The following is a 137,560-nucleotide window of genomic DNA, read 5'->3' on the forward strand; positions in this document are numbered from 1 at the left end:
ATGACCGCGACGCCGCCGACGGCTCCCTCCGCTCCAGATCCGCACGCCGCCGGCTCTCTCCTCTCCCACGTCCGTGCTGCCGCATCCCTCCACGACGACGTCTGCGTGCCGCCGCATCCCTCCTCGCCGCCGGCGGCCTCCCTCCTCGACGACGACGACGACCGCAACGCCGCCGAAGGCTCCCTCCGCTCCAGATCCACGCACCGCCGGCTCCCTCCTCTCCCACGTCCGGCGCCGCCAGCTCCCTCCACGACGACGTCCACGCGCCGCCGCATCCCTCTGCCACCGGCCACGACGAGCGACGACGCACACGCCTCCGCATCCCTCCGCGGCCGCCGGCTTCTCTCCTCGCTGCCTCCGCCGGCCGCTTCATCTCGTTGCCCCCTCCGCCGCCGCGACGATGACGGCGACGGCGGCGCCGACAGCAGCGAACGGAGGGGAGCCCTGGCCAGCGGCGCCCCGTGGTTTTTTTTTTCCTGAGATGATTTTCGCAGGCGGGCCACGGGTCCGCGTGCGAAAATGGTCCATTTTCACAGTCGAGATGGTAGCGGCGGTCCTCTCCCCCTCCTGCGAAAATGGTTTTGGGCCGCCTGGAAAAATCTTTTTTCCAGTAGTGTCATGTGGTCGTGGATGCGACATAGAGTTCATATTTGACTTGCGGGTTTGATCGCTTACGTTTGCGGGCCTTACGTGGTTTAGGGCTGTTTGGTTTACATGGACTTATTCTAAGTCCCTGTCACATTGGATGTTTGACACTAATTTGGAGTATTAAACATACACTAATTACAAAACCCATTCCATAAGCTTGGACTAATTCGCGACACGAATCTTTTGAGTCTAATTACACCATGATTTTGACAATATGATGCTACAGTAAACTTTTGATAATTATGGATTAATTAGGCTTAAAAAATTTGTCTCGCGGATTAGCTCTCATTTATGAAATTAGTTTTTTTATTAGTCCATGTTTAATACTCTAAATTAGCGTTCAAACATCCGATGTGACATGGGCTAAAAAGTTTTAGCCCCATCTAAATATGGTGTGACGGATGAAACCGCGTGGTGACGGAATGTGACATGTGCACGAACGAGATGACAGACCAAAAATTCTAATATATTTTTAGTAGGGATAGATTTTCATGGTTGAAGTTGGTTCTATTCATCGAAATGATATCCATATATGCCCTTTCGTTTGAGGTATCCTAGCTAATTTATCGTAAAAATTAATTACATATAACTTTGAAAGATTATTCAGTGTGCTATAATGCACGGTGGTGCAACTTACTTGGAAATGGTGTAGCATCTTTTATACTATTTTGGGTAGCATAGTACCTACATAATTACGTGCTACTAAGAATATATGTGATTTTGGTAACGGTATATGAGTTGATCTTTTTTAAGCAAGAATTTCGAAAACGCCTCCATCCGGGCGCCTGATGAGAAGAGAGAATATCGGGCCCCCTACACTCACCTATACCCTTATCTATCCTATCCACTCGCCTCCATCTTATCCACTCACCTCCACCCTTCTTTTCTCTCACCGTTCACTCTCTTCTTCCCAAAGTCCGAAACCACCATTCCCAAAGCTCTGATCCGGCAGCAGCGGCAGCACCCGCGGGACGAAGAGGTTGCGGTGGCAGCAACTCCCACGGCAGGAGGAGGCGGCGGCAACCACCCGTGCGAGGAGGCCCACAACAGGAGGCGGCAGTGAATCACGGGCAAAAGAATGCGGTGGTGGCGGCGACCTATGTGAGGAGGGTGTGGCTGTGGCGGCGGCTTCGGTGACTTGCGCGAGGAGGCCCACGGGAGGAGGCGGTTGAGCCCATGGCAGTGACTTGCAGGCGGAAGGAGGCAACAGCGACAGCGACTGCGGACTGCGGTGCCTTTCTCAAGCGGTCCTCCGATGGCTAGGGAGATGACACTCATGGGCGGAACTCTAACATCTTCCTCCGCGGGTGCCCTCCTCCTATGTGTTTTTTTGTGTTTTTAGACCAAAGTGTTTCAACGGGGTTTCCGATGGTGTTTCATTTTTTTCTTTGATTTTTTCTCGGATCTTGTTGATGTTTTCAATGGCTTAAATCATTTTGTTTCATATGATAAACCAAATTGTTTCAGCTAGCGATCCAATTGTTTTTCTCTATTTTCTAAGAACTGGAACACTCTTAAAATGGCTTAAATCATTTATTGCATATGTTTAACTAAATTTATTTCATCTAGCAATCCGACTGTATTTCACTTTTTTTTAAGAATTGAAACATTCTTTCGCTAATTGTTAAAACATTGTTTAATAAAACAACGCTCGATTTGTAGGTGCTTCTCTTTATACCCAACGATAGAGATGTAAATTATCTCCATTATTTTTTAAGAAAATATATTGTTCATGCAGACTGGTGGGATTACCAGCTTTGAATACATTACCAAAGCAAAAAAATAAGGGGAAAGTTACAAATCGGACGTCCAATATATTTTCAAATATCGGACGCTGCTCCACGTCTGTTGCATGCATGCAGGGCCACATGAGGATGAAGGTTGTCACATGCATGCAGGAGGAGAGTTGGTTGCCAAGGTGGAATGAGACACCGTTACTTTCTCTCTCTTTTTTAATCAAACTTTAAATAAAATTTTCTTCTAAAATATGTATCCAATCTATAATTTGATTAAACCATTACCATTTTTCTGCAACACACATATTTTTATCAAAATGTAGTCATGTGATATCTTGTTATAAAGATTTAATTGTAATGAATCCAATCATATAATTAGTTTGAAATTTGGATAAATAGTTTAAGAGAAATAATCATTTAAATTTTGAAACTTGTTTGCATGCACACTCCCTTGGCTTGTGAGTACACCTAATGAACTGTTGTGCCATGCACCTGCAATGTTGATCTTTTATATTGAGACGTCAGATTTTTTTTCTTTCTAATCGGACGGCCGATGGTAAGCATTTCTGAAAAAAGTAGTCAAAGATGGGGTTCCTAGCGGCACGTGCGCGCCAGCTGCTTAACTCGCGCGCGCGTCCCCCTGACAATTAGTTCGTGCGCTGCTGCCGCTAATTATGGTAATTAATATTAATTACTGTCATTAGCATTATTTTTAAAACTATAACAATATAAATAATTTAGTTACCAGTTTTTTAGAAAAGTAATGGAAAGTTTTAAATTTGGAGCCAAAATATTTTGAAATTTGAGTTGAAAGTTTTAGATTTTGATTTCAACTTTTTAAATTTTGATATAGAAGTTTTCAAGTTGAGTTGAAAGTTTTGAAATTTGAAGTTGAAAGTTTTCAAATTTGAGTCGAAAGTTTCAAAAATTGAGTTGAAAGTTTTTGAAATTTGACTTGAAAGTTTGTAATTTGGTTTGTAATTTGATTTGAAAGTTTTGAATTTTTAGTTGAAAGTTTTTTAATTGAGATGAAAATTCTAAAATTGTGAGTTGAAAACTTTCAAATTTGAATCGAAAGTTTTTGAATTTTGAGATGAAAATTTTAAAATTGTGAGTTGAAAACTTTCAAATTTGAATCGAAAGTTTTCAAATTCTAAGTTGAAAGTTTTTAAAATTTTCAATTTTAAAATTAAATCTTCTGTTAAAAAGTTTAGTTAATTGTTCTAATCACTGCATGCATGTACATGGATTGTCTAATTATAATTAGGAGATACTACTACTAATTGAGTGTGTTACTCAAGTGCATAGGAGGCATATATACGTACATGATTGAACCATCGTTAATCGCCGTTGAAAAGTCAGACGCAAAGCTGCGGCGCTGCCGTCGCGAAACGCGCGACTTGATCTCGCGCGTGCGCGCGGACTAGCAATCTCGGTCAACGATTACAACTTCGTGTAAACAGTACCTGCACTTACAATAGCCCAACAAATTTCCCATCCGGCCGAAGTTCCCAACCCCCTCTGCGCGGCCCACCACACGGCCTGCCATCTCTCCTCTATTCCGAGTCGGCAGCCCATTCTAGCCCAGCCCAAGAGAACGCCCTTCCGACCAGGACTCAGGATATTGTTAGTATTTTCACAATTTCAACAAAAACACGTATTCGAACCGCATTCCATTTAGAATTCCCCTTATATATATACATATCTATAAATCAATCCAAACTGAAAACCCTAGATTCTTTTAACTCCACCGCGCCGCACACTTCTACGCTCCCATGGACTCCACCAACTTGCCGGAGACGACGACTCCGCCGCCGCCGCCGCCGGCCGACGACATGATCAGCGGCCTCACCGAAGACCTGCTGCTGATAATCCTCGGCTTCTTGCCGGCGGCGAGGGACGTGGTGCGCACCTCCGCGCTGTCGACACGGTGGCGCAACCTCTGGACCCTCGCCCCGGCGCTCCGCTTCGACATCGGCCAGCGCAACCTGCGGCTAACCGACGACGCCGAGGCCGCTGCCGCCGGCCGCCTCGTCGCCGCCGTGGACTCCGTGCTCGCCCGCCGCGACGTCGACGCTGGCGCGCCCGACGTGAAGGACCTGGAGATCAACTTCGTGTTCCGATCCGTTGTTGGCGACGACCAGCCCACCGCCGCCGGCCGCTACTACCGGTCCTCCTCCCGGTTCGGGCTTAGCCGGCACCGGCGGCGCCTCCCCATGGACGTCGCGCCGGCGAGCGTCGCCGCGTGGCTCCGCTTCGCCGAGTGCCGCGTCGCGGGGGCGTTCTCGCTCGAGCTCCCCGCGCTGTCGTCGTCGAGGAAAGTGGTCGCCGACCTCCCTTGCTCCGAGAGGCTTCGCACGATGCGCCTCACGCTCGGCGGCGCCACCGTCGGCGTCCCGGTCGCCGGCGCCGGCGCCGACGCCTACCGCTCTCTCGCCGACCTGCTTCTCAGCAACGTCTGCCTCGACGACGGCGACGGCGTCCGCCTCTGCAACCTCCTCTCCTCCACCAGCTGCCCTAGCCTGCGTCGGCTGGAGCTCAGCGTCATCACCGGACTAACCATCCTTCGCCTCGACGCCGCCGCCACGCTCGAGGAGCTCCGGCTCATCGGCCTCCGCGACATGGAGCAGATGGAGGTGGACGCGCCGGGCCTCCGGGACCTCACCGTGAAGGGCATCACCGTCCACCTGATGGCGGCGGCGGCGGCGAGGATCGCCGCGCCGAGGCTGCAGGCGCTGGCGTACGAATACAGGCGCTCGTGGGACGACTGCCAGCTGATGGTGCTCGATGGCGAGCGCACCGCGAAGCTCCGGGTGCTCTCCCATGGCGACCCCGCCGGCAAGCAAAACAACGGCGCGGCGGCGTGGTTCCTGCAGCACTGCGCCGCCGCGAATCGCCTCGACATCGAACTAAAGATGGAATTTGATGAGGTAATACTTCTGGTTATAAAATGTTTTGACTTTAGTCAAAATCAAATTGTTTTAAGTTTGACTAATTTTATAGACAAATATAGTAATATTTATAATACTAAATTAATTTCATCAGATCAATAATTAAATATATTTTCATAATATTTTTTTGGGGTTGAAAATGTTTTTTTTCTATAAATTTGGTTAAATTTAAAGCAGTTTGAATTTGACCAAAGTCAAAATGTATTATAACCTGAAACGGAGGGAGTAACAAAATGGACCATGACTTCGTGTAAATTTTACAGATACTTTGAATTCCATCTTACATGCAATTTTTTGGAAAATTATCGGAAAAAGAAATATGGTACATAGAAATTTAAATGTACTATCGAACACTTTTTGGTTCATGTGAAATTTCATTGCGAATCTCAATTGAATTTGCAGGAAAAACTCCATGCGGGTATTGAGGATGTGATCAAGGACATACCGAAACTTACGAATATAACAGATTTGAGAATAACGGTAGCCATGTCCACAGATACCATGGATACACACGCTATCGGGGCAAGCACAAGCAAGCTCATTGCAAAGTTTAGTAGAATTGAGTATCTCTCCATTGACATTGACAAAAAGGTGAGATCAATTATCATAATCGTCTTGTGGTTTCTTTGTAGAATTTTGTTTCGATGGAAATAACTTTGATTTTTACTAATTAGCTCTAGAAACTAAGTATAATGTTTATGGTGAAAACACCATTTCTCATGTTGTTTTGTTTTGATGCAATTTGTAGGCCGGTGATTGTACAAATTTTGACTGCAAATGTGAGCAATATAAAGGCTGGAATAACAAGATGATTCCACTAGAGCGTCTTCGGATTGCAGACATACGTAACTTTCTGCCTTTCGATGATCAAATAGAATTGGTATGTGTACTAATTGCGAATGCGCCACTACTGGAGAAAATGACTGTAGCATTGCATGAGTTATATGGAGAGACGAGACAGAGAAGAAATGACATGGATGCATATTTATGCATTCCAAGCTGTGGGGGTCGTTGGACCCCTTGTTCTGGTAATGGGAGTAAATTTGGTAGTTTTACTAAATATGAGTGGAAACCATATAAACGGAAACGGTGAGAAGAAAGGATGGAGAAGGTCAATGAGAAAAAGGGGTGGAGAAGGTTTGAAATGCCTCATTAGATATGTTTTAATTATTGATCGATATATGTAATACATATATGAAATATATGCATGTATCTTTGGAGTTGATCGATTATACCTACACCGTTTCAACAGAGTGAACAAAATTAATGTTATAGTGATTTTGCCATTTTTACCCTTATCGCTTTTAATCCATGTGTCTGTCCACGCCATTCCGCCGCCGAGGCGTGAGGAGGAGCACGGCGCTGCGCATCTCCCTCACGCCGTCGCTGGCCCTGCACCGCCGTGGTGAGAGGTGTGGTTGCGGAGAACCGGTGGTGGTGGTGGTGTTGATCTGAAATTGCTGCTGTTGTTGCTGATCTGAAGCTGTCTATTGATGTGAACTTCTGAAGGCGTTGATGGCATGTTGTTCCTAAAAACCATGTGCTTTCACAGAGAACTGATTTCCTGTTTGCCAGCAACAATCTTGGGTATCAAACATTCGATTACTGAAAAAATCAATTAGAAACATTAATATTGGTTTGTTACTTTCATTCATATTGTCATACTCCAGAAGATGTACTGACGCTTGAAAAAAAAATCATATCGTTCAAAAATCTGAACAATCTGCCATTCAGAACGTACAAGGAAAAGTTCAGTTCACTGTTGTGCGCGTCCTGCCATGCAAAGCATGTGTGACCGGTATGTCCTGTCCGTACAATACAAAGTATCTGACTTCTTCCTATTGACATCATTCATAGGTTTAGATTTTCATTATTCCAATGGACAGCACAGACACGATTCCAAATTGCGATACTGATATAGTATATTCAAATCAGACACCAGTCCAGAGTTGAGTTTCTAAAAAAAAAATGGAACAGTACAAGCACTCAAATTCGGCATGCTCACATGAAAATTTTCTGCCAAAAATTGGTAACTTATCCTAATTACAGAAGGTGTGGTGACCACTTACATGTGGACCTTATTTTTTTTTACTACTAAGATGCCACATCAGTGAAACGCCGAAACCAACCCTCTATGCTATCATGGGACCTAACTTGAACGGTTTTACCAAGATGAGGGGTGAAGATTTCTAATATTACGGTTTAGGGATGTCGATTAAACTCGACGTAAAAATGAGGGATGACAAGTGGATTTATTCCTTTTTAACAGCCATACCATCACAGATTTGCATAAGTTCACTTAGCTCCCTCATCATGACACCAAGGTTGAATTACGTCCTCCAACAGCAATACCAAATATAATGTGTTTCTCAATTTATAAAACCAGTGTAATGAGGTCCCAAGCATTATAGTGCCAAATTTTGACTGACGAGTGGGACCATGTGGACTCCATATGTTAGGGCTATAATTCTTCTTCCTCCAACCTCCCATCTCTCTCTCTCCATCTCTAATTCTTCTCTCTCCATTCCCCATCTCCGCACGAAGAGTAATCAACTAGCTTTCACAAAGAGTACTTGTGTAGTAGGAGTGGGATATGATTTGAAGTGAATTTGTCTGATCGATCTGACCGTAGAGTTCGTCGAGATCCAACTGGTTCATTGTGAATTTGTGTAGCCGGCGCCGTTTCCTCCATCTGGTTCTTTTGGTTTTGTCTTCTTGGTTGACATCGCCGTGTTGGGGAATAATGGCAAGAGCAGATGTAGTCTCGCTGCTATCTTTTTTGTTGATGCTGTCATGCCAAGGAATAGTAGCTAGATAGGATTTGTAGCTGGCTACTGGGTCGCGCTAACACAGTGCAGGGTCGACTGCGGCCCGGTGAGCAGTGGTGGCGGATTCCTCGGGTAGCAGCACATCCGTAGTAGTGCAGTAGTGCTTCTCGAAGGCGGCAGTCTCGGTGTTGCAACATCAGCGCTTGGAATTTGCGGCGGCATGTCTGGAACAACGACATCGTTTGCATAGAGATGGCAGCGGGCGGCGCTGCGTGCAGTTCAGCCGACACGGGATGACTTCCTTCCATGGTCCCGTGGGGCGGCTTCTTGAGGTAATTTTGCAACAGCATGCCCTGGTGGGCAAAAGCCACTGCAAATCATAAATGGGGAACGGAGGAGAGAGAATAATAAAAAATGGAGAGAGATGGAAGGTTTTTTTTTTAAAGATGGAGATGGAAGGTTGAAGGAAGAAGAAATATATCTGACATGGAGGTTCACGACTTCACGTGGGTCCCACTTGCCACATTAGTCAAAACCAGACGCTATACTGTCTGGGACCTCGGATATATCGGTTTTTGAAGTTAAGAAACACGTTATATCGGATACTGCGGTTCAGAGCACGTAACTTGAACTTGACGTCAAAGATGAGAGACCTAAAGTGAACTTATCCCTCACAGATTACCATTTGGAATAAGTTCATCTAAGATCCCTTAACTTGTCAACGAATCCGATTTTCGTCCCTCAACCGAAAAACCAGACACAATGGATCCCTCAACTATCAAAACTAGTGCAGATGAGATCCCTCGGTGGTTTTGAGGGCGGTTTTGGCTGACATGGCGCCTACGTGGCTAATTTGACCTGGTCTTCATCTGACGTGGCACTGACATGACGCCTAAGTGGCAATTCGGTCTTGAAAAAATAATAAAACCCGTGGGACCCACATGTCAGTTCCACAAACAAAATAATTAAAAAATGGTGGGACCCACGTGGACCCCACATGTCATCCTCACTCCTCACTCCTCTCTCTCTATCCGGGGCGGAGCGGCTGGCTGGCGGAGCAGGGCGGGCAGCGGCCGGTGCAGCGACGAGGCTGGATGCGGCGGCGCGACCTGGCGACCGGGCCGAGGCAACGGCGGTCGGGCGCTAGTCAGCCCAGCGCGGCAGAGGCCTGAGGGAGAGAAGGCCGGCGCGGTGAGGAGGGAGCTTGGCGGCAAGGGGAAGGACGGCAGCCGCTGGCGGCGCTCGGAGCGGGCGCGTTGGCGTGGCCGTGCCCGGCTGGCGGCGGCTGGGCGGCAGTTTGCTTTGCCTGAAGAACAAATTCAAAGACACAACTCACTAGAACCGTTGTATTGATTTGCTATAAGAACCTGCATGTTTTGAGTTTCTGCAGGAACTCTGGAGATTCAATTCCTACAATGCTAAAACTCCTCAAGATTCAGTTCAAATCCAAAGTGGGGAAGAAAAAAAGCGATTCGAGAAGAGCAGCAATGTGGGTCTTAGATAAGCACAACAATATGAGAAAAAAAATTGAAGAACAGAAGCAGAAACCAAAATTCAGGCCAAAAATCATCATCATCGCAGTGGGAACTCTTTCCGGCAAGAGAAAGATTTATGCGCATTGGCTAATACTAGAGATTAACAGGGAAGGGGGAGACAATGGTAGGTACCTAACCTCAGACGCTGCTACTTCCAAGGTGATGGAGCTCCATCTCCTCCAAAATTTCCAAAGCGGAGAGCCTCTCTCTGTTAATTTGGAGTTTGGAGGGAGCAGAGCAGAGGCAAGGCAAACCAGGTGCAGCACTGTGGACTCACTCTGGTCTCGGCCTCTCGGGTCAATCCATTCCTACCACTCCCGTGTCCCCTCTCGCCACCGGACAAAGTGAACCCTAGCCGGCTAGCCGCCATGGACGGCGTCCAGCCACTTCGTCTTCTGCTCCTCCCCATATTGCCGCGTACAACTTCGCCGGCCGGCGTGGCTGGTGGTTGGCTCTCGCGCCGGCCTTCTCTCCCCATTCGCCTGACACTCCCTGGGCTCCCTCAGGCCGCTACCGTGCTGGGCCGACTAGCGCCCGACCGCCATCGCCAAGGCTCGCGCCGCCGTCACCTCGGCCCAGTCGCCAGGTCGCACCGCCGCATCCAGCCTCGCCGCTGCACCGGCCGCTGCCCGCCCCGATCCGCCGGCCAGCCGCTCCGCCCCGCCCGTTTCCCGCTTCTACCAGCCGCCGCTAGCCCCGCTCCATCGGCCGGAGAGAGAGAAGGGAGAGGATAGAGGGAGGAGTGAGGATGACATATGGGGCCCACGTGGGGCCCACCATTTATTATTATTCTGTGTGTGAAATTGACATGTGGGTCCCATGGGTTTTATTATTTTTCCGGATCAAATTGCCACTTAAGCGCCACGTCAGTGCCACGTCAGATGAAGAGCCGAGTCAAATCAGCCACGTAGGCGCCATGTCAGCCAAAACCGGCTTCAAAACCACCGAGGGACCTCATCTGCACCGGTTTGAATAGTTGAGGGACTCGTTTTGTCTGGTTTTCCGGTTGAGGGATGAAAATCGGATTCGTTGACAAGTTAAGGGATCTCAGATGAACTTATTCCTTACCACTTCCTGCAAGCGGTATCGGAGCTAAAAAAAAAGAAGCCCAACACATCCTCCCCCCAGCCCAAGTTCCCAACCCCCCTCTAGGCGGCCCACCACACGGCCACTTCCCCCCGGCCAGGCCCATCCGGGCCCACGGCCTGCGTCGCGCTTGGGGAACGCATGCGAACCAGGAGCGAAACCCTAGATCGATCTCGAGTTCCTCTTCTATACTGAAAAACACTCATTCCTCCATCATTCGATCTCGAATTCCACCCGCTCCCATACTTCCATGGACACCGAGATCACGCAGGAGACGGCGGCGCCAGCGGCGGCGGCGGCGGACGTCGATATCATCAACGACCTCACCAACGACGTGCTGCTGATAATCCTCGGCCTCTTGCCGGCGGCGAGGGACGTGGTGCGCACCTCCGCGCTGTCGACGCGGTGGCGCCACCTCTGGACCCGCGCCCCGGCGCTCCGCTTCGACGTCGGCCCGCGCAGCTGGCGGCTAGGTGGGTGTGGAGCCACCGACGAGGCCGCCGCCGCCGCCCGCCTCGTCGAGGCGGTGGACTCCGTCCTCGCCAGGCGCGAGGGCGGCGCCGACGTGAAGGACCTGGAGATCAACCTCGTCCACCACCGCTCCGATGGCGGCGACAGGCCGCCCATGTGCCACGGCTACCCCGCCATGTTCGTCTCCTCCCCTTCACCTTCACGGCACCGGGAGGAGCCGCGGTGCGACCTCCTCGCCGTGCCCCTGGACGTCGTCACGCCGGCGCGCGTCGCCGCGTGGCTCCGCTTCGCCGAGCGCCGCGTCGCGGGGTCGTTCTCGCTCAGGCTGCCCGCGCTGTCGAGGAGGATCGCGGCCGCCGGATCTCCCCCCGCCGTCCTCCCTTGCTCCGAGAGGCTCCACACCATGCGCCTCGCGCTCGGCGGCGCGGCCCTCGCCGTCCCAGACGCCGTCGCCGCCGCCGCCTACCGCTCTCTTACCGACCTGCTGCTCAGCAAAGTCTCCCTCGACGACGACGGTGACGACCTCCGCCTCTGCAGCCTCCTCTCCTCCGCCAGCTGCCCTAACCTGCGGAGGCTGGAGCTCAGCGACATCGACGGCCTGATCAACCTCCGCCTCGACGCCGCCGCGACGCTCGAGGTGCTCCGCCTCATCGGCCTCCGCCACATGGAGCAGATGGAGGTGGACGCGCCGGGCCTCCGGGAGCTTGTCCTCAAGCGCATCTACGCCCACCTGATGGCGGCGGCGTCGGCGTCGTCGGTGAGGATCGCCGCGCCGGGGCTGCAGGCGCTGACGTACGAGTACGACTACGCGTGCTGGGGCGGCGCCTTCCCCATGGTGCTCGACGGCGAGCGCACCGCGAAGCTCCAGGTGCTGTCCCATGGCGTCCCCGACAAGGACAACAACGGCGCGGCGGCGTGGTTTCTGCAGCACTGCGCCGCCGCGAATCGCCTCGACGTCGTACTGAAGATGGAATTTGATGAGGTAATTGATAACAAGAAGGGACCATGTCTTGTGCAAATTTTATACAATCTTTGAATTCCATGTTTGATCTTACATGCAAAAACTCTCGAAATAATACTGTACATACAAATTTAAGTGTGCTGCCATACACTCTTGGGTTTATGCGGAATTTTGTTAATTGTGACTCTCAATTGATTGAATTTGCAGGAGAAAATGGAAGAGGATATTGAGGATCTGATCAAGGATATACCAGAAGTTCTTAATATAACCGACTTACGAATAACGGTAGCCATCTCCACGGGAACCGTGGATACACATGCAATTGGCGCAAGCGTAACCAAGCTCATTGCAAAGTTTAGAAGAATTGAGTATCTCTCCATTGACATAGACAAAAAGGTGAGATCAATTATCATAATCATCTTGCACTTTATTTATAGAATTTTGAGCATCCCTAGCTACAAACTCAATTGGAAAGCGGAGGCACAACCAAAGCAATGTTTCCTAGGATGGATTATCCTACACTCAACAGCGTTAACTACAGAAAACTTTGTTGGTTAGACATTGGCCTTTCAACTGGATTTGTTCTCTTTGCACATTAGCCTTTGAAGATACTGATCACCTATTTAGAGATTGTGTTTACACGACAACTTTGGGACAAAATCTCATACCAAAGAGGTATTGCAAATTCGACGCCGACTGACTCCATCTCCAATTGGATGCTCAAATATCAAGATCAGGAGCAACAAACCAAGGAGAGGTAATTTGGGCGCTCTAATCATGACATGGTGGCATATTTGGCTACAAAGGAATGAGAGGATCTTCAAAAGAACTCGAAAAGAGTGTATGTGTATCACAAGTCGCTCAACTCATCTTAGATGATACTACTATTTTTTTAGAGAAGGGTATATTTTACCTAGTCTATATATCCAACAGGATATATGTAGCATTTTTAAATTAGGAACTTAGCCTATTAAATAGGGAACTAAGCCTTCAAATAACCCAATCTGAAATTCGCTCCTATGGAGATTTGAACTCAGGACCTTGAGGTACTACTCAGGTTACTACAACAACTAAGGTACATGCCCTTTCACTGATGATACTCCTATTCACCATAGAGAATTGGCCTTCAAACCACACCCTGAAATCTCAATCTTCATAGCACCTGCCCTCAGCCTAGTTGTTAACCTTTCTTCACTTTCACCCCTTTCTCTCCTTGATGTACTGCTATGTGTTCGTAGTACTCTAACTTTTGTATTGTTTTTATTCCTTCTAATACAACCAGCAGAACTCCAGCCGTTTATCTCTTAAAAAAATATAGAATTTTGTTTCATTGGAAATAAAATTGATTGTTACTAGTTATCTCTAGAAATCAAGTATGATCTTTACGGCGAAAACACTATTGCTCATGTTGTTTTTTTTATGCATTTTGTAGGCCGGTGATTGTACAAATTTTGACTGCAAATGTGAGCAGCATAAAGGCTGGAGCAACGAGATGATTCCACTAGATCATCTCCGGATGGTAGACATACGTGACTTCCTACCTTTCAATGACCAAATAGAACTCGTATGTGCACTGATTGCGAGTGCGCCGGCACTGGAGAAAATGATTGTAGCATTGCACGAGTCATATGAAGAGACAAGAGAGCGTACAAATAACATGGAGGCGTATTTATGCATTCCAAGCTGTGGTGGTCGTTGGACCCCTTGTGCTTGGAATGGGGGTAAATTTGGCAGTGCTACTAAATATGAGTGGAAACCATGTAAGCGGAAGCGGTCAGAAGAAGGGGTGGAGGAGGTTTGAAATGCCTTATTACTGTTCGATATGAAATACCTTTATGAAATGTATGCATGTATCCTTGGAGTTGATCTGTTATACTCCCTCCATTTCGATATGTATGATGTTACCGACAGAGTCGACAAACTTAATAATATAGTGATTTTACCATTTTACCATTTATCCCTTTTAATCCATGTGTCCATCCACGCCAGCATCGCTGAAACCCTAGACAGTGAGAAGGAGAACAGCACGTGCGACACGGCACAGCTATCTCCCTCAACGTCGGCTTGCTCACCATCTCCCTCACACTGCCTCTGGCCCCGCATCAGCCGTGGTGAGAGGTGTGGCTGCGGAGAATAGGCGGTGGTTGACAGGGAGCAGCAGCATGCTGCTGTTGCTGATCTGTAGCTATCTTTGTTGATCTCAACATCTGAAGGCGCTGATGGCCTGTTGTTCCTAAAAATCGTGTGCTTTTGCAGGGAATTGATTTCCTGTTTGCCAGCAACAATCTTCGGTGTCAAACATTCAATCTCTACTATTATAAAAACTGAAGATGTTTCCGCAGTCCGTCATCCGTGTTTGAGTCGGTTATAAAAATTGAAGATGTTTCTGCGGTTCGTCATCCGTGTTTGAGTCGGTTTTAATTTTATGTTTTGGTTTTAATATATATATCTTCTCTACTGTTACAAAAATTGATGATGTTTTTGCTGGTATTTTGGTACGTCATCCGTGTATAAGTCGGTTTTTAAGTTCTTTTGCTTTTAGAAATACATATCCGTATTTAAGTCAGTTTTTAAGATCGTTCACTTTTGGTAATACATATATGTATTTGAGTCGGTTTTGAAGATCGTTCACTTTTGGTAATACATAAGGAATCATATAAGAAATCTGTTTAAAAAAACTCGCATGCTAACTTAAGACGATCGGATTCCTAACTGCAGCTCATGATTTTCTAAAAAAATATATGTCCAAGCAAACTCCCATAGTGAATTTCATCTTAACTAAACCATATAACAATAATAAGATTCAAATAGACTTCACCCGTTGCAAAGCATGGGCATTTTTTCTACTTACTGAAAGAATCAAATAGAAACATTAATATTTATTTGATACTTTCATCCATATTGTCTTACTCCAGAAGATGTATTGATACTTGAAGAAAATTCTTTCTCATGCTAGTAGGGCATTGCAGATTAATGCTTGGTTGCCTTCAATTCCTACCTAGCTATGGGTTTCTATCAGTTACTTCAGAGTATACACCACAAAATGGATTCTGTGGGAGGTAGATACTATTAGGATGGCAACAAGTTGAGAGGTAAGTACTACATGATGAGATGGATTGACATTACTTTTTCCAAAGAATTTGGAGGACTGGGTTTTACAAAAACTAGGAAGATGAACACTGCTTTGCTTGCTAAATGGATTGTAAAAGTGAAATTAGCTGATAAGAGTTTGTGTATTGAACTTTTCAGGAAAATAATACCTACAAGATAGTGTTGTCTTTCTATGCAGGGAGAGTGGGGTATCACAATTTTGGAGAGTGATCCTAAATACCACAAGGTGGCTAAGAATGGACTCGGAGTGACATTAGGTGAGATGGAACCATGGTTTTAAATCTACTGCTATAGCTGCTGCTATCTCCGGCTATAGCTATTTGAGAATGAATCTAGCTATTTGCTCTCATGGAGAACAATTTAACCGTTATAGTTGTCTGAGAAGACCAACCGCTAAATATCTTAGCCTGCTATTTAAAACACTAGATGGAACTGCCCTCTTAAGACCAAATTTCTCTTGCTCTTTCAGATTAATAACCAGCAAGAGATAATTATGGCTGAGGTGTTAACAAAAGGCAGTAGGGCTTTATCTTTTAGAAGGTCTTTTGGGCCACAAGAGGTGGAAGAATGTGAAGAAATCAGGTTGATCATAGAAAAACTCCCTCATCTCAAGAACCTGACATCTTAATTTGGGGTTTGGAGAGAAACAAGAGATTTACTTCCCAATCCTTGTATAGAGCTTTGACTTTTAGAGGGATACGAGACACTTGACATGAGTTTATTTTGGGAGGCCTCCTGCCCAATGAAAATTAAACATTTTATTTGGCTAGGAAAAAGGGATAAGATTCAATCTGCTGAACAGCTCAAAAAGAAAGTGTGGGAAGGGTCTGAATTCTGTCAACTATGTGGGTCATCTTTGGAAACTTCTAATCAGATTCTCTTTTAACTGCCGCATTGCTACTTTTGTCTGGTGTATCTGTAGAGATGCTTTGAGTTAGAACAACATCCCGAGGAGTTCTAAAGATTTCTTTAGGCTGGTGGTAACTGGTAACTAGAGTTGGCATAAAAAATGTTAGGGTGAAATTAGCTTTACTAGCTGCTGTTTGTAGAAACTTGTGGCTTACTATAGAAACAACATGATCTTTGCAGACAAACTTGTTTACATTCCTCTTCTTCTGCAGTGGACTCCTCTGCTTCACCACGAAGAGAAGGAGATGGAGTTGCTGGTGATGAGAGTGGGTGTTGGGTGAATCAAAGTGACACCCAACGCGACAAGCTCCGCCTCTGATTAATTGATGACAACAATGGGGAGAGGAAGGTATTACTTCTTAGAAATTATATGTTATAATTACTGATTATTGCAAAGCGTTTTCTTATGGAAGGAGTGTATAGTATCTTTGGAGTTGAGTAATTAGATTCATCAAAATAATAACTAAGCTGTTAATCCTAGCTCCCTTTAATTGAGGTATAATTTCTCCTAAAATTAAACACCGAGACCAAACTAATCAAAAGAACGAGATATATGATGATATACAATAGGAGATGTTCCAACTCAATAATACTTGTATCAACAATTAACAAGAAGAAAAACAGTAAGGATGCGTGCACAATTTGATCTCACTACTACAAAAAACCATTTTTACACCCCTCTTTTACTTTTACAGTCGGCATAAAACTAAACACCTCACCTAGAAAAATACACCTAGTTCACCTGGCTACAGACCATCTGTGAGTCTAGGGCAAAGGCGGGCAAAGGCAAGGGGTGTAGGTCTATAGCTCTAGGTGGCGGGACCTCGGTCCCCTATGCCAAGGTGGTGGCGACGGACAGGGTCAAACGGAAGGGGATGGGGGCGTTTAGGACCGGCCTCAGGATGGGAACATCGGTGGTGGGCCGGCCACTATACCGCTAGATCTGGTGATAGTTGACCTTAGGACCGACAAATTTGCCACCGAGGGCCTCGGTGGCGACGTCCTTGGCAAATGGATCAATGATGACGGTGTAGGGACGGTCGGCAGGGGAATCGGCTAGTAGTGAGTGACACAAGGATCCAGTTCCACTAGTGATTTCTTTTTTGTTAGATACACATTAATAGAAGAAGAAACCACTAGTGAATTTTAGAATATTCTGAATTTCTGGATTTTTTTTAAAGGAGCCTTGGAAAGAATATCATTTGCATTTTCCAAAGGGCTCCTTTGAATCGTAGGAATGAAAAAAAATAAAGGAATATGAAAACACATGATTACGATAGGAATTTCAGCTGCCAAACAAAGTATTGCAAAACATAGGAAAAATATAGGAATTGCCGTTTAATTGGAAAAAAAACATAGCAATCGAATGAAAAAGATAGACTCAAAGAAAATTTCATGAGAGGTTAGAGTTTTTTCTAAGTTTTCTCAAAAACTCTATAGGATTATCCATTCTATAAGATAATGATTTCTGCTGCTGCATGTGTGTCTTCTCGTATATCCGAAAGTACCCTGCAAATATCCATGCTGCCGCTGCTGCATGTGCAGAACTCATCAAGTCGTCGGCGCTCCAGTCCAGAGGTTCCTGAAGCGGACGTTGTCGTTCACGGTGCAGGGATGAAATTTTCAGTTCGAAATTTTTGAAATTTCGAGAATTTCGCGCCCCTCCGGCAAGCAAGTATTTTGAGCAAAATTTTTGAATTTCTTAAAATATTTGTGAATTTGGTCATAATTTATTCAAACTCAGTATAAATGTGTTAAATTTCAAAAAGTTTGTTTCGAAATTTATCCGGAATGGAAAACCCCTGTCACTGTCACGGAATCGATCGTTGTGTACATGACTACATGAGACACAATACGAATTGCATTAGAATTCAAAACCGAATCCAAATCGGTAACTAAAAACCAAGCTATGTGTATATAAGAGTAATGAGGTCAAATATATAAGCTTCCGAGTACGTTGGTCTCCATGGACTCCAAGAAGATGAACGGGGCGATGACTTCGCCGGCGGTGGCCGCCGTCGATCTGATCAGCGGCCTCAGCGACGACGTGCTCCTGCACATCCACGGCTTCTTGCCGGCGGCGAGTGACGTGGCGCGGACATCCGTGCTGTCGACGCGGTGGCGCCACCTCTGGGCGCTCTCCCCGGCGCTCCGGTTCGCCGTCGCGCCGCTGTCTGGCGCCGACGTCGCCGCCGCACGCCGGCTCGTCCCGGCCGTCGACTCCGTCCTCGCGCGGCGCGACGCCGCCGGCGGCGCCGACGCCGACGTGAAGGACCTGGAGATCTCCTTCCCGCACGACCGCGCCGCCGCGGACGACATCATCACGCCGGCGCGCGTCGCCGCGTGGCTCCGCTTCGCCGAGCGCCGCGTCACGGGGGCGTTCATGCTCGAGCTGCCATTCGAGCTGGACATGTTCGGGCGGAGCCGGAGGCTCCTCCCCCACGCCGAGCTCCCGCGCTCGGCGAGGTTCACGGCGATGCGCCTCGCGCTCGGCGGCGCGGACCTCGCGGTCCCCCCGGCCATCGCCGCCGCGTTCCCGGCTCTCACCGACGTCCACCTCAGCCACGCGCGCCTCGACGGCGGCGCCCGGGGCGACGACCTCCGCCTCTGCAACCTCCTCTCGTCGTCGTGCTGCCCCCGGTTGCGGCGGCTTCGGCTCAGCCACATCGGCGGCCTGCCCACGCTGCGCCTCGACGCCGCCGCCACGCTCGAGGAGCTCCACCTCCGCCACCTCACCGGCACGTGGTGCCTGCAGGTGGACGCGCCGGGCCTCCGGTCGCTCGCCGTCGAGGAGACGAGCCTCTACTTCGGCCCGGAGCCGGAGGCGACGACGAGGATCGCCGCGCCGAGGCTGGACGCGCTGACGTACAGGTGCAGCGACCCCGGCGGCGAGACCAACCTGCGGTTCGACGGCGGCCGCGTCGAGGAGCTCCGCCTCGCGTCGCACGCCGTCCATGGCGGCACCAACAACGCGGTGGCCGCGTGGTTTCTGCGGCAATGCGCCGCCGTCGTCGATCGGCTCGACGTCGAACTGACAGTGCCAGTGGGCAAGGTAAGGTGCTCTACTGCTCTCACGGCATGTTTGGTTGGAGGGAGTTGGTGATAGGGAATGGGAGTTTAGGATATTTGGGAGTTTAAGTCTGTAATATGGTTGGAAGACTTGGAATTCGAGAGGGTTTGGGATGGGGAATTAAGGAGTCCAACTCTCACCAATCTCTTATCTGGGGGAGGCCTATTAATTCGTGAGACTTGAAGGGAATTCAAAGTGAAACCAAACAAGAGATGGGGACTTAAAAATATAACTCCGATGACCAATTCCATCATCAACTCCCTTCTTCAAACTCCCATTCATCTTCCCTTCTCTTGCCAAATAGCTGTCAGGGTTTGCATTCTCGACATGCCTGTTTTTGCCGCCGGGCCCCCGAAAGAACCAAAATCACCGAAATTTGGGTATTTCTTGGCCGAAGTTATTTGAAAATTTAACGAATTTTGAATGAATTTAAATAAAATTTGACCAAATTCACAATAAAAATGAAAAAAAAACAAAAAGTTCGGGCGAGACATGTGCTTACCGGTGGGGGCGAAATTCCATTCCGAAATTGCAATCACTGGTACTCTGGTGTAAGTCATATTCAGTGAAAGAACGAAATTTTGGTCCTTTGGAACCAACCCAACCCAATGGAAATCAAAGAATTCGAATTTATGTCAATTTTCTTCAAAACTTCAATCAAAATTCAATTCTCGCTGAAATTCGGATCAAGTTTTGTGAAGTTTATGTTAATTCAGTACTTTTTCTAGGCCAATAAAATATTGATATGGAATTTCAGAACCTTGTACATGCATATACCTTTGCCCAAATTGTATAACAGGCAAGTACTATACTCTACCATGTACTCCCTCCATTCTAAAATAAATGCACTCCTCTAATTAAATATTACCATAAAATTGGCCTAGGAGGTTTCCGATGTATTCTATTTTCCTTTAAAACTTGCATATCAAACTCGATTTCTTAAAATGAAAAGGAAATCGACACAGGAGAAACTTGTCTTTTTTTATATTAATTCATACTTAGTAAACCATAAGTAGTGGACAAATTACTGCTATGCTTTTGTGGTTTACAACATTTACCATTGCATTCAACTTATAGCTAGGAATATCTAATAGTTGTGATCATTTTTTTTTTCAGCTGATCATAGATCATGAAGATATAATGAAAGATATACCAGAACTTCTCAACGTTACCGACTTGAGAATAAATGTGGAGGCATCAATGAGTCCACATAGAGCTGGGGCCAGCCTAGCCAAGCTCATTGCAAAGTGTTGCAAAGCTGAATGCCTCTTTATTAATATCAGCGACCAGGTATAATTCGCTTGGAATTTCTAAACCCAAAATTGGTATTATAGCATATCAAAGTTCTTGTTTGCATCGATTTTTTTTATTTTGGTACAATTTTAACAGCATTAAAAGCTACCTCCATTCCATCCAAATTTATGTTACTGGCAACTATTAAGTCAACATATAAATGTTGATGAAACTATTATCTGACCTAGATTAGTGCTGATCTAATTTGCAGGGACGTAATCAGTGTGTGAATTCTATGTGTATCTGTGACCAACCAGAGGGTTGGGAGAAGGAAACGATCTCTCTTGAGTGCCTCCGAATTGTGGAGATCAGTAGCTTCCTACCTTGTAAGGACCAGATACGTCTCATGCATCTGCTACTATCGAATGCGCCGGTGCTAGAGAGGATGACCGTAACAATCTACAAGCAATATGAAGACGCCAAGGATTTGGATATTGGAATCCTCGGTTTTAGGGGGGAGATGGTCATATTCTGGCCCAGAATATCATCGCTCTGGTTTTAGTGTTCGTTATGAGTGGACGCCGAGCAAGAGGAGGAAAGTGGTCGAGATGAACCAGGAGGAGGGGAAGCTTTGAAAGACATGGTTCCTTGTAAATTGTAGTTTTTGTTGTTGAGTGAAGCAAATGTACTATTATTGAAGGGTGATTTTACCGTTTCTAAGAAGGTAACAGAAGATTACTATTGTGAAATTTTAATGTTTAATCAAATGTACTATTCTACCGTTTATTGTAAAATTTAGTACCTTAAGGTAAAAATTTTGGTACCTACAAATACTTTATTCTGAATTTGTTGTTTTTAATCAAATTATAATTTTGTAATTCACAGTTATTTGTTGTGCAAACTCTATATATAATAACGGGCTATAGCTTTTCTGAAGTAAATGCCATAATAAATTCCATTATTTTGAAAAGATTAAGTCTAAACATAAACAACACAGATGTTTATGAAACTACGAGGGGAAAGGAAGAGAGAGGAAGGATGGTGTAGGAGGCGTCGTCATCCTGAAATTCTTAATCATATAAACCTATACTAGTCATCTATCCTCGGTTTTAGGGAAAGATGGTCATATAAACCTATTCAAGTCATTGCCAAGTTCTCTGCTCTCTGGTGTTTCCACTAGGCCTACATGTTATAAACTACGAGTGACAAATTTTTAATTGTCACATCTTAAAGGTGACGACTATGCCCCCATTCTCTTCTCTCCAAGGGAAAGGAAGTAGTAATGGGGAAAACTGATTAGAACCCCTATTTAGTTCAAGTTGCGCTTCATATTCCCTTTCATTCCCACAGCTAGTGGCCGTTGCCGGCGAGGTCGCCATAGAGACCTCCTCTTTCTCCTCCTCCTCTTCCACCTTCCCTGACTGGGAGATGCTCGATCGCTCCGTGTTCTGTAGGGAGGACGACTCCTTCCCTTGCGACGACCCGACCACGGCGCGCGGCACCAACTCCAGGGGCCACGCCGTCCGCGTCTGCTTCCGCCTCCACGTACCGCCGCGGCCGTCCAAGATCCACATGGAGTGGCCCGCCGGCATAGGGGATTACGATTGGGTATGCGTCATTGCAGGCACCACAACGTCATGCTCCTCCAGATGGGCTACCTCACCACCACCTCTGGCTCCATGATGCTCAACTACTTCCTCTACCGAAGAGGCGGCTACCACCGACCATCGTTGTATCGGCTGCCCCCTCTCGCTGGCACCTTTGCCGACCTCGAGGCTAGGGCTGCCACCTCACAGAGCAGAACATGCGCAAGCTAGATTGCCTAGACTTGGGCATCCTGCGCCGCAGCAATGAGTTGAGGCAGGAGCTCGCCGTAGCTGAACTTGAAATGATCAGGTCTGAACAGCCTAAGCTCTGTGTCTGGCGCAGCGAGCGGTGGGAGTTGAAGTGGCCACCAATCTTCCCCGTGGGCGGAGGCAATCTGGATGTGGACAAGCTCACCTGGAACTGGGATACTGACACGGTCATAGCCTTTGGGAACTACCTGTGCTTTGTTGATTACTGCAATGGTGTCCTATTCTGTGACGCATTCGACGACAACCCAAAACTACTATACCTTGAATTCCTTTGCAAGATCCCTGGCCTTGATCGCTTTTACCATGGCAGAGCATGGTCAGATGTATACCAGAATGTCGATGTAACTAACAACCATGAAATTTTTATGCATTGTTCGTGATGATGGCCAGGTCAATGAAGAGCTTGCACCCTCCTTTGGTTTCACAGTGAGTTGTTGGATCTTGAGGATGGGAGAAGGTGATGGGAGGATGACCTGGGTGGAAGAAAACAAGATCAGACCTGATGAGATCTGGGGTTTATGAGTTTAAAAAACACTCCCCTGCAACATGCAATACCTTGCGGTACCCTTTGCTAAGCTTGGATATGCCTAGCATTGTTTACTTTGTGTTGAAACAGGAAGGGGAGAAAGATATGGGCTACCATTATGATGATACATGGATTGTTGCCATTGATATGAGTTGCAAGATTGTGGGCGTGACCTTTAGATACATCGAGGCGGTAGAGAAATCCACTCTTGAGGTCACTCGATGTATCGAGCACAAGTACTGGTACTTCGAGCCTTTTCTTCATGTTGAGTTTCCAGCATATTTCCACCTTGATGATAGGTAATTGAATATGATGCAACTTGCTCTGTACATGTGTAATGTCTACTTTTAGTAAAATCAGCAATTCAATACTATAATATAATCTCCCATGTCTTTTAATCCACAGACCTTGTCAACAAACTCAATACCCTCTCCTCGCACCATCAATCTTGCCATAAAACCGCCTTCCATGATTATAACTGGTAGTCTAGTAAACAATCACATGTAGGACTGGTCACTGTGCATATCTGTCCATTTGAGCACCAACAATCAATCTTCCGCACTATCAGTCTCTAACACACTTATAAAAGCCCACTAGCAAGCAGCATGGTCTCTTATATTATGTTACTTTATCATTTTTAACAATTAACTTGCATATGTAATAACTTTTTGAGCAAAGTTCATGTACATTTCCATTCTAATGGTTTGTATCTATAATATAGTTCATAAAAGATCGGTCGAGACGATTGGGCATTTTAACTTGGCCCAATGAAAAAGAGAATCTCTAGTCTATACCTATATCTACGCTCATTCCAAAGCCAGCATGCAGATTTGCGAGAAGAACTAATTTAACATGTTCTATTTTCGAAATAAGTTTTTGAAAAGAACCAATTTGTAAAAACAAAACGGTGGTTACTGTCTAGTGTCTACTGCTTCTCTCCTCTCCCGTCTTTGACCCCCCCTCTCTCTCTCTGTCTCACCGGCCGGTTGACCCGTCCCGAAGCTGGGCGCCGTGGGCTGGAGAAGCTTCGTTCGCCGCAGGGTTTGCCAAGATGCTGCGCTGTCCGAGCTGCCATTTCTGGTTTGTTTGGTGGTTTGGATTCTGCAGGTTGAAGGGTCTTGGATCTGGGCATCTGGCGCTAGCTTACCATCCGGGGATGCTTTCTTGGGAGATTCGAGAGCCCTTCAACGTCTTCGCGAGATCCGTGAGTTAGTCCTTCTTTCCGGTCCTTTTTGCCCAGTCTGGGGTGAAAATAACGAACAGATCAAGCAAAGTTGCTGCTTAATTACAGACAAATAGAAGCTAAGAAACTGAAGTTTCAGCTGATTGTGTGTCGTTTTGTAGAAAAAAAAAAACTCCTTTTGCTAATGATGGAGGGCTGAACAGTAGTTGGCAAACGGTCAAAGGATGCAAGATCTGGTCTTGCAGTAGATGTGATCATGTGATGAGTATTAGTGTAACTATTAACACATTTTTAGTCAATAATGAGTGACATGAGATGCAAGAATGTGATATTAGTATATTACTACTAGCACTTCTTTATTGTAAACTTGAGCACGGTTGCTTTTTTTTTGTTGCGTGGCATTTTAGTATGTTTCTTTTGCTAATATCTCACTCATTCTAGCATTCGTTTTCTACAAATATAGGGGATGGAGTGATGGACCATCTAGTGCAGTAATGCAGATTTATGCTCTAAACGATTTATTCAACAATAGCATGCAGATATCGCTGTCCACTTCCAACCTTTCGTTCTGTATGTTAGCCATCAATCTTTAATGTTTGTCTGTTAAGCAGGTTTGTTCTCTTCGTCAATTTATTCTTCTGAGTTGCTAACATGTAACCATTCCAACTTGAAAAACACCCCCACAAGAAACTTCAGTGCATTTCCTGTGAAGATGTGAATAAAGTCACCCTTATCTATTGCCTGCAGATCAGATGGGCTGTACGAAATGGACAGGAGAGATAGGGACAATTTCACTGATTGCGAGGTCTGCCCAAGTCCACGTTCATTGATTGGTTAACTGGCTGTTTAGCTTACTGAAGACTTGACTGTGAATCATGGAAGACCATGTCTTCCACCAATTAGTTTTCGAATAGTGCATTGCTTGGCTCAAATACACAACACTCTGTTGAGCCTTGTGCAACCCAAGTTATCTTGGCTTGGGACAGAAGCAAGTTCAGCAACATGAGGCATCTTCCTTCTTGCAGGTTCATCACCTATAAGGAACTTCGGTACATTCCGTGTAAAGATGTGAATAAAGTCACCCTTATCACCTGCAGATCAGATGGACTGTGATAGCGAATTAGGAACAGGAGAGAAAGGGACAGATGCAAAGGCTGATCGATGGGAAAGTCAGTTTCATTGACTGGAGGTCTGTATAAGACATAAGTCCACTTGCATTGTTTGTCATTTGGCTGTTTAGCACTACTTTAGCTTACTGAAGACTTGACCACAAGCCATGGAACACCAAATGTTCCACCAATCATTTTTTTTTAAATAGTGCATTGCATGGTCCAAAAGCCTCAAATACACAACACTCTGTTGAGCCTTGTGCAATGCAAGTTATCTTGGCCCGGGGCAGAAGCAAGTTCAGCAACATGAGGCATCTTCCTTTCTGCAGGTTCATCACTTTGTCTGTCATCTTCTTGCTTAGCATCCCTTTGCTTGTTGCATCCGTTCCTCAGGACATTCTTTCTCCTGGATCTTCCATTTCCGTGGAGGACAACTCTAACATGTTGGTCTCCCCCAACGGATTGTTTTCATGCGGCTTTTACGAGGTCGGTGCCAATGCTTTCATCTTTGCTGTCTGGGTAAACCAATCGATTGGTAAAACAGTTGTCTGGACAGCCGATCGGGATGTGCCAGTGAATGGCAGAGGATCAAGGATTGAGCTGAGGGATGGCAACATGGTGCTGCTGGACTTCAACAGCAGGTTAGTTTGGAGTACGGGCACAACCTCTGGCCAAGTGCGTAGCGCAAAACTTCTTGACACGGGCAACCTCGTCCTGTTGGGTCATGACGGCAGCCGCTGTTAGAACCTCAATGGTTACTCTCATTGAGAAGAGGATGGCACAAGAGATGGGGCAATTTTCTGGTTTTCTCTCATTCACAAACACAAAGCCATGCCTTCCCGAGGAAGGTTGGATACATATATATATAGCCATAGCTAGCTGCAAGCCTATTGCTGCACTCTTCTAGTCTAAAATTCGAAATTTGAAAGGGATGCTGTCCTAGAGGGCATCCCAACTGAATAAAGCATAAAGGGGGGCATAAAGGAGATGCTAACCGCTGCTGTCCTACTAACCGCAGTTGTCCTAGCAACTGAAAATATGCTAAAGGAGTAGATGCTGTCCTGAAAAGGTGAAACTACCCAAAAGCAAAAGAAAGAATCACAAACAAGGACCACAAAGACTTATCCATCATTCTCCCCCTAAGTCTTGTGCGTCGTCTTGTGGGGAAGTTGGGCCATCCCAATCCTGGAGCAGAGCTCGAGGAACTTGATCCTCCCAAGAGGCTTGGTGAGCAAGTCCGCAAGCTGGTCCTTGGTGTTGATGTAGCTCGCCTTGATGCTCCCTTCCTCCAAGTAGCTTCGGATGAAGTGGTACCTCACCCGGATGTGCTTGCTCCGTTCGTGAAAAACGGGGTTCTTTGCCAGGGCCAGAGCGGACTTGCTGTCCACCCTGAGCTCTACCGCTCCAATGCCTCTGCCGAGGAGATCACCAAGCAGTCGAGCAAGCCAGAGCGCCTGGGTCGAAGCGGCGGATGCCGCCATGTACTCGGCCTCGCAGCTGGACAGGGCCACCACCTGCTGCTTGATCGACTGCCAGCTAACGAGGCACTCACCGAGGAAGAAGAGAATCCCGCTCGTGCTCTTGCTGGTGTCGATATCGCCGGCGTGGTCGCTGTCGCTGTACCCGACGAAGTGTGCCTTGCCAGGACACCTCGGGTAGTAGAGACCGTGGTCGAGAGTCCCCGCAACGTAGCGGATGATCCTCTTCACAGCCTGCTGGTGCTCCGTCGTCGGTCGCTGCATGAACCGACTGACGTAGCCGACGGAGAAGGCCAAGTCCGGCCGTGTGTGGGTGAGGTAGCGAAGACTCCCCACAAGACGCCGGTACTGTGTAGCATCCACCTCCTCCGTCGTGCTATCGCGGCTCAGCTTCAGTCTCTCCTCCATCGGAGTGAGAGCTGGGTTGCAATCGGTGAGCCCAGCTAGCTCAACGACGCGCTTGGCGTAGGCGGTCTGTCGAAGCGTGATCCCGGAGTCGTCCTGGTGCACTTCGATCCCCAGGTAGAAGGAGAGAGGCCCCAGATCACTCATCTGGAAGGTGGCCTTCATCTCCTCCTTGAAAGCCGCCACCTCCGCATCCTTGGTGCCGGTGATCACCAAGTCGTCGACGTAGACACCTACCAGCAGGGCATTTTCTCCATTGCCCCGCCGGTAGATGGCCGCCTCGTGCGGGCTTTGCTCGAAGCCCATCCCCTTGAGCGTGGAATCCAACTTGGCATTCCACGCCCTCGGTGCCTGCCGCAAGCCGTAGAGGGCCTTGTGCAGGCGTAGCACCTTGCCCTCCTTGCCGGGGAGCACGAATCCCGGAGGCTGGTGCACGTAGACCTCCTCCTTCAAGTCGCCGTTCAGAAACGCCGACTTGACATCCATGTGATGGACACCCCAGCCTTCCTGAGCAGCCAGCGCAAGGAGGAGTCGCACAGACTCCATCCGTGCCACGGGAGCGAAGGCATCGTCGTAGTCGATCCCCTCCTGCTGCACGAAACCGCGTGCCACCAAGCGAGCCTTGTGCTTGACGATGGCTCCGGCTTCATCCCTCTTCAGCTTGAACACCCACTTAAGGGTAATCGCGCGGTGACCACGAGGGAGGTCAGCAAGCTCCCAGGTGCGGTTCTCCTGAACCGCGTCCATCTCCGACTGCATCGCGGCACGCCATGCCGCATGTTTCTCGGCCTCTGCGAAAGACCGAGGCTCACCGTCGTCGCACGCAAGGTGCAACTGCGCCTCCAGGTCGCGAGGCACCTGTCCCGGCACCGGCTGGTCGCCGAGAAGATCTTCCATCGTACGGTACCGTAGCTGCTCGCCGTCGTGGTACGCGTCGATGCGCTCCCCGTCGTGGGAGAGCGGAGTAGCGAACTCCACCGGGCTGCGCTCAACACGAGCTGGCTTCGGAGTAGACGTGCCCGGAGGAGTGGCTGTTGGTGCTGGAGCGCGTGGGGTCACCGGCTGGGGCGGTGTCGGCGAAGAGCTCGTCGTAGTCGAAGTCGTGGTCCGAGGATGTGTTGGTGTCGAAGTCGGTGGAGGCTCGGGGACTGGGGTAGACACGCTCGGTGAAGAAGAGCTGCCTACTCCCCCAGCTCCCTCGAAGTGGACGTACTCGATGGTGAAGTCGTCGTACGTCGGAGTCGAACCATCGTCCACCGCCTTGTCCCATACCCACCCTCGCCCTTCGTCGAACACTACGTCGCGCGCCGTGCGCACACGCTGTGTCTCCGGGTCGAGAATGCGGTAGGCCTTCGAGCCCTCCGCGTAGCCGATGAACACCCCTGGGGTGCTCCTGTCATCGAGCTTGCCGATGTGTCCAAGCTCCTTGGCGAACGCAAGGCAGCCGAAGGCCCGTAGGTGGGAGACCGCCGGCTTGCGCCCATGCCAAGCCTCGTACGGTGTCCTGCCATTGAGAGCCTTGGTAGGCGAGCGGTTGAGGATGTAGACAGCCGTCACCACCGCCTCTCCCCAGAAGATGGCCGGCATCCCCCTCTGCTTGAGGAGAGCCCGAGCCATCCCCACAACCGTCTGGTTGCGCCGCTCGACGACGCCGTTCTGCTGCGGGCTGTACGGCGCGGTGTAGTGGCGCTGAATGCCCTCATCAGCGCAGTACGACGCGAATTCAGCCGCCGTGAATTCGCCGCCGTTGTCAGTGCGCAGCACGCGCAGCTTGCGGCCACACTCCGCCTCTGCAGCAGCCTGCGCGTGCCTAATGGCGTCCGCAGCCTCTCCCTTGCTGCCGAGGACCATCACCCACATGTAGCGGGAGAGGTCGTCGACGAGCAGCAGGAAGTAACGTCGTCCTCCTGGTGTGGCCGGTGTCACTGGGCCACACAAGTCCCCGTGCACGAGCTCGAGCCGTTCCTTGGCTCGGAAGCTCGTCTGCTGGGGAAAGGGGAGCCGCCGCTGCTTCGTCACCACGCAGACGTCGCAGAGCTGCTCCACGTGGTCAAGGCACGGCATGCCTCGCACCATCTCCTTGGCACTGAGCTGCTTCAGGGCCTCGAAGTGGAGGTGCCCGAAGCGCTCGTGCCACTGCCACGCCTCGTCGTCCCGACGAGCAGCGAGGCAAACTGGTTGTGCGACCTGCGCACTGAGGATGTAGAGTCGATTAGTGCCTCTGGTTACCTTGGCAAGAAGGCGACGACGGCGATCCCAAATCCTCATGAGTCCGTCCTCGACCAACACGCGTGAGCCGTTCTCATCCAGCTGTCCCACGCTGATGATAGAATTCCTCAACGCGGGGATGTAGTAGACTCCGGTGAGCAGCCTGTGCTCACCGGACTTGGCGGTGAAGGTGACGGAGCCAACGCCCTTGATCTCCACGCCGGAGGCGTCCCCAAACTTGACAGAGCCTCGGACGCTGGAGTCGAACTCGGTGAAGAACTCCCGTCGGCCGGTCATGTGATGGGTGGCGCCGGTGTCGAGGTACCACCCATCAGCCTTGTCGTTGCTGGAGCCGTTGCAGAGGGAGACGAGTACCTTCGGCTCATCGAGGTGGAGAAAAGCCGTTGCGGCCGGTGCCGCTGGAGGTAGCTCGATGCTTGCGTGAGCCAGGAGCAGAGCCGGTTCTTCCTCCTCCACCTGTGCAACGTGGGCCTGGCCGCGTCGTGGCTGGCGACAGTCTTTGGCCCAATGGCCAAGCTTGCCACAGTTGCGGCAGGCGTCGTCTCGTGCCGGCTTGTGGTTGCCGGCGGCGCCGCCTTGGGCGCCTCTGCGAGCACCACCCTCGGCGCGTCTTCGCGCCCACCGCAACTGGACACCTCCGCGCCCCTTGCGCGGCTTGCGGCCGCCTGTCGAGGGAGAAGACTCCCCCTTCCTCCCGTCGCTCTGAGAGGCCTCCCACTGTTCTCGAGTGAGATGGAGCTTCCCGCCGATGGTGATAGGCCCCGAGAGAGGCTGTGGCTCATCACCGTCGACGACCTTGAGGCGACCTAACGCCTCCTCTATCGACATCGTGGAGAGGTCCAGCAGAGACTCGATCGAGCGAGCGATCTGCCTGTACTTCTCTGGGACGCAGCGAAAGAGCTTCTCGACAGCTCTCTCCTCGTCGTAGGTGTCGTCGCCGTACTGCACCATCTTCTGCAAAAGAGTGTTGAGACGGAGGGCAAAGTCATCAACATCCTCACCCGGCTTGAAGGCCAGGTTCTCCCACTCCTTGCGGAGTGCCTGCAGTGTGGACTTGCGGGCGCGGTCGCTGCCGATGCGTGCCGCAGCGATGGCGTCCCAGGCCTCCTTGGCAGTCCGCTTCTGGGAAAGCGAGAACTGCATCTCGGGCGGAACTGCAGCGATGAGGGCATCCAGTGCCCGCCGATCCTCATCGTAGTCGACGTCGCCGTACCGGACTGCCTCCCACATGTGCCGCACCTGGAGCCTCACCCTCATCACCGCGGCCCACTCGATGTAGTTGGTTTTGGTGAGGGTAGGCCACCCACCGCCGGGACCAAAGTCCCTGACCACCGTCTGGACGCCGTGGTGACCATGCCGCCGGTCAGGGGAGGGAGAGCCGCGCTGCCTGCGAGGGCCGCGCGCGGGCTCCGGGCTGCCGCCGGCACGCCAGCGCCCGTCTAGGTTCCCGTCGGCGGGTGCGCGGTCCCTTGGACCGCCGCCGCCGCCGTGGGGGTGGGCTGCTGCCCACCGCTCTGCCCGCTCCCGCGCCCTTCCTCTTGCCAGCTCCTCAAGCTCCCTGTCGGCGGTGATGTCGCCGGCGATGGAGCCGTTGATACTGCTGCGCAAGGTCTCAACCTCTACCTCCGCCGCACGTGCCGCATCTTCCGCCGCCTCTGCTTCCGCCTCCGCCCTGGCTGCTGCCAACTCCGCTGCCGCCAGTCTGGCCGCCCTCGCTGCTGCTGCAGCGGTCTGAGCCGTTGCTCGCCTGCGCTCTTCTGCTGCGGCGAGCTCGGCGTCCTGCTGACGCCGAGTGCTCGAGGCGACCGAACGCCGAGACCGAACGTCGGACATGGCGTGCCTCCGGGAGGCTGCTGCGTGGAGAGGGGGAAGGGAGAGGGGAAGGAGCAGCCGGTGCTGCTGCTGCTGCTGTTGGCTGAGAGCTCAACCGAGCTTGGGAAGGGGTGGAACAGGAGATGTTTAGCCTACAGGAAAGTGTGGCTCTGATACCTGATGTTAGAACCTCAATGGTTACTCTCATTGAGAAGAGGATGGCACAAGAGATGGGGCAATTTTCTGGTTTTCTCTCATTCACAAACACAAAGCCATGCCTTCCCGAGGAAGGTTGGATACATATATATATAGCCATAGCTGGCTGCAAGCCTATTGCTGCACTCTTCTAGTCTAAAATTCGAAATTTGAAAGGGATGCTGTCCTAGAGGGCATCCCAACTGAATAAAGCATAAAGGGGGGCATAAAGGAGATGCTAACCGCTGCTGTCCTACTAACCGCAGCTGTCCTAGCAACTGAAAATATGCTAAAGGAGTAGATGCTGTCCTGAAAAGGTGAAACTACCCAAAAGCAAAAGAAAGAATCACAAACAAGGACCACAAAGACTTATCCATCAGCCGCATATGGCAGAGCTTTGATTCACCTACTGACACTCTTCTGCCGACCCAGCCAATCGCTGCTAATTTGAAGCTGGTATCAGGAAAGTACATGCTTTCTGTTGATAATAATGGTAGTCTTGCTCTCACATATGATACACCGGAAGGCCATAGCAAGTACTGGCCAAGAAATATAAATGCGACACCATTTAGTGGAGACCAACCTCAAGGTCTTGATATGCTTGGTTGCATCTCTGCAGGCAACCATATCAGGTATTGTGCATCTGATCTAGGTTATGGAGTTTTACGGAGGCTGACTCTTGACCACGATGGCAATCTTCGGCTCTATAGCTTGCTTGAGGCTGATGGCCATTGGAAGATTTCATGGATTGCTCTTGCAGATTCTTGTCAAGTGCATGGAGTGTGTGGAAACAATGGTATATGTAGGAATCTAATGAATCCCATTTGTGCTTGTCCTCCAGGGTTTGTGTTTGCAGATGTATCTGATTTGAGTAAAGGTTGCAAGCCCACTTTCAATATCAGTTGCGACAAGGTGGCACAGGCGTATTTTGTGGAAATTGAGAAGATGAGTGTTTGGGGTTATAACTCCAATTACACAGCATCAACAGCATTCGATGTTTGCAGGAAAAGTTGTTTGGATGATCTGCATTGCGAAGCTTTTTCTTACCAGTACGGTTTGGGAGGATGTACACTGAAGAGTTCACTCTACACTGGGGGATTTACTCCCTCCGAGATCTCAATAACATGCATGAAACTTACTGCTGATGCGGCTGTGCAGAACATTATCGATTATAAACCACACGGTCCGTATCTTTCTTGTCAGGGCAGGGGTTTTTCTACATCTGCTGATACCAAGGCCTTCCAATGGAACTACTTGTACATGCCTATTGGATCTATTTTTGCAGTTGAAGCCATTCTATTCCCGCTCGCCTGGTGTTTTCTGCGCAAGAGGAAACAGGACTCGATCTCGAGAAATGACGGGTTTGCTCTGATTCGCGACCATTTCAGGAAGTTCACCTTGAAGGAGCTGGTAGCTGCCACCGCAAAGTTCAAGCATGAGATTGGAAGAGGCGGTTCCGGGGTCGTTTACGAGGGTATCTTGGATGATGGGAAGAAGATAGCAGTGAAGAAGCTACAAGACATGGTGCAGGGGGAGCTGGATTTCCAGTCCGAGCTGAGCGTCATCGGTAGGATCTACCACATGAATCTCGTCAGGATGTGGGGATTCTGCTCGGAGCGCGGGCACAAGCTCCTCGTCTTCGAGTACGTCGAGAACGGGTCACTGGCCAAGCTGCTGTTCGACACGGCGGCTCCGGTGGGAGCAGAGGCTCCGTGTTGCGCTCGGCGTGGCGAGAGGGCTGGCCTACCTTCACCATGAGTGCCTGGAGTGGGTGATCCACTGCGACGTGAAGCCGGAGAACATCCTCCTCGACGAGGAGCTGGAGCCCAAGCTGGCGGACTTTGGGCTTGCCAAGCTCCTCAACAGAGGGAAGGATGTGCAGATGCTGTCGCGCGTACAGGGGACCAGGGGCTACATTGCGCCGGAGTGGGCGTCCAATCTCCCCATCACGGGCAAGGTCGATGTGTACAGCTTCGGCGTGGTGCTCCTGGAGATTGTGAGGGGGCTCCGGGTGTCGGATTGGACCGTCGTCGACGGAGAAGAAGAGGAGGTGGAGATGGTTTTCAGGACAACTGTCGCGGTGCTGAAAGAGAGGTTGAGAGGCGAAGATCGTTCATGGCTCCCGGGGTTTGTCGACCCGAGGCTGGACGGCAACTTCTGCCGGTTGCAAGCGGCGGCAATGGTGGAGCTCGCCGTCGCCTGCGTCGAGGAGGAGAGGAGCAGAAGGCCCAACATGAAGCTTGTAGTGGAAAAGCTCCTCAATTTCTTGTGATAATTTCTTATGATCCTGGCAATCCATAGTGGTGAGTGTCTCAGCAGTGAACGGTGACACTTCTGTTAAATCCAAAAAAAAGTGGTGACACATCTGCCATGAAAATATGCCTGTGTAGATGTTTTCGTCAAGCTATCTTGTGTACAATAGCTCTGATCTCATATAATTCATGAAAAGAATGGTGTTTGATTATTATTATATACTCCCTCTGTTTCGAAATGTCTGACACCGTTGACTTTTTAGCACATGTTTGACCGTTCGTCTTATTCAAAAACTTTTGTGAAATATATAAAATTATATACCTACATAAAAATATATTTAACAATGAATCAAATGATAGGAAAAGAATTAATAATTAATAAAACGAACGGTCAAACACGTTTAATAAAGTCAACGGCGTCAAACATTTCGAAACAGAGGGAGTATAATTCATAGCTCTGCTCTCATTCAGTCATAATTTGCTGCATACATGAGTAATAATTTGTGTCTCTAGTTTGTTTTCTGTGTTTATGCATTCAGTGGCATGAAATATTGTGAAATGCATGCTGCTATAAACAAAGGCAAGGTCATGCAGCATGTAGATGACATTTGTTCACAGTCGCTCCAAAATGAGAAAGACAGGCTCATTTTTTAGACAGAACAGAAATGAAGATTTTTATATCAATTTGCCGACACATCTCAGGTGTCATCACTTTAAAGCACATATGCATCCACATTTCTGTAGAGAAAACCGTTCAGGTTCTTAAGCACCTCTAATAATATTTGATTGCTGATGAACCCCTGAACCCTTGCTGTGTAAGGATCTTACATTCTTACTGCACATGCACGGATCCTCTTCTGCAGAGGAGCAAAATGTTACTACTCAATGTGCCGTAGCATCAGTATCCCAAACATACAAACAGATGATGAGCTAACACACCACACATCACAGGGAATTCTGGGTAAACTGGTTAAAAAAAAGAACTCATTCAGCAGCTACATGTACATGGCCATCATCTGGCATTTCTTCTACATCCAGGGTGGCCCCTAAAAAGCCTTCCCAGTTGTTTGTTCCTACACTACCAGAAGTCAAAATGAAGCCAATGCGCTTCATGCAGCAGGACAAAAAAAAAACTAGTCTGTTACATGCTAGGCTAGTGAGACACCGCGCAACGGATGATGTTGCATTTCTACGTCTCATCCAGTCAGCTTAAGGCAGCAAGAACGGCAGACCTTCAGACCTCCCAATCTCCCATGAATCAGAGACTGCGACGATCCAAATGCTGGAGCCTGGAGAGGTCTGCTTACTACCCTGGTGGCAGGAAGTTGACTGAGAGCAAGAACAGGGAGGCAGGCGCAAAATGGGTTCATCGCTTTCCGCCCTTTGACCTTTGTGCTATCAAGCGGATTGCCCGCTTTCCCAGCTCTATGTTCTCAGACCTACCATTATCTAACTGAAGGCACAAAGTGCCATTGATTACATTCGAGACTACCCCCTGATGCCTGCCAAAAAAAGGAATATTTTAGTCATCAATTTCCTGCAGTCATATTCATAAAGTCTTGATGCCATGAAAGTTAACTAAGTCCATCAATGAATTAGCCTTTAACAATAAATAAAATGCATGGATAAAAAAAAGGAAGGTTATTCGGGAAGATTACAATGAACACAGACTAATTGTGTTAGTGCCAATGGACCAAAAAAATGTACAAAGAAAAATACCAAATAATAGTTCGTGAGCTGAGTAGATGGCTAAGAATTACTTAATGAGTTCAGGGGCCAATACATGCCATTTTAGTTCATTAGCTGACTAGAAGGATAACAATTACTTAATGAGAATAAAAGTGTTGATATACTTGACATTACAGTGTAATAACAAAGTGGTATCATAAATTCAGGATAAAGAGCTCACCATTTGCCATCAGAAGCTAGCTGGACCTCAATCCTCTTCCCAATCGCATCCTTGCCCAACTTGCGCAGGATCCAGTTCGCATCCATTGCTTCTTCTCCTGTGCTCTGCTCATGTCTCTTGGCAGCTGGAGCCTTACTTTCCGAACCATCCATCTTGTCTAATGAAGGTCTCTTCCTCTTTGATCTCTGGCCTTTAGCAACATTTAACTCCTCTTGCGGTGAAGCCCAGGTGCCCGGCTCCTCTGGTTGAGAAGACTGAGTGCTTGGCTGCTCAAAAATTGGACGTTTAAATTTAAGCTTGAGCAATGATGGCTTCAAGCTGTCAGGAGAGTTGTTCACAGAAAATGAAGCATTCCCCTGGTTCTCAGTCAGATGATTAACAGATTGTTTTTGTCCAAACGATCTGCTTCTGGTACCACTTTCACTTGCATTTTCCATTGCAGAAACTATAGCATTGCTCCTTTTTCCGGTTGCATGCTTTTTTGAAGCACCTAGATCTCCTAGAAGGCTATTTTGTTGTACTCCAGTCTCTCTAACTAGCTTCATTACACTTTTTTCTTTTGTTTCACTTCTAGAGCTTTTGAACTGGCTTGTCACATCAACTTTCCCTCCTGAAATAGCAAATATCAAGTTATCACTCTTCAATATGAGATCAATTATCGAGGGAGCAAAACCTGAACTAGACCTGAGAAATCTTGCACTGTTAACCATTATTAAAGGGCTTAAGTATTTTATTTATTAGAACAAGAACATCAACAAAGAATCATGGGCTACTGGTTACAAGCAAACAATGAACCAAGTGCAGGAGCATTAAGATGGTAAAAAAAAATCAGAAAAATAAACAAGAATAAAGGATAGACAGCGAAGCTGATTAAAACTATTAGTACATGCAAGGCATAAAACACACATTGACCAATGTCGGGATTGCCACTTCAGGGATGACATATAAAAAGGAAAATTGGGTTTTCATAAATAGAAATGATATGAAGTGAATAAACCCCAACTTTAAACTATGGCGAGACAAATGATAGGAGCGCCTGATCAGACACAGGCTTAAATGATCAAACAGCTAATATTTGTTGATGACATGGTCACCATCAGGCTTTGTAGAGAATCAGGATGTGTTAAGCAGAATCAACATTCTATTTTAATTTGTGTTGTTTTTAGAATGGCAGCATTAACCTTTAACTTGTTTTTAAAATGAGTAGATAATATATGAAGCTGCCTAGAATTTCCATATGACAAATATACCACTCGATTCTTCATGAAATGCTTGTGTACCATTGCTTTTAATAATATAATAAGAAATGTAATGGCCAAATGGGTGTATAGAAACTGTGTCAATGACCGAAACAACAAATAAATGGAACAGAGATACTAACAAAAAAGGCATGCAGCAATTCCTCTATGTGTAAAAAAGGACATCCATACAACTATAGAAGTGTCACCGAGTTGCTAGTACAATGTTATACCTACACATATAATAACCTTAATGACAGCTCAATTTTGTAAAATAGAACATACGTGCATTCCAAATATATATTATAGTAGGCAAACCAAATGGTAAACACAAAACTACTACACTACATAGGGGCGCGTACCATGCATTGAAACCAGCTCTTGCTCTTTCTGAGAATTGGACATTTCAGACTTGGGAGAGCCACTCCTACTTTTGTGTCGTGAACCGATATGAATAACCAACTTGGTACCTTTCCCTGTGTCACTCTTGGCAGCATTTTCCTCGCCTACATCCTTGAAATGCAAACTCGGAACCTTAGTTCCTTTAATCTTGACTTTGGGTATCATATCAGCATTATGTGCTGCAGCTTTGGCAGATTGTAATTTCAAAGCCTTCTCTGCACTTTGAGCTGAAGACAGCACAAACGCATCGGCATCATTTTTAAATGAACTCTTATCACGAGTAACATCTGCAATTTGATCTCCCAAACTACCCAATGATTTAGTTTCATTCCTTTTCTCCAAAAATATCTCATCCTGCTCGCTAACTGTTTTATTATTTTGATTCCCTTTCTTCTTGGAATGCTTCTTATTTGACCCTGAGCTCTTGATAGCATTCTTCTCTTGTTCAGATGAATCTAACGCAGGCTTAGTACTGTTGCTTTTGAAAGAGAATTTGAGTGTGTTTCTACCATCATTTTTCATTACATATGCACCAAGTTTTTCATCATCTGAGTTAGGATGAGATGGTGAGACATCTTCCAAAGAAGGCAGTGCAGCAGCAGCCCTTAAACTAACCATAAGGTCATGATCAACTACATCCCGCCTCTTCCAAAGCTCCCTAACAGCATCTTCTGTGTCCCTAATCTGAAGATTGCAAGAAAAAAGGGTGTTAGAAAAACAACAGTTCTATATCAATGGAAAATATGGGAGAAGTAAAATTTACCTGGGAGCATTCGCCACGGCATGCTCCACATGTGTACTGAAGGTTTTGGTCCGATTGAAATTGTTGGTATTTTTCCTCGCTGCACAATACATGAAATGATGTGATGGTGAGGCAATCGACAGAAGATGGTACATACATATAGAGAATTGACATATTAAGGCAAGAAGCAGTACATATGGAGGGAAAAAAATATCAGAGCATCTATTCAAACAAAATAAATTGGGTTCGATAATCATACACACCTGATGCCATCACACTCAATATGTACCCACTTTTCACAAACATCACAACAAACCATTGGTATCACTTCAGAATCTCTATAAACCTGAAAGGAGGGAACCGAAAGAACAGACAAGCATATAAATAGAAGTTAATAAAATGTAAGGGCACATTACAGCTTAAATTATACACTCTCGACTCAGCCACAGAAATGATGTATCAATCAAAAAGACATTCAGCTATAGAGCATAGAAAGAGAGAAAGGAATACACAATCACTGAAATTGAACAGGAAATAACAAATGTCACAAGCCAAAACAAAGTTATGTCACTGGCGAAGCCATCATAGATGTAACTATGTCAACAATAAGAAATTCGGAAGGGGTTACCTTCAAGCAAACTGGACAGTAGTTTCCTTTCACAAATAATCGTCCACAAGCATCACAGCATGTGTAACCCAGAAACCACCTGTATATCCACGTTCATAATGTTGCAGAAAAGGCATTAGACAACTGGTGATCATGACTTGCCAAAAAGATAAATAAAATTGTGATCAATTGTTTGAATCAGTACCTTGTGCTATGGCCACTCCCAGGTACACCAGATCCACAACTGTGACACCTTGTATGTTTTGGACATAAGTATGGTCCATGGGTAACATTCTGAAACATTACATGTTGTGCAGTGCTAAGGTATGAGCCATAGATTAAAACAATAGAAAAGGGGGGATGAAGGTGTACCTTGTGCGACGGTTGCTGACAGTAGCAGTGATAAGCACCATCACACCTTTTACAGAACATTAACTTGTTGGGATCACCAGGTCGTCGACATACCTGTACGTATGACAAGTAGTTATGGTATAAAAACATTTGAGATGCTAGTGTAGAATTCAGTGTTATTAGACCTGGACAAGCCCAGCTGTTCCAGGCACCTGAGCCAGGATGGTCCAGGCAGCAAGACCAGTTAAGCAATTGACCCGGCAAAATTCCAGTTCAACCAGCAGTTTTTCAATCCATGTTGGACATGCGGCTCCATTTTTCAAAAATGGAATGCAATGCTGGGGCTCGAATCCCAGATCTCCCACCCATCCATTCATGGTTCAAATGGTGAACTATGTATGATATAGGATGATAAATATTGTATGGCACAAGCGGTCCAACCGATGACCCAGAGGTTGGACCAGTGACCCCGCAAACCAACGTCTTGGCCAGATTGACATCAAATCCAAGACTCCAGTCTAGTAACACTGGTAGAATTATGGCATGAAAAACAAATGATAATCTACATGAAGAAATGGGGGGAGTGCACTTCGACATTAAGATGAATGCATGGCCACCATAACAGCTGGTACGTGTATAGGCACTAGATCCCTCAAGTACAGTAAATGGCCTAACTTTGCAGCCCTTTAACTTGAAGAGGTGAAGTTTCCACAGGAAACAAAGCTTAACTTTACTGGATAAGGTACTTCTGGAGGCAAAGAAAAAAAATACAAAGGTGTGAAACACAATTTAAATATACAGACAACTAACCTCACAACTGCGGCAAGAGGGGCAGACCCATGAGCTCCAATGGAAAAGATCTAGATGGAACATAAACTTGTCAAAGGCTTATAAAATAAAGTATTCAAAGAGGTAGTAAAATGAGACATTTTTTATTACCTCTATGTTCCCCCCAGTTTTTCAAACAACTTCTATGATACTTTTTGTTGCAGAGTTTGCATGGAAGCATTTTGGCAGCTTTTGTACTACCCTCATTTTCTCCCGAAAAGCATATACGACACATAACCTTGACAGCAGCATTGCCCACATCTTCTTGGCCCCAGTCCTCTTCATCTCCTTCCTCCTGGAAAATATTGAATACCTTCCCATATTAGAAGATGAAAATATATATCTGTTTCGATAGTCCAACTATATGAAAATGAACAATAATCCAAAACCTAAAGCCAACTGAACCATACTAGTATGACATCAATCTGCACAACAAATAATTTCAGACATCTACAAAAGTTTATGCTATTAGAATATCATATAGATTAATAGATATATTAATGCACTCTTATTCTGGAGCAATAATAAATTAATATACTCTTATTCTGGTGCAACACTAATCACTCAACTGGAGAATGTCCATAGTTATGCTCCCATGGTTCATGGTTGTAATAGTGGACGAAGTATAGAGCTAAAGACTGAAGAGAATAGGTATTCACTATTAGTTATCTGGTGGATGTTCACCATACAGAAGCCCCCTATATACAATGCTAATCTCATGGAAGAACCTAAGCAACCTTATATGTTACTAAAGTACGTGCCATTTATTTGTCAACAAGTTGGAAAAGTGAATCTTATTAAATGCTAATGTATTGTTTGACGATTAAAATTGGGAATAAAATAGGCACCACCACACCATGTAAACATATAATCCTGATGACATATAGCTCAACTATTGCTGAACTAAACATAATTAGAAACCTATGAATACCTAGATAAGAAGTACAAACTAGAAGATAACAAACGAATCTATAAATTAAGTTGTCTATCCCACGGGAGAAGCTATTCTTGTTAATGAAAAAATTAAAGCAAGATCGGAGCATGAGCATGACAAGCTTGTGAAAGCGCTAATTGATAGGTTTGAAGATGATCTTTTTTCTATCATATATTCATGTACGGCTATATTATTGCAGAGCTCCATGGAAGGTTGATATGACATTCTTTCCACCAATGCTGTGTAAAAGGCTAAAAGCAACGTCTGACACAAGCATACCCTGCACATGACAATCCCATATGACCAGGAACAGCATATTAACACCATAAATTTGCATTTACAAAAGACATAGGAAACCATCTATAACAATACCTAAAAGTTCAGTAGGAACCACAAACGGCGATCAATTATCAGTGCAGCCATTAAACCCAGAACCTACCAACTTGACAACATCATAGTCGTGTGTATCTACACCCCCAAATAAAAAAGCAAAGCGTAAGAAGCACTGAAAATCCATTCGGCATAAACCTTGTAAATTACACATGGTCAAAACAAACTAACCATGATCCATACTCCCCATTTCCAGATCCACAAACCAAATTAAACACTGGACACGGGCACAAATATTGATGGCTTGCTTCATAACCCCCCCCCCCTCCCCAAAAAAAAAATGATTGCCCATCGCTTAAATCTCACATGATTCTCATAAACCTCCAACCAAAAAGAAGCGAACTTGATCACCAGAACATGCTCGGGGCACACGATTCCTCCTCCCAATCCAGAATTCCACACGAATCTACACCAAAACCTCACGAATTTTCGCACAAAATCACACTCTCCAAGGCGAACCAAACACCCCCCAAGCCACAGAACCCAAAAAATGAAACCAAAATTAACACCCCCCACGAGGAGCAGCGCCAAACCCTAGCTCTTCCAATAAACCCACCCACCCCACAAGCGAGAGATCGGCCCGCGGGGGCTCACCTGAGACCCGTACGCCGCGGCGGCGCCGCCCTCCAGCCTCCGCGCGTAGTCCTCCGCGGCGGCCGCCTGCCGCAGCACGGCCGCCCTGCCGGCCTCCTCCTCCCCCTCCTCCGCCGCCTCCACCGGCGGCACCTCCACCTGCACCGTCGCCACCCCTCCCTCCTCCTCCACCCCCACCCCCTCCCCCGCCGCCGCCGGCCTCAGCAACCATGGATCCGCAAGGAACCCCTCCAACGCCGCCGCCGCCTCCGCCCATCCTCCCCCCCTCCCCCTCCCCGCCGCCCCAAACCCTAGCTCGCAGTCGCACACCCTCCGGCTGCACAGAGAGAGAGAGAGAGAATAGCTTTAGAGAGAGAAAATAGTTTTAGAGAGAGAGAGAGAGAGGAGAGAGAGTTTTACCATGTGATGGGGCACGCGACGTGAAACGCCATGGGCGAGGAGGGCGAAGGTTTGGACGAGGGGAGGAGAGAGCGAGGCCCAGTTTGAATCGAATTCGCGTTGGGGCGGGATTTGAAATTCGGGGTAGATTTGAGGTTTCACTTACGGCCACCACAGATTCGCGGTGGGGATTTGATCGATTGGATTTCGATTTGGCCCGCGATTTGGAAAAATTTTTGGAGACGGAGGGAAGGGGTGGTGTTGGGGTGAGGAGCACGGCGGGGGAGAAGGGGGGTTGGTCTTTTTTGCGGTTGGGTCCCTTGAAGAGTTTGTATTTATGATAGATGGCTTTATGAAAATTTAGGATTAGTCCTTTGTGAGAGTGACATGTGGGGTCAGGAGGGTGAATTCGTTAATTAGTATAAATGTAGGGTTGTATAGAGAAGTTTTACTAGGTAGAGGGGGCTTTTGTGATTGGGTCCTTGGAGAGATATGGATTTGCGCGTAAGGGCTTTGGGTTATTGGGCCGAGGCCCATATGAGGCCCGTGGCGACCGCCGGCGAAGGCAGAGTGGTGAAGCGTTGGAAGCGATGCTGATGTCGCGGCGGCTCGTGCCCGCCGCCGCCGCGGCGAGGATGGCGTCGTCGTCGTCGTCGGCGGCGGCGGCGGCGGTGTCTGGTGGTGCGGAAGGTGGAGGTGGGGAGGGGAGGGGAGGGGACACGCTGGGGAGGAGGCTGCTGAAGCTGATATACCCGAAGCGGAGCGCGGCGGTGGTGCTGCGCCGGTGGGCGGAGGAGGGGCGCACCGTGCAGAAGTACCAGCTCAACCGCGTCGTCCGCGAGCTCCGCAAGTACCGCCGCTTCAAGCACGCCCTCGAGGTACACAATCGCCATGGTCGCGGCGGCGGCGGTGGCGCACGCCACCTGTTTGTTGTATTGCCGGCGTGACGCCTCCCCGTTCTGTTTGCAGATATGCGAGTGGATGAGGACGCAGCCGGAGATGAGGCTGCTTCCCGGGGACCACGCCGTTCACCTCGACCTCGTGGCCAAGGTCCGGGGGCTCCCCAGCGCCGAGAAGTTCTTCGAGGACATGCCGGAGCGCGCCAAGGGGCCGTCCACCTGCAACGCGCTGCTCCACGCCTACGTGCAGCACGGCCGGCGTGACAAGGCGGAGGCAATGCTGGGGGAGATGGCCAAGGCTGGGTACCTCACCTGCGCGCTGCCGTTCAACCACATGATGTCGCTCTACATGTCGAGCGGCGAGCTTGAGAAGGTCCCGGAGATGATCAAGGAGCTCAGGAGGTACACCATCCCTGACCTGGTCACCTACAACATATGGCTGACATACTGCTCGAAGAAGAACAGCGTGAAAGCCGCGGAGAAGGTCTACGATCTGATGAAGGATGAGAGGGTGGTTCCTGACTGGATGACATTCAGCTTGCTGGGAAGCATTTACATCAATGCTGGGCTTCATGTCAAAGGCCGGGACGCGCTGGTGGAGATGGAGAAGAGGGCCTCTCGGAAGGAGAGAGCCGCGTACTCCTCGTTGCTCACCCTGTATGCAAGCTTGTCGGATAGAGGTAACTTGGACAGGGTGTGGAGGAAGATGAGAGAAACCTTCAGAAAGTTCAGTGACACCGAGTACAAGTGCATGCTCACTTCGCTCACAAGGTGCGGCGATATCGCAGAAGCAGAGAGCGTTTACAGCGAATGGGAGTCCGCCTCAGGAACACGCGATTCGAGGATCCCGAACACGATCCTCGCATTTTACATCAAGAACGGCATGATGGAAAAGGCTGAGGGTTTGCTCGATCACATTGTGCAGAAGGGTGTCAAGCCAAGCTATAGCACTTGGGAACTGTTTGTCTGGGGCTATCTCAGCGATGGCAGAATGGACAAAGTTCTTGAGTGCCTGAAGAAAGCCCTGTCATGTCTGGAGAAATGGGATCCAAACCCTCAACTCGCGACGGCGATATACTCTCAGATTGAGGAGAAAGGCGACATCGAAGCTGCAGAGAAGCTCCTGGTCATGTTCAGAGAAGCAGGATATGTCACGACCGAGATCTATAACTCGGTCTTGCGCACTTATGCGAAGGCTGAGCTGATGCCGTTGATAGTTGATGAACGCATGGATCAGGATAAGGTCTCAATGGACGATGAAACAAGGAGATTGCTGAGATTGACAAGCAAATACCCGATTGGTGAAGTTTCGACATTGATGTCTTGAGATGTTGCAAGTTCGGGCAATGAATTTTCAGTCCTACAGGATGCAATGTGTTGTTAATTGATTTGCAATCACAAGTTATTGCTCCCCTGTATTTGCAGTTTTGAACTCGAAAGCAAAGTAGCGAGGATAGACTGATACAAGGTTAGTGGGCTGGAATTTGTGAATATTAGCAAGTTCGGTCATGAGTCTGTATAAGCACTACCTGCTCCCTTGCCTTCTGACTATCTGGCGCGGCTAGATAGCACAATTCGCAACAAGTTACTGCTCTTTGTTTTTGAAAACAGATACAGACAACAAATCGTGCGTAAATTTGCATTGTGAGAATTAGTGCTGAGATCGTATTGTTTTCGCTACATAGTATCAGCTCCAGTTACTGTGAACCAATTTTGTCATTCTGCATTTTCCACAATTAAACCTCTTCTACTGCAAAGGTAGCTAAAGCACAGACTAGCAGATTTGCAAATGTTTCACCAGAACGCAAGGCCACCAGGCCGGTAATCCTCATTCAGAGGAGAATCTGTGGATACTACTGTTTCATACTTTCATATATAAGAGAAGCACATACCTCACCCCTTCTACAAAAATAGTGCAATTACAGCTAATAGATTTTAGAGTTGAAAAGGCTGAGAAAGTTCACCAAATGCTACTCCTACAAGCTAGAACCTAAATAAACTCCTGAAGCCTACCAACCAACCTAACGTGGGGCACAGAAAACAAATATGTATATGCATCGCGTCAAAATGGAGCTTCACATTTGCCAGTAGGCAGAGGGCATCCCAGGCTGCAGTGCCAGATGAAAGTGTCTTTTGCACATCCTCTCATTTTGCCCACATCTTGGACATGGAAACAACAAATGCCCTAATGATTAGCCAAAACAGGTTGGTCTCTTTCTTCGGCTGCACCTTCCCAGTTTTCCTGCGGACCATAAAGAATAACAATGTTAAAAACATTATAGCGTGTGATCTGTCCTTTATTGAATCACTGTCAAATTGTTAACATCTCGCATAGTTAACCACATTCGCATGAGAAATAAAATTTTCATAACCAAACAGAAAAATAGGACATGATCGACAAGGTACAAGAACCGGTTTATGTAACAAATTGTTATATGATCAATAAATATTATATAGCAAATAGAATATCAATAAATAGGCAACTAGACAACAGAAACGTATCTTGAGTAATACTTCCATAATGCACTCAGTTGCCTGTTGCTAACATCATTAAGTAGTAACACATGCACTGCGTCAAGAAAAATAATAACTTGTTCACATATGGTAAAGTGGCATTTCTTTGTAAACAAAAAAGATAATCTGATTGGTATCAATAGAGGTTTCAAGCCTATCACCTAAATCGAAGTACGCTGTCAGGGTTAATCATGCATGCATGGATTATCTGTACTAGCATGATATTCGATACTTCCTCCATTCACAAATGTATCTCATTTTAACCACTTCTTTTGTTCACAGAAAATTATCACTTGATTTTCCTATGCACATTTTCCCATTTTGCCTATCAGATATTCCTCACCATCCCACTTGCAGTTTGGTTGATTGGGTTAGTTATCAGGGATAGTTGGAAGTGTTGGTTTCCTTGGCAGACTCACGCGTTGGTCAAAATTGGCAGTGGCTATGCATAGCTTCTCTGGTGTTTCACTGTTGCCTCAACAAAGAATAGGCACTATGATGGATTGGCCCTAAAAGAAGTTTTAGAGGTAACCTTGTGAACCATATCATTACTACTAGTTCAGATCTTGTCCATTGATTCACCCAATACATTAAAAAAGATGTAATGGGATGGATCTAGCTTAATATATATGAACAACGGAGGAAACATGAGGAAACAATGACTTACCAAATATGCTGTGGTGTTTTGCGACGCATGAAGAAAATTATAAACAGTAAGCATGCAACGCAAAGTTAGAAGGCAAAGTGCATGCCTGCTGATGGCAGTTGTGGTGCTGTCTCCATGTTCAGGCTTGCTATCATGCTCTTCCATTGTTATGATAGATATAGATTGCTTGAGTTCACTGTTATCTTCCTCCACCATGCCATTCTTGCCTTCAACGTGTGAGAACACCTATGTAGAAGAAGAATAAAATGAGTTTGATTTTTAAATGCATAAATTATGTTACTGTCAAAGGAGATCTACAATAATCTCATACATATACATGTCATACAAAAGAGTATCATAAAGATATATTTCATAATAAAGTCGAATAATAGGTGTACAGTCAGTAGTTTGAGAATCCCCAGATGGACTCACTAAAATTTGGTCCTAATACAAAATAATTTGAACATAAGCAAAAGGATAGTGAAAGGCTGACTAGCCAATCTACAACTCAACTGTCACACAAATACAAATCCCACATGAAAGATAGAAGGGGGGTAGCAGATAAAATTTGAACATTTCCCTGCCAAGTTTCAGCTTAAAAAGACTAACAAGAACTTTTCTAATCCTTCCGAAGTTAGTGCCCATGCCAAATTTTGATCACTTCACCATATACCAAAATAGTCAGGCATAACCCAGAAAACCTGTAGTATAAGTTAGGAATGAATACATACATATCCAAAGATATGCCATTTCTAAGTTAGTTTGGATACTGTACTACTCCTGGCAAACTGTAGAGGGCAAAAGGGGGATTTAATGCTAACGATTTGCCATTCTAATAGACAAACAAATTGAGAACAAAGATTTCCTATCATATAAATTAGATAATTTGAATATTTGCATGTGATAAACAATCTGTCAAAATCATAGCCTCTAATCCCTGATTCTTGTCATAGATGCATCCATGCATTATAAATCAAAAAACAATTAATACCATCAACGATTAAGGACTAGAAGCTACCACCTCAAGGAATGGAACGCACATATCTAATCCCAGGTTTAAAAAAATAGCACACCAATTAATGTATTGTCTCAAGAGAACAGAACATGTAGAAGGTATTTGTCTAGTGTATGCAAAGCAACTGTGTAATGAAAAGGATAAGTCAGAAAAAAGGCAGAACATAATTTTTCAACAAAAATATTATCCATATGGTATTGATAGAGTTTTCTTGAGATGCTCAAGACAACTAATAGGTAATGATGCATAGTGCATTATTTATTAGATATAATAATAATCCTAGCAGGAAAATGGCTTCACCAACCTTTGTATCCAGTTCTGCATGAGAAACAAGATTTTCTGCCTTTTCTTCCTCATCAGGATGCAACCTCTGTACTTCAGACACTTCAATAGACTTGGTTGTGTCTTCACTTGTATTTGAGTTGAAAGTATCCACTCTAGAATTGGATTGACTGTCAATGGTTTGAACATCATTGCTCATGACACTTTCAGGTCGTGTCTCATGTTCCTGCAAAATGGTCTCATTTGCTTGAGAACTTCCATTAGTCTGTAAGCAAAGAACAGCTTCATCAACAGCATTATCAGTTGTGTCATCATGATCTTGTAAAAGCGACTCATTTGTAATAACAGCACTGGGTCCTGAGGAAATAACTCCATTAGTGAGACTGCTGGTTGTCTCATGAGCAACCACCCGACTGTCCATCTCAAATTCACTTTCTGAATCAGGGGCATGAGAGAAGGAAGGAGGTAGCTTTTCAGAACTACTGGGGTCAATTTCTGCTGATTGCGCACATGGAACTTCATCTTGTTTCTCGCTGTTTGTCTCTAAGCATGCCATATCTGCTATGTTCCCATTTTGGAGTGCACCATTCAGAATACCAGCATCCAATAGATTAGATGACCCCAGTAGTTGCTGGGTGCTCATGTCTGTCACAGTATCCATGCCAGCTTGGTCGTCATCAGACATATCTAATATCTCGACACTGTCTTGGCCCAGTTCATGCGTAACAGGTGACTCCACAGAATCAGGGCAGTCTTCAAAACTCAGTGCCGTGGCATTCAAGCCGCCAGGGCCCAGAACCCTGTTCTCTTGGATGATATCTCTCACGATTTCACGAACTATGTAATATGACCCTCCGACTTCCTTATGCGTGAGATTGACTGAAGGGAATTTCCCATCATTTGAAACCCGGTAACTGAAAAAGGAAACAACAGCAACACCAATCAGATTGCTCATTGCCTACATGGAGAAGAACAGTATGCGCACAATGCGGTAATTACAGCCGACAAGATAGGGAAAACAGGACTACTATCATATAACGAACTAATGACCCCGGCCGCGAAATCAAACAAACGCAACGCGGCTTCTAGGACTGGATAACTAGGTCCAAATTTGCTATAAGATTCTGAAATAGTAGGCTAAACTTACTCACTGTAAAGAAGATAAAGAACAATAGCAATTTCATTCTAGAATATCAGTAGCAATGAGACAAGCAATGGCAATTAAATGGCATAGCAGTGCAGGAAAGGTTCAGATAATTTCATCAAAAACGAAATTAAATTTATCGACGGGAGGAAGAGGAGTGGCAGTACGTGTTGACGAAGGACTCAACCATCTCCCGCCTCTCCTCCTTGGTCTTCCTCACCCGCGGCTTCTTCTCCTGCACGCAGCACCGCACCACCCCGAACCCCTTCGCCCTACCACCGACCGCCGCACCGCCATCCCACGACGGCCGCCGCACCACCACCACCCCTCCTCCGCCCCCGCCGCAGCCGAGCACGGACGCCTGCGCGACCCAAGAACCGCTCCCCGTGGCCTGCATCCTCCTCCTCCTCCTCCTCCTCCAGCCACCAAGAGGAGGGCGGCGCGCGGCAAGGGTGGCGATGGAGGCTGGGGGAGAGGAGGAAATGGCGACAAGATTGGGGGTTTTGGAGGGGCGGCGCGTCTCTCTCTCCCTTCCTTCCTCTGCTGTTTTCAAGGGGTCGCGGTCGGTCGGGGTCCTATCCTAGGTTTTCTCCGTCATACATTTTCATTTCTTTTCTTTTCTTTTCTTTTCTTTTCTTTTATTTTATTTTCTTTTTTTTCTTCCTTCTTTCGATTTTAAAACCGAAATTGAACGGTCACATTTCAACAACAGGATTGTGGTAATTTATTTTTAACACAATCAGGTCTGATACAAGATTATGATGGTTTTTTTTCTTTCCCATCAACTCACCTTACCACGTTATGTTGTAAATAAATGCTAAAAATTGTTAAACCGGTATTTTTGCTTCACTCCGTTGTTACAATTATCAACTATAGATTATCGATAATCTATACTTGAGGCTCACATGACATTTCTTGAGGCTCACATGATATTTCTTTTTTTTTTTTGTTAATCGTGTCACGTCATTGGCAAACAAATTATATATGTCCATACTCTAACATGGTAGAACATGTTATACCTAAGCTTACTATGATTTTGTTATGGTAAGTACAATAGTTGAGTCTGATATAGACTTATAGCCAATACACATCTGGAGGCCATCTTTTTTATTAAGCCATTAAGACAATAAAAACTATAATCATTAAATCCACCGAAAGAAATTTGTTTTGGGTAAAATTATTCTTTGTCCATGAAAGCTAATAGAATTCCTCATTTGTCCATCATTCCCTCAATAATATGAATCCACATGTCAGTGACTCATTGTGGGCAAATAAGGGATCGTGTGATTTTTTAATAGCAAATAAGGAATCATCTTGTTTTTATTACCCTTTCTTTTCCCATCCTTATGCATCAAAAAAAATATGTTAAACTAAGAGTCAATGTATCCATTTCACATCGGGTTGGTGGTCAAGTCCCGAAGTATCCATTCTCAGGAGCTGACTAGTTATTTATTGGGTATTGCTTAAATTGTCTAGACCCTCCGATTGCTACACGAACTTCGTAATGACACCTCAGGCATTCCATGCTTCGCACTCTACATTGAAATGATATGTGGCTTGCATGCAGCATGGGAAGTGAGCTCAAAAGTGGTTTGAGGGGTGCTCCTTTGGACATGTGGCACCACGCAATCGTAGAGCCAAGTTTGCGAGATTTTTCTTCAAAGGCCATCAGACACTATCCATTTAGAATTTAGGCATATTTTGAAGAGGATGCTCCAATTTTTGAAGGATATCATCCAACCGCATGATCCTAGTTTTCACGGTGTGCATGAAAGGTTGTTGCCATCTAAATTCTTCCCATATTTCATCAATTATGTTGGAGCTATTAATGGCACCCATATTTCCGCCGTTGTCTCATAAGAGGAGTGCATGACCTGCATGTGCAGGCATGGATACAATAGTCAAATTGTAACGATCGCATTTGACTTTTGACGTGTGCTTCACATTTGTTGACATAGGGATGAAAGGAAGATGTCATAACATGGATGTCTTCAAGCATGCCATGAGGAAAAACACGTCTCATATGTTTACTCACCCACCTTAGGGTATGTAGATATGTTTATAATTTTGCAATCTAATTACAATTTCCAAGTTTGCTTACGCGGGTATGTTTTTGTGGAGATAAGTACTATTTGGTTGATGTTGGATATGCCTTGGCTTTTGGATTTATGTCTCCCTATAAGGGTCAACGATATCATGTGCCGGATTTAAGTGACCACAATCTTAAACGCTTGCAAGAGAAGTTTAATTATCTACATGCATCATTGTGTAATGTCATCAATAATTCTTTGGGGTATTGAAGAACAAGTGGAAGATTTTGAGGGGGATCCTCGTACAACATGAAGCGATAAACAGAAATAATTATCAAATATTTTGCCTTACATAATTTTCTATTGGATATGGCACGACGATCCGAACATCAAGGACAAGGAATTTTGATTTATGCATGTTCACTCGCGAGAGGAATGATGTGCAATAAAAACCGCTGGAGGATAAGAGCACCCGCAATGGTAAAGTAAGGTGCTATCTATAAAACATGTACATCTCAGCAATAGACTAGATTAATTGATGTGACCATGGCTACTACGGATACATCCGTTGCTCACATCATGGATGAACAACAAGATATCAAGTTCAAGTCCTCCAAGTGCTGGAATCCGATTCGGCCACCTACTACACTGCTAACTTCAAACGGCCGCCGAATCTCCATACGACCTCCGTTTTCGGCCCGTGAGTACTTGATGGAAAGCTCTCGGAGTCCTCTTTCCAATGCATCAAGCCTCATTGCCAAATTCCATCTCAGTCGGCAACAACTAAAGAAACAAGGTGATGCGACACCTGTAATGGGCCTATGGGCTTGTAACTTCGTCTGGGACCCCGGCCCAAGTGGGGCCCATGTGGGGTGCGCCCCAATCAGGTGGAGGACGAGCTAGGGTCCTCCTATATCTATAAATAGCTTGGTACCCCTTCAGGGTATCGCGGGTTTTGATAGATTTTAAGTTTAGCCATTGCTACTTGCTTGCAGCGCGCGTGTCGGCTAGACCGTCCGTCTGCTTGTTCTTCGGAACCCCAACTTATCATTTGTATTAAATTCATATTTGCAATATCAGATTGCTTTTATCTTGTTCTTGCTTGTTTCTTCGATTTGCTTGCAGGAATAGGATTGATCTGCACCGGCAAGATCAACAACCCACGGAGAGGTGTATCGATCGCTAAGGCGCAACACAACGTCTCGTACGGTTGTAGTCGGATCGTCAACGTTTCTCCCAAATCGTAGTTATCACAACTCACCGAAAGATCGGGCCAACAACAGCCTTGAGTGTCGAGAGGAACTCAGGGTTCATCATTAATAGTAAACCACTTCAATGGTATGTCTACATGGGTATCTATAGCTCTCTAATCCATTGCCTCATTTTTCTCTATAGACTATCTCCAGATTAGTAGATAGCTTTGCTCTCTCTCTTCATTTAATCTCTTCTAAGTAGTAAAATATACTGACATAGATCTCTTGTAGAGAGCTTATAAATAACCATTACGGGTGCCCTAACAACTACATGCAACAACTACGAGATTATGTGGCATACTAAATACATATCGGTACGAATTAGTGGTCATTATACTGATTTTGTAATGTGTGCCTATTTGCTTTCCTACTTAGCAATGGTTTGTGAACTTATTTATATCTACAACCTTGTACAAATGGCTAGACAGATAGATATGCTACTTAATAACTAGTTAAATATTACAGTTATTGATTAGTGTCCTAAGTTGTGACAGATAGTGTTGTTATATACTCTCTCCATTCAATAATATAAGACACAACTACTTTTAAAAATTGTTTCTTAATATAAAGCGTGCGTGCATGCATGTCATTAACTAGCCCCTCTTTTCCACTAAAATATCTATTATATACTAAAAGTCCATTAAACTTCCTAGAAACGCTCTCAAGCCGCCACGTGGCGTTCCTATAAATACTCCTAGACCGCCACATGGCACTGTTAAATCTCACCGTCGATTTTCATTTAAATTGGTGGACCCAATACTTTAAACCATTAGATTAGATGTGTTATTTAAAAAAAAGAATACTTTCGCATCTATGCTGTGGGCCGGACAAAGAAACAAAACATAAGTTATCTTTATACGTACGTACATACGGAGAAGAAACAATCAATCTTGTCTCCTCTTCAACGGAAGAAAAGAAAACATGTGTACCGACTTACGATAAAAGCGATTAATAAGTAAAAAAAACATACGTAAAGCAAGTACGTAGTGCCACTGAAAAACTCGATGCTCCATAAAATATGATATTATACTATTTTAAAATAAAATATATTACTCTATAAAGTTATGCAAATATACATAGCTAAACTAGATCGTTTACAATATAAAAATAAAATATCCTATGAATACTCTTGAAACATCCTATCTATAAATTATTTTAAAATCATATATCTAATTTATGATCCAGTTGGATCCTCTAATTAAATAAAAAAAACTATTGATGTCTATGTTCATAAATACATCATTATACATGAGGTCAACATATAATAAATAATGTTATAATAATAATCAGAAAATAATGAATTACCCCTTAAACTATTACAGTCGACTGAATTACCCCCATAAACCCGAAAACCGGACATCTTTCACCCTCAACTATTAATACCGGACGAATTACGTCCCCCCCCCCCAATGCGGAGTGGTTTTTCGTCCTACGTGTCAATTTATTAATATCGCATGATGAGAGTTGCAGGTGCCGGAGGCGAGAACCTGCGCTGGTCCTCAATGGCCAGGTTCTGCTACACCCCTGCCATCTAGAACTTGCCCAACAAATACGCCTGCAGCTCTGTCTACCATAGCATGTCGTCCCACCACGGTTTTTAATCGATCCCCATCACCAATGCCTCTCTCCCGATGAGACAACGAGGCGGATCAATCAAGCAAGCAAGCGTAAGGGAATAGACGAAGGAGGAGGAGAAGAACAGCGGGGCGACAGTGTGCCTACCCGGCCGGCCCAGTAGCAATGGGAGGGAGAAGAGAGAGGCTGGGGAATGGGATTCAGGAAGAGAGGCAGAGAGAGAGGTGAGAGAGGAGAGGGGTAGAGAGGGTACAGAGTGTCACATGTGGGCCCCACCTATTTTATTTTTTTTAAATGCATACTGGACTACCATGTAGGACCAAAACTACTCCAGGTTGAGTTTGGAGGGGGAGGGGGTAATTCATCTTTTATTAATAATTGAGGGTGAAAGATGTCTGGTTTCGGGTTTATGGGGTAATTCGGTCGACCGTAATAGTAATAGTTAGGGGGTAACTTGTACTTTCCTATTTCAAATAATTTTACATCATATTCTAGGTGTCAAATAACACTTGATGACTATATAATGCTAACTTAAAGCTCTATATGTAAAATAATTGAAAACAACACAATTTAGTTGTGTATTTTTAAGCAGATATGATTTAGTTTTAATATGTCTGAGATTAAGATTCTCATCTTTTTTTTTAATTTTTAGAACTATTTCAATAGTATATGATAAGTGGGCAACCTAAATGTTACATAAATGTAAAAAATAATTATGAAAAATATTTCAAGCCAGTGATCTTGCTATAATATAACCATTTAGTCCATCATAGGATTTATGGTCATATATGTATGTTTTTCTCTTTGTCAAAAATAGTTTTGATAACAAATAAACAATCAAGTAGCATGCGCAATAAACTACTCATGATATATTTTTTTATAGTTGAGGAATTCCAACTTATCAGACATAATTTGATGAATGTATGTCATGCACTCTATTGATGTGACTATGAATTATACTTCAATCAATTAGTTATTATAAATAAGTTTGGGAAAATAGATTCATTCTCTAAATTAATTAGTAAAGGTATCTTATGTGATTATGAAGAATAGGCGTTGAAAAATACGAGATGCAAAATTATATATATTTGTCAAAATATAACCAACGATATGGTCCTTTGGAGATTTTATTGTGGTAGTATTTTAAAAAACACTTTATTCAGGTAAGAAAATAACATATAGTACAAATAGAAATAAAAAAAAACTCCATTATTCCATTATTGTTTTATTATCGTGGCACATATTGTTCTCATAAATTCATGTTATTATCATAAATTTAGGGTTGTATGGTTTCATGTAATATGTCAAAACCAGATATTAACTAAAACACGTTTAAAATAGAGTGAAGATCTATTTTAAAAATATAATCTACATGTAAACATTTATAATAAAAAAAGTTAAGCAACATTAAATAAGTGCCCGCGCATATGCGCGGGCTACCTTCCTAGTTACTATTTAAATCTTTCACCATTAAAATCTCTAATTTTACTAGGTGCATGCATTCTATTGTATTAAGGTAATCCAAACTATAAGGTAATAATAATTATTTCTTGTTCTTTGGGATAAGGGTGGATGTGCCTTATATTTTAGAATGGAGGGAGTATGTGCTTATTAGCTAATTCTAAAACCCAATGCTACAAACCACCCAACCACGGAAGATCACTCAACAAGATATTTAACCAAATCTGCCAACCAATGAAACTGCTTAAGACGTGTGCCAAACAATAGATAAAGAAGTAGTAGAATTTTACAACTTAAGACGTGTGCCTTTGATGATACTCTGACCTCTCATGTTAACGCAGTAGTATAGTAGGTGTATAATTTTATAATGCGTTTAAATAGGCAAATACTATGTCTGAAGGCAGTCCCAACCCATAGTGTCCATAAGCAGTGTCTATGGTGCCATGTCAATAAGACATCACAATAGAAACTACACTATACAACTCATGGTTTCTTAAAGTGGACCATTAATAAATACATCATCTCTCTTCTCTACCAATCATATTTATTCTTCATCTATTATGAATATACTATTATCTCCCAATGCAAAACTTGATAGTGTCTAGTGCATAGGTTCTCGTGTTGAAGCTGTGTCTTGCATGAGACCCAGTTTCTTCCTCTCTTCACTCTCTCTCTTAATTAATATAGTGCCACATAAGCTAAAAATCCTATATGGCAATATAGTTAATGTCATAGACACCATTATAGATGAAGATTTGGGACTGCTCTGATATATAGGAAAATTAAAGGAGTGCAATTTCCCTCGTCATTACTCTTGTGATCTAAGATATAGTGGGTCCCACTCCTTGGAGATGCAAAGGTAGCCTAGAAAGTTCCAGTATGTTCCATAGGAAAAAAAAAGGACGGACATTGCTTGTTCCAGTGAACCAATAGAAGATTTTGCTGGCCCATGCCAATATCTCCCTTTCTGTGGCCTCTGCAACCATAGGATGCATGCATGCTTAGGCAGCTCCCTAATAATAGATCGCTTCCAAGACCAGGCATCCAGGCTATCTGCTTGCCCACAAGCAAGCAAGTAGGCACAAGTCTCCAAAGAACATGGTTCGGCAAAGACTAGATTCGGGCACTTGGTCGGTGTGAAGATTTTGCTTCCGCAGAAACCGGTGCAAACACCGGTGCCAATATGAAATTGATACTCCTATGTTCTTTACCAAATTTCTGTTTTAGGTGTGTGCTCACGTGTGTTCGGCTCTGGGATATAAACCATGTACGTCAGCTATAGCTATTTACGTCACAGAGAAATTGAACGTGCAATGTTAGGGTATGTACAAATGTTTAGTCTAATATAAGCTCTCTATACTAATTAATATCATTAGAGACTATCCTCCTACAATAGTAGAGACTATAAGATTTCTAAACCATTAATACACTAAATATTTTTTTTATTATACTTCTTTCCTTTTCTCCACCTTCATGCAACAAAGTTTAAATATTTTTTTATTATACTTCTTTCCTTTTCTCTACCCTCATACAACAAAGTTTCCGTAAAAAAAATGCTAAGAGTTGACTCTAAGCCGCTGTCATGCGTAGCAACGATGTTTCTCATTTTTTTCCTCTCTTTCTTCCACGTCACCAAATTTACTTGTATGACAACAAAAGAGCCCGTTATTAGACACCATTGTATATGCCCTTATAGGTACGAAAGTAATATGTATCCTCTCCGTATCAAATATAATATAAGGATTTTTAAGTTGTTTAACAAATAGTAAGGTTAAAGCAAAAGTTTTATTATTTAATTAGCCACTTCAGTTGTAAAACTTTGAGTTTTGAATTGGTTATGTTCCTATCTAGTAAGTGCCTAATTAATTAGCTTTGAAATAATTGAAATGATAGATAGGAACTATAGGAATCGCTGCAAGAATGCTTATATTATGGCGTAGAATTTAAATCCTAGAAATTCTTGCATTGTATATATTTTTGTAACAGAGGAAGTACTGGTTAATTACCATTGGTATATACATGTATTTAGCTAGGTAAAGCAAGTTTCCGTAATTAATCTTCTCAAATAGATCATCATCTGACAATGCAAGGGCGTCGGATCTGACTGGATATATTACGCCAAGCTAGTGTGTTGTGCTCTCTCGGAAGAAAAATATATATATATAAACAGGGTGAAAGTTTCATGTGTATTATTCATTGTTTAGCTCGATCGTACATTAAGTAAGCGTGCAAGCAAGAGATTAGCTTCTAAGTACTCCCGTAGAATGTATGTTTCATAATAAATTTTACAGCTTGCTAGCAACGGATGTGTACGTACGACTGTACGTACATTATATAGCTAGACATCATGCATCACCCTAATTAAGGGATTATGATGACGTGTATCAGGGATTAGTATACGAGGAGAGAAATTGAACTACATATATGTTTCAGGTTGAACCATTCATTTTACGATATAAACACATGTTGCTAATACATGGCTGTACATATAGGAAATATTAAAGCACAATTAATCCATGAATGGTTTAATTGGCACGCATGTTGTCAGTTACTTGTCGACAGGATCTCAACCCCCTAAAATGCAAATGCATGATCCAGCTTTTGACTTTGCTCGGTATAGTCATCCATACAAAAGTTAAATGAACTTAGGCTGTGTTCTTTCCAGGGAGATAGGGGAGATTGAGTCCCGTTTTCCGCGCGCACGCTTTTTTAACTACTAAACGGTGTGTTTTTTGCAAAAAATTTCTATAGGAAAGTTGCTTTAAAAAATTATATTAATCTATTTTTGAAATTTAAAATAGTTAATATTCAATTAATCATGAGCTAATGGCTCACCTCGTTTTGCGTATGTTCCCCATCTCCTCAATCCCCTTCCCCTCGAACACTCCCTTACAAAAGGACCATTATATATGTGTTAATTTTTTTTATATATGTGTTAATGTGTACACACTGCAGAATATATCAACGTTTTAGCTATCCAACTCAGGAGAATTTGGAATCTATTCCAAATCAATAATTTCGAATTACAACTCACAACATTAGCCACCTTTAGCTCACTGTATATACATGAGAAACCGATCGAAAATATAAATCATCAGCACTAGGATATTATAATCTCTATCTAGAATTCCTCGATCTCTAATACAATATTATAAATTAGATCACCTATCAGAATCATGATGAAATATCCCATCTTAAATTACCCATCTTTCAAACGATACTTCTATACTCTAACTTTGTGCAGTTTGTACATTAACATGTTAACCCCACCTTAGAATGACCCATATATCAGTGGCATAACTGTAAACCGCACAAAGTTAGAAAAACCTCGTCTCTTGAAATGAGATAATTCCATGATTTTGGATTGCACTTGATGAAAATTTTAAGCAACTCATCCACTGGTTAATCACAGCAATTAACCAAGCTGGACATCACTCCAAGCAAAGCAATGCAAGCAACCGTGCGTAGCCACACTCTCTCATCCATCCAGCCGTCCGTCCCCCTCCACTCGCTTCTCCTTGCTTACACACCACCCCATCCTCCCTCCCCACCGTCGGATCCACCCCGTCGCGAGATCTCATCCGTCCATCTCTCTCCCTCCCTTGCCTTCCGGACAACTGCATGCTTCCCCCGCGATCTCACGTACGCAACCTTCTCCCCCATCCATGGCGATCCAAGCTAGCTCGAGCTCGCGCGCGTAGCCGCCTAGGTATATATACCCTAGCTAGCTACGTACACCTGCTCTCACACAGTCGATCACACTGATTTTGGTTGATTACATTTTGAATTCGTGGTTGAGATCGAGTTCTTGGAGAGGAGATCGATGGACAACCATGGCGGCGGCGGAGGAGGAGAGGGGGACGGGGCGGTGCGAGTGAATATTGAAGCACAGGCGAGTGATCCGGCGGGGGTGGTGGTGGGGATGGCGACGCCGTTCGAGCCGCAGCTGTCGGACGACTCGCCGCCGAGGTCGAGCATGCAGAGCGTCGCCGAGGTCGTCGACGACGGCGAGCGCGACGCGGCGGCGGCGGGAGGAGTAGACGAGGGGGTGGCGGTTGCGGCGGTGGGGCCGGAGCGGAGGCTGACGATGCTGGCGCTGCGGCTGGCGATCCTGGAGAAGGCGGCGAGCGGGCTGGGCGCGCTCGGCTTCATCTGGGCCACCGTCGTGCTCCTCGGCGGCTTCGCCATCACGCTCGGGAGGGTGGACTTCTGGTCGGTCACCGTCATCCTCCTCGTCGAGGGCGCCCGCATCTTCAGCCGCAGCCACGAGCTGGAGTGGCAGCACCAGGCCACGTGGTCGCTCGCCGCCGCCGGCCGCTCCAGCTTCCGCCTCGTCGCCCGCTCCTTCCGCTTCGTGTTCCACCTCGACGACGGCGGCAAGGCCGCCGCCGACGCCGGCGGCGGCGGCGGTGGCGCCCCGAGGATGGCGCGACGGCGATGGCGGATCAGCTGGAGCTTCCTGTCGCGGCACGTCGGGAGGGTGTTCTACTGGCTGCAGCTGGCGTCGGCGGCGGCGTGCGTCGCGGTGTCGGCGGTGCGGCTCGCCGGGCAGGACTTCGGCGAGGCGGAGGACGCGCGGACCAACCGGAGGTCGGCGCTGGACATCTTCTACGGGCTCGCGCTGGCGGAGGCGCTGCTGTTCTTGATGGAGAAGGCGATGTGGGAGTGGGAGGTGAGCTACGGGCGCCTCCTCCAGCGCGTCGCCGGCGAGTGCCACCTCGCCGGCGAGCCCGGGCTAGTCGCCGTCCGCCGCTTCTTCTACGACGCCTACTCCCGGTGCGTCGACGGGAGCATCTTCGACGGCCTCCGGATGGACCTCGTCTCCTTCGCCGAGGAGCTCCTCGTCGGGGGCTCCCACGACGAGCAGCGCATCGGCGTCGGGATCCTCGTCAACGTCGCGGCGAACCCGCGGCTCGGGGAGGCCGCGCTGCGGCGCGTCGGCACGTCGGCGGCGGTGGTGGACCGGCTGGTGGAGATGCTCACCTGGAGCGGCGGGGCCGCCGAGGCCGCCGCCAGGGCGTCCGCCGCGCTCGTCGTGTCCAAGCTCGCCAGCAAGAAGCGGAACGCGCTCCGCGTCGCCGGCGTCCCCGGCGCCATCGAGTCGGTGTCGTCGCTGCTCTACGCCGCCGGCGACGAGGAGTGCAACCTCCTCGGCCTCCTCATCATCAAGAAGCTGGCGCGCGACCACGACAACTGCAGCAAGATCGGCAACGCGCGCGGCCTCCTCGACAAGATCATCGACTTCTCCGCCATCGGCGGCGGCGCCGTGATCACGCCGTCGCGCGCCAAGGCCGTGAAGCGGTCGCTGCAGGTGGTGAAGATGCTCGCGGAGACGACGGGGAGCACCGGGAAGCTGCTCCGGCGGGAGGTCGCCGAGATCGTGTTCACGGTGAGCAACATCCGCGCCGTGCTCCAGCACGGCGCCGGCCACCTCGAGCTGCAGCGGCTCGGCGCCGAGGTGCTCACCCGCCTCGCCATGGACGCCGACGCGCGCGAGAAGATCGGCGGCACCGGCGGCGTCGTCTCCCTCCTCCTCGCCATGTTCCTCCAGCCCTCCATCACCGACGAGGGCGACGCCGCGCGCGTCGAGGCCGGCGAGGCGCTCGCCATGCTCGCCCTCGACAGCCGCCGCAACTGCGACCGCATACTCCGCGCCGGCGGCGGCGCCACCACCACCACCACCACCACCACCAACGGCGCCGCCACCGTCGCCCGCCTCGTCGACGCGCTCACCGACGACGCGGCCGGCATCGGCGCGGCCCGGATCCTGACCAACCTCTGCGCGTACGCCGGCGGCGAGTGGTTCTCCGACCTCCACCTCGTCACCTCCGGCGCCGCCACGGCGCTGCGCAACGTGATGACCACCAAGAAGTCCAAGCTGCTCGAGGTCTCCCTGGGTCTCGTCGCCCAGATGGCGCGGTTCATGGGCCCGCACGAGCTGTCCCACCACCTCGCCGGCGCCGGCGTCGCCGGCGGCGAGGAGGAGCTGGTCGGAAGGCTGGTCGCCGTGCTGGCGAGGTACGGCTCCCCGTCGATCCGGGTGCCGCGGATCCGGCGGTTCGCCGTGGAGCTCGCCGTCGCGATGATGACGGAGGGGAGGCGGCGGCGCGGCGCGGTGGCGGTGATGATGGCGGCGGCCGGGATGGGGCCGGTGCTGCGGCGCGTGGCGGAGACCACGTCGGAGCTCGAGTGCTTCCACGTCTTCTCCGGCAGCGCCGGGCTGAGCCGCCACGCCGTCTCCCTCTCCGCCCTCGTCGACACCGCGCTCGAGCTCATGGGGGCACGTGGCACCGACGACCAATAGAAAACCGCCACGTCAGCATCTCGCATGTCTTCTTTTCCAACACAAGAAAAAGAAAATCACACGGGTTAATTTGATTAAATTAATTAATTAATTGTTATACGATTCTTTTGAGCATTGTAATACAAGGATCACACAATGATTGGGGTTATCAATGAGAAAGATCGAATTTCAGTGATTTAATTAAATTTCTTAATGCATTTTGTACATGGATGCTTAATGGGAAGGAGTTGCAAGACGTGCAAGGAACAGGAAGGACTGCAACGCACACGACGCATGTTTGTCACTTTTAAGTATTTTTGAGATGGGGACATTTTTGGTCGTGTGGAGTTGATGGATTTTGCTTGAATTTGTGGGAACTTTTTCCCTGCAAAACACACAAAAAGAAATTATGTGTTTGTGTCGTGCCACGCGCACTGTGCAGTACTCTTCGTTCTTAGCAAGAGCCCAGAGCACGTATGTATGCCGCATGATGGCGTACGTGTGTGCACGTATGCAAAATTATGTTGCAAACTTGCAAGTGCACTGTTGTTTTCCTTTTCCTTTGGAATTATTGAGGCCTTAAAAAATATTTTTCAAACTGCCAAGTGGATAGTTATGTTAAATTGTGTGAGATCATGAGGCTTCGTAATTGCTGTCATACTGCAAAAATTATTTGGAGAGTAGTTTTTTTTTTACTAAAATCAGGTACCAAAATCAAATTTAGAAAAGGAGAGCACATGGTAAATCAGTTTGAAAAGGCTAGTGACAAGTATGTCAGATATCAGAATCAAAATTTACACAAATAGAATACATGAGAAATCAAAATATAATTTGAAAAGTTCAAAAGATTAGAAATAAAATTGAGTTCAAAAAAATAATTTGAAAAAATTCAAAATGTTAGAAATAAAATTGAATTCAAAAAGTTCAAAAATATCACACAAAGAGAGTATATGAGGAAATCAGAATCAAAATTTACACAAATAGAGTACACGAGAAATAAAAATATAGTTTTAAAAAGTTCAAAATATTAGAAATAAAATCGAGTTCAAAAATATTAATTTGAAAAAGTTCAAAAGATTAGAAATAAAAATGAGTTCAAAGAGTTCAAAAATATTACACAAAGAGAGTATATGAAGTATTTTTTTAATAAAATAAAAATACAATTTGAAAAATTTCAAAATACTAGAAATAAAATTGAGTTCAAAAATATTAATTTGAACAATTTCAAAAGATTAGAATAAAATTGAGTTCAAACAATTCAAATGAAAAAGTTCAAAAGATTAAAAATATTATATGCTGGCTGTGGGGTTCGAACCCACGCGCACTTCAGTGCAGAAGATCTTAAGTCTTCCCCCTTAACCACTCGGGCAAACCAGCTAGTTGAGTTTTTTCTTCCTCCAGCTTTTATATGAAGTTTTCACTTGATAACGCGGGTAGTACTGAATACGTAATCTTAGCCTGAAGGCGTATTTGCTCTGCCTATCGTTTTCTTCCCCACTGGCCGTCTCTCCCCGCACCACCATACGCGCACGACCGCCGCGGCGGCAGCCAATCTCCGGCGAGGGCCATGTCCGGCGGCGGATGCAGCGTCCGGGCGATCTGGATCCTCACGCCGCACGACGCCGTCGCCTTCTCCAGGTGCAGCTTCGAGTCCTCCCTGCTCAAACCCTTGTGGGGAAGAGAGCGAAAAAAAAATTCGAGCATCTCGCGGCAAGATTTGGTCCTTTCTGATCCCAATAGCTAACGTTTTTTTCCTTCCCCTTCTTGTGGTAGGCGATTTGCGGTGGTGGAGAAGCGGTGGCGGGTCGAGTGGGAGGCGGAGGGCGGGGCGAGGGCGGAGATGATGCCGCTGCCGGCTGACTACGAGGTCGCCGCCGCCTTCGCCGAACGCCGGAGAAGGTTTTGCCTCCTTTTTTTTCTCTCTCTCACTCCCTTGGATTGTGCTTTGGTGAATTGATCTGGATATTACTAAGTTAATCCATGCGTGGAAGTGGATTTAGGCGTTAGGATTTGATATTAGTGGTTGTAGGAATTATATATAAGCCATACAACAATGTTAAGTGAACAAACCCCATCTGAAGCTTCGCAGTTGAATAATATATCGAGCGCAACAAACTTGACATGCTGCCTGTACTGTTATAGTTCATGTTGTTGACTAGTGATGATTTAGAAACTCATGTTAGGAACAGTGGTGATACGCTCTTGAATATGGCATTGTGCAGGGAAGGCACGGCGCGTGGTTCTGGAATCCGTACGAGCATGTCATCTGCTGGGTCGGATTCGTGGGTTGATGATCCGATCACTCGCCACATTATATCACTCCATATTGATAAAGAGGAAGGAGAGGGGTTTATGCTGTGGCCTGTGGTTCTTCAGAAGCGGGGTAGCTATTATATCCTTGTGTTGCCTTTGGTGGATCCTCAATCATTTAAAGCATATGAAAGCCTCTTGAAAAGGTCGGACTGCGGGAGTTCTGCCAAGGAGAAGGGCAATCTTTCTTCCATTCTGCTCAACCTTCCATGCATAACAGGGTAATGTAAGTTTGCCTACCTATCATGTTGTCTGAGTCTCACCATCTTTCCGAGATTACATGGAAATGTTTTTGTCAGTGCTATACTGCTAAAGTCATCAACCAATTTATGGGAGTTCATGGCTTGCACTCTTACACTTCATTTTCCATGGCAGGGCATTAATGGTTGCACATGTTATTGGGGACATAATTACTGGTGATACCGCTGAGCCTGAGGTGATCGTTAGTACTGGCCCCTCTGTTGGTGGGCTGTTAGATTCATTGACAGGAAGTATAGGTATTTCTGCTCGACCAAAACCTATTGCTGCACCTGTCGCAGCCCCGACCGCATCAATTTCCTCACCTGTTGGTGCTCCTCAGTCGGAGTCTCTGAAAGGTGGTATGAGGCCTTTTGACAAGGATTTACTACGGAACTTCATCCTTGGTGCGATGCCTTTTGGTTAGTATCAACATAGCCTTCTATCATGGAGCTAACATACTATGCTCATCAATTTCTTTTTGGATCTGTTTATGCATTTGCCAACTTAGCTAGCAATAAAATTTGACAGGAACACCTCAGGATCTTAATTATGCCAATGTTACTTCGGTAAGAACAACTGGGTTTTCCGCTGATCCTCTACCTACAGACCAGAAGCAGCCTGCCTGGAAACCTTATCTGTACAAAGGGAGACAAAGGACTCTCTTCTCAAGCCTAGAGACTTTAAATGCTGCACTATATGACCGTGATGATGTGCAAGATTTCCTTTCGGTTTCTGGACAAGTGACATGTAGGGCTGAGCTAGAAGGTTTACCTGATGTTTCTTTGCCATTGTCTGGGTTAAAAGCTGCTCGTGTGGAGGTTTCATCGTTCCATCACTGTGTGCAAGCTTCAGAGCCTACCAATGATAAGCAAACTCTAATATTTCAACCACCACTAGGAAATTTTGTTTTGATGCACTATCAAGCTTCATGCAACATGGACCCACCTGTTAAAGGTTTCTACCAGTTGTCTATGGTGTCTGAGAATGAAGGTGCTTTTCTATTTAAGCTGAGATTGATGGAGGGTTACAAATCTCCCTTTCTTATGGAATTTTGCATGGTTACAATGCCGTTTCCTCGAAGACGAGTTGCATCATATGATGGAAATCCATCTGTTGGGACAGTTTCAATGACAGAACATTCAATTGAATGGAGAATCGTTTCAAGCGGTCGGGGCCTCAGTGGAAGGAGCATTGAGGCTACCTTCTCTGGTACTGTTAGATTCCATCCTATAACAATCCAGCGAGTAAATTCATCATTTCGATCAGTTCCAAGCACTGCATTTGTTGAAGATAGTGATAGTGAACAAGACAATACTAAGAATGGTGCCAATTTGGATGACTACCTCATGGAAAAAATGAATAAGGACCTTCAAGCAGTTAACTTGGAAGAGCCATTGTCCTGGCAAGCTTATAATTATGCTAAGGTCAGTCTATGCCAAACCAGGATATTTACTGGCACATGCAAATCTATCTTATCATTTTTTTTCCCCAAATATCAGATCACTAGGGTCCATATCTGGTCATACCTTATTGACATGCTTAATGACTAATGGCCATATTGCTTTCACTTTAGCGCATTATTTTGATAGTTCATATATGATCCTGTACGAAGTCTGTCAGTATCAGTACAGCATACTCCTGTACTTTGATTCTTGTTTAGGATTCTTTCCTTACTTTTTAATTGGTTATGAAACATTTTGCCAGGTTTCTTTTAAGATTGTTGGGGGCACCCTTTCTGGTCTAACAATTGATCCAAAATCTGTAAGTTATTCATTAATTTTCTTGTTCCATTCTGATGGTTTATGCTTTGACCTCAATTAATCAGTTGAATAGTTATGCATTACCATCCCATGGTTGATCATTTGATCTGCAAATCTGATGCACAAACTATGTCGATATTGAGTGACTGATGTTTAGTGTTTTCATTGGGTGAAGAAAAATGTCAGACAAATATTACCAATTTACCATGTCACTGTCACACAGGGTGCATTCAGTCCCTTCCCATTGAAAAACTCAGTAGCTAGGTTGAGATGTTGTGGTGCTTGCTCGAGTTTTACCTATTGTGTTATCAGTTATGAAAAGGCAGAATATTTGTCCATGTGTCCATGGATTTAGGAAGCATACCAGGCTGATGGTATGTTGGTAACCTCTGGTGCCAACAATTATGCTAATGTTTCATTACTTCCCTGCTTAAAGAGGATTACTCTAAAATTTCTCCTTCCAATGTCTTGAACTCTTGATCACTATTCTTGAATTCTTCTTTTGTCACTGTGGTGATTTGGACATTTGGTATAAAGTTAATTGCATTGGCTGTGTTAAAAGGAACTCCTATTCTTTATTCAAATATGGACCATGATCATAAATTTGTACTATCCTTTTTTGCTACTTTAAAGTTTAACGGCCTTCTGCAGGTAACCATTTATCCTTCTGTCAAAGCCCCAGTTGAATACTCAATGCAGGTGATCCTTTGATCTCATTAACTATAACTTTTGTTCTTTTAAATATTCCATCCACTAGCAAGGTAGTTGCTTTTACAACATTCCAAAGTACCTAGTACCTGGTATTGTGCACGGTTAAATAGATGACCCTGTTTTATTAGTACTTGCAAATGATGCACACTTCGATCTGCGATATGAAGCAGTTTCCCAGCTTCTTTACAAAATCAGTTGTTTATAAAGGGAATGTCTCCATTTTGATCAAGGAGAAGGTGGTTTTTCAAACTTAATTTGAAGAACAATCTGATAACAGCTGAAAGCAACATGACAATGAGAGATCATCTTGCCTCTGTGAACATTAGTTACTGTAGAAAAGGCACAAAAATCGCTTCAACTTGGTCTGCTCGTTCTCTAAATGATAATTAATGCTTAATCTCCTGCTCCTGCTGCACATCTGTATTCTGTACCCTTGATACTGGTTTAATGGATTCTTCTTCTGAAGGAAGTAGCTTGATCTATGCAGCCTGATATTCATGACGTGATTAATAACTAATGGGCAATACCAACACGAAAAATCTGACTCATTAATAAAATGCTTGCCTCCTGTCCAAATATAAACTTGCCCTTGGATTTGCTTATATTTCATAGTAATCTGTTGTGACTTCCAGCGTTGGGATGGAATAAGATAGTATTTAATTTTGATAACTAAATTGTTGACACTTTCTTGTACAGGCTTCATCTGGAGATTACATACTCTGGAACACTTTAGGAAAATGTCCTTCTGCTGCTTTGCCTAAATTATTATGAATACCGATGGATGTTCATCACCGGACATATTCATGGGTGCGTGTTCTTTGCCGTACAGAACCTACAGTATGGTTCCCCAATTGATCTCTACTCACATCACCAGACCTATGCTCAAAGTTTTTGAATTTTGTTCAGGAGTTATTGTTTCAAGGGAAAAAAAAGAACCCAACAATTCTGGATATATCTATGTCAGACTCTGGTATTCTAAACTTGAGTTCATGATTGGGTGCAATACCGTTTTCGAGAAAAAAATTGATTGGGTGCAATATTGAAGCCATGACCTTATTGGGCAATAAAATTCCATTTCGTAGGATTACTAGCAGCATGTTGAGATAACTTCCATGTCAGGAAATATGGTACTATATCAGCAAGAAAAAACCAACTCATTGTCCACAAACATGAGACTTGGCATGATAAATCTGTATGATTACTGGTGATTGAGCCCAAACAGGTCCCAATTTTCTGGGCCTCCTTCTCTAGGTTGTTAGATAGAGATGTTTCATCTTTATTTATTTTGTCAGTCCTTGACAGAGGAATGTCATGTTGAAGGTCCATTGAACCGAGACATTTTCTTTTGCTAATGTCATGCATGATGCCGTTGAGATAGATGATGTAATATTCGGATTGCATTGAAAGGAATAACATGACCGGCCAAAAAAAAAAGGAACATAGGGCAACATTTTCCTCAAAAAGACAGAAAATTTAGGTGCAATTTTGCATTTTTGTCTCTAACGTCAACAGATAAAAATATTCCCTTACTCAGTGCTAATTCCAGAAATGGGTGATGGAGAAAAAAATCGAGGCAATGTAAATATTATGTGCCAAATGTTCCAAATAGGTCATGAATTCATTTATATTTTATTTCAACTTCTATACAAGTACACAACACTTAAAATATATTTAGACTGAGTTTAGTTTCAAACTTTTTCTTCAAACTTCCAATTTTTCAATTACATCAAAATTTTCCTACACACACAAACTTCCAATTTTTCCATCATATCGTTCCAATTTCAATCAAACTTATAATTTTGACATGAAGTAAACACACCCTTAAACAAAAGTTGATTCCAAACTGACTTTTTTTTGCTGTGCTAAATTTATTCGAGTTGGAGGCGCACTCACAGAAAAGCTGAACCTGACCCTTCAACTTTCGCGCAGCCCCCTCCACTTTCCTCGAAATTGCAACTCCCATCTCAACTATAAACTTCGGTTCGACAGTTCGACACTCGACAATCTCGCAGAGAGAGTGAAGCTGAGATTGCAATTTGCAAATATCCCCTCGAGAAATCATAATTTGTTTTTCACTCCCTAATCCCCCTCCAGTCCACCGCCCGCGATGAGCGCCGCCGCGGAGGGGAGGCCGCCGGCAGCGGCGGCGGCGGCGGCGGGTGAGATGGTGCGGGAGGCCACCGCGTGGTGCGCGCTGCACGGGCTCGTCGTCGGCGACCGCGCCGACCCGGTAACGCCTCTTCTCCTCCTAATTTGGTTTCACAAATCGCAAGCGCCTCCCTCTCGCCTCCATGGAGAGGTTGGGATCTGTTCTTGGATCGGCTAAGGATAGTTTTACCAAGATCGAGCTATAGGTTGTGACTCGTGATTCTTTCACGGTTTGAGTAGTTACTGGTGAAGTATACATGAGTAGCAGTGTAGCACTGTGAGTGGCTGAGAGTTTACTAATAATTTTGTTTCATCGCACCTCTTGATTACTGATAATTTCCTATACAGATGATGTAGGAAACACAGAAATATATGTCTGCAATTTTGTTTCCGAAAGAGCAACCATAATTGTCGGGAAAAGTACATGAGATGTTATAAAATTCTCTTTGATTCAGCTATCTGGAAAAACCACTACTTTGTTTATAGTACCCAATTTCTTGGGTAAAACCACTACTTTGTTTCTTGGATTTTTTAGGTTACTTTGTTTTGGTTTAGGTAGCGCATTCCTGCATTTCACTCTTGGTTTGGCTGTGCTTAATGTCTTTTGGCAGAATGGTAGTACTAGATACAGAAAACATGGTTGCCTCAGAATCAACTGTTGAGTAATATAGTGAAATTTTGTGGTAAACCTTCATGCGATGAACTGAATTGAGGTGTTTGAAAAGCATTTGTCCTGATTATAACATTGTCATTGATCTCTTTCAGCGATCTGGAACAGTCCCCGGTGTTGGTTTGGTTCATGCTCCTTTCTCTCTGCTCCCAACGCATCTTCCAGAATCTCATTGGAGGCAGGCGTGCGAGTTGGCTCCTATTTTTAACGAGCTTGTGGATCGTGTTAGCTTGGACGGGGACTTCTTGCAAGATTCTTTGTCTAAGTAAGTGTCTTTGCGATTAGTTTCTTCATATTTTCATTCACGTTTCTGCTTGAAAGTTCAAATGGAATGTCTAGTTTTGAGTACAAGTTGACCACCCATGCAAAAACTCTGAACATCTAAGGAACCACTGCACTTGCAATTATTGATATTGGATCAACTGCTATTTCAGAACAAAGCAAGTTGACGATTTCACTTCTAGGCTGTTAGAGATTCATAGGAAGATGATGGAAATAAATAAGGAGGAGGTGCTTCACCTGAGCTAGTTACATTAATATTATTATTATTCCATTTTTTGGTATTGTCCTTGTAATCTGATGCTAATAATTGCTATATCAGAATATCCGGTTGGGGTTGCATCGGTCAGACTATATGCTTGATTCAGAGACCAATTCTCTTCTTCAAATAGAGCTCAACACTATTTCAGCATCTTTCCCTGGGCTTGGTTCCTTAGTAAGTGAGCTTCACAGGTAAAATCTAACAATCAATATCTTTAGTAGAGCTATACTGCTATGTTTTAATGTGCTGGCATTCTACATGTTATGAGAACTCTGCCTTGAGATAAAATGGAAGGTGGCATGCACATGGTTTCTATGTTTGAATATATGTTTTCAATGCTGTTTAAAAAAGAATGCCACATTGTACTTTCACTGTTAAAAAATGGCTTAATATATATTTAAATACAGATGTTTAGGAACTTCTAACTAGATTTACACATTGCAGAGCTGTATTCCTTTTTCTGTGCACCTGATATTTAAATATGCTCCAGTATTCAAAATGAATGTCCTGTGTCCTCATTAGTTGACTAGGTATTGCAGCCATACCACTGATATTGGTATGCAATATCAAATTTGTAATTGTAATGAGATTATATGTAAGATATATATAATGCATCTTCTGCATCCCTCTCTAGTACTCAACTTTCTTAAGAAGGTACAGCACTAAAGATTTCCTTCAAGTGCTGTAGTGCTCCAACTTCCATGCCAGTGAAAGAAAATTGAGGAACTTTCTCCCTAGTTTCTTTCATAAAGTAGGAGTAACTTTCATTTGTTACCTCTGAATATTTTCTCCCTATCAATGTGCAGCATTACCATTGGGTCATCAATATGATGAATACCAACCGAGTGTTCACTAATTGCCATGCAGGACCTTAATTGATCAGTATGGACACTTATTTTGTCTAGACTCCAAGAGGGTTCCTGGAAATGAGGCAAGCAGTCAATTTGCTAAAGCATTGGCCAGAGCATGGAATGAATTTAATGTTGACAGGTTTGGTATGCTCTACATGGATCATGCATATTATATAGTTATTATCACTGAGCATTAACTGACATTATCTTTTCACAAATTGCTCAGTGCTGTAATTATGATGATTGTTCAGCCCGAAGAAAGAAATATGTATGACCAGTACTGGCTCGCCAAACATTTGAAGGAATCATATCCTTTTATGCTCTTTTTATCTTCTACCTGGTACTTTTTCTAGTATGCAGAAACTTAATTGGACTACCGTACTTTCTTGCTTTCCTGTAAATAACCTAGAGCCCACTTCCTGCTGTCCTTTTGTTTTTGCATTATAACTAAAGTTTAGTACCCACTATACTTGCTTGTCTCCAATATGGTGCCCAAGAACTTGCTTTGCAGTTTGTCTGCTAGGCTCACTAAAATGTTTGATACTCTTTGGGCATTGTTTCAAGGGTTTGGCAAGCATTTGTTTTCTAAAATTTTATATTCTATTAGAGGTCCAAACATAAAATTTACACTCCCTTAACAATTCATTACACATGGCATAACGACTATCAGGAAAACTTTGTCAGAGGTAGAGGCTGAAGGCCACGTTCTCCCAGATGGAACACTTGTCATGTGCGTATCCATATGTGTAAAAATGATGGCTTACTGATTTTTTACTTACCATATGAAGGATTTCTGTAACCTTGCAGTGTGTTCATTAATTATTATTTTTTTGTTTTGAAAAATGCAGAGATGGCAAAACAGTTTCTGTGGTGTACTTCAGAGCTGGCTATACACCAAATGATTATCCTTCAGAAGCAGTATGTGCATAACACAATTATTTGATGTTTTAATAAAATGCATTATTTGATGTTCCTCCTAATAAAAATCAGTTGCCTGGAAAAAGAAGAATTTTGTTTGACCTAGTATTTGTTGTTTACATGTCTAAATGCTTCTATATTCTTCCAAAATTGTTGATGTAGTTTTCTGTTTTGTAAACAGGGTCAAACAGTGAAAGAAAAAATATATTTGCATGTTATGTTGGTTTTATTATCCGATGGCGATGACAAGTTTCTTCTATGTTGTAGGAATGGGCTGCAAGGCTATTGCTGGAACAATCATCTGCTGTAAAGTGCCCTTCGATATCATACCATTTAGTGGGGACCAAGAAGATTCAACAAGAATTAGCAAGACCTAAGGTTCTTGAAAGGTGATTTGATTTTTCAGTACCAAATGATAAAATGCACCTGAATTTGCTGTCATATGAAGATACATAATTTCATATCCATCCGTATACTGTTAATACTATGCATGGATCAATTAGCATTCTTTGGTACAGATCAAAAGTGTCATGTTCTTTTTCCTAACCATTATCTATTCCTTCTATAGGTTTCTTGAAAACAAGGAGGAAATCACAAAGATCCGTAAATGCTTTGCAGGACTATGGAGCTTGGATGATGAAGAGATTGTGAAATCCGCAATCCAAAAACCCGAGTTGTTTGTCTTGAAGCCCCAACGTGAAGGCGGAGGTTAGTTTCTACAATAATGTCACCATTTTTTCAATCCATTTGCTATAATTTGTGTAGATAGTGTTTCCTTTGTATGACCTTATCTATACTGTACTGTAAATATCAATGATCAATGGATGATGACCCTAAGCAGTCTTTCTCCAAAAACATAACTATTATTTTTTCTTACTAGTTGGTCTTTCTCCAAATCCTACACTACCTTTCTCAATAATTACGCTATTTATATGCAGGGAACAACATATACGGTATTGATGTACGAGAGACTTTGATCAGACTCCAGAAGGAAGGAGGGGATGCGCTTGCAGCCTACATACTGATGCAAAGAATCTTCCCAAAAGCCTCTCTCTCTAATCTGGTTCGTGGTGGTGTTTGCCATGAGGCCCTCACAATATCTGAGCTTGGAATTTATGGTGCTTACTTGCGGTAAGATTCCCAATCTCACATACTTGCGGTAAGATCAATGCTTTGATCTGACTAACTAAGAGTTCACTACTCTTATCTCTAATCCCAGGAACAATGATAAGGTGGTTATGAATGAACAGAGTGGTTACTTGATGCGGACAAAAGTTTCATCGTCAGATGAAGGTGGCGTTGCTGCAGGATTTGCTGTTTTGGATAGTTTGTACTTAACCGACAAGGCGATGTAGACATGATTGTTGAACATTTTCTCAGATTTAGCCTGCTCATTTCTGATGGACAATAAATTCCAAAACAAGAAACATTGTATCGTGTTTCAAGTGTACTATATGCTTGAAGCTGAGGAGCATTATAGGCTTATAGCTTCTCATCTGATTATTTCCTTGGGACGTTATGATAATTATCCCTATTTATGCTCCCGATTTGTAATTTTGTACTACAAGGTGGTGTCTTCAGTTGGCAGTTTACTTTAGATGTGGTGTTTGCAGTTTTTGAATGGCAATCCCAGTGATGTTCTGCTGTCTATATTACATATTAGTTTTCTTTGTAAAGACTGCTGCTTAAATAGGCACTTGTTTCCTCCGTCCCATAAAAAAAAATCTAATCTAAACTACGAATCAAGACACGTGCGTGTCTTGATTTGTATTTAGAATTGAACTTTTGGGACAGAGGTTGGGACAAAATGGACTGCTTACATGGTATAATCGGCCGTTTAAGCAGCGTAAGGTTGAGGCACCACCGCACTAGTTTCTTATATGTGGCATTATAGAACTTCTTTCTAACACTGTATCTAATTTATATAAAAAAATTATGAACTACTACTGTTTGTGTGATAATTTCCTACTCAGGAAGTCAGGATTTTTTGAACATTAATGCATAAAATAAACAATTGGGAGACTTCTCTAGTAGGATTTTGCATTTTTGGTACACTTCAGGGGAAATGTGCTAACGCTGGGAGGGGGCTGAGGGGCCAAAAACCAATTATAAGAAAATTTACCAGGGGTCTTTTTGTGAAAAGGATAGATGTGGCCTTGTTCGGTTCCTTGGGATTTAATCCCCAAGTGAAATATATCCAGGAAGGGATTGAGTGAATCCCTCCCATGTCACTCAATCCCTATGGGGGTTGGAATCCCTTGCTCTCTCCTATTCCCTCTTTTAAACCCCATGTTCGTTTTAGCTAGGGATTTTAGCTATTAAAATATGATAAATCCCGTGGTTGCTCCTCTGAGTAGACCTGCTTTTGTTCTATCAGTCGGCTGTAATCAGACCTGAATTACGTCAAAGCTTTCGTTTACAATGGCTGTAACGAGCAGCTAATCTGAGCAGCGCGCTTCAAAGCTTGCCGGGACAGTATTGCAGATTAGAAGCACAGGAAAACAGTGATGGGTACAAAGAAAAAAAAGATGTCCACAGTATCAAATATCACACATTTCACTGTGTGGGAGAACTCAGTTTAAACACATTCTTAGTAACTCAGATAAATCACAAACTAAACAGGTTTATGAGTGGAATGAGCTGAGCAGCAGGAGACACTATAATGATGCCCTGACTTTCATCATGCTGTCTGAAGCAATAAATCTTTAGGAACCTCAGAAAATTGCTACCATCAAATAAATTATCTGGAATATCCCTACAAGTTGATTTCAAGGAACCTACAAAGCACAATGAGTAAACATCAGCTTTCCTATCTCATAAACAGATAAAAGGAAACAAAACTTGAGATGATTGAATTCTCAGAAGATGCAGAAATCATGTATAACAGATGGGAAACTATTCTAATCCCTCGAGGGGATGTTTCCTCGTTTGCTCAAAAACCATCTAAACGGTTATGAAAAATTCTGGAAAAATTTGACAACATTCATACAATACATATATACAACTTTACAAAATCTTAAGTCCAAACTCAACTCACACGTAGAGATATAAAAAAGACAAATTCAGCGTATGAATAGTAGCGTACTGTTTATATCTAAATTTGTCTTTTTTTGTTTCTCGATGTGTAGATCGAATTTGAACATGAATTTTGGTGGACTAGTAGGTATCATTATACTCTACACTGTCAATTTTTTTCAGAATTTTTCACAACTATTTGCATCGAATTTAGAAGAAAAAGGTATACGAGGGGATATCCCCTCGAGGGATTAGAATCCACTCCCTATAACAGATAGATATATGGCCAATGCAGAAAAGACTTCAACATGAGTTCTCAAAAAATCTAGAACCATAAAACATACATATCTATCATACAGTACCAATTTTGGTCTTCAGGTAGAACTAGTTCTTGGTGAATCAAAGACAAGGAAATCAATTGAAGGGTACAATATATAACTTGCACCTATTGTTGCTAGGATGAAGTATATGGTGCTTTCCTTTCTTTTGGACTAAAAATAGATAAAATTGTACATCCTAAAAACAGTAACACTAGATGTATTTGGATACAACTAGCAGCACACTAAATTGGTTCAAACACCGTGACATTCTGAAGTTTGAGCAAGAGCTAGCTATAGATAAACACAGAGGATCCTAATCCAGTACAAATCTAATTGATTAATCAAATATATATCACAATAAACTAATGACTAATAAAAAACAACTCTTATTAGCACTTCAGTGCTCCTGCTGATTGGCCCTGGACAGGTATATGTATGCTAGTTTCACTTTGATACTATTAAGCTTCATGTCTTTCTTGACACCTTATTACCAGCAAATAAAAAAGAAAATCTCTGCACTGCAAGTCTGCAACTATATCTATATGACTCTGAATTTCTTCAGATTTTGCAATCGTGAGAAGAATAAGGTTCGAACCCTGCAACTTTGGAAAGTCCTCTGTACTGCACCTGCAACTACATGACTCTGAATTCCTTCAGATTTCGCAAACCCGCAACTGCAACTACATCTACATGACTCTAAATTTCATCAGGGTTTTGGCAAGTCTTGCAGAGATGCGATGGTGACTTTCTGAATCTTTATCTCGCAAGGCTGTCGGGGTGTACAGCGCTGAGGGAGCTGCACCTGGCGGAGAACAAGATCAGCGACGTGGAGGGGCTGCACCGGCTGCTGAAGCCGACGTGGAGGGTGCCGACACTTTGAAGGCTACGGGCCAAGAACCAAAAACCCTCTCCTCCTCCTCCTCTCCTCTCCTCTCCTCTCCTCTCCTCTCCGGCATCCAAGAACCCTCCCGTGTCCCGGCCATGCCGCCGCCGGATCCAGAGCTGAACAAGCGGTCGGCGTCGGCGTCGGCGCCGGAGCACGACCAGACGGCCGGCCCCTACGGCACGGTGCGTGCGACGACGTGAAAGGGAGAAGAGAAGGAAACCCTAACCCTAAATTTGAAAGAGGAGGGGAGAGGGGATAAAGGAAGCGTTCTCACCGGAGAGAAGGTGGCGGCCGGAGGAGAGAGCCGTGCCATCGCCGTCGCCTCCGGGTCGCGCCACGCGCCGCCTCCGCCGTCGCGTCCGTGTCTTCGTTGCGCCGCCGCGAGGAATTTTTCTGCTCCTCTCGAGTAGATGATTTTTTCCCAGGCCTACAGAACAGGGAAACCCGTGGTGGGCCGGACTAAAATTTGTTGGGGCTTAACCAAACACATAATTTCGCATGGGCCGGGTTTATTTCCTCGCCGGGGTGATCCACGGGGATTGGGCCCCGATCCCGGCCGTTCCCGGCCCAACCGAACAAGGCCTCACGGGCTTAACCCCAGAGGTAACCCGCCCTTCTCCCCTTGAGCCGCGCGGTTCGCTTCGCAGATCGAGATCCTTCCACAACCGCCGCTCCCGGCCGGCGCCGCCGCCGCCGCCACCGCCGGCCGATCCCTCCGCTCCCGCACCGCGCGTTGCTGCCGGGGACCATCGTCACCTTCTTCCACCAGATCGGTCCCGAGGACGCCAGCCGTGACCTCCCCTCCCCGGCCTTCCTCCCCGGCGGCGATTCGGTGAGTTTCTAGGCGAATGCCACGCGAAAATCCCCCCTCCCTCCCTGTCTAGATTTCTCCTACGTTCTAGGGAATGTTCGGATCGAGTTCATATCAGGGAGTATGTGGATCAAGGTCGTCACCTGTTTCGATTGTATTGTTCTAACCCAAACGCCGGTTAGGATTAAAGTTTAATTTGTACGTAACCTGACTACAAATTTCACGATTAGGATTTTCCCGATCTATAATATGTGCTACCTGCATAGGGCATCACTACTTAGTCCAGTAGAGTAGCCTCACCTTGAACAAATCTGACCTCTAGTGCTGCTGTCATCTTACTGTGTAACTAGTCAAGTTCAACTGCATCCAGTGGCGGAGCCAGGACTCAAACCCTGTGGGGTCAAGGCTGATACATAACAATGGCTTCAAGTAACATAGTGAAAATAATTACTAAATCAGAGTTCATTTCTATGGTTACAGAGCTCCTTTTTACGGGTTTTCATCCCTTGATATCGGTTCATGATGGTATCAGTAGTGATATTTTGAAACACATCACTTTCAACATAGGCAATCATGCAATGATATAAGTATCGGCTATTCTATTGCGCAAATCAGACTTGATATACTTCATAGCAGAAAAAGCTCTCTCGACTGATGCTGTGGCGACGGGTAGAATTAATACCAGCTTCAATAACAAAAACACCAAATGATAAGAAGTGTGTTTCTTTTTTTCAACTAATTTCTTGCACAGATCAGCAAGCCCTTTCAGATTGCAGAATCTTGAATCATCACGAATATTCTCAACAAAATTTTCAAGTTGGCAACCAAGCTCTTCAATCTTGTGTTCACTGTCAAAATCATCAGGATACAATCGAGCCATTTCTAGTATTTTGTCCTTGTCAAAGTTAAGAGAATGAATCAGCAGGATCCAAACAAGCCACACCAAGTAGTAACACAGTGCTGCTCTCACTAAAACGGTCATTAAGCTCAACACGTAATAGGTCAATAACAGCGTAAATGACACTCTGGTAGTAATCCTCATTTGATATGCCATCAACTTGAGCTTTCCGCTTTGATTTTGATCCCCGAGGAACATGCATGTCATCCATGTCAGGAAGTTCAATATCATGCTGGATGCAAAAGTCAATAACCTTATTGAACATACCTTCCCAACCATCATTTCTCAGGTCTTGTAGTCTTCTCTTAGTTGTGCCCAGATATAAAATAGCTTTCACAATATCTTGGTCCTTTTTTTTGCAAGGGTATGTTCAAATCATTAGTTATTCCAAGTATAACCTTCATTAAGTGCAGCATAAAAGAAAAATCAAATGTCTGTATGGCATCCAACACCCCTTTTGCCTTAAGCCTATCAACAGCTTTAGAGCCATTGTGTGCAATGTCATCAATAACTTCAACTACCGAAGGAAACATAACAATCATATTCAGCAGGGAATTAAAATGAGAGCCCCATCTAGTATCACCAGCTCTTTTAAGGCCAAGTTCTTGATTCAGACCACGTCCTGTTTCAAGTTCACCCAATTGCAATGCCTCTTCAACTATCTTTGCTTGTTTTTCCTGAAGCATATCCCTGTTCTTGAATGAACCTCCAATAGTGGCCAATATAACATTAAGCCACTCAAAAAGAAACACAACATCTTCATGATTTTTGGCAACTGCAACTAGTGTCAATTGGAGTTGATGAGCAAAACAATGTATGCTATGAGCAGATCTAGAATCTTGCATGATTAAAGTTTTCAAACCATTTAGATGCCCTTGCATATTACTTGCTCCGTCATAACCTTGGCCACGGATTCGAGAGGGACTAAGTGAATTATTTCCAAGAACAAACTGAACAACTTCCTTTAGCGCAATAGCAGTTGTTTGAGTAACATGAGCAAGCCCGATAAGCCGCTCCACCAGAAACCCCCTTCTATCAACATATCGTATAACAAGAGCCATTTATTCCTTGTGTGATACATCACGGGACTCATCAACCAATATAGCAAAGTACTCATCTCCAAGACCTTCTATGATAGCTTTAAGTGTTTCCTCAGCACAAGCTCTCACGATATCTCTTTGGATTTCAGGAGCAACCAATTTGAAGTTCTTGGGAGCATTTTTAAGAACAACAGCACCCACTTCTGTAGAGCATTCTGCATACCATTAATAAAAAGTAAGGAAATTTCCCTTCCTCTTAGAAGATTCACTTTCATCATGACCTCTAAATGGCAAACCCAAAGTCAGAAGCAATCTTGCAATATCAATGGATGCTATTAAACTAATCATGTACTCCATCTTACCTTTCTTTTCTTGCTTAACAATATTAGATCGAATAGACTGTTGTTGGTTCATGAGATCATCACATCTCTTCACATTCTGATTATGAACACTAGAAGGGCCACCAATATGAATTTTGAACCTATCGAATTTCCAAGTTCTAAACCCCTGAGTTGAAAATGCATCTCCTCCACCATGCCCTAGAGTTTCATTTTTAAACAAATAGCAACAAAGACAGTATGATGCATCTTCTACTATACTGTACTCCAACCAATTACCAAATGTCTTAAACCAATCTGGATTAAAACGACGCATACACCCACTCATATCTTTTTGGGGAACTTATGATCTGGAGTCTGAAATGGACCTCTTTGGAGGTAAGCTCTTCTCACCTCGTCACAAACATTCACATTATACTGTGAAATTGGCTTTCTTAGTGCAAGATCTGCTGGAAGATTAGACAAATCAACTTTATCTTCTGTAAATGGTGCCATATCCACTGCATTTATGTTCTCCAAATCAGCTTCATCTTGCATTTCTTCTCCTTCCTCTTCATTTATAGGTGAATCTTGAGAAGTTGAGGTTTTTGATTTTGCTTGAGGGATTAGAATTAGTCTGACTACCATTTCAAATTCAATTCTATGCAGGCATTAGGCAGCTCATTTCAATTGATGGCCACCTACAGAATGGACTTGGACCAGGCAGGGCATCTAAACCACCATAAAAAAGGTGCAAACAAGTCCTTTGTACATCTGTTTTTTGAAAGCCACATAGTAGTTGTTGATTTATTTATTTTATGTGTGTTAGCATAATCCTTGCTACTGTAGGTTCCTTAGCTAGTAAGAATGTACAGCTGCTTAACAGCTGGTAGTAGTAGTAAATTTAGACTTTACTTTAGCTGTAAACAGCAAGATGAATAGTATGTCGGTTACTGTAGCATACTGTAGCACCGACTTAAAGTCCTATAAAAGGACATGTACCCCTCTTGAGTTAGTAAGCTTTTCAGCTCATTTTCAGTTTCAGTTTCAGCTAGACTATTGAGTGTAGTTCAGAAGTGATCCTACCGACAATTGGTATCAGAGCTCAGGTTAAAGAAGTGTGAGAAAGAGATGGAGGGAGTACCAGCTGCTGGAGCCAATGCTTCCAGGTCGCCACAACACCGAGGCCGCCGTCACTCGTTATCGCCAACACCACGGCGAGGACGAGGTCGAGGCGCTGCTGTTCGAGAGGTTGTTGTGCAGCGGAATGTCAGGGAGGTTGGTGGCGCTGCTGCTTTCCCCACCCTCACGCGAACCAACTACACCGAGTGGTCGCTGCTGATGAAGGTGATGCTGCAAGCCCGTGGCCTTTGGGACGCGGTGGAGCATGGTGAATGCGATGAGCAAGAGGACAGGATGGCAATGGAGGCCATCCTACGCCCTGTCCCCAGCGAGATGATCTCGCTGCTCGCCACCAAGGACTCCGCGAAGGACGCCTGGGATGCCATCAAAGTGATGCGCATCGGCGTGGACCGCGTGAGGAAGGCGAAGGCGCAACAGCTAAGCCGGGAGTATGAATCCATCTCGTTCCATGATGGTGAATCGATCGACGACTTCGCCCTACGGCTCACAAGCCTAGTGTCTCAGCTTGGGACATTAGGAGAACGAATCGAGGAGCAGAACGTCATCGAGAAGTTCTTGCGCGTCGTCCCAGAGCGATTTTCCCAAATCGCTGTGTCGATTGAGACCCTGTTGGATCTCTCGACACTCACCATCAAGGACGTCACTGGGCGTCTCAAGGTGGCGGAGGAACGGCGACCAGCTCCAACGTCGTCGACTACTCCAGCCGGAGGCCAGCTCCTCCTCATGGAGGAGCAGTGGCTCGCACGGCAGAAGGAGCGACAAAAAGGGGAGGGATCCTCCAAGCAGTCGCAAGGTGGAGCTCGTCAGCGACCTCGCTCCCATCGCAAGAAAAGAGGTTTTGGTGGCGGCGTAGGAGGCGAGAAAGGGAACACCAATCGGGACACGGCACCAAACAGATGCCACAATTGTGGCCGTCTTGGCCATTGGGCCAAGGACTGTCGCCAACCCAAGAAAGAAGCCGCTCACCTAGCCCAAGGTGATGACGATGACGACGTCCTGCTGCTTTCGCGGGCATGCGAGCTTGAAGATGACAATGCCACTTTGTTGATGGCCCACGCTTGCAAGCTCAATGATGGCCCCATCATCGCGCCATCTCCTGTCTCCCTCGTTGAACCGCGAGTGCAGGTGAGCCTGGGAGCCACGGACGCTGAGGACAAGGAGGCGTGGTACCTTGACACAGGAGCCACCAACCACATGACGGGCCGTGGTGACGTCTTTGCTGAGCTCGATCGAAGCGTCACCGGCACCGTCAAATTTGGAGACAGCTCCATCGTAGACATCAAGGGTGCTGGTAACGTCATCTTCACCGGCAAGAATGGCGAGCACAAGGTTCTCAGTGGCGTCTACTACATTCCGCGCCTCAAGAGCTCAATCATCAGCATCGGTCAGCTTGATGAAAGTGGGACGCGTGTGCTGGTCGAGGACGGCATCATGCGTATCTGGGACCGCCGCCGCCGTCTCCTTGCCAAGATCAAGCGGGGACGAAACCGTCTAAACGTCCTCCGCCTCGAGGTTGCTAGGCCGATTTGCTTGGCTACGCGACACGATGATGTTGCCTGGCGCTGGCACGAGCGCTTCGGGCACATCCACTTCGGCTCGCTAGAGAAGATGGGCCGACGAGCTCGTGCGTGGCCTGCCTCGATTGGAGCATGTCGAACAGCTTTGCGACACGTGTGTCATCACCAAGCATCGGCGCGTTGCCTTTCCAAAGGCAGCCAAGTCCGCGCTCAGGAGCCGCTAGATCTCGTCCATGGCGACATCTGTGGCCCTATCACGCCGGCAACGCCAGGTGGCCGGCGTCACTTCTTGCTGCTGGTCGACGATGCCACACGATACATGTGGGTGGCGCTCCTAGCAGCCAAGAGCAATGCACCTGACGCCATCAAGAAAATTCAGATGGCAGCCGAGACTCACTGTGGGCGCAAGCTGTGTGTATTTCGCACGGACAACGGCGGCGAGTTCACGTCGCTTGAGTTCGCCGCCTACTGCACTGATGAGGGTATCCAACGTCATTTCTCCGCGCCCTACGCCCCACAACAAAATGGCGTGGTCGAGCGGCGGAATCAAACAGTGGTGTCCATGGCGCGCGCCCTTCTCAAACAGAGGGGAATGCCTGCGGAGTTTTGGGGGGAGGCTGTCAGCACGGCTGTCTTCCTCAATCGTGCACCAACCAAAAGCCTCACTGGCAAGACGCCGTATGAAGCTTGGCACGGCAAGATGCCGATGGTCAGCTTCCTACGTACCTTCGGGTGCCTGGCGTTCGTGAAGGAGCTAAACGATGTGCGCAAGCTCGACGACCGTAGCACACCCGGCGTCTTCATTGGCTATGAAGAAGGGGTGAAGGCATATCGTGTCCTGGATCCAAGGACACGGCGTGTACGTCTCGCCCGTGATGTCATCTTTGACGAGAGCCGCGGGTGGGACTGGACGGCAGCAAGCGGCACAGGTGCTCGACCGAGCAGCGATTTCGCCATCGAGTACCATGTTGAGAAGACCACTGGGCATCCTATGCCTAGTGTGGGGGGAGGCGTGGTGACTCCATCAGCATCCCCAACGCCACTACAAGAGACTTCACCAGCAACCCCTGCCACACCAGCACCAAGTCCTAGCGTTGCCCCAACAGAGTTCGTGTCACCTCCCTCACACGACGAGGAGAGGATCGACGCGGCGCACTCCAACACCCCTGTCCACTACCGCACAGTCGACAACTTGATCGGGGAGAATGCCCCGACACCAGGGATTGCACAACGGGAACTCAAGGAGGCGTCTTTGCTCCTCGCTGGACCTGGTGAGCCATGCTCGTTTGCAGAGGCGGAGGGTGATGATGCATGGCGAGCAGCCATGCGTGAAGAAATGGACGCGGTGAATCGCAATGGGACTTGGGAGCTTGTTGATCTCCCACATGGCCATCGCCCAATTGGACTCAAATGGGTCTATAAATTGAAGAAGAACGAGGCCGGGAAGGTGGTCAAGCACAAAGCTCGTCTCGTCGCCAGGGGATTTGTCCAGCAACCTGGGATTGATTTTGACGAGGTGTTTGCGCCCGTCGCGCGCATGGAGTCAATTCGTCTCCTGCTTGCGGTCGCTGCCCAAAAAGGGTGGCGCGTCCATCACATGGACGTGAAGTCTGCCTTTCTCAATGGAGATTTGGCAGAGGAGGTGTATGTGAAGCAGCCCCCTGGTTTTGTCGTCGCCGGAGAAGAAGACAAGGTCCTCCGCCTGCGCAAGGCCCTTTATGGCCTGCGGCAGGCGCCAAGAGCCCGGAATGCGAAGCTTGATCGTACTCTGAAGGAGCTCGGTTTCGACCAGAGCAAGCATGAGCACGCCATGTACCGACGAAACAATGGTGGTTTTGCTCTACTTGTCGGGGTCTATGTAGATCACCTTGTGATTACCGGGCCATCGACAAGAGAAATTGAACAATTCAAGGAAGAAATGAAGGCAAAGTTTCAGATGAGTGATCTTGGCTTGCTTTCTTTCTACCTTGGAATTGAGGTGAAGCAAGGAGATGATGGAATCTCCCTGAACCAGGGGCGCTATGCTCAGCGCATTGTGGAGTCGGCTGGCCTCAAGGACTGCAATCCTTGCGCCACTCCAATGGAAGAAAGGCTCAAGCTGAGCCGTGATAGCACGGCACCTCCCGTTGATGCGACAGAATATCGACGGCTGGTTGGTAGCCTTCGCTATCTTGTGCACACACGGCCAGACCTAGCATTTGCTGTTGGGTTCGTGAGTCGCTTCATGGAGCGGCCAACTGAGGAGCACATGGTGGCCGTGAAGCGCATTCTACGCTATGTCGCCGGCACGATGGAGTACAGACTTCATTACAAAAGGGAGAAAGAGGAGCAGCGGCTGATTGGTTACAGCGACAGCGACCTCGCCGGCGACATTGATACAAGGAGAAGCACAAGTGGCATGTTTTTCCTTGGTTCAAGCTTGGTGAGTTGGCAATCCATCAAGCAGAGAGTGGTGGCTTTATCTTCCTGTGAAGCAGAATATGTTGCAGCCACCAATGCTGCCACACAAGGAATCTGGTTGGTTCGATTGCTCGGCGAACTCCTTGGGAAGCAACCTAAAACGATCGAGCTAAAGGTGGACAGCAAGTCTGCCTTGGCGCTGGCAAAGAACCCTGTCTTCCATGAGCGCAGCAAGCATATTGATTTGCGCCATCACTTCATCAGAGGCTGCTTGGAGGAAGGAAGCATCAACGCCAGCTTCATCACCACCATGGACCAGCTCGCTGACATTCTAACGAATGCATTAGGGCGGGTGAAATTCCAAGAATTGCGAGCTAAGATTGGAATGGTCCAAATCAATCAAAATCTGATGTGCAAGGATTAGGGGGAGAATTGTTAGCATAATCCTTGCTACTGTAGGTTCCTTAGCTAGTAGGAATGTACAGCTGCTTAACAGCTGGTAGTAGTAGTAAATTTAGACTTTACTTTAGCTGTAAACAGCAAGATGAATAGTATGTCGGTTACTGTAGCATACTGTAGCACCGACTTAAAGTCCTATAAAAGGACATGTACCCCTCTTGAGTTAGTAAGCTTTTCAGCTCATTTTCAGTTTCAGTTTCAGCTAGACTATTGAGTGTAGTTCAGAAGTGATCCTACCGACAATGTGCAGCAGGGACTTTCTATAGCTATGACTTGTACATTGATAAGAAGTTAGGTTTGGAGGTTGAAGATGAGACCGTACCTATTATGCAGTTCAAAGCTAAGAACAAGCTTGTTTTTCTAGCTACGCAAAGTAGCAAGAGACAAAATTCCGCTAAACTTAGCTTTGGACAACATCCTTTATCTACTTATGAAGTGGTGGGTTCCTGGTCAAATGTTTCGCTTCCCTTCTGTACAGAGGTATGCAAAAAGTTGATCCTATCTGTGATAGAAGGAGTTAAAGCGAATCTTGAAGATGGCAACTGCTTTGAGAAATTTGATGAAAATAATCTCGTCGTCAGGCCTTCTGGAAAAGTAATGTTCAAACATGTTAGATTTTTTCCTACTACCTATGAAGCCAAAAGGGCAATGTGGAAAAACACTCACGATTTCATTGAGAGCCTCTTTGGAGAAAAGACCATCCCAAAGGATATCGAACATCTCCTTAGTCTTATCAATAAACAAACAAAAGTGCTTCTTTACACTGTCCATCCTTCACTTGAATCCCACTCTGAGAGAGGATGGTGCTTCACAAAAATGTATGAGCACATTAAGTTCAAGATAACTGCCGCACAGAAGAATATGATTCTGATGAAGGTTCCATATCATGAAAAATGGAGAACAATTGCAAATCAAAATGCTGTTCTTCACGAGACGATCAATTTCATATACAGCAATTATGGTCGCCTTCCTAAGTTCAATGAAAAAGGTGTACTTTATACTGAAATTGAAATTCAGCTACATGAGGCTGAAATGTTTCTGGACTTCATTCGTCACGGTACAGCTAACCGTCTCCAAAGAAACATAAGCTTGACACCACATCAGCATGAGCTCATACTTCTGGTGATGTATCCTTTGTTGTTGCCACTACTTCAAGAAGCTATTCTGGATGTACTAGGAGAGCCAGAGTTCAGAAAGATACTGTTAAGGTCTAGTTAAGGTACTACATTCAGTAAATTTTCCATTGATTGATTGGGTTTTCAATTTGTTTTCCATTGAGTGAATGCTAATTTGATGAATTACTGTGTCTTGCAGGTCTGTGTTGGAGGTTACTATGAAGGACATGAAGTTGCTTGAGATGTGTGATGGTGACTGAGATCAGTTGATGAATATAGCTCACTTGCTCTTGTTTTCAATTTCTTCGGTGGATGATTCTGGTCAGAATGATACTGTTGAGGTCTAGTTAAGGTACCACATTCTGTAAATTTTCCATTGAGGCCTGTTTAGATTCCAACTTTTTTCTTCAAATTTCCAACTTTTCCGTCACATCGAACTTTCCTCACACACAAACTTCCAACTTTTCTGTCACATCGTTCCAATTTCTTCAAACTTCCAATTTTAGCGTGGAATTAAACACAGCCTGAGTGAATGAGTTTTCAATTTGTTTTCCATCGAGTGAATACTAATTTGATGAATTACTGTCTTGCAGGTCTGTGTTGGACGTTACTATGGAGGACATGAAGTTGCTTGAGATGTGTGATGGTTGTTGAGATCATTTGATGAATAGCTCACTTGCTCTTGTTTTCAATTTCTTCGGTGGATGATTCTGCTCAGAAAGATGCTGTTAAGGTCTAGTTAAGGTACCACATTCTGTAATTTTTCCATTGAGTGAATGGGTTTTCAATTTGTTTTCCATCGAGTGAATACTAATGTGATTAATTACTGTGTCTTGCAGGTCTGTGTTGGAGGTTACTATGGAGGACATGAAGTTGCTTGAGATGTGTGATGGTGGCTGCTATACTTGCTCTTGTTTTCAATTTGTTCGGTGGATTATGTGCTTCTTCACATGCTTTGTCTTGTCAGAGTTATGTTAGATGTGATTAGTAGATAACTTGATATTGATTCTATTAAAATAGAATTTTGGATGGGTGAACTTGTACTAGGAGTAAGTAGTAACTTCTTAGTAAAATACTTTAATGGAATATTGTAATTTCTGCTCAATGTATTTTTAGGCCCCCTTTGGGTTGTGGGATTTGTAGAAGAAAAACTCAGGATTTGAAGCTCCAGAGTATTTCAGTCCAATGAAAAGTTTACAATCCTTTTTAAGTCCATGGAATTTCAGCATCTGGTTGGAGTTCTTTTTCCACCAAGTCCGTGTGTGTGTATACACGTATACGTATACGTATTGTATATGTAGTGGCCAACACACTACATGGCACACTACGTGCCATCTACCTAAATGGCTCGACTCACAGCTTATCAAATTGATCATCATATATGTTTATACACTAAAACTAAAAATATTAAATCACATCAATCAAAGCATCGTACACATATTCTTACACAATGTATGCATTGATTAAAACACCATGCTAATTACACCTTAGCATGTACGCATGCATATATTCTCTCATACTGTATTAATTGTATTATGATAAAATCCGTGTTTATGCAGTTATATGATGATCAATTTGAGAAATTTTGAATTCCATCAATTTAGGAACGAGGAAGTAATATTTTTTGCTCCACTGCCAACTCCAACTGATGAGCCCCATCCTGCTCATTCTCTTATCAGTAATTATTTAACCGTAGTGTGTCTATTTATGCACCTTGTTGTTTAACCATTTTATATTTTGACTCCCAAAACATGGATCTGATCCCTTACATGCAACTATGCTTAATCAACTGATACTAGAGCTATTGTGTTTCTCAATGATTTGTTTGTCATCTATTGTCTTGCTGCTATGCATTGATACGTTGAGCTACCGACTAGACTGGGTCATGGTCATTGTAACCTTTTGTTCAAGTCCATGGGGCTAAAATGGTTTGAGCCCACTTAGCTCAAATGGTTCGGATTGGTTTGGGTAGAAACACGCAATGGACTGGACTGGTTTGGGGCTTAGAGGTGGAGGAGTGGAGTGAGTTGGATTGGTGGTTTTTGCGCTGGGGAAATGGTAGGAAAAAGTATACTTAGACTCCCTCAACTATCGCTCGAGTATGATTCATGTCCTCCAACTACAAAACTGGATATATCAACTCCTCTAACTATCAAAACCGGTGCAAACAATATCCCTGGGTGGTTTTGGATGACGTGGCACCTACGTGGCGGTTTTGACTGAGTCTTTATCCTCCGTGGCGCTTACGTGGCGTTAGAATAAAAAACATAAAAAAAATATGTGGCACCCATATGTCATTCACATAAATAAAGTATTGTGGGACCTACATGTCATCCTCTCTCTCCTTCCCTTCTTCATCCTCCCTCCCTCTCTCTCTTCCTTATCTCTCTCTGTCCCCTGGCCTTTCTCTTCGGTGGGGAGCGGCGGCGGTGGCGGTGGCAGTGGGGACGGCGGTACATGGGTGAGCTGAAGCGCGCCCTCAACGCGTGCGGCCACGCGCTGCTCGAGATGCCGACGGGCACCGGCTAGACGGCGGCGAGCTCCTCCCCACGCGTGGACGGCAGCGAGCTCCTCCCCCCTGCGCGCGGACTGCCGGGAGCTCCTTCCCCGGCGCGCGGACGCTGACGAGCTCCTCCCCCGCGCGCGGACGGATGGACGGCGAGCTCACATGTGGAGCCCACATATTCTTGGTCCCACTTTTTTTTGTGTGAATGACATGTCAGGTCCACATTTTTTTGTTTTTACTCTTGTGCCACATAAGCGACACGTCGACGACACATGGGACGAAGACCGGGTCAATACCGTCACATGGGCGCCACGTCGGTCAAAACCGCTTCCAAAACAACTCAGGGATATAGTTTGCATTGGTTTTGATAGTTGGAGGAGTTGATATGTCCAGTTTTGTGGTTAGAGGTCATGAATCATACCCGGGTCATAGTTGAGGGAGTTAAAGTATACTTTTTTAGAAATGGTATGGGGGTGGTTTTGAAGCGGCTTTGGTCCCATTAGCAGGCTTAACTGTTACTATTACATGCTTATGTTACTACAATTTTCATCATAATGTTACTGTCAAAAGTGCAGTAACAAGATGTAAGTTTTGCAGTAACGTATCATGATGAGAGGTAAGTCCACTCGTGATCCGCCATATCCTAATCCTGCAAGGACTAATAGTGTCGCCCGAGAAGCACCATCTGGTAACACGGCTGATGAAGAAGTTCAGCTAGAGAAGACTGTGCTGCAGGAGTACTGTGACACACGGTTGTTGCCGTTTCCTAAAAGAAGTAGGAAACCGTTAGTGGACGAGTAGTTCGCTCGTTTTGTTAAAGTAATCCAGAAGATCCATATCAACGTGCCATTGTTGGATGCCATGCAAGTGCCAACATACGCGTGTTATCTCAAGGATATCCTCAACAACAAAAGACCGCTCCCAACAATTGAGGTGGTCAAGCTGACGGAGTAGTGCAGCAATGTAATACTCCACAAGCTCCCGAAAAAGAAGAAGGATCCGGGGTGTCCCACGATCACCTGTTCGATTGGCATACAATAATTTGACCAAGCTCTTTGCGACCTCGGAGCAAGCGTAAGCGTCATTCCTAAAGACGTCTTCGACAAGCTCAACTTCACGGTGTTGACACCAACACCGATGCGCCTGCAATTGGCTGACTCGTCGGTCCGTTACCCAGCTGGGATAGCGGAGGATGTGCCGGTAAAGATTTGGGATTTCTTCATCCCGGTTGACTTTGTGGTGCTGGACATGAACACAGAGAAGGAGACGCCGCTCATTCTGGGGCGTCCGTTCCTTAGCACTACGGAAGCCAACATTGATGTGAGAATGGGGAGCATCCGTTTCCATATCAACGGGAAAGAAGAGAAGTTCGAGTTCCAGTCGAGGACCGAACAATGCTCCATGGTCTGGATCAAATACGGGCCAAACCCGCAGAATATTCAAGTGGTCGAAGTGGAGCCTCCCAAGACGGACATCCTGGTGAAATTCATGCAGAATTTCCTAGAGAAGGAAACAACGATTCCCAGGAATCGTTATTGGAAGACGTTGGTAAAACCCAATACACCGGCTAAGAAGCTAGAGAAGCCGGCTCCCGCACCAAAACTGAAGAAGGTGTGGAAGGAAAAGCCAAAGACGCCCGCTTCATCACCTCCAGAGACGGGTGGAAAATCTGCGAGCTAAACTAAAGGGAGGTACGGTCTTGCACGTCGGACCCAAAATGATGCGACCTTCGTCTAAAGGTAAATTGGTATGTATCCGCATATTTATTTCCATCAATTTGAATTTTGCATCAATGCATGTTTGAATTTCAAAATTTGCATTTAGGATTGAATTTTGAGGAAATTCTTTCAAATGAATTTTTCAGAGCGAACAAAAATAAAATTTTCAATGAAAATTTGTTGTGCCACGACCACATTGACCGTTGGAATCCAACAGCCAAAAGTAGGGCCAGTTGGGCCCACCAGGGGTTCGGCCGAACCGGCCAGCCAACGATTACCTACCACTTTTGGTAGGGTAACGGCTAATAGGGCCCACATGTCATTTCTGACCGTTGTGGTTGCCTTATATAAGCCGGCCGGCTGTGAGAGGGAATTCCACCCCCATTTCAACTCATTTTCATTCCCTCTCCAAGTTTTGCTCTCAAAATTCATTCAAGCTTTGATAGTTTCCCTCAAATTCAAACACTTAGTTGCATAGACACAAGTTGCTTTGGTGAAGCTAACCGGCGGGTGAAAGTTTTGTTATCCTAACCCCCGCCGAGTTAGTCCGGTCTTGTTCCTTTGTGCAGAATGAGGAGGCGACTGTCTCGTCTATTTAAGAAGGGACCCGGCTCTCCATCAAGTCATCATGATGAGTCTAGCACTCGTTCATCTGCCGACGTCTTGATGGAGGACGCTAACGTTCCATAGTGTCTCTTGAGTGACGCCGACCTCGACCTTGTCGGTGATCGGGAAAGACAAGCCTACTACATGTTGAAGCACCGGGAGTATGCTCACACGCGAGAATACTTGTAACATCCTGAAAATTTCTTATTTTCTAATCCTGCATTATGCCGGTTCTTATGTTCTCAATAACCTTCTAAACCTAGGAAAATATAATTAAAGGGACCTCCTAAAACTAACTTGCGTAGAATCCCTCTTTGATATTTAAAAGCTTTTGTAATTTTCATTTAAAATTATCTTGGGATATTTCTTGATTCGATATTAATTTAAAACCTTCTTTCGACTAAAATTTCCTTTATTCAAATTTAGTTTGAAAACCCTTTCTATTTTCATGAATTCTGGTCCAAGAAATTCTCCACTATTACCCTTGAAACCTAAACCACCGTAATTCCGATTCCATTGGAATTAATTGTTAACCCATCCTTTGATCTATCCTTTGATTCCAAACCTATCCTTAGTTCCCTTTCCAAATTTCAAATATCCAAATTCCTCCTTTCAATCTAGCCGCCAATTTAATTCCTATGACTTGATTTCCTCTTCGGTACAAGAATAATATTATTACAAATATCGTGAATAATTGCTCTTGTGCTAAGAAAATACAAGTTTATCCTTCTCTTCCACAAATTCAAATTCCTATTAGCCTCAAATACTTCTCTAAAATCCCTGCCATATATTTTGGGGGCTAAAAATCCTATTTAATTCCTCTCTTTGTTTTTCCTACCACACTTCCAGAAATATATTCAAATTTAGAGCCATATTATTTATGGTGTTGAATTCCTATTTGAGTGCTTCCAAATAAATTCCCTCAAACTCCACCTCTAAATATTGCACTCAAATAAATTAGGAAATCTCTTTTGTGAATTCCCTCCAAATTCAAATTCTATCCGAACCAAAGCCGCCGAGGGACCTCATTCGCCCAGTTTTCGTAAGTTGGGGGACGGGTCGTACCCGGTTTCACGGTCAAGGGATAAAATTCGGACTGAGTGACAAATAGAGGACCCAAAAGTGAACTTATTCCTTCAGAAAATGTTTTTCTTCTAGTCGGGCCGAAGTCCTCTCCTTTCTCTCCTGGTCCATCTCTTTCTCTTCCAAGCCGTGCCGGCCCAGCAAGCCCACTGCCGAGCCGACTCCTTCCTCCTGTGGGCGTGCGTGGCATGCGCACACGCCACCGCCGCTATCGCCGTGATTTGCGCCGCCGCCGCCCACAGTCTACGCCGTCGTCTCGCCGACCGCGCCTGGTCATCGCCGTGCCGTGCCGCTCCTCTTCCGCCGTCCAACTCCTCTGCCGCAGCCACGTGCTCACGCCGCTGACGCCAGCCAATCGAAGGACGAGGTCGGCGCCGTCTCCTCTTTCTCTGTGCTGCCGTTGCCGTGGCTAAGCCGCCGACCGCCTCCGGAACTGCCATCATCCACCGCCTCTCGCCGCCTATAAATAGCCGACGAGCCCGTCCTATTTCCCCCACACCGAGCCTTGAGCTCCATCTCTTTCTCTATCTCCTCCCATGTCCGGCCGTCGCCGCCGACGGTCGATCTCCTCCATCATAGTTTCTCTATCCCTTTCCTCGCGCCACCATGTTGGCCTCCCTCCGGCGAACTCATTTTGCCCATCTCCCCCTTCTCTCCCACCCACTTTAAGCCATCACCGAGCTCTCTCTTTCCTGCCGGGCCGAGCTCTTGTCACCGGTGTTCCCATCTAATCCTTCCTCTCCCGCAGTGGAAATCGCATCCTACGGGTGCACCACATCCGGGAACACGCGTGAACGCCGGTGTCGCCGCATCCCGACCACCGGAGGGCCGGCGCCCCTCCTCCCCGTCCTCTCTGTTTGCCCGTGCTGGAAGAGAAGAAGAAGGAAGAGACGGGAGGAAGAAGAGAGAGAAAAAGAAAAGGGAAAAAGACTGACAGGTGGGCCCATAAATAGTACCTTTTCGTATTTTCAAGATTTAATTCAAATCCCAATCTTTAGAAGCCCATATCTCCTAAATCATATATCCGATTCTAGTGAAACTTAGACCTAAATTCATCTAAATTCAAAATCTATATTTTGATACCAAATTTGCTATTTTATATTTTTATTTGAATACCGCTTGAATTTATATTTACCTTTTCAAATATCTTCTTTTATCACAAATTACCCTTAGCCACTAAACAACCACCGTTTGGAACTTTACGCCTTCCATGGGAACGTTTGCACGGTCTACTGACCCCGACGTCGAACCGTTGATTGTAAAGTCCAACAAAACCCAAACCTATACTTTCCTTTTCCTTTCTCTGGGGAAGGAGAAAGGAGAAGGAAAAGGACACTATATTTCTTATAGAAGGAGTAGAAGACCGAACAAGACTCTCTAGTTTGAGATGTTTTGAGTGTGGCGAGAAGGAGCATTTTGCCTAAAGTGTCATTCCAAGGAAGATGAAGGGGACAAATCATCAAAGAAGAGCAAGAGTGGAAGCCACAAGCTCATGAAGAAACTCAAGAAAGAATGAAAGAAGATTGAGGCTTTTATTGGACAATGAGATTCAAATGAAGAGAGCTCTGGTTCTCTATCCGGCTCCGACGCTGATGAGAGTGATGATGATGGATAATCTTAATGGGTTTTGCTGGTTTTACATAGGTACCATGCATGGTACATATTAATGGTCAAAGTTGAATCTTGAAGGCCAAAGTTTCTTGTTTGATAATGGGTGAATAGCCAAAGTGGTCTTTCAAGTTTTTTCTGAGGCTCAGTTTAGTCTTTGATATTTCAATCTATCCATATTAGTCCTTCAAGTTTTCATTTTAGTTCAAATTTATCCTTGAACCAACAACTCTCTTGATAAATGACACTTATACCCCCCCACCATTCACATATATAAGAGAAAAATTGCATGCTTGATTTTTTTATAGATAATGCATAATAAATTATGTAAAATAAAAATAAATTATGCACTAGCAAGTGTATATGATAGCCATGGCTTAAGTTTCATGTGCACATGTTGAAATAATGAGAAGTGTATATGCAAAGTTGTTTATTCATCTTGGTTTTCTCTTTTATAGTATATAGTTGTATACAAATTAAGGGCAAAAGGGACATTTTCTAATAGAAATATTGACTAGAAATAGCCATATGGCACATTAAGTGTGCCCAAGGATGATTTCAAGCCAAAACAAATATTTAGAGGATCTATGTGGACAAAATGAAACATAAAGGACCAAATTGAGCCTTCGGTAAAACTTGAGGGACTAAGTTAGCTATTCACCCTTTGATAATTCATACGAATTAGTTTCACATTCCACGGAAAATATGAAATTGCTCGGTCCTCATCCTACAGCTTATTGCTTAGAATCTTCATTTAATTTTCCACTCCCAATAATATATATGATTAAAACGTGTATATCTTAGGCAGCCTAGGTTGTGTTTAGAGCCAACGGTGAAAAGTTTTGACGTGTCATATCGGATATACAGATATTAATTTCAAGTATTAAACGTAGACTAATAACAAAACAAATTACTGATTCTGCATGTAAACCGCAAGACGAATTTATTAAGCCTAATTAATCAGCCATTAGCAAATATTTACTGTAGCACCACATTGTTAAATCCTGGACTAATTAGGCTTAAAAGATTCGTCTCGCAATTTACACGCAAACTATGAAATTATCTATTTTTTTATCTATATTTAGTACTCTATGCATATTTTTAAACATTTAATGTGGTAGGAGAAAAAAATTTATCAAGGAATCCAAACAGGCTCTTAATTCCTGACTTTTCTACCTGCCAACTTAAACAAACCGTAAACTCCCGTTCCTATGCGACACGTGATAACACGGGGCACGTGACTGCGCCACACCATCGGTGTGCAAAAAGTGTACTTACGTATATGATTAAAAATGGCTTCACCTGTAGCAATGTAAGAGCATTTTGCTAGTGATAATAAAATTAGAAAAAATATTTTTCTTCTCCCTCCCCCTCCCTCCCTCTAATATCCAAAGGCGCGGGAAGGAGAAAGGAAGGAGAAAAAATATTTTAGTATTTTTTCTATGTGATTGGTATGTGGGTCTCACTAATACGTAGGTCACACTGTGCCATGTCACATCAATGTGCGGAGCAAGTTGAAGCCTGTTTAGGGACCCAAAAGTGTATTTTGAGAGTTTAAAGACATAGATAATACACCGACAAAACTTTAGGACTATCAACGCACTTCACTCGAAATTTAAAGTGAGCACAAGCATGTCTTAGAAGTGTCTTTGAAATACCTCGTTTCATATTATAGGTCATTTAAATTTTTTTATAAGTCAAATTTATTTAGGTTTGACCAACTTAGTAAAAAAGTATATTAATATTTTTAACACGAAACGAAGAAACTATCGAAATATATTTAATGTTATATGCAATGAATCTAATTTGGTATTATAAATATTGCTATATATTATCTATAAACCTGATCACAAGAAGTTCGACTTTAAAAAGTTAAAACGGCCTATAATGAACATTATAAAACGAAGGAAATGTGTATATTTGAATATGATTAGAATTATCTTCTATGGATATGTATGAGGGAGTTTCTAACTGCAGCAGCTTCTCTCAGAATTAGAGGTTTCTCCAAACAGTCTAGTTTTTATCCAGATTGTGAGAAGTTGTAATTTTAAAATACAGAAAATGAACTAGAACACAGAAGCTGGAAAACCTAACTTTTCCAGATTCTTATAAGATAGCTACCAACTAGCTGATTCTCAAAATTCGTAAGCTCCCAAACAGGTCATATAATTGGCATGCATTAAAATATCTATTTGAAATATTCATATTCGAATAGGATTAGGATTACCTTGTGATGAGCATATATTTAAATCTCTGTTTGCAATACCGGCCATATTTGAATAGGATTAGGATTTATCTTGTGGAGATAGATTCTAAATCGGATAAGTTATTTTCTTTTAGTTATATATATATATATATATATATATATATATATATATATATATATATATATATATATATATATATATATGTGTGTGTGTGTGTGTGTGTGTGTGTGTGTGTGTGTGTGTGTGTGTGTGTGGGTTGTGGGTTGTGTTACCGTGTTTATTAATTACCCTACCAGCCGTACGCCACCCTCCCAAGGGGAAAGAGGGGGAAAAAAAAAACCCCCTCCCCTTTCGTTCCCGTCGCCGCCGCCGCCGCCGCCCGGAACCTCTGCTTCCCCTGGCCATGGCGTTTCCTGATTGGGTCATGCTCGACCCCTACGTCTTCCGCGACGGCCCGTTCCCCGACGACGATCCGACCGCGGCGATCGGGCACAACTCGAGAGGCGACAAGGTCGGCGTGCGCTTCCTGCTCCGCGCGCCGCCGGAGCCGTCCAGCATCTTCCTGGATTGGGAGGCTGGCACAGGGGATTGCGACGACTTCTCCGTCGTCGCCGCCCACCGCGACGCCGTCCTGTTCCAGATGGGTTACCTGGTTTCGTTGGGCTCCAGCAATGCCTACAAGGCGTTCGACTATTTGCTCTACCGGGCGGCGGGGGCCGGCGGCTCTTCGCCGTCGCTCGACTTGCTCGCTCCCTTCGGTGGCTCCGTCGACGAGCTCAAGGCCAGGATGGAGGCGGACGGCCTGATCCGCCTCACGAACCAGCACCTCCGCAGGCTCAAGTGCCTGGACATCGGCGTCCTGTGCCGCGACGGCGAGGAGTTCGCCGTGGCGGAGCTCCAGATCACCAGGTCAGAGGTCGGTCCGGAGCTCCACGTGCTGCGTTCTTCTACCTCCAGCCGCAAGTGGGAGCTCAAGCGGCCGCCGATCACCCCTGCGAACGGCGGCTCTCTCGATCTGGAGAAATTTCTCTGGGACTGGGACGCCGACACGGTCATCCCGTTCGGGAGCTACCTGTGCTGGGTGGATTACTGTCTTGGTATCTTGTTCTGCGACATGTTTGATGAGAATCCACAGCTCCACTACCTAGAGTTCCCCGCGGATGTCAGAGGAGCATGCTTCGGTGGGTGTTGTCAGGCCGTGGGTGTGACCAATGGCGTCATGAAGCTCGTCTCTCTAGTTCCTGATGATGGCCTCATTGCTGAGAATTACACCCCTGAATCTGGTTTCACCATCGTTTGCTGGACCTTGAGGATGGATGAAATGGATAAGATGGTATGGGAGAAAGATGCCGTGCTCAAATCTGATCATCTTTGGTCGATGCTCAAACCCGATTTTCTTTGGCCCCTAGATGAGTTCCGTTTTATCACTACCAATAGGTTCCCAAGAGTGCAGTTCCCTCTAATCAGCATCGATGACTCAAGTGTTATATATCTTGTCTTGGCACAGAACGGGAGGGTGGAGGAGGCAGGATACAATTATGATGAAACATGGCTCCTTGCAATTGATATGAGTAAAATGACCTTGAAAATGTCGTTTCCACATATCGAGGATGAAATGGGAGATCCATCTCCTGAGATGCTTGCATTTGCTGAGGATAAATTCTGGAGGTTTGAGCCATTCCTCGCTGCTGACTTCTCCAGGCATTTCAATCTGCGATGCCCCAGGCATGTCCTCTTAAAGCCCGCCGAAGCTTGAAGTCCTTTACTCTTAAAGTGAAATCACTTTGTTTCTGTTCTGATTATATGGTCTAATACAGGTTATCCAAGCAAATTTGCATGGAATCAGCTCTACTGCCTCAGAAAAGAAAATTCGGTTGTGCTGAATACCTTCCATTGGATGGTCCCTCTCTTGCCATATTCTGAATTCTGATGTGAAGTGAACTTTTCTTCTGAATTCTGATGCGAATGGAGGTAATTCTGATGTGAACGGAGGTAATTCTGATGTGAACGGAGGTAATTCTGATGGGAATGATGTATCTTCCAAACTCTGATGTGAATGAGTGTGATTCTGATGTGAACGATGTGAATATCTTCTGAATTCAAATGTGAATGAGATGTGATTGATGAATATCTTCTGAATTATGATGCGAATGAGTGTAATTCTGTTGAGAATATCTTCTGAATTATTTTTGACATGGAATATCTTCTGAATTTGGTTGTGAATGAGTGTTTCTTGCCCAACAGAGGAAATATTGTCACGAAATGATTTTTTTTCCGTAAGAACCTCTTTTTCTTTCAAATGGGACGTGTGTGTATGTGTTACTATTTCAAGAGGCTTTCATGTTAATACAGATTTATTTTAATACAAGAATTTTATGGGATTTTCACACTAATTAGTTGAAATCTTATAATACTCTAATATTCTAATGTCACTGCTATTTTAAAGGCTTACATGTATAATCTGTTTTGAATTCATAGTATGTTTACAGTAACTGGTTCAATTTTTGTAGTTCTTCAAGTTTGAGTTTGGGACATTATTAGAATCGTAAGCACTTCAATTCCTGTTTTGAACCGTATTCACGATCATAAGCTAGGTCATTAATCTTGTTTAGACATGTACAAGAGGAACATGCGTGTACATCTGAGTTATACCTGAACGATAACGATCAACCTAGAATTCTGCACTTATTTGAAAACAACTGATCAAATTATGTGCAAAGCCTCGGGAAAAAAAATCCTGAAGTAAAAACTAGAACTGTCCATATGCCTAGACATGTTTGTTCATGAGGGCTCCATGTACAGTGGAAAAATTTGCATGATTTTCAGGAAATCGCATGGACCAACCATAGAAGCAGATTCCAGCTGCTCAGCCGCTTCCCTCCCCTCCTGCCAGCGAGGTACTCCCTACCGTGCTCTCCCCTTCTCCCCTCTCTGGTTTAGAGTTTCTTGGGAACTTCCAAACTTGATTTATACTGCTGAATATTTCAAAGATCAAGAATTTACAGAACTGTAGAACTGATAAGAGCAGTAATTTTTGCCCATTTCGAAAGTATGTTCCTTTTATCTAGCAATTAGCCAATTACTTCATACTATTTCAGTTCCAGCAAGTCTGCAGATGTGCCGCCAATCTTGGCTTGAGCGAGTGCTAACTGTATCTGGTGTATGTTCAGACAATTCAGTGGTGAAAGACATTAGACAAATGCCCCAAGGCACGCTAGCTCATGAAATGAAGGGGTAAGGGATGAACTGAAGAAGCCACCTGAATTTTCCCCTATTCATAGTTGTCTAGTTGATATCAACTTTCACATAAATTGTTTGGATTGGATGAACTCGTGTATCTATGGTTTCTTTGTTAGATTTTATTCCACGACCAATATGTCAATCTAGATGGATAACCATGGTGGTTGATTCTTTCTTGCTTATAAGTGAAAATGTTGTCTCTTCTCATCAGGTGGAAGTGTGGCTTCGGACATTTGGACCAGCCGAAAGGACACCGATCCGCAGGCACTTATGTGAGGAAGTCTTTGTTGTATTGAAAGGGAAAGGCATACTTGTATTGAAGTACACAGGGCAGCCTCGGGAGATTCCTGTCTTTCAAAATAGCATATTTATGGTCCCTGTAAATGATCCTCACCAGGTTGTTTATGTTGGATTTATTTTGGTGGGATGTGCAATTTACATAAAGGTGTTTACACCATGTTTCTCTTTACCGCAGGTTTGGAATTCTGATGAGCATGAGGTGAGGATTTGCAGGTGATTGTGGTCATATCGTGGCTATCAAGGTGTGAGTACTGAGTTTACCCAGCACCTAAACATGAACTCTAGGTTCTAAACTGCTGATTGTTGTGTATCAGCTTTGTTAAAGGACCCTTATGTGCAGTGCAGGCCTGGGCGCGAGAGGGAGAGGGGGAGTATGTACACCCCCTTCCCCCTTCTATTGGATACTCCAGTAGTGTTTAATTTAAAATTTGAGCCGGTGGAGAAACAAAAATATGACTTTTTTCCTCTATTCACGGCTGCATGCATGCGTGCGTGATTCCGGTTTTGATGCAACCGAATTATTCAAGGCTTGAATTAATCATATACCTAATTCCCATTAGCATGTATTCATTTAGGAAATGATCAGCAGCATATCTGCCGCTGAAGTATATATAGTGTTCTTTTTAATGACACAGCCTGTCCCGTTTTACTTGTTACTTCCTCCGTTTCATACTATAACACTTTTCTAACATTTGCTCTCAATGTGCGCACGCCTAGATTTATTAACATTTATATAAATGTGGGTAATGCTAGAAAGTTTTATATCCTGAAACGAAAAAGTTACTTAGTACGTTCATTCTATGAACGTACTTAGCAGTACCTACGTTCACGATGGGAGTATGCGTACATGCAGTTGATCATATATTGCAGTATATTCAGTTCAAATGAAGTACATACTGTTTTTAAGTTAGTACAGTATATACAAATGTTTTTAGTTAGTAGCAGTATATACTATTTTGTAAAGTAGTAGGTATATACCGTTTTTAACTTAGTAGCATTATATACTATTTTGTAAAGTAGTAATGGTATATACTGTTTTTAACTTAGTAGTATATACTAATTTTTACTAGTAGCAGAATATGAGAATTTTTATAGTAGTGGTATATACTGCTTTTAACTTTGTAGCAGTGTATACTAATTTTCATATATCTATATCTCTATCTCTATCTCTATCTCTTCTCTACTTATACTTAAAAAAAATAAGAGATGCTTCCATCGTCCGTAAAAAAACCGGGCGAAAAAAAACTGAGTTTGTCCGATCCAAAAAACCGGGCGAAAAAAGTGCGAAAAAAAAGAAAAACCAAATATGTCCCATCTAGAAAATACCGGACGAAAAAACCAGACAAAAAAAACAATTGTCTGATAAAAAAACGGACGAACAAAAACGTGAGAAAAAAAGAAAAGAAAAAACAAAATAGCGATAAAAAAAATCGACTCGGTCCCTAAAAAATAGCGATAAAAATAAAAAAAAAAGTCCGACTCCTCTTGCGATTCCCTCTCAGAAACAACAACAACAAAAAAAGTCCGACTTTATATCCGAGTCCCACTCCTCTCGGTTTGAGTCCAGGTTTGAGTCCGAGATACTAGGCACCACTTCTCTCGGTTTCAATCTATATATTCCATACATCTTGGTGAAAAAAAAATTGATGTGCCGGATTGAAGATCTGTTTGCAAAAACGGAACCTACATGTCTGAGAGCATTTCATTTTTATATGATTTTAATTTGGGTTTGTACATTTGCATTTGAGTCCCTGTCATTTTTATATTTACATTTGAGTCCCTATAATCTTGCAATAAGGTGCTTTTGGTCTTTTTTTTAAAAAAACAATAAATAAAAGAGACAGAACAAAGGCAGAAAGGTGCATAAAAAGAAAAAGAAAAATAAAAGCCACACAAAAAAGAAAATAAACAAAAAACAACAACAACAAAAGTCTATTTCCTCTAAGTGGCAAAAAAAACTGTAGATATAAACGGGAAAAAAAATCTGATTCCTATAAAAGACAAAAAAAAGTGGTGAAAAAAAACGCTAGATCCGATTCCTTTAAAAAGGGAAAAGTCTGATTCATGTAAAGGCAAAAAAAATCCAAAAAAACATCTAAAAAAGTTCGTCCGATTCCCTAAGAAAGTGGCAAAAAAATGGTTCGTATAAAATAAAAAATGCACTTGAGAAAAAATGGAAAGGGTGAAACAAAGTCCAATTTCTAATCATTATAAATCTCTTCTCTATCTCTAATCTAATCTAACTATTTAAAAATAAAAAAAGGCACGAGAAAATAAAAACGGTCAAAAAAATGTGTGAGAAAAAGTCAGAAAAAAGCGCAAAAAACACGCTGAAAAGGTTTTTCCATCTTCTTAAAAAAAATTTAAAACGCGTGAGAAAAATTATTTTCATTGTCGGCAAAAACTTTTTAAAAAAACATGCGAGGAAAAGACTGTCAGAAAAAATGCGCCATTTCTAAAAAAAATGGTTTGAAAAAACCACGCAAGAAAAAAACACTATCTATATAAAAAAATCGCAAGAAAAAAATCGCCCGGTTTCAGAAAAAAACTAAATTGATGGACGCTTGAGTCGGATAGGATCCATCGATTTTTTACCATCTACTACACAGCTTTTATTTCGTCATATATTCTCATGTATTGGAAAAAAGCAAAAAAATAACATTAAGAAAAAACAGGCAAAAAAACTTCGCGAGAAAGTAATTGTCAGAAAAAGTAGGCCAAAAACACGCGAGAAAAGCAAAACAAAAAAGGGGAGAAAAATATGGTTTTCGTCATTAGTAAAAAAAAAGGAAAAAACATGCTAGGAAAAAACTGTTAGAAAGAAATGCGCTATTTCTGAAAAATGGTTTGAGAAAATCGCGCAAGAAAAAACAACGTTTATTAAAAAAACAAGCCGCTCATTAAAATACAAACATTGTCATTGACATGATTATGCATGAAAAACTTATATTATCATTAAAAATTTTCACCCGTTGCAACGCACGGGCATTTTTGCTAGTATATATATACATACACCACAAATTATACCAGTTGATTCAGGATTTTATTTCTAAGGCGAGTTTGAAGTTCGATCTACTGCTCCTGGATGAGTACAAATTCTCATTATGGCAAGTGAAGTTTTGCATCGGGGTATCTACCTAGGAGGAGAAGTATGCCAAAAAGAAGAAGCATATTCAAGTCATCGAGAGGGAGGTTTACTCCTGTCTAGATCTCAAGGTGATTAAAATTTCCGGCAAAGTTTGCTACCATCATACCCATCATATCAGGAGGTTTTATCAGGAGATTTAAGTACTTCGTTTTGAGCACAAAAGTTTCGCGTTTCTGCTAGGATTACATAAATTCATGCTAGCAGATTTAGGATTTTATTCCAATTGCGAGTTTGAAGTTTGTGCATGAGTTTCGCGTCTCTACTAGGTTCACACCGGTTTATACTAGCATATTCAAGATCTATTCTCAATGGTGAGTTTGAAGTATGGTCTACCTCTTTTGGATTAAGGGTGTTATGGATTATAGTCCAAGTGACTATTTGGCGCATATTGATTTTATCATCACGAGGTTGTTTGGAGATTGAAGATTTTTATGCTACAAGAGAAATTCGTATCAAGGTGGAGATTGTTAAATATGTGATCCGAATTTTGGGCCCACAATATATTCGGATTAGTTTTCTAATAGGACTCTGCATTATAGGATTAGTTTCCTATTAGGATTTCGAGTCTTTGCCTATTAGGACTCCTAGATTTCTCTCATATATATCCCTTGTAAGCCGCCCGGGGAGGGTGCGACAGCCCGATGTATCCCAGCGTTTATATCCAACTCCTCTATAGTGATCATTGTTGGTCGGTACCCGTGGTTTCCGCAAGGGTTCTCCATGTAAAATTTTATGTCTCTGTTGTGCATCTATTTTCATAACATTGATGTAACTTTTTCATCAGGTGGAAGTGTGCCTTCAGACATTTGGTCCAGGCCAAAGGACACCCATCCACAGGCACTCATGTGAGGAAGTTTTTGTTGTGTTGAAAGGGAAAGGCACACTCTTGCTGGGATCAAGCTCAATGAAGTACCCTGGCCAGCCTCAGGAGATCCCTGTCTTTCAGAACAGCACATTTACTATCCCTGTAAATGATCCTCACCAGGTAAAACATGTTGGATTTTATTTTGGTGGGATGTGCAATTTACATGGAAGTGTTTAATTACATTATGTTTCGATTTTTTATCGCAGGTTTGGAATTCTGATGAGCATGAGGATTTGCAGGTTATTGTGGTCATATCGCGCCCGCCTATCAAAGTGTGAGTATTCATTGCTTGAAAAAATTTGTTACAATCATGAATCTTTATAGAATTGTATCAGTTGTGTAATTTTTTTTTTGTCAGAACTCAGAATCGATCTTCAGAAGGTTGTTAGACATGCTATATGTATACTTCTGTACCTGATTACACCTGTAAATCTTGAACATTTTTATGAAGGGTAATAATGTTTCTGAACGTTGATGGCATTTCTTGTAGGTTTTTCTACGATGACTGGAATATGCCTCACACGGCTGCAAAACTGCAGTTCCCCATCTTCTGGGACGAGGAATGCTTAACTGCACCTAAAGATGAACTCTAGGCTATAAACTGCATATTGTTGTTGTGTCATCTTTGTTCAAGGTGCAGGCTGTAATTGCAATTTCTTGCCCAATGTTCAGAATATGTACCTGATAGCTTCTGAAATAAGGGACACTACTTCACAATGTTTCCATAATAACATTCCTGATTGCAACAGTCCTGCTTTTATCGAATCATTGATTAAAAATAATTTCTCAATTTTTCATCCTAAACATCTGATCTGGGCTTAGTAGCTTTACAGTTTGACATGGTTGAAAATGTAACAGAAACATTCAGGTAGCAACAGGCACACTGATTCAGTAGAAAAATAACACACACACAAAAAAAAAACTACTGGAAGACACTAGCAAAGTAGCAAGAGAAAGCTACTATTCTTTTATTGTAAGTACTTTTTAAGGGGAAAAGTTCACATCTCTCTGCGTGTGGGCCCACGATTGTGTGGGGCCCACTGGTCATCGATTTATTTTGGAGTAAGGGGAAAGTTAATTTCTACTGCATTTCTCAGTTTTCGAGAGGTCTAGAAGAAAAGAGATGGAGACTAGAACTGGACCAACTGCCGCCGTGGCCGCCGCCGCCGGCGGCCATGGCGCCCACCTCGCCTGCGCCGGCCGCGGCGCCCTCCTCCTCGCGCTCGTCGCCGTCGCCGCCGCCGTTTTCCTCCCCGTAACCGAATCGTCCTGCCCGCGAGGTCGTCTCTCCTTCCCCGTAGCTCTTTCTCCTCCTCCCCCTATCCATTTCCGAGTTTGTTGAAACTTCCAGGCTTAATACTTCGCAAGATTAAAAAATCTATTTAAAAGTTAGAAAATCGTAGAACTGACAAGGTCCTAGTTTCCTAATTTTGAGATGCGGAAGGTATTTTTGATATAGTTGTATGTAAATTAGCACTGGAACGGGTTCTTTTTTTTAAAAAAAAAAAACTATCAAGTTGTAGGGATTTAGGTATTTCAGTTCTTGCAAGTTCTGAACTCTATCTAGCGTATTCCAGACAATTCGCTTGTGAAAGATGTTAGCAAAATGTACCAAAGCAACTATGGAAGGGAAGGATTCTCACATATAACCATCGCTGGTGCCCTAGCTCATGGAATGAAGGAGGTGAGGAATGAATTACCATTAATATCGTTTTCCCCATCCAGATTTGGCAAGAACTTATGCAAGCTTCTTTTTTCGGATATACGCATGTAGGCATAGTTTCTCTGTTGAACTTTACGTGCCGCGCTGATATAGATGGATACTGCTGTGATGGATGGGTTTTTCTTTTCTTCTTTCATCTACCTGAAATGTTTTCCTTTAGGTGGAAGTGTGGCTTCAGACATTTGGACCAGGGCAAAGGACGCCAATCCACAGGCACTCGTGCGAGGAAATTTTTGTCGTCTTGAAAGGGAAAGGGACACTCTTGCTGGGGTCAAGCTCAATGAAGTATCCAGGGCAGCCTCAGGAGATTCCTGTCTTCAAGAATAGCACATTCTCTGTTCCTGTAAATGATCCGCACCAGGTAGAGTGAAGGATTGTGGTTATATCATTTACTGAATGTGATACCTCCTGATCCTAGTTTGCACAGCTGTGCTGAAATTATGTCGTGAAGCTTACTGAGATTTCATTAGCATGTTTGATTTATTTGAATGGAGTGGGCAATGATGTGTTAGCATTTGCGACTTCTTTTTTGTGGTGGCAGGTTTGGAATTCTGATGAACATGAGGATTTACAGGTGCTTGTGATCATTTCGCGCCCACCTGTCAAGATGTAAGTATAATACACACAGGGTCTTCAAAGTATTTTTGTCCATCCAAATATATTTCCATGTCCTAGTATTTTGGACGATTTTTCAAATCCTAATATTTGGGTTACTTATTATGTCTATGAACCACTAATACATATACTCTATGTAAAGTGGTGACCATGATATCATTTAAGGCCTAAATACCTATAAGAAATTGGTCCAGGACTCCAGGCTGGTTTGACTTAAATAATGATTGTCTCAGTTTTTTCCAAACCCTGGATGCACATATAATCTTATGCCATGAAACTTTGAAATATATTCTTGTGGCTCACAAGGATCACTAAAAATGCTTTGTATGACCTTATATGCAAATTAATATCTTTGCATCTTGGGTAATAAATACTGTTCTGACCTTTCATGATATTGCTTGTTTGCAGATTTACATATGACGATTGGAGTGTGCCTCATACAGCAGCAAAACTGAAGTTCCCCTACTTCTGGGATGAGGACTGCTTACCAGCACCGAAGGATGAACTCTAGTTTCTAAACCGGCTATTGCAGTGTATCATCTTCATTCAAGATACTGCTGGATTGCGGTCGATACTTGCTGTAACTCTTTTCCCTTCTCTCTAATGTGCAGTTCTAAAATGTGTTCTCTTGCTTAATGTTAGGACTTATGTACTTAGAGCTTTTGCAGTAAGGACCACTATAAGTGTAAACTACTTACATAATAACGTTTCACTAATCCAGACATTATCTGTGTATATAAATAAATGCCTACATAGCTGGTTTCATGTTGATTAATTCTTGGTTCAGAATTTCGGATTACCAATTCTTCATTCTAGATTCTGAGCTTACTGTTAACATGATTTAATTAACACCTAGAATATGAATAGAAAGGTTAGAAGCCAAAATGCAATCTTGTGTGAGCAACTGAGCGTACGAACTGTGGTGGTAATGTGAACATCAGATCGAGGCAGCAACATATTCATATGGCCCTTTTGAAATTTTTCATGCCAATACATTTGTATTTCTATGAAAACAATAATAATATGGATCAGATGGATTAGGGTTCCAGAAACAATTTCAGCCAGAAATCCTGATTCCTGATCAGGCCGACGTATAAGCCTGAATACAGTCATTACTTTTCCTTGTTTGCAAGCTGCTACTAATATGACAAGCAGGGTAATAACAATTTCACTACACTAAAAAGCTAAATTAGTTTGTAGATGGAGCCCGAAATCTGAGGGAAATTTAACTATTTGCAGACAATATGACTGCTCTAATAAATTCAAGGTTGCCAAATGGATTCGTCAAGCTTAACAAAAAGGTGAGCTGCACAAATCTGCAGATGAAATTGAGATCTCCATGTATAGCGATCACTATTTTCAATACCGAGAACCTCGCTGTGCATCACTTGCTGCGTCATGGAATGAGGCATCACAAAACTTAAGCTTCTCTTCTTTGTAACAAGAAAATTAGAGTTCTTTGCCTTTGTTGGGGTTGTGGTTTGAGTAGGAATGAGCTGAGATATGGTTTGAGTAGGTGCAACTTGTGCTAATGTGGCAGTATAACTAACAATTCCTTTCACCAAGGTTTTTTAGAATTCAATGGGTAAAGAATGGCTCACCTTTTCTGTTATAAAATTGACAGTCTTAGGAATGGTTGTAGTGTAGCACAGCTGTGTCAACTATGTACGTGTGTACCAACTACTAATCAAGAGATTGGTACAGGAAAACACATGAGGTTTCCAGTTACAAGACCGGGGGCCAACATTTTGAGAGCTAGGGTTCTTCGGATTGAGCACTTGGGGATTAGCGTTGGCCAAATCTTGACCTTATTAATGGTGGTTTTTCCACCTAGCTGGCTAGGCGTCACCCACAAGGATCTGTTTGTGTGGATCGCCCAAGAAAGTTTGTGAAGGGTTTCCTCATCTCCGCAAGGAAAGAGGTAATCTAGTGAAGCCCAAGCTAATATCTAGGAGTTTGCTTTGTAGAGCAAGCTTCATCGATGGAAGGTGTGAGTGTTTCATCCTTGGACATTGGCGGTCGGGTGAAAACCCACTAATACTTTGGTGGTAGCATGGAGATTAAAGTTTTCTCCTGGTCATTAGCTTGGAGAGGTTTAGGATCAATCGAGATCCAATTCCTTAGTGCACCTGAACGGAGAGTAGGATAGTTAGATCCGAACTTCAGAAAATAATTGTGTCTCGGTTGTGTTTTCATTCTTTCACTTCATGCAAAAGCTTTTTCCTACATCTTACTCCCAAGTCCCAATCTTGGACAAGTTTGTCCCTTGCACACATCTCTTGAGGCGTGTTCCAAAGGGACCGGAATATCCAGTATTAATCATGACGTGTCCAGTGGCATGTTCTTGGAGACAAGAACATTCCAACCGAAGACTCCAGTAGTTAGGAACAAATATTCCGGAAAGATAAGTTTATTTATGCTACAAGTGTTCTTCAGGACTACACATTCAAACCCCCTTTCACGCTTTGTGTGTGTGTGCACGCGCGCGCGTGTTTTTGTGTGTGTGTGTGTGTGGAACACAAAAGGTGAGCCAATTTTGGAATACAAAAGATTGGCTCACCTTTTGTGTTCCAAAATTGATGGTCTTGGGGGTGGTTGTAATTTAGCGTGGTTGTGCCAACTACAGCTAGTTTTGTGATGGTTGTGTTACCCTTAGCACAAATGGTAGTCATGTGACCCGTTTGGTGGGATAAAGGGTCCCCACAATATGATAAAGCAAGGGAGAGTGAAATGCATGCATAGGAGTCCCCACTCTTCAAATTAACTTGGATCGAAAAGTCTATAAGCATGGTGTTTCTTAATTAGCTTGTTGTTAATTGATTGTTTTGGTGCATTGTGGGGTCTAGGTGTCAATGTTGAGTGTATGTAGTGGTTGAGATGCTATTTTGGCTAGGCAATGGGTAACTTAACTATGTGATGCTTAGCACCTATGTAACAATTTGAGCCAAATCCCCCTCTTTCCAAACAGTCAAGGGGACTTTAGTAGATTGTTGGCAAGGCACACATTCTCTAACTAGTTACTCCCACACATTCTCTAACTAGTTACTCCCTTTGTATAAAAATGTAAAGCTTATGCTTTGAACACTTCCGTAAAAAAATGTAGGGGACACATATTTCTCAAAGCGTTGCTTATGGTATATTTACCTTAATTATGGGTTATAAATGCATGTAACTAGAGTAATACTACATTAATTATGGGTATTTAGTGAAAAAACAGGTTTTCTTGGTATACTTGGTATAAGAACCTGCAACTATATACCTTACATTTATGTACGGAGGGAGTATGATCTTAGAATGTTAAGAAGTGCATACATTAAAGAGGGTACAATTTTTTTTTAAAAAAAACATCACTTAAAATTTTAGGTAAGGGAAATGAACAATTACAATTATTTTCTTCATACATTCCAAAGGAATAAGTACTCTATATGGTATATACAACGTATGATCCTTCAATTTATCACATCCACTGGTTTAATCAGTTCCAAAGGAGAATTCCTACTGATTTTTTTTCCCATCAAGTGCAACGTGTGCTGGTGCGCCACACTACGGATTGCAGTTTGGCTGCAAAGCCACATGGCACATGACCATTCATTTATGCATCCACTAAAAAAGAAAGAAAAAAGTCCTCATCTCCCCGATTTAATGTGGCAGAGAATCGATAAGCTTTGGTGCATCTCAGTCGTCCGTTGCGATTCCATTTCAAATGTCGCGTCCCAAATTGACCCTAAAATACATCCTCTAAATTATGCCTAGAATAATTAAAATGCATGTGAAAGCCCTCAAAAATTAAAATGTGCAAAGTTAAAAAGTCAAATAGGGCTTGGAGGATTTTTGTATATTTCCTAAAAGCCTAAAATGTGTAAATAAATTTTAGTAGAATTTTCAGAGCACAAATAATAATTATTAAGAAATAAACAAAGTTAAAAAGGTTTTATAAAAAGAAAAACCCTAAAAATCACCCCTCCCCTCTAATGGGCCGAATTCGGCCCATCTCCCTCCCCCTCTCTCCTCCTCCCCGCGGCCCACTCGGCCTCCTCCCCGCGCGCGTGTAGCTGACGGGCGGGCCCGCCCGCCACCCTCGCTGACGGGTGGGGCCCACCCGTCATCCCCTTCCTCCCGCTGCTCCCGCCGCCCCGCCCGCGCCAAGCGCCGCCGCCGCCGCCGATTCCGCCGCATCCCGCCGTCCCCGCGCGCAATAAAGAGGGGGGAATTATTCCCCGGGATCCCCTCCCTCTTTCCCCCCATTTTTCCCTCCCTCTCTCCCTCGGATTCGTTTGGAAACTCCTCCCCTAACCTCGCCGGCGCCATTAATGGCGGCCAGGTCTTCCGCGCCCATTTCCCCCTCCTCCGGCCGCCCTCTCTCACTCCCAACCCTATATAAACACTCCCCGAGCTCCCCACCTCCGTTTCCGCCACTCACCACCCTCTCTCCTCGCCGGAATCGAGCTCGCGCCGTCGCTCTCTCTCTCCGCCGTCGCCGCCGAGCTCCGGTCCGCCGCCGTCGTCGCCCCGGACCACCTCCCACCTCGGGGCCGCCTCCTTCGGCTTCGCCGCAACCTCGCCGACCTCGTCCACCTCTCCGTTTCGGTCGCCGACCGCCGGAGCGCCGCCGACCCCGTCGACCCGAGCCGCGCCGCCGCCTTCCTCCGCTCCGGTTGCCGTTTCCGTCGTCGCCGTCGACTCGGGGTGAGCCGTGGACCGCCGCCTCCTTTCCCCCTTCCCTCCCCTCTCTCGGCCGCTGCTCCGCCGTGCCGGTGGTCGCCGGCGGCGACCATCGGGGCGCGGGCGCTGCCTCCCGCCGGCCGCGCCGACGTGGCCGCCTCCGGGCGCGCCTAGCGGCTGCCGCGTGGGGCCCGGCCGTCAGCCGCCCGCGCCCTCGGGTGCGGCTGACGCGTGGGGCCCACGGCGCCGGCCGGTGTAAGCCGGGTGCACTCGGTCCACCGTGGACCGTGAGGCTGCCGCGTGGGGCCCACTCCCGTGGACCCGGTCCGCGCGCCCTCTCCCCCGGCTGACGCAATAAATCTCTTTTTAATTAAATTTTAAATGAAGAAATTCGTAAATATTCATTTAAAGAGCATATAAACTTCAAATGGCCATAACTTGGCCATTTGAACTCGGAATTGGACCGTTCAAGTCTCTAATTTTTCCTTAAGAAGTCAAGAACCCATTTTTGTGCTTTGTTCCTGCTTGTTATATGGAGTTTATTAGAGTAAAAGCCCTTTTATTTTTCCGTTGGTCGTGTAGACGCTGCGGCTTCGGAGGATCCGCTCTTCGTGGAGGTCGAAGCCGACGTTTGGGAAAGCGAGCAAGGCAAGTCACATCATTCTTTGAACATATTGGATCCCACTTTGTGAAATTACTTTGATTTAAATTATTGCATTATCGCTTTATTTAAATTCCCGCGTTATCACTGTTTTATTTAGCCATGCCTATTTACCTTTGTTATGACCTTATTGTTATTGTTATTATTACCTTGTTCACCCTAGAATAAACAAAACCCCAACTAGTGGGCACTCTATTCATGGTTCCACTAGTATGAATTTAGGTAGATGCTTCGCTGATTAATTAGGCAACATTAGGTGGTTTTATAACTCTAGACTTTGGGAATATTCATATCACTTGGACACCATGGAATGGTTGGATTATTGTGGAATTGGATTCACACCTCTCCCTCTATTCAAAACCCTCAAAATGGTTTAGGGCTGGGCTCGGGGTGCATGGTTTTGATGGTAGCACCTCGGCCATATAAGGACCGGTCTTCGGGCCTCTGTTGCCAAGCACTACCGTACTTCCACATGTCTAATGGGTAAGGCTTAGTTTGTGGCTCAGTCTGGCTATAAACAAAAGTACACGGATGGAGATGGACGAAGTCGGGGGTCGATGGACATCTCTAGGGCAAATGAAGGCTACACGAGCTGCGGCCCGGTAGTCGAGATGTCATGGCACAGGACCGGTGTCCTGCTGCTAGGGGCTCAGTCCTGCCTACCTGTCCCGGGGGTTCCGGCCGTAGGTGGGGTTGGGTCGGTACTCTTGTCTATGGCTAGGATGGGTTGGAAACTATGTCACGTCTTCCGTCCGTATACCGTGGTGGTATGTGGCACGTGGTTACGCGTGAGGAAGATGTGTCTTGTGGGCAAAGATGTACACCTCTGATCAGAGTATAATCTATTCGAATAGCCGCGCCCTCGGTTATGGGCAAGCCGAGCAATGTACCCAAGTTAGTGTTTTAATTCTTAAAACCTGCTTAACAACTAAAATGTGGAATGGTTGGCCTGGGTTGGCTTGGGACGAGCTGGGACCCAGGGTCGGGTTGCCAGTTCGGTCTGAATCATCGTAGGCCTTGGGTTAAGGCAGGTTCGTGTGGGTTCACGGCCTTGGTTAATAATATTGTACAGCTCTAGAATCGTGTTTACAAAATAGCTTTGAGCAACTAAGGGTCTTTTAAATGCTGTTTATTGCAAAACCGAACCCCTATATTATAACTCCATTGTACTCCTTTGCACTTATGCTGCACTCGTGGGTGTGTCTTGTTGAGTACGGTGGTTGTACTCAGTCTTGCTTAATTTTTCCCAAACCCAGAAGAGGAGCCCTTGGATGATGAAGGCTTTGGTGTCTAGCTCGTGCCTGCCGTCAAGCGCCTGTGGTCGTCGCCTTAGTCTTCCGCTGTTTTTCGTTGTCTTTGAGTGTGCTGGGCCGTCGCTGCCCATGTAATAATTAACTATTTACGCTTCCGCTTGTTAAACTATGAATTGTATCAACTTTTGGTGTACCTTGCCTCCTGGGACAAGGAATAACACACGCACGTAAGGAACGCCCGTTGGGTTATTTCCGGTCGTGACAAGTTGGTATCAGAGCCCCCTTGACCCTAGGACGAGCCTTAGATCCCAAGCCTTAGCAATATTTTCGAAATAAAAATCCTCTCTTATTTGTGAAAATCCTTTAGTCTCTCTCTGTCTTGCTGCTTCATTTATCATCAAAAGCTGATCTCTAAAATATTTTTATCTCTTTTGTCCTTGCTTGTAGATGGTCGGCAGCATCAACCGTCGTGGTCTGGACCTGACCGGCTTTGTCCTGGAGCTGCGGGGCATGTGCGTTGTCCTGGGATATCCGCATGGAGTGGACTACCAGGGCAAGCAGCTCCCGGAGCAGGAGGGTGACGATGCCGAGCCGCGTGCTGCTTGGGAGGTCACTGCAGTGATCCTCACTGGCTCTCCCGAGAGGACTTCGTTGGCAGTTACCGCGGGTGGAGATTCCTTCTCCGCCGCTTGCCAGAACGCCGCACTCCTCGCCATCGGCACTCTTCACCAGCGCTACCCGGACGAGTTGCAGCACTCGCCCTACCGCTACCACCCTCGTCGCGGAAGAGCCCGCGACTACGCCACCTTCCGAGATGCTAGCTCGGAGGATGACGCTACCATCATGCACCTGGTGCGCATGGTGGAGGCGTACGACGCGGCCCGTATCGACTTCCATCATATGGTGCGCCGTGGGATGGTCGAGAACAACCTGAAGATCCTGGAGCTGCGTCAGGAGAATCTGCAGTTGAAGAAGGACCTAGACGCGCTAGAGGCGCAGCTGTGTCAGCTCAAGGTCGCCCAGGGAGAGGTCTGCCGTCCCAAGCGCCGCCGCGTCTGCCGCAGCCAGAAGATCACCGCCCGCAAGAGCACCTCCAGGCCTGAGCTTGTTCGTCAGTCCCTGGCGTGGACCTGCTTCGTGGAGACCCCTCGTGCCGAGCCCGCGCCAGTGGTTCCTCAGGAGGGGGAAGCCTCCGGCGTTGGAAGCACGGAGGATGCGCTGCTGCTCACCTTCCGCCCTGGCCCGTCGCAGAAGTAGACGAGCAGTTAGTAGGCTTGCGCGCGTGTTCTTTCTCGTTTGTCTTCCTGTTGGAGTCGTGTGGGGCATGGTTGTACTGGTGTGTGGTATGACTGTGTCGGAGCCTGTCTTCATTTTATTTGCTTAAGCAACTTGAACCTTAATGAACCCATTTCAATAGCAGTAATAAATTCAAGAATTATGGTAGTCGTGGGTGATTAGTTTTAATAGTCTGTTCTCTCTCTTGGCTGGTTCTGTATGGGATATTTCAGATGGTAACAACCAGGAGAAGTGCTGCTACCGGTGAAGGCAACCAACCCGAAGGCAGCAACCACAACAACCATGGCAGCCCACCTCCCCCTCCTCCCCCGCCTCCACCGCCACCACCAGACACCAACACCCTCCTCACCCAAATCCTCGCCCAGCAGGCCAACATGATGGCTGCTTTCCTCCACCACATCCAAAATCCACCACAGCATAATGCTTCACCTCCACCTCCACCCCCACCCCCGCAACACACTAAACTCGCCGAGTTCCTCCGCATCCGTCCGCCTACCTTCTCTAGCTCCAATAACCCCGTGGATGCTTTGGATTGGTTGCATGCCGTGGGGAAGAAGTTAGGCACCGTGCAGTGCAACGATGAGGAGAAAGTCATCTTTGCCGCTCACCAACTGCAGGGGCCCGCATCTCTATGGTGGGACCACTTCCAGGCTACGCAGCCGGAGGGGCAGCCTATTACCTGGGCCCGCTTCACCGCCGCTTTCCGGAGGACCCATGTGCCCGCCGGAGTCATGGCCCTTAAGAAAAGGGAATTCCGGGAGTTGAAGCAAGGCAACCGCTCTGTGATGGAGTATTTGCATGAGTTTAACAACCTGGCCCGGTACGCCCCGGAGGATGTTCGGGAAGATGAGGAAAAGCAGGAGAAGTTCTTGGCAGGAATGGACCCTGAGCTAGCGGTGCGTCTCGTTTCCGGGGACTATCCGGATTTCCAATGTCTGGTCGACAAGAGCATCCGCTTGGAAGCCAAGCACAAGGAACTGGAGTCGCACAAGCGCCGTCTGGCGAATTTCCGCAATCAACAGGGGGCTAACCAAAGGGTCCGCTACACCAATCCCTATCCAGGGGGATCCTCCTCGCAGCAGCAGCAGCAACCTCGCTCCACGCCCCGACCTCAATTCGTGGTGCGCGTCCCACAGCTGCAGCAACAGCAGAGTCAGCAAGGTACCCGTGCACCCCGTCCTCCTGCGCCCGTTGTGCAACCTGGTCAAGGCCGCAGAGACGTTCAAGGTCAGCAGCGTCTGTGCTTCAACTGCTTCGAGCCCGGGCACTTTGCGGACAAATGCCCGAAGCCGCGGCGCCAGCAAGGCCAAGCGCCTCCCCGCCCCAACAACGGTGGTAAGGACGTCGCTCGGGGTCGTGTGAACCACGTGACTGCCGAGGATATGCTGACGACTCCGGACGTCATCGTTGGTACGTTCCTCATTCATTCCATTCCTGCTACCATTTTGTTTGACTCTGGAGCTTCCCACTCGTTTATATCTGTGCCTTTCGTGGGAAGAAATCAACTGGGGGTAGAACGGCTTAGAAACCCTCTGCTCATCACCACCCCTGGAGGGGATATGACAGCAAAGTATTATAGCCCAGCCGTCCCTATAGAAATCCAGGGAATCCCTTTTCCCTCGGATTTGATTCTTCTGGACACCAAGAACTTGGATGTGGTCCTTGGGATGAATTGGTTGGCTCGATTCCAAGGTGTAGTGGATTGCGCAAGGCGCACTGTCACTCTGTACCGAGGGCCGGAACAACCAGTTGTGTTCTTTGCACCCCCAACCTCTGTTGGCAGTTCGGAACTTCATCAGATAGGACTGTCAGAAATCCCCATCGTCAGTGAATTCGGTGACGTGTTTCCGGAAGAACTACCCGGTATGCCGCCCAAACGGGAGATCGAGTTCCGGATAGATCTTGCTCCAGGAACAACTCCTCTGTACAAGCGGCCCTACCGTATGGCCGTGAATGAACTTGCCGAAGTCAAGAGGCAAGTGGAAGAGCTGAAGGAAAAGGGGTATATTCGGCCGAGCACTTCCCCCTGGGGTGCTCCCGTGATTTTTGTGGAAAAGAAGGACAAGACAAAGAGGATGTGTGTTGACTACAGAGCTCTCAATGAAGTCACTATCAAAAACAAGTACCCTCTTCCTCGGATCGATGATCTGTTCGACCAGCTCAAAGGTGCCACCGTCTTTTCTAAAATCGATCTTCGCTCCGGATATCACCAATTGTGTATTCGTGAAGAAGATATCCCGAAGACCGCATTCACCACGCGATATGGGCTGTATGAATTCACGGTGATGTCGTTCGGTCTAACCAATGCTCCTGCCTTCTTCATGAACTTAATGAACAAAGTGTTCATGGAATACTTGGATAAGTTCGTTGTGGTCTTCATTGACGACATCCTGGTGTACTCACAATCAGAGGAAGACCATCAGAAGCATCTCCGTCTGGTGTTGGGAAAACTGCGGGAACATCAATTGTATGCCAAGCTTAGCAAGTGTGAGTTCCGGTTGTCCGAAGTCAAGTTCTTAGGGCACGTGATATCTGCTAAAGGAGTTGCTGTGGACCCCGAAACGGTGACCGCCGTCACCGATTGGAAGCAACCCAAGACGGTCACTCAAGTCCGCAGTTTTTTGGGTTTGGCCGGGTACTACCGGAGGTTCATCGAGAACTTCTCTAAAATCGCTCGACCCATGACACAATTGTTGAAGAAAGAAGAAAAATTTGTGTGGAGTCCGCAGTGTGAGAAAGCATTCCAAACTCTCAAAGAGAAGCTGGTTTCCTCGCCAGTATTAACTCTACCGGATACTCGTAAGGACTTCCTGGTGTACTGTGACGCTTCGCGCCAAGGTTTGGGGTGCGTATTAATGCAGGAAGGTCATGTGGTAGCCTATGCCTCACGCCAGCTGCGGCCTCATGAAGGCAACTACCCTACCCATGATTTGGAATTGGCCGCTGTGGTTCATGCTCTAAAGATCTGGCGGCACTACCTCATTGGAAATCGCTGTGAAATATATACTGACCATAAGAGTTTGAAATACATCTTCACTCAGTCGGATCTGAATCTTCGGCAGAGGAGATGGTTAGAACTCATCAAGGATTATGATGTGGGGATCCACTATCATCCTGGCAAGGCCAACATAGTCGCCGATGCTCTAAGTCGAAAAAGCCATTGCAACACTCTTGGCGTCCGTGGCATTCCACCGGAACTTAATCAACAGTTGGAAGCCCTGAACCTAAGCATAGTTGGTCGTGGATTCTTGGCCACATTGGAAGCCAATCCTACCTTGCTCGATCAAATCCGCGAGGCTCAGAAGAATGATCCGGATATGCATGGGCTCCTCAAGAATATGAAACAGGGTAAAGCCGCTGGTTTCACAGAGGATGAACACGGAACCCTATGGAATGGAAATCGGGTATGCGTTCCAGACGTCAGGGAACTTAAACAGTTGATACTTTAGGAAGCTCACGAAAGTCCCTATTCCATCCATCCTGGCAGCACGAAGATGTACTTGGACTTGAAAGAGAAATATTGGTGGGTTAGTATGAAGCGGGAAATCGCAGAGTTCGTGGCCCTTTGTGATGTGTGCCAGCGTGTCAAAGCCGAGCACCAACGACCGGCCGGACTTCTCCAACCTCTACAAGTGCCAGAATGGAAATGGGATGAAATTGGGATGGATTTTATCACCGGACTTCCAAAAACCCAAGGCGGATATGATTCTATATGGGTAGTCGTGGATCGACTAACCAAGGTAGCACGGTTCATTCCCGTAAAGACCACCTATGGAGGGAACAAACTAGCTGAACTCTACTTCGCTAGGATCGTAAGTCTGCATGGCATCCCCAAGAAAATTGTATCTGATCGGGGAAGCCAGTTCACCTCTCATTTCTGGAAGAAACTCCAAGAAGAGTTGGGAACCCGATTAAATTTCAGCACCGCGTACCACCCGCAGACAGATGGGCAGACCGAGCGTCTGAACCAGATCCTCGAAGATATGCTTCGCGCATGTGTTCTAGATTTTGGGAAGACATGGGATAAGAGTCTCCCCTATGCCGAGTTCTCCTATAATGACAGCTACCAAGCCAGCATACAGATGGCACCATACGAAGCGTTGTATGGCCGCAAATGCAGGACACCACTATTGTGGGACCAAGTCGGGGAAAGCCAAGTATTCGGGACCGATATCTTGAGAGAAGCTGAAGCGAAGGTCAGGACCATTCGGGAAAACCTAAAGGTGGCACAGTCTCGGCAGAAGAGTTATGCAGACAACCGACGCCGTGACCTGGAATTCGCAGTGGATGACTTTGTGTATCTCCGGGTAACGCCGTTGCGGGGTGTACACAGGTTTCAAGCGAAAGGGAAGCTCGCTCCTCGGTTCGTGGGTCCTTTCCGCATCATTGCTCGACGCGGAGAAGTTGCTTACCAATTGGAGCTGCCCGCTTCCTTGGGCAACGTGCATGATGTGTTCCATGTGTCGCAACTCAAGAAATGTCTTCGAGTGCCGACCGAGCAGGCCGACATAGAGCAGATTGAAGTTCGCGAAGACTTGACCTACGTGGAGAGACCAGTGAAAATCCTGGACACCATGGAGCGCAGAACCAGGAACCGGGTAATCCGTTTTTGCAAGGTCCAATGGAGCAACCACGCCGAGGAAGAAGCTACCTGGGAGCGGGAAGACGAGCTGAAGGCAGCCCATCCAGATCTCTTCGCCAGTTCTTCTGAATCTCGGGGTCGAGATTCCGTTTAAGGGGGGTAGGTTTGTCGCGTCCCAAATTGACCCTAAAATACATCCTCTAAATTATGCCTAGAATAATTAAAATGCATGTGAAAGCCCTCAAAAATTAAAATGTGCAAAGTTAAAAAGTCAAATAGGGCTTGGAGGATTTTTGTATATTTCCTAAAAGCCTAAAATGTGTAAATAAATTTTAGTAGAATTTTCAGAGCACAAATAATAATTATTAAGAAATAAACAAAGTTAAAAAGGTTTTATAAAAAGAAAAACCCTAAAAATCACCCCTCCCCTCTAATGGGCCGAATTCGGCCCATCTCCCTCCCCCTCTCTCCTCCTCCCCGCGGCCCACTCGGCCTCCTCCCCGCGCGCGTGTAGCTGACGGGCGGGCCCGCCCGCCACCCTCGCTGACGGGTGGGGCCCACCCGTCATCCCCTTCCTCCCGCTGCTCCCGCCGCCCCGCCCGCGCCAAGCGCCGCCGCCGCCGCCGATTCCGCCGCATCCCGCCGTCCCCGCGCGCAATAAAGAGGGGGGAATTATTCCCCGGGATCCCCTCCCTCTTTCCCCCCATTTTTCCCTCCCTCTCTCCCTCGGATTCGTTTGGAAACTCCTCCCCTAACCTCGCCGGCGCCATTAATGGCGGCCAGGTCTTCCGCGCCCATTTCCCCCTCCTCCGGCCGCCCTCTCTCACTCCCAACCCTATATAAACACTCCCCGAGCTCCCCACCTCCGTTTCCGCCACTCACCACCCTCTCTCCTCGCCGGAATCGAGCTCGCGCCGTCGCTCTCTCTCTCCGCCGTCGCCGCCGAGCTCCGGTCCGCCGCCGTCGTCGCCCCGGACCACCTCCCACCTCGGGGCCGCCTCCTTCGGCTTCGCCGCAACCTCGCCGACCTCGTCCACCTCTCCGTTTCGGTCGCCGACCGCCGGAGCGCCGCCGACCCCGTCGACCCGAGCCGCGCCGCCGCCTTCCTCCGCTCCGGTTGCCGTTTCCGTCGTCGCCGTCGACTCGGGGTGAGCCGTGGACCGCCGCCTCCTTTCCCCCTTCCCTCCCCTCTCTCGGCCGCTGCTCCGCCGTGCCGGTGGTCGCCGGCGGCGACCATCGGGGCGCGGGCGCTGCCTCCCGCCAGCCGCGCCGACGTGGCCGCCTCCGGGCGCGCCTAGCGGCTGCCGCGTGGGGCCCGGCCGTCAGCCGCCCGCGCCCTCGGGTGCGGCTGACGCGTGGGGCCCACGGCGCCGGCCGGTGTAAGCCGGGTGCACCCGGTCCACCGTGGACCGTGAGGCTGCCGCGTGGGGCCCACTCCCGTGGACCCGGTCCGCGCGCCCTCTCCCCCGGCTGACGCAATAAATCTCTTTTTAATTAAATTTTAAATGAAGAAATTCGTAAATATTCATTTAAAGAGCATATAAACTTCAAATGGCCATAACTTGGCCATTTGAACTCGGAATTGGACCGTTCAAGTCTCTAATTTTTCCTTAAGAAGTCAAGAACCCATTTTTGTGCTTTGTTCCTGCTTGTTATATGGAGTTTATTAGAGTAAAAGCCCTTTTATTTTTCCGTTGGTCGTGTAGACGCTGCGGCTTCGGAGGATCCGCTCTTCGTGGAGGTCGAAGCCGACGTTTGGGAAAGCGAGCAAGGCAAGTCACATCATTCTTTGAACATATTGGATCCCACTTTGTGAAATTACTTTGATTTAAATTATTGCATTATCGCTTTATTTAAATTCCCGCGTTATCACTGTTTTATTTAGCCATGCCTATTTACCTTTGTTATGACCTTATTGTTATTGTTATTATTACCTTGTTCACCCTAGAATAAACAAAACCCCAACTAGTGGGCACTCTATTCATGGTTCCACTAGTATGAATTTAGGTAGATGCTTCGCTGATTAATTAGGCAACATTAGGTGGTTTTATAACTCTAGACTTTGGGAATATTCATATCACTTGGACACCATGGAATGGTTGGATTATTGTGGAATTGGATTCACACCTCTCCCTCTATTCAAAACCCTCAAAATGGTTTAGGGCTGGGCTCGGGGTGCATGGTTTTGATGGTAGCACCTCGGCCATATAAGGACCGGTCTTCGGGCCTCTGTTGCCAAGCACTACCGTACTTCCACATGTCTAATGGGTAAGGCTTAGTTTGTGGCTCAGTCTGGCTATAAACAAAAGTACACGGATGGAGATGGACGAAGTCGGGGGTCGATGGACATCTCTAGGGCAAATGAAGGCTACACGAGCTGCGGCCCGGTAGTCGAGATGTCATGGCACAGGACCGGTGTCCTGCTGCTAGGGGCTCAGTCCTGCCTACCTGTCCCGGGGGTTCCGGCCGTAGGTGGGGTTGGGTCGGTACTCTTGTCTATGGCTAGGATGGGTTGGAAACTATGTCACGTCTTCCGTCCGTATACCGTGGTGGTATGTGGCACGTGGTTACGCGTGAGGAAGATGTGTCTTGTGGGCAAAGATGTACACCTCTGATCAGAGTATAATCTATTCGAATAGCCGCGCCCTCGGTTATGGGCAAGCCGAGCAATGTACCCAAGTTAGTGTTTTAATTCTTAAAACCTGCTTAACAACTAAAATGTGGAATGGTTGGCCTGGGTTGGCTTGGGACGAGCTGGGACCCAGGGTCGGGTTGCCAGTTCGGTCTGAATCATCGTAGGCCTTGGGTTAAGGCAGGTTCGTGTGGGTTCACGGCCTTGGTTAATAATATTGTACAGCTCTAGAATCGTGTTTACAAAATAGCTTTGAGCAACTAAGGGTCTTTTAAATGCTGTTTATTGCAAAACCGAACCCCTATATTATAACTCCATTGTACTCCTTTGCATTTATGCTGCACTCGTGGGTGTGTCTTGTTGAGTACGGTGGTTGTACTCAGTCTTGCTTAATTTTTCCCAAACCCAGAAGAGGAGCCCTTGGATGATGAAGGCTTTGGTGTCTAGCTCGTGCCTGCCGTCAAGCGCCTGTGGTCGTCGCCTTAGTCTTCCGCTGTTTTTCGTTGTCTTTGAGTGTGCTGGGCCGTCGCTGCCCATGTAATAATTAACTATTTACGCTTCCGCTTGTTAAACTATGAATTGTATCAACTTTTGGTGTACCTTGCCTCCTGGGACAAGGAATAACACACGCACGTAAGGAACGCCCGTTGGGTTATTTCCGGTCGTGACATCAAACACACATCCCCACCTACGGTTGAGTCCTAGCACCCACCTTCAGTAGCTGTAACATGTGGTCCTATGTGGATGGTAGGACCCACAGATCAGTGCCATTCCACTGCATAAATCCCAAGCGAAACACATATCATCTTAACCATTCAAAAAGACTAGCACGAGCCAATGGCAAAGACGAAGCCCTCCCCCCCCCCCAATGGCAACAGTCATCATGTTGGTGCCGTTAACAACTACAACAGGTTCCACACTAAAGAACCACCAACATGAGTGGGTGCGGAGGTGGTGGGGCAAGAGAAGCATAACCTGAAGATGGAGAAGCTCAACGAATTATTTAGGAAGCATACAGGGACTTGGAGATAGACATTATATGTTCTTACAAGAGAAGTAACAATAGTATTCCCATTCTGAAATGATAGTGAAGAAATAAATCAATATAAATTGCATTGTCCTAGCACAAACCAACATTGGGCAGGAGGTAAACAACTTCCAGCAGACAGATACCGGAACCTCATAACTAATTATTCTAGGAGCAATAACAATTGTATATAAAAAAATATTTGGATAAAATTGTTGAGAAGTTCCTACCAGAATATCAACTCGATCCATTACTTCCATAGAAGGTATCTCCTTCTCAAACCCTCATTGCAGCACCATTCTCAAGTGATCTCCAACAACCCGTCATATGGTTACTCCGTTGACCTGCAGTTTATTTGCTACTCTTGACATTCTCAATGTACTCAACAGTCTTCTCACCATGTTTACCCTTTTCACCAGCCATAACATCATTTTTTTCCATTGCTAACTACTCTAAGCTCATCAACACTATCAAATGGTGCATAAGCAACAATCTAAGATGCCCTTCCACACGTGGAAAGTGAAGGGTAGCTTTGTGGGTACCTGTGACATTACCAGTCGCCCCTCGTGTCAATCTAACACAATGTGCTTCCCTTTCCATCGCATCGTTGTCGGTAGAGGCGGTCGTGGCTCCTCTACCAACCTTCTCTTCTCACATATATGAGGGAGCTTTGACTCTGGCTCTAAGATCTCACGCGGTAAGATCTCCATCGCAACATGGCCAGCACTGCTTTTGATACCAAAAACTTCACTACACATCACTTGTCACATTGTGGAATTAGGCATCATGGATCTTGTAAACTTCTCTTATTTGGAACTAGAAAACTATATTGCTTTGCCTCTGTTGGGACTGTGATTAGAGTAGGAATGAGATGAGAGGTACGGTGTGTCTAGTTATATAAGAAGGTGCATGTGGTACTATTTATATAGTAACCAACAATTATTTTCACCAAGTTTGTTAGTATCCAATGGGTAAAGAATGACTCACATTTTCTTTCAAAATTGATGCTCTTGGGGTAGTTGCAATTTAGCGCAGTGTGTAGTGTGCCATGGTTACCCTTTGCATGATCCTCGGTGTCTTTTTTGCCATTGCTAGCTACTTTAAGCTCATCAACACTATCAGATGGGTGCATACAGGACAATCTAAGCCGCCCATCCACGCAAGATGCATGGAGAGTGAAGGGTAGCTTTGTGGGTACCTGTGACATTATCAGTCGCCCATCATAACGGTCTAAAACTATGCGCTTCCCTCTCCATGGCATTGCTGGTGGTAGAGGCGGTCGTGACTCCTTTGCCAACCTTCTCTTCTCATGTATATCTAGAAGATTTGACTCTAGCTCTGAGACCTCATGCGGTAAGATATCCATGGTGACATGGCTGCCACCACTTTCAAAACCAAGAACCTCACTGCACATCGCTTGCCGCATCATGGAATGAGGCATCACAAAGCTTGTAAACTTCTCTTCTTTGAAACGAAAAAACTAGAGCTCTTCGCCTCCTAGGATTGTGATTTGAGTTGGAATGAGCTGAGATGTAAGGTGCGTCTAGCTATATAACAAGGTGTGTGTGGTACTATTTAGTAACTGACAAATCTTTTCACCAGGTTTGTTAGTATCCAATGGGTAAAGAACGGCTCACATTTTCTTTCGAAATTGATGGTGTAGGAGAAGTTGTAGTTTAGCGCAGTTGTGCCAACTATAGCTAGTTGTGCTCAACTACCGCTATGTCTACGTTACCTTGGTAGTTCATAGTCATGTGACCTTAGTGTGTATGGCTAGATGAAGTGCGCGCGCATGCAATACACTGAGGGAGAGTTAGTAGTGCATGCATAGTAGCGTGCACACACCTCAAATCAACTTGGGTTGAAGTTGATAAACATGGTATTTCAATTTGTGTTTTTTTATAGCTTGATGATTGTCCGCTATCAAACATATTCTATCAAACATTTATAGCTTGATGATTATAGCTTGATGATTGTCCATGTCCCTTGGATGGTGCAAAATCCCTCTTAAACTTATGCTCAATTAGCTAATTTTTCCTATATTCACGGGAAATATAGCTTTATGATCAAATCCATATGTGACAAATCATAGAAGATGAGTGTGCTAAATACTCTTTAGAGAAGATGGAGGACATGCACATAACAAAAGTTGCACACAATAATTTCAAAAGGATTACTATATATATGTCATGTTTGGTTGGATAGTACACTTTGTAATGCCATAGTTTCTTAGGTGAGTATTTGGTTCATGCTACACTCTGGCTCACATAGACCCATTGTTTTGCCAAACATTGCCTTGCTAAATAGCTACACTTGTGGCAAATTGAGGATGCCATCCAAATATGCCTTAGAGCCCAATGCTACCACTTTATAGTGAAACAAGCCCTTGGTGTTTTAACTCATGGTGCCCACGAATATTACACACGCGATGATGTGCTTTCAATAGAAACTTAGTGAGATCCAGTGTAAAGCATGTATTCAATGCACATTCTCTAACTATAGTTACTATCTATGATCTCCGGTGTTAAGAAAAGCATGGATTGAAGATGAACCTCTTCTTTAAAAAAAACTACCATTATGCAATTATCCATTGTAACTTCTTTTTCATAAATTCCATATGAATATTTTGCAATGGAGTGTTATCCTTTGATTTACCGCATTCATTGGTATTGAACATTCCGCATGAGAACACCACATTATTCATCGCAGAAAATAAATAATTGAAAATTCATCATCTCCTAGATTTAGTGTTGATTCCATCACTATTTTCAATACCGAGAACCCACTGCACATCACTTGCCGCAATCATGGAATGAAGCATCACAAAACCAATAAGCTTCTCTTCTATGGAGCAAGAAAACTAGAGTTTTTGCTTCCTTTGTTTGGGTTGTGATTAGAGTAGGAATGAGCTGAGAGGTGTGTCTAGCTATATAACAAGGTGCAACTTGTGCTAGTGTGGTACTATTAAGTAACCAAAATTTCCTTTTGTGTTATCATCCAATGGGTACAGAATAGCTTAACTTTTGTGCTTACCTACCATTAAGATGGTTGCATGACCCATGGCAGTTGATAGTCACGTGAACCTAATGTGTGGGTTGGGATGAAGTGTCCCCACAATATAGTCAGGGAGAGTGGCATACATAATCGTTACTAGTGCATGCATAGGAGCCTTCACTTCAAATTAATGTTGGGTTGGAAGTCTATAAACATTGTGTTTCTTAATTAGCTTTTTTAGCTAGTTGTTTTGAATTTATTGTGGGGTTTAGGTGTCAATGTAGCAAATGTATGTTTTTTTACTAGGTAGCAAATGTATGTGGTGGTCAAGATGTCACTAGCTATCCATTGGGCCACTTACATAGCACCTATCTATGAGCGAGCCAAGTAATGTGAGACTTCTTACGATGTTAGCCCCCAATCCTAATGATTTGGAACCAGAAGTGCCATTTCCAAACAATTATACTTGGCACGTTTGGGATTAAACCTTAGATATTAATTGTGCACAATCCCTCTTAAACTGACACTCAATTTACCATGCAAGTGTCATTGACACACAATTTACCATACAAGTGTCTTTGACACTCAATTTACCATGCAAGTGTCTTTCACAGTCAATTTTTTATTCAAGTGTCCTTCATAGTCAATTTTTCATGCAAGTGTCTTTGAACATTTGGAGTTTAAATCATAATCCAACCAGTCTAAATTAGAAAGAAATACAACTTTATGAGAACAATGAATACATATATATCGTATGCCAGAATTTGGAATGAATGGTCATGCAAATATTCACCAACTATGGATGAGGATTTACTAATAGGCTTGTTGCATGAAATAGATGTATCTCTCCTCTTGTGTTGGTGTATTTTAATTTTTAAACTTGTCTTCTCGCTATCATGCATTTGTTAGTACGTCATTACTCATTTGTACTTTGTTGAACATTTGAGCCAACACCATGTAATGAGTGATGAAGCTTTTATTGAAGCAAAGACCGGATTTTATTCTATTATCTTAAAAATAGTTTTATTATCAAATCTAGGGATAAAATGCGTCAATCCTACTACTCGCATAAAAACCCACTTTATAGTTTATTTCTAACTTGCTAGAACAAATTCTGGAAGAAAAAATAACTAGGATTGTGAATGTGATAAGCAAGTAAAAAGAACCTGATTGATTGTGCCACTTGCATACCTCGTGCCCTAGAGATTTTTTTTTTCACTTAGCCTAAAAGAATCTTGCCTTCCGATTTAGAAAATAGAACATATCTCTAACAACCCGCCCTCCAGAACCACGCAGCCTAGCCCATCCGACGGGCAAGGCCACTTACTTATACCTCTCCACTTACACTTTCATTCTCGCTTCGTGTAACAGAATTAACTCAGGAGTTGTATGGTTGGAGGGAAGAGGCCTTAAAAGCTGGTTCCACCCCTGCTAAACTAGCAAGGTGGTACTAAACATGCACACACAACTCTCATGGGCTACACATGCCATATCTTAATTGGGCCAGGATGTCACACACTCCCCCCCCCCCCAAAGGACCCGATGTCCTCGTTGGTCCAACTTATCCACATAACCACATAGGCATATAAGCAAATGTCCAGGAACACACCTCCTCTTAGCGCACATCCGTACGTCTACTGCCGGCGCCATATGCCATGCCATGTGCCTCACACAGAGCCCACATGTGCCATGCGCCATATGCCCGCACACTAACTCGTACATGCAAACCGTGAGGGTCAACTATTGTCTTTTACTTAAGTTTAGAAATAACATGGGCGACATTTTAGAAATATATTGCCCTATTCTTTATAGGCTAACGTTAACGCTTTGTTGGTAGGTCACACCATTCATTCTAACTAGAATTGATCTTCGATTATGAAGAAGAGTATGTAAGGAAGGTCTGATTTTTCAAATACCTCCCATGCAATGTAATTCTTTTCTTCAGAAATTCCACAAGATTATAATGTCATGGAGTATGATCCTTTGGTTTATCACATCACTGATCCAAACATTCCAAAGCCTGACAACATCCAAGCTAATTTGTCGTTTCGTTGTTGAAGGTGTTGTTTTAAGTCATTTCTGGATAAAAATCCATAACTACCAATTGGTTGGTTTGGACGACATTAAATGACAAATGCATGTTATTTTTCGAAGGCGTTGTGGAGAGAGTTTCTCATAGGTACTATGCAGTTAATTGTGTTATAAGAAAGCAAATTATCACGAGTATGTTCATGTTGCTCTTTTTTTCTTTTTGTTGTGTATACATCCCAAGCAGATGCAAGGGTCAAATCCTATATATCTATAAAGTTCATCTTCACTGAGTGCAGTTAATGTTATTTCTCTCTTCTCTTAGAGCAGGTATAATAGCAGACTATTAGCCAACTGTATACATATTTTAATAAGATAAAAGATGAGAGAGAAGAGTAGCGGGCTATAGATCTGTAGCCAGCTGCAGTGCAGACTCCAAGACGCAATGTGTGTATGACAGGTGGGACCATATATTAATAGTATAGTAAGCAACTATTGTATGAATTATCTATTAGATTGGCTATAGATGAATTGAAGCTAATAGTGGGCTATTATATTAAGCCATATCACCTGTTAATCCATATTACATCTCTACTATTTTTAGCCCTTGGATGATTGATCTATGGTCCAAATCAAATCTCTTCTTTCCTTTTCTTACAGAGTCATATCACCTTAGTTATATCTTTGAATAATTAAAATATATTATATTTTTTCTTTTTCTTCTCGCATTTAGTTTTGCTTTTGAATGAGCAATCTATATATAATTTAAATCGTTACAAACCCAAAACATCTTAACTTTTTATAGCTTTTTCTTTTAAAAATGGTCGATTACAGATGAAAAATTAAATAAAGTATATAAAGGTATGTCATTTAATTATTTTACATATTATTTCTACTATTACTTCCTCCACTCCAAAAATCTTGACGCTTTAAGGTTTCTAAGCCAAATTAGCTTCATGTTAAAATGACCAAATTACCCTAACTATTTGATTCAATTATCATTTCATTGAGTACTGCAATCAGCATGTTAATACGGAGTACTCTCTCCATCCCAAAATAAGCGCAGCCATGAGTTTCCGTATCCAACTTTAATTATTCGTCTTATTTGAATTTTTTTTTGAAAAAACTAAAAAACATAAGTCACGCATAAAGTACTATTATGAATAATCTAGTAACAATAAAATAATACATTCTTTCAAAGCTCATTGTCAGATGATTTGATGGAATAGAGAAATGGTCACACTTTTCAATCAAACTAGATGAATAACTTGTCGCGTTGCTGCGGGAAATTAGGTTACATAATATGTACAAATATCATGCAATATAATTATTAAAACTAAAACAAATTGATACATGAATTTTGATCGTATAAATAATTAAGATTGCATGGTGTTATAAGAGAAGAAAGAAGAGACAATTTGAACCATAGATCTATCATTCAATGGCTAGAAATAGTTAGGGTGATGTGGTTTAATGAGAGAAGAGAGAAATAGCAATAACTACACTTAGTGGGGATGAACTATATAAGTATATAGGATTTGCTATAATCCAACGGCACCTTTTGTGGGACATTAAGAGAGGCTTAGAACGACTCATTTTTTTAGGATGAGGAAGTATCATACAAAACTCCCGCAGCAATACGTGGGGTTTCATCTAGCTTAAAATGCAGTTGTGTCGTTATGATTATCTTAAAAACTGCAGAGAAGAATTCGGGGAATTTAACTATTTGCAACTTTTAGATTTGGCAATTATCCAAATGCTTTGATTAGATTTACACAATTTTTTGCCCCTCTAAAGAGGTGGTCCCTTAACTATGTCACTTTTGCCCACGTGGCATGCCAACATGGCAAACTCGGGTGAAAAACGTTGTGGGACCCACTCATTAGTCTCTCACTCCCCTTCATCTTCCCCACGTTCGCAACCCTCATCGTCGCGGGCTCGCTGCCGCCCCGCCCCGCCCCTATTTTCCACCGCGTGGCCACCGCCGCCCCATCAACGTCGGCGCCGCCTCGTGGCCGACCACCGCGGGGCACCGCCCCACCGACGGCGTGTTGCGGCAGGCGGTGAATCAAAGCGCCAGCACCCACGCGCGCCACCAATTTCCTCTGTCACTCGCCGCGGGCTCCGCCGCCGCCTCTAGTCCCCCCTCCTCCCCTCCGACAGCCCCTACCCCTGCCCTTGCCCACCCTGCTGCCCTCCGCCTCTGCTGTCGTTGCCACCGCCATCACCGAGGTTCTGGCTCCACCGCGCGCGCCCGGCGATTGGGGCCCTGGCGTCGACTGCAAGGCAGTGTTGGCAGTGGTCGGCCACGAGGTGGCACCGACGTTGATGAGGCGGCGGCGGCCACGCGGTGTTGAAGAGGGGAGGCGGCGATGAGCCCATGACGATGGGGTTGCGAATGCAGGACAGAAATGAGTGGGTCTCACAATGTTTTTCACTTGAGTTTGCCACTCGAGTTTGCCACGCTGGGCATGCCACATGGGTAAAAGTGACAAATAGTTAAGAGACAACCTCTTTAGAGAGATAAAAAAATTAACTGCAAATCTAAAAAAGCCATTTGGATATAATTACCTAACCTAAAAGTGACAAATAGATAAATTCCCCAAAGAATTTCCTCCATTAGCCACACTGCAGATTGCATTTGGCTGCACTGCCACGTGGCGTGGCGCCATTCGTTGACGCGTCAACAAAAAGAGAAGAATAAAAAAATTCCTCACGTCCCCAATTTAATGCGGCGCGGAACGCGATAAGCCAGTTGTGAATCTCAACCGTCCATTCGATGCCATTTCAAATTCTCTCCCCTCACCAACGGTCGCGCCCCCCTACCCAGCCACCCACCTTGAATAGCCACTGACCTGTGGGCCCACGTAAGAGTGGGACCCACATGTCAGTGAGACGCCCCCGCCGCATAAATCCGCGCCGAAACCCGCATCATTTCAACCACTCGAAAACCCTAGCAAAAAAAAAGCCCAATGGCCAAGAAGAAATCCTCCGCCGCCGCCGCCGCCAACGGCAACGGCCATCACGCCGCCGCTGACGGCGTCGTCGTCAACGGCAACGGGTTCCACGCGGAGGCGATGGAGGTGGAGAAGCGGGGGGGCGACCAGAAGGCGGAGAAGCTCAAGGCCCTCAACTCCATCCTCCTCAAGGAGGCGGCGGACCGGCGGGGGCAGGTGGCGGCGCTCACCAGCCGCCTCGACGAGCTCTCCGCGGACGACGCGGCGCTGGCCGCCGCCGAGCGCGCCGTGGCGCAGGCCGCGCTCGCGGCGCCCCTCCGCGCCGCCGCCGACGAGGTCTCCTCGCTCCGCGCCCGCCTCGCCGCCGTCGAGGTCTCCCTCCGGTCCGCCGAATCGAGGGGGGCGTCCGAGGCGGCCGCCAAGGACGAGGCCAACGCGCGCCTCGAGGCCGTCGCCGAGGAGAAGGGCCAGGTCCTGAAGCTTCTCCGAGCGAAGGAGGCGGAGGTGGCGTCCGTGTCGCACAAGGTCTCGAAATTGGAGGCCATGGTGGCGCAGTTGGAGAGGAACAACTCCGAGCTGTTCGGTGAGAAGGATGAACTGGCGAAGCAATTGGAGGTCACGAAGGAGGAGATTCGGATGGTGTCAGACCAGAAGACCGCGGTGGAGAGGAGTTTGGGCGAGCTCAAGAACACGGCGCAGGCGTACCAGATTGAAATGGAGGAGAAGGTGAAGGCGAAGGTGGAGGAGTTGAAGGTGTTGGGTGCCAAGAAGGCAGAGATGGATGCGAGGGTGATGTCTTTGGAGGCGGAGCTCAAGGCTGCTGTGGCTAAGAGAGGGGAATTGGAGGCTGATGCCGCGGCGAAGAAGGGGGAATTCAATATGTTGAAGGGCGAAAACGATAGGCTTCGTTCGGAGGTCGCGACAGCAGTGGAGAAGCATCGCACATCTGAGGCAGAGGTTGAGAGGCTCTGCACGGAATTGGGCGTGGTGAGAAAGGAGAAGGAGGCAGCTGCCAAGGTGTTTGATGCTGAGAAGGCGGGTATCATGAGGGAATTGGGGGACCTCAAGCAGAAGGTGGAGGAAATCCAGGCCAGCAAGGGAGCGGCCGAGGAAGCAGGGCGTGAGAAGGACGCCCAAGCTGTTAAGCTGAGAAATGAATTGAAGGAGCTCTATGTCTCCATGTCGCAGCTCCAAGCATCCTGTGATGAGCTCGATACAAAGCGCTCGCTCCTGAATGATGAGAAGAATTATGTTCAGGAGGCACTGGATGCTGAGAAGGCTGAAGCGCGCAAGCTGAAGTCGAAAATTGAGGCTCTTGAGAACTGCAATGTTGAGAAGGACAGTGAGATTGGGAAGCTGAAGGTGGCACTGATGGAAAAGAGGGAGAAGATTGATGTCCTAATCAAGGACATTGAGCTGCTGAATCTCGAAGTGGCTGAGGCACATAGGAAGAGGAAGGGTGGCATTTGGGCTTGGCTCTATGCGGCCACGACTACCATGGTGGCTGCCATCTCCTTCATCTATGCCACCAAGTCCCGGTGAAGGACTACACTTTTCTTTTTGCTATGTTCTGTTTTCTGTTTACATGCTTATCAGTATGCAACTCGATATGATAAGGTTGCTATCTCGCTGAATTACTCTATGATGGTGATCGGCTGCAACTATGCAATGAAGTGAAACTTTTGCTTATGTTCTGATATGTGCTGTGTTCTTGTTCCTGTTCATCTGGGGTGCATTTTATCTTTGAGAGATCGATTCCGTTGTGTAGTTTACTGGATTGCCTTTGTGGAACTATTAATATACACGCGACAATAAATTGAAGCAGGCTTTTTTTCCTTTAATAGCTACTATAGTTACTGTCGTCCACTCGTCCTGCATCCATGTTCGTATGGTAGAATCATCTGAGTGTCGTCGAATATGGTTTTGTTTCTCATTAGGTAATGCTTAAAGAATAGTTACTGCATTGCATATAGATTGTAAAGAATGCCAAATACGGGACAAGTTAGTGATGAACTGTCTCTCTGCTTTTCTGTTTATATTATTGACCATTACTAGCTTCCCGGTATAATGAATTAAGCTATCCAGAGGTATATGACACACACGGTATCTCTTTGTCAATGAGTTGCCATGTGATTATTTACTCCTTGCTTAGTTGGATGCATGAAACTGGTGGCTGCTGGAATTTCCAACCAAATTATCGGTTTAATTCAGCCAGCAAGGTATAGAATTGTACAGACAAAATACAATTTAAAACCTTTAAAAAGAGAATATGGTCTTAAAATGGTACAATGAGAATGAGGTATCTTGCAATGGTAGTCAGATGTTCAACCTCCAGAACAAAATTTACTTTGCTTTTATGCACTGTGCAGTGAAGTGGAGTTCTGCTTACATTCTGCTATTCGTTGTATTCTAGATTATTCTAGATTTAACTGCAAGATTCTATGGTATGAATTGATCTCTACAATGTTGAGTAGTGTCTGCCTATGAAGGACATTCAGAAAATTAAAATTAATCTGTAACAAGATTTTTAGGTTCGACTTGTGCTAACTTCTTGGATTCTAGGTTTGATACAAGTGTTATCAATACTGTACTGCTGGGGTTCATCAAAGTAGCTCCAAAGAATCTTCAGCACTCATTTGTTTAATCTGACTTGATCTGCATTGGTGCATCTAATTGTTCATGCTTGAACTATGAAGTTCACATCGCCAGGTTGTATTGTTGTGATGCTTACAGAACAGTTCCTACTAATACAAAGTAACAAAGATAGTTCAATTAAATGACAATGGGAGTACAATGTACAGTTATTGCCTCAGTCAGGTGTATTCATCAACATAAGTGTGGCTTTCACTTTGAACCTGTATTGTGTTTCTGAAAAGATGAATTCTTCTTTTAATATAATAACTACTGTGCAAAACCTGGTACTCCGAGAGAGTACTATATGCCGATCTTCTGATAATGGTAAACGATCTTCTGATTTTTGGGACGGAGGGAGTACGGCAGTTCGGTCTGTCAGAACAACAAACTGAGAATTACAGATGTTCCAGACCAACAAACTGATCATTCGCGTTCACCTAGTGAACCAATGTTCAGGACTACAAAAGTTTCAGATTCTCGCCAAGTACTCCTACTTCAAAGCGCAACAATATCCCCATTCTTCCCTAACTTATTGGCGTAAAAGACTAATCTGATTTCTCCATCCTCAACAGTTAAAAGAACCAACTAGTAGACCACAAAGAGAAGCAAATCTCTTGGCCACTTCAGAAATGCAGAATACTGAACTGATGAACACAATGGTATCTCACAGGCTAACACCAAGAATTTTCAGGCCGCATCATCATTCCCAAGCCTCTTCACATTCCCAAATAAGATATTCAGAGACCTAGACGCACGACCCGTATTCTTTGATCCAATTGACACAGATTTACCCAACAACGAATATTTTCAGATTGCAATATTCTCATATCAACAACCACCAAAAGTTCAGATGAATCACATTTCAAATGCAGATAGCTATCCGGGCGTAGAAACAAGCATCCATTCATATATTCCATTCCATTCCAACAAGATTTCTCAAGCACCAAACCCATCACACCATCATCCAACCATTCGCCAAAACCTAACCTAACAACCTAAAAAGGATGGATATTACTAAGATGGGGTAAAAAGAAGAATCGGATCAAATAACAGGGAGCAACAAAGTTCTTGATCCGAGTAGTAGAAAAGAGGGGATCCTAGAACTCCTGGGAGGCGGATCCGATGTCGGCCTTGTCCTTGCCGCCCTTCTTGGGGAGCAGGGTCTGGTGGATGTTGGGCAGCACGCCGCCGGCGGCGATGGTGACGGCGCCGAGCAGCCTGCTCAGCTCCTCGTCGTTGCGCACCGCCAGCTGGATGTGCCTCGGCACGATCCGGTTCTTCTTGTTGTCCCTCGCCGCGTTCCCCGCAAGCTCCAGCACCTGCGCCCAATCACACTCCCACCTCCATGAGATTAAACCCCCCAAAATCCCCAAGCGGCGGCGGCGAAGGTGGCGGCGAAGGCGGCGGAAGAGGGAGATGGTGAGGTTACCTCGGCGGCGAGGTACTCGAGGACGGCGGAGAGGTAGACGGGGGCGCCGGCGCCGACGCGCTCGGCGTACTTGCCGGCCTTGAGGTACCTGGCGATGCGGCCGACGGGGAACTGGAGGCCGGCCTTGGACGACCGCGACACCGACTTGGAGCCCTTCGACTTCCCCCTCCCGCCGCCGCCGCCCGCGGAACTCATCTCCTCTACCGAAACCGACGGAAACGGCGCCCTGGTTCGCCTGGTCGCTCGCCGGAGATATCGCCGGAGTGGGTACTACTGGTGTTTCGATGAGGAGAGGAAGGCGAGGCAGCGCCGGGGGACTATATAGAGGAGATGGAGGCGCGTGATTGGTGGAGGCGTCGGCGCCGCGGATCGATGACGTGGAGGCGTCTTGAGCTGTTGGATCGGGAAGGTGTGGGGTTCGAACGGACGGCCAGGATCGCGCGTGGAGGAGGCGAAACATTTGGGGTTCGCGCGGGTGTGGGATTTGGAGGGAATTGGGAATTTTGGAGGGGAGATTAGCGGGGGGGAATTCGCTCCACGCGCTCGTCGCCTCGGTGTACGCGTGGAGGTGGGGCCCTGTCGCTGACCTGTGGGCCTAGCTTCGGGTTTCTCTACATCGGCGAGTGAGACCCCTCTTGTCAGTGCAAGGATATGGACCACCTGTCAGCCGGTCCATACGAAAAACGGAAGAGGGAAGACTGGTGAAGAGTGGTGAGGCTGGTGGGCCATGCTGGGCCTTTTTGGGCTTTTTGGGCCGAAATTTTGGGATAAGTTCACTTAGTGACCCTCAAAGGTGATCGAAATCTAATCCGTGACTCTAAACTACAAAACCGGATATCTCGACCCTCAAACTCTCAAAACCGGTGCAATTTGATTCCTTGGTGGTTTTGGAGAGTGATTTTTCTGACGTGACGCCTACGTGGCGGTATTGAACAGATCTCCTTTACACATGGCGTTTGGAATTAAAAAATATGTGTGGGACCCGTTTTTTATTGACACAAAGAAATTATGGGAGCCATATGTCCCTTCTCTCTCCCCTCCCTCCAGTTTCTTCTACCTCCTCGCCGCTCCCTCTCTCTCTCTCCCGCGGCGGGCGGAGACGGCGGCGAGCGGCGGAGGCGCGGGCATGGCGCGGCGGCCTGCGAGCGGCGGAGACGCGGGAGTGGCGGCGGCAGGCACTGGAGTGGCGACGGCGGCGGCGCCCGGGCCGAGCTCTACCGCCTCGTCGCTGACGGCGACCAGGTGTTCTACGCCACGCGCCGGGGCACCCGCATGCTCAACATGTCCGACTTCTGCGACCGCTCCCGCAACGACGCCTGGGACTTCTCCGCGTTCGTCCGCACCTACGCCGCCTACCTCGACGACCGGCTCGAGTACCGGATGCAGGCCAAGCACGGCGGTGCCGCGCGCCAGGGACGACCGCTCCGCGAGCAGTTGTACGCGTCCTCCGGGAACCGCTTCAACTACGACGACTTCATCATGAGAGACGACGAGGCCACGAACACCGAGGCCGACAAGGCGATGGCGCTCGTAGCGAGGGAGACGCCGACGAGCGAGATGACGCTGGAGCAGCTCCTCGCGAAGGCACAGCTCCTCGTGTAGTAGGACAACTTTCTTTAAGGATGGCCGCTTTTCACTAACCACCCGATTAATCCATTACTTAGTTAATTATTGTGGTTGCAATATTAAAAATTGGAGTTAAAACTAAATTTAGCCGTGATTGAATTTGGCTTGCCGCTGGCGCCGCATTGTCTTTTGCTGCCAGTGGCGATGGTGGTGGTGGTTCTTGCTCTTGAGAAGAAGCTGCTGGTGGTGGTGCTTGCCTGCTTGGAGGAGCACTTGTAGAAGCCGGAGGGGTCGGAGGACATCAGGCTTCTCGTGGAGAAGGCATCCGTGCCGTCGTCGTCGTCGGAGATGGTGAAGCCATAGGGGTTGGACGACAGCTTCGGCTTCTTCCCACCATTGAAATGCCCATGAGACCGTGACGGTGGGAGCAATGCCGGGTTATGCTCTTCTTCTTCTCTGGAGGAAGCGGGTGGCGAGGAGGTCAAGCGTCTTGGAGAAGGGTCGACGCGGGGGAGGAAGGCGGCGGCGGTGACGGTGGATGACGTCGTCGTCGTCGACCCCGCCGCGTGTGCCTCCCGCCGCCGCCGCCGCCCGCCGTCCTCCTGCTCGAACGCCTGGTCGCCGTCGGCGAGGAGGCGGTGGAGCTCAGCCCAAGCGCCGCCGCCACTCCCGCGTATCTGCCGCTCGCGCCGTCTCCGCCCGTTGCGGGGGAGAGGGAGAGAGAGGGAGCAGCGAGGAGGGAGAAGGAACTGGAGGGAGGGGAGAGAGAAGGGTCACGTGGGTCCCATAATTTTTTTCCATGTCAATGACAAATGGATTTCACGCATATTTTTAATTTTAAATACCACATAAACACCACGTTTAAAGGAGACCTGATCAATACTACCACGTAGACGTCACGTCAGCAAAACCACCATCCAAAACCGTCAAGGGAGTTAAATTGCACCGATTTTAAAAGTTTGGGGGTCGAGATACCCGGTTTTGTGGTTTAGGGTCACGGATTAAATTTCGATCACTTTTCGAGGGTCACTAAGTGAACTTATTCCGTACGAAAAACAACAGCATAGTTACATTTGATGTTTTTTCAATGTTTTGATGCATGCGCCACCACGTTAGTATATTTGGATCAAGTCAACCTGCTATATCAGCAGAAATCAATTTCCTAACCACCAAAAGAGTCCAATGTTGTGAATTTGCACCCTTTTTTTAAGTTGAAGCAGACGTTATACTCGGTTTTGTGGTTGTGGTTGTGGCTGAGAGATGCGATTTGACCAAGGGGCAGAGATGAGGGAAGTAAAATAGACTTATTCTAAGGGCCTGTTCACTTTGATGCTAAAAAAAACCTTACCATATAGTTACCAAAATTTGATAGCAAACTAAATGTAGCTACTTTTTGGTAACTTTACCAAAATTTGGTAAGGTTGAAAATGACATCAAAGTGAGCAGGCCCTAATTTTGGGATATTTGGGGCCTTTTTGGGCTTTTTGGGCCGAAATTTTTGATACTTCACATTCTCTCAATACGATTATACGAAAGAAAACAACATAATTACATTTTTGATGTTTTTTGTTTCTCAAGACAAAAATGCAAAAAAAAAAAGAGGAGAATAAACACATTGTACACATTTACTCCACCCCACAAGGAAAAAAATTGCAGAATACAATAAAATTAATTATAAACCGCTATATATATATATATATATATATATATATATATATATGGGATGCCTATATATATATATATATATATATATATATATATATATATATATATATATATATATATATATATCCCTTACTTTGAACTCTCTCACTATACCATACCGAACTCACAACAAACAAAGTAAAAAAAAATGAAAATCTGAAAAAAAAAATACTCCATCCATCCACAAATCCACAATTATGCACTGATCACGACGATTTCATCATCATCAATCACCAAATTAAAATCATTTCCCGTTGATGGCCCTGCAGTTCTTCCGGATCTCGCCCTGGTCGCCGGTGAGCACGCCGACGCGGCCCATCTTGCGGACGGCGTTCTTGAACTCCCGGAGGAAGTAGTCCTGGTCGGTGAGGCCGTGGACGAGCGCCGCGGCGCGGCGGTCGGCGAGCAGCGCGGCGTCGGAGGCGAAGAGGCCCCGGCCGAGCTTGAGGTTGACGAAGTAGTGGGCGTCGAACCGGGCGGGGCTCCCGGGGTCCATGGGCACCGCGGTGGCGTTGTTCGACGGCGACCCGCACGCCGCCCGCAGCTGCGCGGCGTATGCGGCGTTCAGCGACGGGTCGGCCGACGGCGCGGCGGCGCCGGTGAAGTTGAAGAGGCGGGCTCCGAAGAGGTTGCAGTGGCCCACGCCGATGGTGTGCGCCCCTGCGTGCAGGTGCGGCGAATTTGCAGGGTAGAAATTAAATTAGCTCCAGATTTCATATGTAAGTCGAATATGAAGTTTGTAGGTTGAATTGAATTGGTTTAAAATTTTGTATTTTATCAAAAATAAAAAGAATATGATTCACCTATTTGTAAAGTTAGAATTATCCCGCTCCAGGAAATGTCGGATAAGGACTCGTACCAAACAGGACCAATATATAATGTTATTTTCGGTTAAAAGCATTTTGTTTTTTTTTTCTTATATACAATTTGATCATATATAGATGTATACCCTCCAATTTTTAATGGAAATTTAAGATTTACCTTTTTGTACCCACGTGTCGTTAACCTTAAATGACCCACGTGTGATTGACACGTGACATTTTTCACAACGTCGTAGAAGTATTTACAAAGTAGCGTAAACATGTTTATGGCGTAAAAAAGGTCATTGGTGGTACTTTCTTCATCTTAAAATATAAACAAGATCAGTATTAAAATATTAAACACTTTTAAATAGAGTACTAATTGTTTTATCAACCATCATTTATTCGATTTTCTTCTCATATTTTCCCAACTTTATCTCATATACTAATGAGTATCCTAGTTTTTTCTACTTGCATTTAATTTTTACTAAAATCTATAAAAATGTTTATATTTTGGAAAATGAGAGTGAGTTGTTTTTGCTATTTCGTAGGATTGTGGTCGTTGTGCAAACAGAGATCTACATAGGGCGCTGCTAGGCCCCTGGGTGCTAATTAAATTAACACTTCTGATCATACTTATCATATAG

General features: G+C 45.4%; 16 protein-coding genes, 1 long non-coding RNA gene, 1 other non-coding gene and 1 pseudogene across 21 annotated transcripts in view; 13 read left to right on the forward strand and 6 right to left on the reverse strand.

Moving 5' to 3' along the window:
- The first annotated feature begins 3,494 nt into the window (after nucleotides 1–3,494).
- Nucleotides 3,495–7,580, forward strand: LOC127758126 (FBD-associated F-box protein At3g52670-like). Its single transcript, XM_052283750.1, has 5 exons — nucleotides 3,495–5,314; nucleotides 5,738–5,926; nucleotides 6,084–6,215; nucleotides 7,070–7,137; nucleotides 7,435–7,580. Exons 1-5 carry the CDS (start codon nucleotides 4,160–4,162, stop codon nucleotides 7,526–7,528), a joined length of 1,638 nt encoding a protein of 545 aa, XP_052139710.1. The 5' UTR covers nucleotides 3,495–4,159; the 3' UTR covers nucleotides 7,529–7,580.
- Nucleotides 7,581–10,927: 3,347 nt separating this feature from the next.
- On the forward strand, nucleotides 10,928–14,103 carry LOC127757755 (uncharacterized). The gene is made up of 3 exons (XM_052283328.1): nucleotides 10,928–12,177; nucleotides 12,364–12,552; nucleotides 13,589–14,103. Exons 1-3 carry the CDS (start codon nucleotides 10,975–10,977, stop codon nucleotides 13,955–13,957), a joined length of 1,761 nt encoding a protein of 586 aa, XP_052139288.1. The 5' UTR covers nucleotides 10,928–10,974; the 3' UTR covers nucleotides 13,958–14,103.
- Nucleotides 14,104–18,142: 4,039 nt separating this feature from the next.
- LOC127756541 (uncharacterized) lies at nucleotides 18,143–21,041 on the forward strand. Its single transcript, XM_052281887.1, has 4 exons — nucleotides 18,143–18,588; nucleotides 18,643–19,228; nucleotides 20,363–20,536; nucleotides 20,751–21,041. Exons 1-4 carry the CDS (start codon nucleotides 18,143–18,145, stop codon nucleotides 21,039–21,041), a joined length of 1,497 nt encoding a protein of 498 aa, XP_052137847.1.
- A 2,641-nt stretch (nucleotides 21,042–23,682) lies between these two features.
- Nucleotides 23,683–24,368, forward strand: LOC127757395 (uncharacterized). Its single transcript, XR_008013418.1, has 2 exons — nucleotides 23,683–24,065; nucleotides 24,206–24,368. It is a non-coding gene; the product is annotated as an uncharacterized LOC127757395 (long non-coding RNA).
- Nucleotides 24,369–30,570: 6,202 nt separating this feature from the next.
- Nucleotides 30,571–33,783, forward strand: LOC127757394 (putative receptor protein kinase ZmPK1; annotated as a pseudogene).
- A 439-nt stretch (nucleotides 33,784–34,222) lies between these two features.
- Nucleotides 34,223–42,139, reverse strand: LOC127757548 (uncharacterized). 2 transcript variants are annotated; one of them, XM_052283084.1, is made up of 12 exons: nucleotides 41,919–42,139; nucleotides 41,520–41,835; nucleotides 39,713–39,896; nucleotides 39,584–39,633; nucleotides 38,795–38,887; nucleotides 38,628–38,716; nucleotides 38,444–38,522; nucleotides 38,079–38,161; nucleotides 37,837–37,915; nucleotides 37,034–37,757; nucleotides 35,434–36,043; nucleotides 34,223–35,026 (listed from the first exon to the last, which is right to left on the reverse strand). In XM_052283084.1, the coding sequence occupies exons 1-12, from the start codon at nucleotides 41,948–41,950 to the stop codon at nucleotides 34,891–34,893; spliced, it is 2,475 nt and encodes an 824-aa protein (XP_052139044.1). In that variant the 5' UTR covers nucleotides 41,951–42,139; the 3' UTR covers nucleotides 34,223–34,890. The 2 variants fall into 2 exon arrangements, with proteins under 2 accessions (XP_052139044.1, XP_052139045.1); XM_052283085.1 differs by lacking the exons at nucleotides 41,520–41,835; nucleotides 41,919–42,139 and adding an exon at nucleotides 40,908–40,924 and having other exon boundaries at nucleotides 34,233–35,026.
- Nucleotides 42,140–42,475: 336 nt separating this feature from the next.
- Nucleotides 42,476–44,433, forward strand: LOC127757628 (pentatricopeptide repeat-containing protein At4g02820, mitochondrial-like). Its single transcript, XM_052283189.1, has 2 exons — nucleotides 42,476–42,775; nucleotides 42,867–44,433. Exons 1-2 carry the CDS (start codon nucleotides 42,488–42,490, stop codon nucleotides 44,121–44,123), a joined length of 1,545 nt encoding a protein of 514 aa, XP_052139149.1. The 5' UTR covers nucleotides 42,476–42,487; the 3' UTR covers nucleotides 44,124–44,433.
- Nucleotides 44,434–44,531: 98 nt separating this feature from the next.
- On the reverse strand, nucleotides 44,532–48,953 carry LOC127757629 (uncharacterized). Of its 2 annotated transcripts, none has more exons than XM_052283190.1 (4): nucleotides 48,565–48,953; nucleotides 47,276–48,167; nucleotides 45,978–46,202; nucleotides 44,532–45,038 (listed from the first exon to the last, which is right to left on the reverse strand). In XM_052283190.1, the coding sequence occupies exons 1-4, from the start codon at nucleotides 48,792–48,794 to the stop codon at nucleotides 44,982–44,984; spliced, it is 1,404 nt and encodes a 467-aa protein (XP_052139150.1). In that variant the 5' UTR covers nucleotides 48,795–48,953; the 3' UTR covers nucleotides 44,532–44,981. The 2 variants fall into 2 exon arrangements, with proteins under 2 accessions (XP_052139150.1, XP_052139151.1); XM_052283191.1 differs by having other exon boundaries at nucleotides 46,063–46,202; nucleotides 48,565–48,949.
- Nucleotides 48,954–58,482: 9,529 nt separating this feature from the next.
- LOC127756902 (uncharacterized) lies at nucleotides 58,483–61,123 on the forward strand. Its single transcript, XM_052282286.1, has one exon. It carries the CDS (start codon nucleotides 58,540–58,542, stop codon nucleotides 61,018–61,020), a length of 2,481 nt encoding a protein of 826 aa, XP_052138246.1. The 5' UTR covers nucleotides 58,483–58,539; the 3' UTR covers nucleotides 61,021–61,123.
- Nucleotides 61,124–62,293: 1,170 nt separating this feature from the next.
- TRNAL-UAA (transfer RNA leucine (anticodon UAA)) lies at nucleotides 62,294–62,376 on the reverse strand. The gene has a single exon. It is a non-coding gene; the product is annotated as a tRNA-Leu (tRNA).
- A 113-nt stretch (nucleotides 62,377–62,489) lies between these two features.
- On the forward strand, nucleotides 62,490–67,397 carry LOC127757117 (AP-5 complex subunit mu). Of its 2 annotated transcripts, XM_052282552.1 has the most exons (9): nucleotides 62,490–62,637; nucleotides 62,773–62,898; nucleotides 63,222–63,530; nucleotides 63,685–63,968; nucleotides 64,078–64,973; nucleotides 65,254–65,310; nucleotides 65,961–66,008; nucleotides 66,717–66,827; nucleotides 66,927–67,397. In XM_052282552.1, the coding sequence occupies exons 1-8, from the start codon at nucleotides 62,567–62,569 to the stop codon at nucleotides 66,789–66,791; spliced, it is 1,866 nt and encodes a 621-aa protein (XP_052138512.1). In that variant the 5' UTR covers nucleotides 62,490–62,566; the 3' UTR covers nucleotides 66,792–66,827; nucleotides 66,927–67,397. The 2 variants fall into 2 exon arrangements, with proteins under 2 accessions (XP_052138512.1, XP_052138511.1); XM_052282551.1 differs by having other exon boundaries at nucleotides 66,717–67,397.
- A 543-nt stretch (nucleotides 67,398–67,940) lies between these two features.
- LOC127757118 (glutathione synthetase, chloroplastic-like) lies at nucleotides 67,941–72,745 on the forward strand. The gene is made up of 12 exons (XM_052282553.1): nucleotides 67,941–68,250; nucleotides 68,934–69,103; nucleotides 69,273–69,348; nucleotides 69,440–69,570; nucleotides 70,247–70,369; nucleotides 70,457–70,536; nucleotides 70,879–70,960; nucleotides 71,079–71,148; nucleotides 71,416–71,537; nucleotides 71,717–71,856; nucleotides 72,087–72,279; nucleotides 72,368–72,745. Exons 1-12 carry the CDS (start codon nucleotides 68,128–68,130, stop codon nucleotides 72,501–72,503), a joined length of 1,446 nt encoding a protein of 481 aa, XP_052138513.1. The 5' UTR covers nucleotides 67,941–68,127; the 3' UTR covers nucleotides 72,504–72,745.
- Nucleotides 72,746–76,570: 3,825 nt separating this feature from the next.
- LOC127756357 (uncharacterized) lies at nucleotides 76,571–79,098 on the reverse strand. Its single transcript, XM_052281714.1, has 2 exons — nucleotides 78,363–79,098; nucleotides 76,571–77,166 (listed from the first exon to the last, which is right to left on the reverse strand). The coding sequence occupies exons 1-2, from the start codon at nucleotides 78,782–78,784 to the stop codon at nucleotides 76,752–76,754; spliced, it is 837 nt and encodes a 278-aa protein (XP_052137674.1). The 5' UTR covers nucleotides 78,785–79,098; the 3' UTR covers nucleotides 76,571–76,751.
- A 15,960-nt stretch (nucleotides 79,099–95,058) lies between these two features.
- On the forward strand, nucleotides 95,059–96,942 carry LOC127758001 (uncharacterized). Its single transcript, XM_052283598.1, has 2 exons — nucleotides 95,059–96,522; nucleotides 96,615–96,942. The coding sequence occupies exons 1-2, from the start codon at nucleotides 95,201–95,203 to the stop codon at nucleotides 96,718–96,720; spliced, it is 1,428 nt and encodes a 475-aa protein (XP_052139558.1). The 5' UTR covers nucleotides 95,059–95,200; the 3' UTR covers nucleotides 96,721–96,942.
- LOC127756358 (auxin-binding protein 4) lies at nucleotides 96,763–102,943 on the forward strand. Its single transcript, XM_052281715.1, has 4 exons — nucleotides 96,763–96,768; nucleotides 102,270–102,470; nucleotides 102,557–102,624; nucleotides 102,841–102,943. Exons 1-4 carry the CDS (start codon nucleotides 96,763–96,765, stop codon nucleotides 102,941–102,943), a joined length of 378 nt encoding a protein of 125 aa, XP_052137675.1.
- Nucleotides 102,944–103,449: 506 nt separating this feature from the next.
- Nucleotides 103,450–105,463, forward strand: LOC127756786 (auxin-binding protein 4-like). Its single transcript, XM_052282160.1, has 5 exons — nucleotides 103,450–103,630; nucleotides 103,928–104,034; nucleotides 104,234–104,434; nucleotides 104,615–104,682; nucleotides 105,097–105,463. The coding sequence occupies exons 1-5, from the start codon at nucleotides 103,474–103,476 to the stop codon at nucleotides 105,197–105,199; spliced, it is 636 nt and encodes a 211-aa protein (XP_052138120.1). The 5' UTR covers nucleotides 103,450–103,473; the 3' UTR covers nucleotides 105,200–105,463.
- Nucleotides 105,464–128,776: 23,313 nt separating this feature from the next.
- On the forward strand, nucleotides 128,777–130,491 carry LOC127757460 (uncharacterized). Its single transcript, XM_052282965.1, has one exon. The coding sequence runs from the start codon at nucleotides 128,796–128,798 to the stop codon at nucleotides 130,320–130,322; it is 1,527 nt and encodes a 508-aa protein (XP_052138925.1). The 5' UTR covers nucleotides 128,777–128,795; the 3' UTR covers nucleotides 130,323–130,491.
- Nucleotides 130,492–132,301: 1,810 nt separating this feature from the next.
- LOC127757461 (probable histone H2AXb) lies at nucleotides 132,302–133,127 on the reverse strand. Its single transcript, XM_052282966.1, has 2 exons — nucleotides 132,844–133,127; nucleotides 132,302–132,733 (listed from the first exon to the last, which is right to left on the reverse strand). Exons 1-2 carry the CDS (start codon nucleotides 133,036–133,038, stop codon nucleotides 132,512–132,514), a joined length of 417 nt encoding a protein of 138 aa, XP_052138926.1. The 5' UTR covers nucleotides 133,039–133,127; the 3' UTR covers nucleotides 132,302–132,511.
- Nucleotides 133,128–136,177: 3,050 nt separating this feature from the next.
- LOC127756539 (peroxidase 24-like) overlaps nucleotides 136,178–137,560 on the reverse strand; it is a 7,133-nt gene continuing 5,750 nt past the window's right edge. Inside the window, exon 4 of the mRNA XM_052281885.1 lies at nucleotides 136,178–136,773. Within this exon, the coding sequence (XP_052137845.1) occupies nucleotides 136,358–136,773 (416 nt within the window). The 3' untranslated portion in view covers nucleotides 136,178–136,357. The remainder of the gene's footprint in view (nucleotides 136,774–137,560) is intronic.

This window comes from Oryza glaberrima, chromosome 12, assembly GCF_000147395.1.
Source record: "Oryza glaberrima chromosome 12, OglaRS2, whole genome shotgun sequence".
Taxonomy (NCBI): Eukaryota; Viridiplantae; Streptophyta; class Magnoliopsida; order Poales; family Poaceae; genus Oryza; species Oryza glaberrima.

What these genes read in the sequence shown, in the direction of transcription:
- LOC127756357 (XM_052281714.1), bottom strand. Translation starts at nt 78,784, where the DNA reads ATGAGTGGGTGTATGCGTCGTTTTAATCCAGATTGGTTTAAGACATTT. An exon ending in TCTTCTAAGAGGAAGGGAAA is followed by an intron (nt 77,167 to 78,362) that starts TTTCCTTACTTT and finishes TTACGTGTTGAG; the next exon opens with CTTAATGACCGTTTTAGTGA.
- LOC127757117 (XM_052282551.1), top strand. Translation starts at nt 62,567, where the DNA reads ATGTCCGGCGGCGGATGCAGCGTCCGGGCGATCTGGATCCTCACGCCG. An exon ending in CCTTGGTGCGATGCCTTTTG is followed by an intron (nt 63,969 to 64,077) that starts GTTAGTATCAAC and finishes AAAATTTGACAG; the next exon opens with GAACACCTCAGGATCTTAAT. An exon ending in TAACAATTGATCCAAAATCT is followed by an intron (nt 65,311 to 65,960) that starts GTAAGTTATTCA and finishes GGCCTTCTGCAG; the next exon opens with GTAACCATTTATCCTTCTGT.
- LOC127757548 (XM_052283084.1), bottom strand. Translation starts at nt 41,950, where the DNA reads ATGGCGTTTCACGTCGCGTGCCCCATCACATG. An exon ending in CCTCTTGCCGCAGTTGTGAG is followed by an intron (nt 38,888 to 39,583) that starts GTTAGTTGTCTG and finishes TCATACGTACAG; the next exon opens with GTATGTCGACGACCTGGTGA. An exon ending in GGGAGTGGCCATAGCACAAG is followed by an intron (nt 38,523 to 38,627) that starts GTACTGATTCAA and finishes GTGGATATACAG; the next exon opens with GTGGTTTCTGGGTTACACAT.
- LOC127757629 (XM_052283190.1), bottom strand. Translation starts at nt 48,794, where the DNA reads ATGCAGGCCACGGGGAGCGGTTCTTGGGTCGCGCAGGCGTCCGTGCTC. An exon ending in GTTGAGTCCTTCGTCAACAC is followed by an intron (nt 48,168 to 48,564) that starts GTACTGCCACTC and finishes TTCCTTTTTCAG; the next exon opens with TTACCGGGTTTCAAATGATG. An exon ending in AAAACACCACAGCATATTTG is followed by an intron (nt 45,039 to 45,977) that starts GTAAGTCATTGT and finishes TATGGTCCGCAG; the next exon opens with GAAAACTGGGAAGGTGCAGC.
- LOC127756902 (XM_052282286.1), top strand. Translation starts at nt 58,540, where the DNA reads ATGGACAACCATGGCGGCGGCGGAGGAGGAGAGGGGGACGGGGCGGTG.
- LOC127756358 (XM_052281715.1), top strand. An exon ending in CTGTAAATGATCCTCACCAG is followed by an intron (nt 102,471 to 102,556) that starts GTAAAACATGTT and finishes TTTTTATCGCAG; the next exon opens with GTTTGGAATTCTGATGAGCA. An exon ending in TCGCGCCCGCCTATCAAAGT is followed by an intron (nt 102,625 to 102,840) that starts GTGAGTATTCAT and finishes CATTTCTTGTAG; the next exon opens with GTTTTTCTACGATGACTGGA.
- LOC127757755 (XM_052283328.1), top strand. Translation starts at nt 10,975, where the DNA reads ATGGACACCGAGATCACGCAGGAGACGGCGGCGCCAGCGGCGGCGGCG. An exon ending in TGAAGATGGAATTTGATGAG is followed by an intron (nt 12,178 to 12,363) that starts GTAATTGATAAC and finishes TTGAATTTGCAG; the next exon opens with GAGAAAATGGAAGAGGATAT. An exon ending in CCATTGACATAGACAAAAAG is followed by an intron (nt 12,553 to 13,588) that starts GTGAGATCAATT and finishes TGCATTTTGTAG; the next exon opens with GCCGGTGATTGTACAAATTT.
- LOC127757118 (XM_052282553.1), top strand. Translation starts at nt 68,128, where the DNA reads ATGAGCGCCGCCGCGGAGGGGAGGCCGCCGGCAGCGGCGGCGGCGGCG. An exon ending in TTGCAAGATTCTTTGTCTAA is followed by an intron (nt 69,104 to 69,272) that starts GTAAGTGTCTTT and finishes CTGCTATTTCAG; the next exon opens with AACAAAGCAAGTTGACGATT. An exon ending in ATGATTATCCTTCAGAAGCA is followed by an intron (nt 71,149 to 71,415) that starts GTATGTGCATAA and finishes TCTATGTTGTAG; the next exon opens with GAATGGGCTGCAAGGCTATT.
- LOC127757460 (XM_052282965.1), top strand. Translation starts at nt 128,796, where the DNA reads ATGGCCAAGAAGAAATCCTCCGCCGCCGCCGCCGCCAACGGCAACGGC.
- LOC127756541 (XM_052281887.1), top strand. Translation starts at nt 18,143, where the DNA reads ATGGACTCCAAGAAGATGAACGGGGCGATGACTTCGCCGGCGGTGGCC. An exon ending in CTGCCATTCGAGCTGGACAT is followed by an intron (nt 18,589 to 18,642) that starts GTTCGGGCGGAG and finishes GCGCTCGGCGAG; the next exon opens with GTTCACGGCGATGCGCCTCG. An exon ending in TTATTAATATCAGCGACCAG is followed by an intron (nt 20,537 to 20,750) that starts GTATAATTCGCT and finishes TCTAATTTGCAG; the next exon opens with GGACGTAATCAGTGTGTGAA.
- LOC127758126 (XM_052283750.1), top strand. Translation starts at nt 4,160, where the DNA reads ATGGACTCCACCAACTTGCCGGAGACGACGACTCCGCCGCCGCCGCCG. An exon ending in TAAAGATGGAATTTGATGAG is followed by an intron (nt 5,315 to 5,737) that starts GTAATACTTCTG and finishes TTGAATTTGCAG; the next exon opens with GAAAAACTCCATGCGGGTAT. An exon ending in TCGATGATCAAATAGAATTG is followed by an intron (nt 6,216 to 7,069) that starts GTATGTGTACTA and finishes TCTGCCATTCAG; the next exon opens with AACGTACAAGGAAAAGTTCA.
- LOC127757628 (XM_052283189.1), top strand. Translation starts at nt 42,488, where the DNA reads ATGCTGATGTCGCGGCGGCTCGTGCCCGCCGCCGCCGCGGCGAGGATG. An exon ending in GCTTCAAGCACGCCCTCGAG is followed by an intron (nt 42,776 to 42,866) that starts GTACACAATCGC and finishes TTCTGTTTGCAG; the next exon opens with ATATGCGAGTGGATGAGGAC.
- LOC127756786 (XM_052282160.1), top strand. Translation starts at nt 103,474, where the DNA reads ATGGAGACTAGAACTGGACCAACTGCCGCCGTGGCCGCCGCCGCCGGC. An exon ending in TAGCTCATGGAATGAAGGAG is followed by an intron (nt 104,035 to 104,233) that starts GTGAGGAATGAA and finishes GTTTTCCTTTAG; the next exon opens with GTGGAAGTGTGGCTTCAGAC. An exon ending in TCGCGCCCACCTGTCAAGAT is followed by an intron (nt 104,683 to 105,096) that starts GTAAGTATAATA and finishes GCTTGTTTGCAG; the next exon opens with ATTTACATATGACGATTGGA.
- LOC127758001 (XM_052283598.1), top strand. Translation starts at nt 95,201, where the DNA reads ATGGCGTTTCCTGATTGGGTCATGCTCGACCCCTACGTCTTCCGCGAC. An exon ending in TTCAATCTGCGATGCCCCAG is followed by an intron (nt 96,523 to 96,614) that starts GCATGTCCTCTT and finishes GGTCTAATACAG; the next exon opens with GTTATCCAAGCAAATTTGCA.
- LOC127757461 (XM_052282966.1), bottom strand. Translation starts at nt 133,038, where the DNA reads ATGAGTTCCGCGGGCGGCGGCGGCGGGAGGGGGAAGTCGAAGGGCTCC. An exon ending in TCGAGTACCTCGCCGCCGAG is followed by an intron (nt 132,734 to 132,843) that starts GTAACCTCACCA and finishes GATTGGGCGCAG; the next exon opens with GTGCTGGAGCTTGCGGGGAA.